Source organism: Solea solea, chromosome 13, assembly GCF_958295425.1.
Source record: "Solea solea chromosome 13, fSolSol10.1, whole genome shotgun sequence".
In the NCBI taxonomy this organism is placed as follows: domain Eukaryota; kingdom Metazoa; phylum Chordata; class Actinopteri; order Pleuronectiformes; family Soleidae; genus Solea; species Solea solea.
The window spans coordinates 3233288-3377466 of NC_081146.1; the positions used below are offsets into that span (position 1 = coordinate 3233288).

Here is a 144179-nt window from a genome sequence, read left to right on the forward strand (position 1 = left end):
CAAACTACGTATGTTTTCGGCCCTTTCCAGGCTGATTGCTACACTGTCCACATACCAGACATACCAGAGGCAGCGTGGCTAGCTTCAGGCTCTGGCTGATCCCAGAACAGAATATTCTGCAGAGCAGAATAATCATCTTAAGCAGCCACAAGCAAGGAAGAGCACCACATCAACAACAAGGCAGAGCTTTGTGCTCGTCAATTTGCACCCCAAAAGGAGTCTCTGGAATTTCATTCACATAAGGGACAAATTTCTCCTGCCAGGCGAGCCCTGCATCTTAAGACGTCCCTTGCAAAACCTCATGATGTCGTGCAATTCATCCCTGCATCCCCTCATCTCCCCCCCCCTGTGGGATTAAGGAAATAAAGAGGAAGCTGAAGAAGCCACAAGAACACCCTTGGGAGATCGATGCCTGTCTGGGAAAACACCTCCCCTGGTTCTCCACCCCTCTCGGCAAACAACCCACACACTCTAACAAGCATATGGGCTCCCAATGACACAGGAAGGAGAGGGCTCCAATCCAAGTATTGGGAATGTTTTCTGAGTGGGCGAAGACAGAGTTTACCCCTCGTGGCACTGAGCCCAAAGCAGACTAACTTTAAGATTTCCTGCCCCGAGCAAGAGCCAGATTCTGGTGGCATCTCGGCATCTTCACGCTGCCAACATTATTTTCAGTCGTGGCAAAGACAGTCGCTGCCAAGAGTTTTAATTTAGGCCACGTTGTGGAATTGAAAAATAAAGGAATAAGCAGGTAATGGCTCCTATCCTAATATCAGAGGTCTAGCAAAAATATGATTAACTAACACCGTCTGTTTTGGTTAGTTAATTATATTTAACAGTTAAAGACCCAGAACAACCAAATGGCCCAGAGAGGAAAATCAGTGTGCAGTCTTTCATGCCTAAAAGTGCAGCGTGCTAAATTGTGGAATAATGAATTGATGATGTCAAAGATGGTTAAAGACAGTAGGGCTGAGTGGACAGTGCAAAAAAAAAAAAAACACCAGTGCAAGTGAGATGTTAATCACGGCTTCCAACATGCGTCTACAGGGCCGGCACAAGCATTTATGGGGCCCTAAGCAGAATTGGATTTTGGGCCCCCCTACCTAGAGTAGCCGGTGCTTGAATATTATTGATACAAATAACACAATATAAGAGTGTTATTTACGCCAAACCGGTGTCACTGTGGTGATACTGAACTTGTAAACCAGTTTAATGACTTTGGTTTTTGAAACTCAGAATAGATGTGCAAATGTGCACTAAATGAACTCCAAATAAAACATTATTTAGATTATTTAGATGTGTCTATAATATAATAATAAATTAAATGTTTGTAGCTTTTCATTCACGAGTTGCATAATTGAATAATTGCTGCTTGTCTTTGAATTTTATATGAATTTAAATGCAGTACTGTATCTGTGGTTAATGGGCTGTTTGTTTTTCAGGGTTCATCCCACAATTTAAATGTACATGAATGATTCTTTTTATCCATTCATTTACAATAAAAGAGATGTTTTATGCTATAAACAACAAAAAAAAGGATTTAATTAATCAACACTAGATTCAGGTAGAGCATTTAGACTTTTATTCTTTTATTCCACCATGTAATAGGCAAAATATTCAGTCAATTCAGCGTTTGTTGTAAAAAAAAAATCCAGTCGCTATTTAAAGCGCTTTATTCAAAACCCAAGCACTTTTATTCAAACTTTAAAGTTCAATTTCAGGCGCCTGTGTGAACCCTGCTGAGTGAAACAATTTGATGATGTTCTCTTCACCACTGGCAGTGTGTTTTCGTTTTGATCAGCCATTTCCTAGACAAGCCCATCGATAAGTGATGAGGATACATAAATAAATCTTCATCACTCTGAATAAAGATCCCACAATAGAAATGAATCAAGTTTGATGCCTGATTTTCTTTGCATACATGTGTTGAGAAAAGGCATCACTCTGGTCTCAGTTTCATCAAATAAACCACGCAGCTTATCACATTGCCTCTGGCGACAAGCTGAATCTCCTCACTTGTGCGAGTCAGTCGGTTGGCTACAACCACAATAGTGGAGCAGGCCTGATGCCAAGATGGTGATTAGCCTAGCTATGCCTCTGTTCTTTAGGCAATGTGGAGTGGAGGTGCAGTGGGAGTCCAGCTCATCACCAAAGAGCACTGTGCTAAAGACAAGTTTAAGTGGAAGAAAGCCAGCAGACTGTAGTGTAGCCATGCCGGACATATAAAGCCTTGGGCAAGGAGGCATCTGCCTCTTTAATACATAATTCACTCAGAGCTGAAACATCATGCTTCAGTCCTGAGGGCCGGTAGTCTGCTTCTCGTTGTTGGAACATAAAACTGTCTCCATCAGATTATCTGCCCTCATTGACTTTAAAAGAAAACAAATCCATTCCTTCAGCGAGACACACCGCACCGTGTCGTAAAAATGTTCCTCAGGTTCTCCAGGTGCGGCGAATGTATGTGGAAGCAATGTCATCGCACCTTTCCACCTCGGTGAGCTCGTCCTCATCAGCCTTGACGTGCAGGTAGGTCAACGTGGAGAGACAGCCATCTGCCCCCCCGAGCTCTCCCTTCACACGCACACGCAACACGGTCGCTTTGCATCACTAACCCCCCACCCCCCCCACCCCCGCAAATGCATCTTCCTGTAGCAGTATTATTAGAAGCACTCATGACAGATTGCCAACATTATTATCATAACTGACAGGATGTGCATTAGTTACTTCAGTCACCGCAGCAGATTGGCCTTAATGTCGACACACTAGTATACAGACACACACACATACATATATATATATATATATAACCTGGGGGAGCTGTAGTGCTTTTACACACAATAGTCCCAGCTCAAGTTCCCATGAAAGAGGCACTAATGGGTTAACAGTAGAAATGAGAGGGGAAGAGAAGGAAAATCAATGCTTTTGTTGAAGGGGAAGAAAGAAAGGCTTTCACAGGTCTATGTATCATTAAGCAATTGAGAAAGCTAATTAGAGTGGGGGGAAAAGATGTGCAGATCTCACAACTAATTATTTCCATGGCAACCACAGCTCCTGTACATGATCTGAGGTAGCATTCAGCCAGCCTCTGTCCAGACAGTTACGGGAAGAGCAAGAGAGACCCCTAGTGGGATGAAACCAAAGTGCTCATAGGTTGCAAATTCAACGCTCAAAGATGAAAAGAGACTTTTGCAGTAATGCAGTAATTACGACTATATAACTATATTATTATTATTATTATTATTGGAACACAGCAATGTCTGTCACCAGTTGAAAACATAAAAAACTCACCCTTACAGAAAACAGGCTGCCATCATGGACAAACTAAATGTGGCCACAAGAGGCTCACCTTATAAGATGTACGACTGTGCAGGTCTAATTAAATATTTGTGTTGCTTTATCTTACCATTACAGTTAAATTTCTAATCAGATACGTCCGGTACGTAAATCATTCACTCGCCAGACCAAAGTGCATAGAGAAAACCAGCAGTTTAACAACACAGGAGATGATGATCCACTGCTGCCTGGATGAGGTCAAAGGTTCAAATGTGTTTTTTGTGACATCTCTGTTTAAAACACAGGGACTGAACATCCATCTTCTACCACTTTATCCTCCACAGGTAGATTCTCTTGATATTGGAGATTTAAGGAAGCATGGATTTTTGTCAGATGAGCCCTTTGGTAAGAGGCTAAAATAAGTTTGCTTGGCCAAAAAGAACGTTAATCTTGTTGCGATAAAAAAATTGACGCCGTTAAAATGGGTTTGCGTTAACGCCGTGAGTAACGCGTTAAAATGACAGCACTAGTTAATACCTCACGCTATCACACTATCCTAAAGTTTCCCTTTAATAACATGGACTAAAGCTCATCCTCCATATGCTTTGACCTTTCTGCAGTGTAATTAGTCTGCCATGTCAGAATTTCTATGACCATGCTCTGCTGGAAACATGGAGAGTAGTTATGTTCTGGAGGGATGACATATTTTCTAGCTTGTATAACAAATGGACCAGAGGTGTTAGAGTTATACAGTATTTAATTTTAGTATAAAAAAAGGGAACAATGATGTAAAGAAAAATGAGAAACAAAGAAACTTGTCCATGGTAGAAAAGGAAGAGTCCACCCAAAAAGTCAATGCCTCTGCTTGCTTGGGTCAATCTTCTCCAAATGAACCAGGGGTTTGAGTTGCTCAGCAAAGCTGCGCATGTCCTCCGAGACTGTGTCCTGACCAGCGGGAGCCAACACATTCAGCTCCACCAAGTACGACAGTGACAGACGCTCCGTGTTCTCCGTATTACCTGGTACCAGAATGCGTGAGAGCTTGCTAACCACAACTTTCATTACACCTTTTCGGAATATGTGGCCATTTGCCACAAACTCATGGTCCATGCGGAAGCCCATCTCATTTAGGAACTCTGGCAGGCTGTGAGATGCAGCCACATCAACACAGTTGCGTACTAAGGCATGGCGGCTCTTGTCTCCCACTTCAGGTTGGCCCAGGTAGCGTAGGTGCCACGGAGCCGTAGGGTGAGAGAGGGAGCGTCGGGCACGAAGAATGAAGGGGTTACCCTGCTGGCCTTTCAGAAGATAAACCAGTTCATGATCTGTGAAGCTCTCGGGTTCCATGTTGTCACAAAGACCTCGGAGGCGATGGAGGAGACTTTCCAGAGCCTGATCTAAGACACTGCCTGAAGAGTTAAAAGGGAAGAGAAACGTGTTGTGACTTATGTGTCAGCACCTCAATCAATCAAACTTCAAACAACCTGAACTTTAACATCATTTTTTATTCTATTTTTTAAATATACCCGTTTATTATATATTTTATTATATAAAGTCAAGATTGTGTTTCTTTGTTTCTCAGTTTCTGACTTATCTCACCTTGCAACAGATACTCCATCATATTGATCGTTCCACCAGTGACTGGCATCACAGTGACAGGAGGGGCCTCCATCTTTACCCAAGCACTTTACAATCTGAAATATGAAAACATTGTTTCACCAGTGGAATCAACACAAATAAATCAACATATCAATACAAACTGAACAGTTCTACTAATATTCAGGATTAACCACGTGGCGTTTGGACTACATTAATTAAATCATTTACTCAGCCTTCTTTTATATCACATAGGTCGAAATAACAACACACTCTTGAGCTGGATACTTGTTATAAATTTTGGTCTTTTCCACTTTTATAGCACAATTGTCACTAATAGAGAGAGTAGGCTATATGTAGTGAGTTAGCAATAAAGCTTCATGCAGTTTGCTCCATTACCCGTGTACAAGGCAGATGAGGAACCCCGAGATGGGTGGCGAGTTCGTCCTCTTCGGCAACGCCTCCTCAGTAAAGGCCGGGGATGCAGTAGGCCTCGACGGAAGTACCTCCAGTCAACACACGGTTAGCTACTAGCTAAGTTAGCCTCTTCAGTTCAAGTAACCGTGCTCAGCATTTCACCGTTGAATAAACAGATTCTGCTGACAATTATCTGTCAGTGACACCAGAGAGATGGTTGGAATAGAATAAACAGCGTCTGTTTGTAATTGATTAATTAGAAATCAGAGGAAGAGAATAGTTAGCGAGATGATTTAATGATGAATGAAAGCCTTTTGTCTTCTTCCTCTGGTTTGTTTAGTTGAGGTCGGCATCACCTTCGTGCCGCACTAGAGCCACCTTCAGGACGCAGGTAAGCATTGCAACTTTTAAATATGAACCCAGTTTACCTCCTCCACACAAAACTGTTGTAACCAAAGTCAAAAATATATGCATATAATCTTTATTATAACTATGCTGGACACTCATACATACTACTACAAAGATCATATTTTACAAGCTGGTGATTTGTTTTGTAGCATCACCAGTAATTGGTAACAAATTATAAAGAAGGACATTTTACAACAGTGACATGAGTGAATGATACTACTAAGTACTCGTTTAATCCTAGAGAATTAAGTCAGATTTTATCAGGGTTTACGTTTTGGTCTCTTCACTCAGACAGGAAACTGTTTACTCTGGGAACAGTCAGTCAGCAACACACAATTTGAGACTATACATGTTGTCAAGTCAGGTTTATTCATACAGTGCCAAAGTGCTTTATTGCAAAACAAATTTAAGAAAAGTAGTTAATGACAAAGAAGACATGATTAAAAGTGAATAGACTAAAATAAAAATAATCATACTTTAAGCCATTTTTAAACATAGGAATGAAGGTCCATAGCAAACAATATTAATGAATAAAAGAGTTTAAGACAATTAATATATAAGAACACGTTGTTTTCTGCACATACAAATCAATATATGCTATATATAATTACCTTTCATCACTTCCAAACAATTCACTGTATTGCCATCATTATGACACCACATCAACTCTCTGCATGTTGCTTTTTCTATAAGAGCGCCACCAGCGGGCAGCATAAAGGATGACACAGAATGCTATTATCTTAAGCATCTTACAACAATTTTCTGATAAAATAATAAGCAATATGGTGACCAAGACATTTAATCTCACCTCACATTTTAAGACACTACACACAACTTTTAAACATGAAATCATCAACAACAAAAAAACTCAGAAAATGAATTAATAGCAACAAAATACTACTAATAATAATAAGGAGGAGGTGGGACTTAATATCAGATTTAAAATGATCAATAATAAGTCAGGACCTAATGTGGCCTCAACGTCAATCACAAAGATGAGATGTCTTATCTTGTGGGACATGTTACAGAAGGTCAGATCAATCAAAATCTAAAGATTTTACACAGCAGCTTGGTCTTAAAATGTGGATTTAAGCCCTGTGTATAGGCACACTATACACACAATTACTGTCAGCCATGTGACTGCTTGTTGTCCTGACAGGTTTCCTGATGATAAGTGAAGAATAAATCACATGGGTCTCCTCCACCTGCAGTAAGATGTAAGAATCTTCATTAAAGTACAGTAGACCGGTGGGTTTTTTTTAATGGTGTTATTGATCAATAATTTCATAATAACTTTAAGCATAATGCAAATCAAGTGATCTGTGAGAGAGGAACAACAGGTCAATTCAATGAGCCCCAGCAACAATAGCCTAAACCACAAAGAAACAACAACAACAACAACAAATCCAAGGCACTCTCTTTTTCTCTCTCTCTTTTAAGCTATTAAAATGCCTTTAATGAAGTGACATGGTCAACAAAACAAACACTTTTTCTATACAGACACGTTTTAGAATCAAGCAATCATCCAGCAAATGGCAGCCAAAAAAAACAAATGAGGAAAAATGAAAGAGTAAAAATACACCCACGTCATTTAAAGAAGGCTCACTTGATGAGAGAAGCTCAGGACAGAGAGCTACAATATCCAAATGTTAGTGTTTTAAAAACCTGCAGATGAAATACAACAATAAGCTATTTTGCAGCAATGCTGACCACTGGCACTGGGACAAAAACGCTGGCCTTGTTGCTCCAAGGTTAAATAATTCAATGCACAGTGTGCAATTTCTGTTGCTTGGGGTTGTTTAGTTATAACAATAACAAAATAACTAGTTTGATTATGTTGTGAAGCAGAGGATCATGGGAATTGTTGCCTGGCTTGGTTCCCCTGTGAGTTTGCACTCTACAGGGAGAGCTATGGCAGCGGCAAACAGCAATAAGTCGTCATTATCATTAGTGACAAATACACACAATAAAACTTTTCATAGGTTTTTTTTTTTTCTCCCCACTGAATTTGGTAAAGTTACCATAAATATAAATATTTCTATGGCTTAAAATGAGCAGTTTGGCTGATGTAAGTTCACTACTGAACACATTGGATGACAATAGTGTCATCATTTTGTATCTATCAATTTTGTAATCATCATCATCCCACACTTACCCTGTCATCAGTGGCAGAGCCAGAGCAGCACTCAGTAAAACCTTTAGAGACACAGAGAGAGAGAGAGAGAGAGAGAGAGAAAACAGTCCATGTCATGTTTGAAGAGAGCTCATCAACAAGAAATAAACAGGAAGTTTTACAATGAGAAATGTGGCTCACCTGCCCACAACCTTGTTCTGAAGTAGAGCACTGAAACTACCACAACAATAACACATGCAGCCGCTGCTGATGTTCCATAGATGATAGGAGACAGAAATGTTGATTCTGTAAAAGATCGAAAATACATTAAAATATGTCATGCCGCAGTGAAATTGAGTGAAGCAAAAATATCCCCTCAGCCATCAGGTAGGAGCACGAATCACAAGTGAAATACTGCATGATGCAGGTAAAAGCGGCAGAGTGGGCTATAATAACACCCACCTGGTGAAGTAGGCCTATTTGATGGTTGGGTGGCATTTCCAGTGCAGTTTAAAGACCCATACACATCTAAATGCAGTGACGTGGTCCATGTGCTTGTGTCCACATTTGACATGTTGTTGGATTTGAGGTCACTGAATTCCACATCACATATTACAGCACAAGAAATAGACGAATCCTCTCTCTGGTGAACTGTAATATGACAAAAATGGTTTAGTTATATAGTTCTGTTGTTAGTTTGACAAAAAAAACAAAAAACAGATGTTGCCGCTTCACAAAAGACTCACCACATAAAAATATTTGCCCACTCAAGTCTACAATAGAGTAAGAACATAGAATATGTTTGCTGGCTTTTACCAGGCTTTTATAACAGGAACCTGCCGTTTGTAAACTGTTAACTCTATCGTATCAAAGGCCAGACAGAAAATCATCATTTTTAGCAAATGCAAACACACTGACAAACCGCGGTGAACTCTGAGACTCCTAATGTGCAAACATCTATGTCTTCAGACCAGGTACAATGGCCCATTTTAAAATATTAAAATATATAAAATATTGTATTTTATACAAGTTTGTTGCATGGTTTTAATTTGAAGATATAAAGGAAAACTAATGCTGAAAAAACACAAAATACAGTGCTTTTTGCGATGTAATCGTGCCGTAAAGTTTATATATGGCGCAAGCCATCATAGATAGATGTTCTAAATGAGAAAACAATAAATGAATTAGCATTTTAGCCGTAATTAAGCGTCAAAGGTCAGCATTTATGTTTGTGATAGCCTGACAGATGCTATTATCCATCTAAATGTTATTATTATTTTATTATCATCATTATTATTATTATTATTATTATTGTTGTTGTTGGAATGAATATAAAACCACACACTCAGTGATTGCTCTCCCATTAGCCACTAATACTTACCTCATGATTTTATTTTTTTGTGTCTTGAATTATGAATGTTATATCACGTTTGCACTTTTACTGTAACACTTACATTTGTTTAATTTCCAGGAATGTTTCGCCTCTACATCTGTTTCATCTGAGTCTGGGTCACCACAAATTTGAGCGAGAGGAGTGTAAATACATTGATATTTTAGGTTCCTAATTGCTTTTGGTTTGTTTCTCCTTTTTATCTTTGGATTCATTTATATTTATTTTGTGTTTGAGAATAAAGACATTATATGTGAAAAATAGAATTGTATTTACATATCTTCAAAATGATTCATACACATGTACACAGAGGGCAGAATCACAGTGTTTACATGTGTCCCCACGAGTTCTCACAAGCTCATTTTGGTAGCTAATTATTTTCTACGACCATTTCTGTTTCCTCATTCACTTTCTAATTTTCATCAAAAAAAAATTCTGTTTGTACAGTTTGAAAATAGAAAAATCATTTTCTGGAAAAACAGGACAAACTTTTATTTACGTAACTTCAGAATTATTTATACACATAACCAAATGTTACATAAGCCCTTTTCCACTATGGTCCCAGCTTGCCTCGCCTTGGCACAGCACGGCACGGCACGACACGGCACGACATTTGCACTACAAAATAGTACCTACTCAACATGGACAGAGTCATCACTGCACAGCTGCATGAAACTGCCGTGACACACACACACAAACGAGTGACAAGTGACTTGTAAAGCAGTTGTTTTCAGTGTAACTGAATCATGAGAATGACACAGTCCCTGGACTGAAATACAGAGGCAGGGTTTGTGATGCAGTGCTGTCGCTAAATACACCAGACTCCTCTGTTAAATATTGAGATTTTAGACATTTCCCTGGTAATTGTTGGAGATTAACTCACATTTTTAGGATTTTTAAGTCTTTTTAACTGATCTACAGTTCGGCATTGTTCGGCTTGATTTTTGTGTCTGGCGACGTCACGTGTAGTATTGCCTCAGCTCGCTTGGAACCTCGCTAGAGCAGGTACTAAAAAAAGTAGCGGGTTTCAGATACTATGCTAGTGGAAACACAACTTAATCCTGCCGTGTCGAGGTGATGGAAACACGGCAATAGTGCCAGTGCAGGCAAAGCAGACCGTCTCAGGCTCTGAATAGGGTGCTATTTAAACTGGTTTAGGGTCACAATAACTTCAACATATTTTTGGAGACATTATTTGAAGGTTGATATACTACATTGTATCGCTTTAAGATGTGACATGAATAAATTGTTTAGATATTGTAGACCTAAGAAGCCGAGACATTTGAGCGAGCGGCACAGGAGACACACACAGCTCACTCAGAGCTGCCGATGACACTCATTTCCCCCGTTAATATTGACCATCAGACAGTGTATGTGTTTCTTTCTTACCAGTTACTATGCACAGGTTGATTGTCAGTAGTTTCTGTCTGTATCCATCACATCTGCTCGTCCAGCAGGTGTATTTCCCAGCATCGGCTCTTGTGACATTTCTAATACGTATAGACTTGTTTGAAGTCACAAAGACTGTTTTCAGTTTAGCTGATGAGATTGTCGCGTTCCTCGCCTCGAAACTCCAGTCTGACTTTGTCAGTTCACCAGGACATTCGTGTGTAAAAGTGCTGCCTGCTGTCACATATATTCTTTTATGGATATCATTCTGAATTTCTGGGGGAATAAAAGAAGATAACATGCTTTGTGGATGAGGATCACACTTCCGCAGATAAGCATATTTGATAGAAGACAGTTGACAATTCGTACCTTTCTTGACGCCGACGACTGTGGCCTGTTCAGGGCTGCATTTGTCCTGATAACAGCTCTCACACCTGTACAGGCCTTGATCATCTTCCTTAAAATAAGAGATCACCAAGGAATGTTTTGACGTAAGACTCTTTCTGGGTTGAGATGAAGGATGGATTAGCATTCCGTGCTTATTTTGTTCAAAAATCATGATTTCGCGACTGTGATTGTTCTTCTTGTAAAACCATTTGAAAGTGTCAGAGTCACTTCTCTGACGTTGACATGGTATCACAGCTGGACATCCCAGCAAGAAGTCAAGTTGGTCTGTGAAAAGAAATCACAAGAGTTTGAATATAAGCTGTTTCTTACAAATACAAAGTTAAAAAAAATCATCAAGATAAAACACAAAGAATATCTGCTACATGCTAATATCGACAAATCAGTTGGTTACTTACTGTTTTCTGAGACAGAGGTGGAATAATTCCAAAAAAACAGACAAAGAATTAAGGCTTTTTGCATCGTGCTCACATTTCTCAAAAAGACACACTGCTAAGACACACATACATTCAGCTCTGACAGATCACAAATTGGTGGCTCTCAGATAAGTTTCTGATGTATCGGAAGTGGTCTAACAGTCAATGCTAAATGGAAAATTACAGTGGCTCTGCTCTCATTGTTTTTGTGAAGGTGTTGCATTTGTTTCTTTGTGCATGTTAACCTACACAACCTGCTCCAGTATCAGTCTCACTGATGCTCGATACTGTTCATGCATTCTCATTCATGCTGTTTAATCATCATATATCATTACTTACTGAATACATTTAATGTGGTTGTCAAGTCCCTCACTATGGCAAGGCTTTAGTGTGCAAAACTCCCCACTTGAAAATGCTGCTAATTTTTCAGGAAGACTTTACAGGAATCCACTCGTTACACTTGCTCTCTTCTTCTTCTTTCTTTTATTTAGAAGATTGATGCAGTGTTTACAGCCAGGTGAAAAACCTTTAAACACAAACAAAATACCATTCTAATAAATGAAACCGAGATAAACACACTCCAAACCTTGTAAATAAGTAGTAAATAATCTAACAATATCTTAATAAACAAATTAAATACAGAAATCGCATGCAATATGGCAGTGTGGAATTTGAGTTGAACTCATGATTTTAACTATGAATTAATCATCTTTTAATACATAACATTTTGAATTGCATTCAGCTCACATGATTTTAAGAGGAATTAGTTTTAACTGTGGTTAACTACCATGAAATCATTTTTAACTATGTTTTCCAACATGGTTTTACCCACTAACATGTATAGTTTACAATCAGATCATTCAAATGACTTGCAAACAATGGACTTCGACGATGCAACAAGCTCAAGCTCACCGGCTGTGTCTTCCTTGAAAGCTTTGTTTTGCACAGTCTTGGTGTTTCAGTCCAATCCACACGATCTCATTCCTCCTCTCATGCTGCTTTCTTCCACTGCTGCTCTGTAGTGATTCTGTGTGCATCTTCTGTTCCGGCAGCATGGAGTAAGGTGCTAAGTGTTTCAGTATCTCACCAGGCTTCCGGGTTTCCAGGCCTGGCCGGTCAGCTGGCTGTAAACACTGCATCAATCTTCTAAATAAAAGAAAGAAAAAACAGAGAGCAAGTGTAACGAGTGGATTCCTGTAAAGTCTTCCTGAAAAAATAGCAGCCTTTTCAAGTGGGGAGTTTTGCACACTAAAGCCTTGCCATAGTGAGGGACTTGACAGTGAAAAACCAGCTGAGACTGGAACAGAGAAGCCAGGACAGCGACCGGCCAGGCCTGGAAACCCAGAAGCCTGGTGAGATACTGAAACGCACCTTACTCCATGCTGCCGGAACAGAAGATGTCCGACTTAAAATCACTGGAGCAGCTTAAAGCCATCAGAACAACGGCGAAGCGTCAATTCTCCCGGCTGGCTAACAATGTTGCGAGGATGCATGCAATATTGCCTGAAGAGGAGCTCAGAGACAGTTTCAAAAAGCTTACAATTGAGGCCAACAAAGTAATGGAGGGTCCATTGAAAGCAAACTCCCCGATGCACTGAAGAAAGAGTGGCTTCTCTATGCAGCTGAAAAGAGCAGTGCTGATCCAGACAAGCACTTTGATGTTCTTCTAGCTTTCCTCAAGAGTCAAGAAAGCATCTATGAGCAGCTGGAGCAATTGAGGGATGAAGACCCACCAAGAAAAGAAGTTCGGCCTGAGCAGAGGCAAGCTAGAACCAGGGCCTTACAGCAGTCAAGCAGCCATCTTTCCGGATGTGTCGTTTGTGGAGATATCAAGCCTAAGAGAAAGCTCTACTTCTGCAAAAGGTTTTGCACGCTCAGACTCACAGAAAAGAAGGATGCAGTAAGGAAACTGGGAGCCTGCGGGAAATGTCTGGAGGTTCATCATGAGGATGACCACTGCAAAACGTCATTTTTGTGCAGAAATCCTGATTGTGAAGGCAAGCGGGCCGCAGAACACCACTACTACCTATGTCCCAGTGCTGAAGCGTCAAGAAGCAGCACAACCCAGAGGAAAAGCAAAGGCAGCATGGTGGGAGGTGGCAACAAAAGGAGCTACACTGAGGCCCAAGAAGAATTCTTCAGCAAACTATCGCCTGATTTAGCCCAGCAATGCCAAGATGTATTCTGCAACTCAGTGTCTAGAACCTCCCATGCTGCAAAGAATCATTCAAGTCTTCTAGAGGGAGGCGGCTTAGTAGAGTGGCCTGTCATCATGATGCTACTGGAGGTTACAGCCAATGCTGGACAAAGGATTGGTACCCTGATTGACCTAGCTTCAGACACCAATTACATCACCCACGAGGCAGCAGGTCGACTCAATCTCAGAAGTGAAGCAATCACACTTGTGGTCCATGGTGTAGGAGGAATGAAAGTCTTCGTTAAAACAAAGCGTTATCTCCTAAAAATCCGTGTCAGCACCTCAAGAGGCACCTTCAGGTCCCACCAGTTGATTTGCTACGGGCTAGACAGCATCGCAGATGTCAATAGGCATGTGAAAGCCGAGAAACTGCAAAAGTTCTTCCCAGACATTCCGCTCAGTGAACTAGTGAGACCAAGAGAGATCCATCTTCTTGTAAGTCACAAGGAAGGTTAGCTGGCTCCCCAGAAAATCCGCACAGTGGGGGACCTTGTGCTGTGGGATGGACCACTGGGAAAGACTGTCGCTGGCACACATCCTGAGCTGTTTGAAGAGGTTGCGGTATCAGCCCATATGTCTAGAACGCATTTTGCAAGGTCAATGAGAACTGCTGCTGTGAAATATGAAGAACGTACCTGTGTGGTCCCTATCCATCCTCCACAAATTCAACATGCCCCGATAACCACCCGATATCAGCATTCCAGTTCAGCAGCCACTGCCTCGAGTGGTGGAAATGGGATAGTATCGGTGTCGGCTGTGTCCCAAGATGCGGAGGCTGTCGCTGTGGAAACTGTCAGCCAGGCGGCAAAGAAATGACCCTTTCTGAAGAAAGAGAGCTGGAGGTGGTGAGGAGAGGCCTTACATATGCAACTGCTGACGATCACAGTGAGAGCCCACACTGGCATGCCAGCTACCCCTGGGTGGAAGATCCAGCTGCGTAGTCAAGGCCGCCTTCCTGAGGACAGAGAGGCAGCTGGCCAAGCAACCAGAATGGAAGGCCGCCTATGCTGCTCAAGTTCATGATATGGTTAACCGCCGGGCCGCAATGAAGTTGTCTAAGGACACCCTACATTGGTGGACCGGACCAGTATGGTACATCAGCCATCTCATCGCACTCAATCCACACTCGGTCACAACTTCTGTAAGACTTGTCTGGAACAGCAGTCAAAAGTTCAGAGGTTTGAGTCTTAATGATCTCCTGCTAAAAGGCCCAGATGTCCTGAATCCAATCCGTGCTGTGCTTCTGAGGTTCCGAAGGGGAGTCTTTGCTGCTTTGGGGGACATTAAAAAAAATGTACAATTCAGTTTGGCTCGAAGACCGAGAAGTACATTTGCATAGATTTCTGTGGCGCGACTCCGAAGAAGAGGAGCTAGGCGAATATGCAGTAACAAGAGTCAACATTGGAGACAAACCAGCAGGTTGTATTGCTCAACTCGCCATGAGAGAGACAGCTAATCTTCCGCAGTTTAGCCATCTTGAGGAAGAGCGTCGAGTACTGCAAGAAGACAGCTATGTCGATGACCTCCTCCTATAACGAAATGGACAAGCACAAAATCATTACGGAAAATGTGGAGCAGATTCTGAAAGCAGGGGGTTTCGAGTTGAAGCCGTGGGGTTTCTCTGGCCAAAGGAGGGAGGAGTCTGCTGGAAGACAGCAACAGGAGGCAACTGCAAATATGTAAAGATGCAAAGTGTTCCTGCCAAACCAGCTCAAAGATGAGGACAATAAAGCTCTTGGCCTTGGCTATATATTGGAGGATGACAAGCTTCACGTCATGGTTGGGATAAACTTCTCGAAGAGAAAGAGAAAAATGAAACCGAGATAAACACACTCCAAACCTTGTAAATAAATAGTAAATAATCTAACAATATCTTAATAAACAAATTAAATACAGAAATCACATGCAATATGGCAGTATGGAATTTGAGTTGAACTCATGATTTTAACTATGAAATTAATTAATCATCTTTTAATACATAACATTTTGAATTGCATTCAGCTCACATGATTTTAAGAGGAATTAGTTTTAACTGTGGTTAACTACCATGAAATCATTTTTAACTATGTTTTCCAACATGGTTTTACCCACTAACATGTATAGTTTACAATCAGATCATTAAAATGACTTGCAAACAATGGACTTTGACGATGCAACAAGCTCAAGCTCACCGGCTGTGTCTTCCTTGAAAGCTTTGTTTTCTTCCACTGCTGCTCTGTAGTGATTCTGTGTGTGTGTGACTCCAAACTCACTTGATTAGGGAATCACTTTCACCTGGTGCACTCAGCCTGGTGCATTCAGCCTGGGAGAGGCTCCAACCTGGTGTATCCAGGCTGGAGGGGCGTGGCCCACAGCTCAACTCAACAGTGGTAGTTTGGTACTTCTACTACTTTTGCCATCATTCCACATCAAATCGAACACTTTTACTTAGAAATGGTGTGAAATATCATCATGAATATCTTTATTGCGATATCATTTTTTTAGACTGGCCCCCTGTTAAGCAGACTCGGTGCTAATTGGCCCCCAGGTCATTTGAGATTGACACCCCTGGGTTAATGGAACGGTAATAGAGAACTGAGATCGGACAAAAGAACCTTTTTATGCACATGAGTGATTGTGCATAAAAACTCTCCATTGTGTTATCGTTTCCTTCTTTCTTCATCTCGCTTTGTTTCAGGCACATTCATTGTGTCACATTTCAGGGTTGAAAATAAAGACCCACCACAAAGCAGAACTTCCTCTGGCAATGGGAAAGTTATTAATCACACGCTTCACCACAAGACCAACCACGGACCATAGAGCGGAAAAGCTTCTGCAAATAGCACCAGTGCCAATTTCTAGCCATCGGAGTTCACTGTGTACTTTAAATCCACGGAGATCGAGCAATCTATCGCAGAACTTGACTGAATGTATCTGACACTAATATGCTTGGAATGACCTGCAGTCAAATGTCTACTTTATTTCCATAGGGTATGGGTTTGCGCTCTCACTTTAAATTTTGGGGTGTCTAATTTGATGTAGGGGGCCTCATGACCCATTTGCATATGGTCCCCGTACTCCATTGAACTGCCTCTGGCCAAACCCCTCCTTGCACACCTGACTTGCTGTGCTTTCCCCCTTTAAAGGAGAAGGGTGTAGCTGCAGGCTTGCAGGCTTGCAGGCAGCAGTTTCGGGCTCGCAGAATGAGGCCCCGTTTTTTTGCAACACTGCCACTGACACACAAAGTTTTTGTTTTTTTATTTCACTTGCGCACATGAGCGTCACCAAAGATGGACAATCACAGTTTAAGTACTTAGTGAGTTAAGTTTAATTTAAAATTGGATATACATTTGGGAGAATCGTGTACATGTAGCAGTATGAAGCTAACAATGACAGTACTGGTATTAGGGGCACTTTTGTCAAACATGCAACTCCTAACAACCAAGATGAATTACAAATAATATTTGGGTGGAATAAACCTTTTAAAATCATCCAATTTAGTAGTCCTGAACCTGCTGCTTTCCGGTTTACCTGCAGGCCTGCAGTTACATTTTACTGCTTTAAAAAGCGGGGTTTCTATGTTTATATGTATTTGTATCACAAATAATTTGGTACATCGTGCTAATACAGTGTATGAGGGCAGAATAAGTCATAAAATGAGAGCTTTCTGATAAAAGTCTTCAGAGGGAACATAAAGGACATCACTCAGTGTGTTTGCATCCTAAAAAACCCATATAGAGCAATATATAGATATAATCATAAACTGCGTTTATGATTCCATGTAGCCCATTTTAATCATTTAGTAATTATAAGTAGAAGATTATAGGTGTGTCACGATTCTCCAAATCCTCGATTCGATTTTCAATTTTAAGGTCACTTTTTTATTCTATTCTATTCTCAATCCTTTGTTTTTCCTCTCATTTGGCACAGATGGGTCTGCCATTTTTAGACTTGTCTAGTTTAGTCAAGGATCCTTGGTTTGTATGTCATGATTACTCATTTAATTTTTTTTAGACAATCATTTTGATTGTCCACATGGTGTCATGTGATATCATGTCGATCAAATCAAATTTTTTATTTTTATTTTATTTTTAAGATACCGTTGCTTTTTCTTTTTTACTTTATTTTACCCTATACAGCAGTATAAAAACTGTTAACTTGCTGAAATAAGATGAGGTTTGTGGTTATAGAGGGAGCGTGTCATGAGTAGAAGTGTCGTGAGTGCTGCAGGCTGCAGCCAAACCCTTCTCCATTCACCGCCAGCACTACGCAGCTGGATTATTGCTTCATTCTCGCTCTGTCCCTCTGCACAGAGACACTGGTCCTACAACCATGGATTTGTCAGAACTCTTCGCGGTGTTTGATTCGGGCTGGCCTCGCCTTCACCACCTATTAGCTTTGCTTTGTCTCTATGTCGTAGTTTATAAATTACGCGTCTTATGGCTCCAAAGAAGAACCGAATTTAGAATCACGGAACACTTTCCCGGACCGCCGAGACACTGGCTTTGTGGAAATTTACTTCAGGTAAATCAAAAACGCGTCACAACAAAAACAACGACAACAACAACAACCGTGTTTTTATAATAGTTATAAATAACTTTGTTGTTATGTGAATTACTGGGTAGTATTGAGCTGAACTGCATGATCATAACGTTTGGTACAGTTTTGCAGCACCTTTTATTTTAATAACATGTTCTGAAATGACCAGATCACGATGGGTGCATTGATTTATAATGGGACATATTTATATGATAGTAAATACATTTCAATCTCCTTGACAATTGTTGAATATAAAGTAACATACAATAATGGTTACAATGGTTACAATAATAATGTTCAGGCCACGTCGTCAGTGTCAGTGTCACGTTTATTCACAAATGTGCTCCAGCATTTGTAGAATTCCAAAAGAGCGCAGCTTTACGCACGCCCTAATCCATCTGCGCATCAGTGGAGCTGTGAAGTTTCCACTGTTCGTACACCACAGACTCAGAATATGTGACTGAGAGTTCTATTTTTATTGATAGGTGGCCTCACTCTCTCACTCCTTTCATCCATGCATCATAACTGAGGAGTAAAACAAACACCATAGCACAGTACATTATAAACCAGGCGCACCTCTCCCCTCAGGACAGTTTTGAGAATACATTTTTATTAATAACTTTTGGGCCGTACAGTTTGCTCTCATTCTCAGTTTACTCATGATAAACTGTGCAAAAGGTGCATTCATCATCAACTATGTTTTAAGAATTAAAACGTAAAAGTTTCTCTGATGTTGTTCAGCTTCTTAAATGTGACTATTTTCTGCTTTCTTTGCTCCATAAAACAAAGAAATCATTAAGACTCTGAATCATCGTTTTGGTTTGTGGACAAAACAAAACATTTGAGAAACGCTGATCAACATTTTTTTAACAACTTTTTCTAACAATTTATGGACAAAACGATAATCAGCATTAATCGATGATGAAAATAATCGTAAGATATATAGTAATTATAAGTAGAAGATTATAGGTGTGTCACGATTCTCCAAATCCTCGATTCGATTTTCAATTTTAAGGTCACTTTTTTATTCTATTCTATTCTCAATCCTTTGTTTTTCCTCTCATTTGGCACAGATGGGTCTGCCATTTTTAGACTTGTTTAGTTTAGTCAAGAATCCTTGGTTTGTATGTCATGATTACTCATTGAATTTTTGTAGACAATCATTTTGATTGTCCACATGGTGTCATGTGATATCATGTCCATCAAATCAAATTTTTTATTTTTATTTTATACTGGACCTGATTTCTCTTTCCCACATTCCGCCAAAATGAGGGGCATTTGGAGGATTAAAGAGGAACTGTATCTGTCATTTACTTAACTGTTCTCTCAGGTGTGGATTCATGGCAGCAAATGCATCTCTCAGTTCTCTGTTTCCTCCTTTAAAGTTGGTGCCACAGTCAGAAAGGAGCTCAAAGGGCTGTCCTCTACGTGCAATAAAATGCCTGAGGGACATAAGAAAATACACACTTACACTTCTCCTTTCATCCATGCATCATAACTGAGGAGTGAAACAAACACCATAGCACAGTACACCAGGCCCACCTCGCCCCTCATGACATTTTTGAGAATACATTTTTCTTTATAACTTTTGGGCCATACAGTTTGCTCTCATTCTCAGTTTACTCATTGAAAAAACTGTCGACTATATTGGCGGTGATTCGCTGAACATCATACGTTGGGTGCACATTTAGACACAGGATCCAGGCAGCTTTCCAAGTTCCAATATTTTATTTGTAAACAGTAGTTGGTGATGAGGGGTAATGGTGGATGATTTTGTCTATATGAAAATGATAAAGGAAATATTACAATATAGAAAGTATCAAATATACAATAAGAAATTAAGTTGTCTTAGACTTACATCAGTAATGCATCCACTCTTACTTTACTCTCTTAGGCAGAGGGTTAAACTCAGGAATCTAATATAATGAAACACAAACAATAAGTAAATCTTCAAACAATATGTGGTATCAACCAAATGAATCATTCAATGGGTGAATGTCTATAAAACTCACAGCAGTGTTCCTTTGTTCTCTTGGATTTGTTTGGAGGGAAGAAAAGGGGGGTCAAAGGGCGGAAGGGGCGGGTTATATAGGGTTAGGGGCGTGGTCCAGGTAGGTGTGGCAGTGATGAGGCAGGTGAGGAGGAGACAGGTGAGGTGGAGACCTGGGATTTTAACAGCCGCCCCTTCAAATGGTACATTTGAATTCTACAAATCACAAGTTAGTGGTGAGAGTTAGGTTCAAGTGGTGGAAGAATGACGAGCCGGGCCACTGGTCTAAGAAACTTCTTGTCTTTAGATGTAACCTCTACAGTTCGGGTCCTTCCATCATGACTGGGTAGGATGCGTGATACTTTTCCTACAGACCATAAGCCTCTAGGCAACTGGGGGTCCATCAAGAGTACTACAGTCCCCTCCTTCAGATTCTGGGTTTCCTTTTGCCACTTACTCCGTGTTTGTAGGTTGGGAAGGTAGTTTCTAATGAAACAGCACCAAAACTGATCAGCTAATATTTGACTGTGCCTCCATCGTCTCCGTCCAAGCATGTTAGTGTCTGCATACACAGCCTGTGGAAGGGAAGTGTCTCGCCGCCCCATCAAAAGGATATTTGGAGTTATAGGGTCAGGATCTGCTATGTCAGAGGATGCATATCCAATCGGCTTAGAATTCAGAATTCCTTCTATTTCCACTAGGGTTGTGTGCAAGACCTCGTCAGAAACGGTTTGACTTCCTACAGTTACTCTGAGAGCAGTTTTAATGGACCTGATTTCTCTTTCCCACATTCCGCCAAAATGAGGGGCATTTGGAGGATTAAAGAGGAACTGTATCTGTCATTTACTTAACTGTTCTCTCAGGTGTGGATTCATGGCAGCAAATGCATCTCTCAGTTCTCTGTTTCCTCCTTTAAAGTTGGTGCCACAGTCAGAAAGGAGCTCAAAGGGCTGTCCTCTACGTGCAATAAAATGCCTGAGGGACATAAGAAAACTGTCAGAGTCAAGGCTATTCAGTAGTTCAATATGAATGCATCTGGTGGTCATACACTTGAACAGTATTCCCCATCTTTTTTCTATCCGTCGTCCCAGTTTAATATTTAGGGGGCCAAAACAGTCTACTCCTGTAGACCAGAAAGGGGGTTTCCATAACCTCAGCCTGGAGGAAGGCAGGTCTGCCATTTTCGGATAGACTGGATTTGCCCGCCATTTTCTGCACTCAGTACATGACCATTGATGTTTTTTAACAGCTTGTCTGCCTCGGAGGATCCAGTAAGCACGGCGTATTTCGGCAAATACTCTATCAGGTCCTGGGTGCAAGAGTCTCATGTCATAGTCCTGAATCAGAAGCTGTGTTAGAGGATGTTTAGGGTCAAGTACTATGGGATGGATAGTATCAGGATCAAGGTCTGTAATCTGTCTAAGTCTGCCACCCACTCTTATCACTTCCAGTGTTTCATCAAACTCGGGGGAAAGAGATAACAGACGGCTATGGGGGGAAATTTCTTTACCGGATTTCAGTGCTTGAAATTCCTCTGGGAAACTCTCGGATTGGGCATGAGAGATTAGTGCAATTTCAACTTTGGTTCTCGATATGCTTGTAGGGTCAGAATTTGAATGACAGGTTGCGGTTTGCATTATTTGATAGGTGGCATCTAACAGATTTGTCCAGGAGCTGTATTCCTTTGGATTGGGTAAGTCATATGGCTTAGCGGTTTGTGTGAGACCACAGAAAAGAGGTTTTCTCAACTCTGTGGTTATCTCCTTAGCTGGGGTTGGACAGACAGGCCATTGACTAGAAGGGAGGTGAAGGAATGCAGGACCGTTATGCCATCGATGTGTGCTAGTCAGCTCTTTCAGTGGCTTACCTCTGGTAATATCGTCTGCTGGGTTTTGTTTGATGTCAACATACCTCCAGTCACTGGCTGAGGTTAGTTCAAGTATCTCCACAGTTCTGTTGGCCACAAATACCTTATACCTGCAGGACTCAGAGTAAAGCCATGTTAATACTACAGTGGAATCAGACCACTGGAAAGTTCTGTCAATGGGGACCGTTAGTTCAGATTTGATCAGTTTACTTAGCTGGGCTCCAGTCAGGGCTGCAGATAACTCCAAGCGGGGTATAGTTAGCTGCTTCAGAGGAGCAACACGTGATCTAGCCATTACAAGTGAGACATTAGTTTCCCCCAGCTCGTTTGTTGTTTTCATATATGCTACTGAACCATATGCCCTTTCTGAAGCATCACAAAAAATGTGCAGTTCTCTCTCTGTTACTGTTGATGAAGCATGGGGGTTGTTACCGTCGTACCACCTGGGAAAGGAGATGTGGGCCAGATTTGGAAGTTCACTCTCCCACTCATCCCAGGCATGTTGTAAGTCACTTTTAGGCATTGGCTGATCCCATTGCTTGTTATTTACCCAGAGCTGCTGGAGCAGGACTTTGGCTCTGGTGGTAAATGGGGTAATGTAGCCCAACGGGTCATATTGTGAGGCCAGCACTTTATACACATTTCTCATGGTTAGAGTTTGGTAGGAGACAGGTCTGTGCCTATAGCCCAAGGTGTCAAAAACACAATGCCAGCTGAGTCCGAGAGCACCCTCTACAGGATCTACCCGGTTCTGGGTCAGCCAGAGCTCAGCACTGTCTGATCTGGCAGCTGATGGTAGGTGTTCAACAACAGATGGAAAGTTGCTTGCCCACTGCCTAATTTCAAATCCACCAGTGGATAACAGGGCCCTCATTTTCAGGAGGAGCTCTTTTGCTTTGTTGGGGCAGGGAAGTGATCTAAGGCAGTTATCTACATAGAATGATTTGAGAACAGTTTCAACCACATCCTCGTTCCCTTTACTGTGCTCCTGCACATGTCTTTGGACGGCATATGTCGCAGGGGCTACATGCTGTACCGAATGGGAGCACTTGCCATTCATATACTGTTGGGTTTTCTTTCCGTTTCATGTCACGCCACAAAAACCTGAGAAGTGGTTTGTCCTCTGGTAAGAGTCTTACTTGGTGGAACATTCCTTTAATATCTCCGGTCATAGCAACTCTATGTTGGCGGAAACGCAGTAGTACACCAAGCAGTGATGGACCTAATGTCGGGCCAGGGAGGAGCTGGTCATTTAGTGTTTGGTCTTCATATGTAAAAGAACAGTTGAATACAACACGGTGTTTACCATTATGCTCTACCAAGTGATGGGGAATATACCATGATTCTTGTGACTCTGTAATCTGTCCTGCATCAAGCTCTGCAACATAACCGGTCTCCTTCAGTTTGTTGATCTCATTATTGTAGATATCGGCCAATTTAGGGTTTTTCTCAAGTTTGCGCTCAGATCGGTGTAGAAGTGGCATCACTGATTCAAATGGGGCAGTCAGTTGTGGTGCATTTTTCTTTCTCAGCAAAGGGGTTGCATAACGTTGAGTTCCTCCTATGTCTAATCGTCTGGTCTTTGCATTCAAAAGGTCCATGGCTTCTTTATCTTGTTTTGATCTAGTGATTAACTTTTCATTTCTGAAGGGAAGGGTGTCTACCTGCCATAGTTTCTCTACATCATGTTTTAGCTCAGCATAAGGGTTAGCTTGTGATGTGAATAGGCATTGGGTGGAATCGTATGACTCACCAAGAGAAGTAGGTCCTTGTAGGGCCCATCCAAGCCTTGTTCTCACTGCAGCAGGTGCTCCCCTCGGACCATATTGGATTCTCTCCATCGGTGTGATGAGGAATGGGTTGTCTGATCCAATGAGGATGTGTGGCTGAACTTTAGAGAAAGATGTAAGTGGGAGGTCATGTAAATGTTGGTAGCGTTGCTTGAGTTTCTCAATTGGATAACTTTGCTCAACAAACATGATTGTGTCAGCGGTGAAAGCCCTGTCAATCGAAAATTTTCTCTCAGGGCATGAGGCAGCAGATAGTTTGAAGTTTACTGTTCTGCCTTCTAGGGTCTCTGTCTGCTATCTCACTGTGCGCAGCTCAAGGGTTTCTGGCTCTCCCTCCAAACCAAGATACTTAGCAGCACCTGGTAACAACATTGTACGTTCTGAACCATCATCTAAGATGGCATATGTATCAAATGTCCTATTTTTGTGGAAAAGTCTCACTTTAACTATTTTTAGTAGTACTTTGGGTGACATACTCTGTGGGTTCACATAAAGCACCTTTGATGCTGTTTGGGTTTTATTTACATCATGTAATACACCTAGGTGTCCGCCATTACATTTGGGGCAAGGTTTCCTCAGGGAGCAATCCGCTGCTTTGTGGGTCCTCCCACATCTCCAGCATCTGTTTTGTTCCTTCAACCATTTTGTCACTTTGTCGGTGCTCAGATCTTTCAAACTTTCACAGTTTGTGAGGTAATGGGAAGTTGACTGACAGTATGCACAGGGATACCTTGTTTGGGGTTGTGGCTGATACCCTGATGCAGCTTGTCCTCGTGGTGACCTCCGTTCAGCACTGTGAAAAATGGTAGCCGATGGGGATTTGAATCTTTGACCTGCATCTCTCCTTTGAATTTGGGGACCACTGATTTGAAGGCTGTTAGCTTGTGCCACTACTGCCTGACATTCTGACTCTCCTTCCAGCCATGCAGAAAAGTCCACCAGGTTGTAGTGAGTATTGGAAGAGGCTGAGCGGGTGTGTCTAGCAAAGTTGGAAACTAGCTCTACTGGGAGTTTACTCAACAATCGCTGCACATGTGAAGCACAGGCCAGTTCTGCATCACCTTCTCTTGATTTCAGGGATTGTAACATGCCAACCAATGACCTCACTCTAACGGCAAAGTTTTGAAACCCTTCAGCATCTCCACGAGCTAATTTTGGGAGGTTTAATAGGGTCTGGATCTCTGTTAGGGCCAGTTGATGTGGCTGACCATACTGACGCTCTAAGGCTGCCAGCGCCAAGGTGAAAGGTTGTGGGTCATGGGCGTAGGAAAGTGCAATATGGCGAGCAGAGGGGAGACGTAAATGATCCAATAGAATATGGAATTTGTACAGTTCAGTTTCCTCTGCAGGTAGCAGATTAGTAAAAGCCATCTTTAACATTACAAATTCATGAGGATCATTATGAATTAAATAAGGGAATGAGGGTCCCTCAACTCGTGATGGATATCTGTAACTCACGGTTTGCTGTACAGGAGCCGCCGGTAGCAAGAAACTCGGATTGGGGGGAATTTCTGTAAACTGGGGGGCATATGAAACGGGGGCTGACTGGGATACAGAGTATTGAGGTTGAGGCTGTTGCACAAGCTGGTGAGGCACATGATGATGCTGGTATGAAGCTACATTACTTGGGTGGTATGCAGACGGCCTTGAACTGGCTGATGGAGCTTGAGGTGTAGGGATACACTCCAGGGGTGGAGTGGCTCAGTGGTTAAGACCCTACCTTGTGTACCAAAGACATCATGGTCGCAAGTTCGATTCCACCCCTGGCTAATTGTACTTGATTCCATTGTAAGTCGCTTTGGATAAAAGCGTCTGCTAAATGACATGTAATGTAATGGATAGGTGGAGGCTGCATTGCACGTGAGGGGGGCAGAGTCCCCTGAGCTGGTGGCCACTGACTGTGAGGGCCATAGCCAGCTAAGGCTATGCCAGCCCCCAGAGTTGGTACTGTGGGATATGTTTGAGGGGGGGGCATGGGAAGAAGAGGCTTGTGGCATATGGGTTGGTAGCATTTGAGGAGGCATACTAGGTGTTGGTTGAGACAAAGGAGGGCGAATTTCATGCATGTTGGTAGAAGGGGCATCAGAAGATAGGGCTGATCTTACAGGCACATAGAGACCAGATTCTGAAGCTGTTGAGACTGAGCTTTGAGGCATATTTGCTCCAAAAAACAAAGAAATCATTAAGACTGAATCATTGTTTTGGTTTGTGGACAAAACAAAACACTGATCAACATTTTTTAACAACTTTTTCTAACAATTTATGGACAAAACGATAATCAGCATTAATCGATGATGAAAATAATCGTTAGCTATATAGTAATTATAAGTAGAAGATTATAGGTGTGTCACGATTCTCCAAATCCTCGATTCGATTTGATTTTCAATTTTAAAGTCACTTTTTTATTCTATTCTATTCTATTCTCAATCCTTTGTTTTTCCTCTCATTTGGCACAGATGGGTCTGCCATTTTTAGACTTGTCTAGTTTAGTCAAGGATCCTTGGTTTGTATGTCATGATTACTCATTTAATTTTTTGTAGACAATCATTTTGATTGTCCACATGGTGTCATGTGATATCATGTCCATCAAATAAATTTTTTTACTTTATTTTACCCTATACAGCAGTATAAAAACTGTTAACTTGCTCAAATAAGATGAGGTTGTGCTTATAGAGGGAGCGTGTCATGAGTAGAAGTGTCGTGAGCGCTGCAGGCTTCAGCCAAAGCCTTCTCCATTCACCGCCAGCACTACTCAGCTGGATTATTGCTTCATTCTCGCTCTGTCCCTCTGCACAGAGACACTGGTCCTACAGCCATGGATTTGTCAACATTAGTCAACATCAACATTTTTTAAAAACTTTTTCTCATAATTTATGGACAAAACGATAATCAGCATTAATCGATGATGAAAATAATCGTTAGTTGCAGCTATAAATGAAATGGATTAATAAAAGTCGGCTGCAACTAACGATTGCAAAGATGAACTGATTACTAAAGCCTCTTTCCCACTTATGGTCCCTGCTCGCCTCCACTCGCCTCGGCGCGGTGCGGCATGGTTCAGTTTGGTTTTCCACTACACAATAGTACCTACTCAACGTGGGCGGAGTCATCACTGCATGGGAAACATGACAAATGATTACATTAATGGTGGTGTCTGTTGTTAGGAGTTTGTTCCATTCCGTTATTGTTTTAAACTAGAACTCTGATTGTCCTAGTGCTGTGTTTCTTTTGGGTATGGCCCACTAAGAGTGAACATGCATTTGCTTATTTAATTCATCTCCAGAGTTTAACATATTGTGTTTGAGTATTTGAGTGATGATATTGTCATTATTTGTCATGTTCATTTTTTTCTTGCAGTTTAAACACGATGAGACCGACTTTGACTTGATCCTGAAGTGGGCAGAACAGTATCCTTGTGCTTTCCCAATGGCATTTGGTCCCTTTGTGTGTTTCCTCCACATTTACCACCCTGAATATGTAAAAACCGTACTGTCATCAACAGGTGTGTTCACATCTTTCTCTGAGATGATACGTTGGTTTTTACGTCTACTGAACTGAGGCATATGTTTGTTTCTTAACAGAACCTAAAGATGACATGGTATATAGATTTATTGAGCCCTGGATTGGTAAGACTGCTTTACCTTTGACTTGCTTTCCATATTTACTAGATTGTCTCTTTAAACTTTTACTCACTCACTCACTCATTAACTGTTTCCATGATCAGGTAATGGTTTACTGGTCTCAAACGGCCAGAAGTGGTTTCGCAACAGGCGTCTCTTGACACCAGGGTTCCATTATGATATCTTAAAATCCTACGTGACATTGATGTCAGACACTGCTACAACAATGCTGGTATGTGTGTAAATCCACATCAAGCATGATCGGGCCAACAGAGAGTTGCAGAGATGTCATTCATGTCTGTTCTCTCACTGTTGCCAGGACAAATGGGGAAGATATGCAAATACAAAAGAGTCCTTTGAGTTGTTTGATCATGTGAGCCTCATGACACTGGACAACATTATGAAATGTGCGTTCAGCTACAACAGCGACTGTCAAACTGAATGGTGAGTCCGTAAACACTTTCCACCTTTACTCATTCAACTGTCGTCATACATTATACATTAAAATATGCACACTGCATCTCATGGGGCTTCACCTTGCGACATTGGACGCTGACTAACAGCAAACCGTTTTGTAGTCAGCTACAACAGAAAGTTTAGGTGGCATCTCATATCAGCTGTCCACGCATGGAATGGCACATTCCAATTCCAAATTCTCTTTAATCTAGACACCACAGAAAATGGATCGGCCCTAAAAATGAAAAAGTGCTGTTTGAAAATGGTTAGTTAGCACAAGGGGAGAATTCAAAATATTGCCATAAATTCATTTTTTGATGTCAAATCTTATCGTTTTTAATTTCTTAACAAAGAATTGTTTATTTTATAATTGTATCACCGTTTACAGTCAAATATTGTAATTACCGGTAGGCTCAGTTTTTTCTGTGTGACGTCAATTATCGGATATCAGCTAACACACCAAGGTCCCCCAATATGGCCAATGACAAAAACATACCAATACTAATATATAATAATGCTTTTTCCACTGCAGAGGTAGTGTATTAATATTAATATAATAATTAATATTGTGCATGCTCATGTCGTAGCAGATCTAGATCTACATATATATAAGTGTATAAGTGAAGGAATAAGTCTCTTCTGCTTACTCTTCCAGCCATTAGTCCAATATCTAATAATACATTTTAAAAGTAATATCAGCTGATACAGTAAATATTGTGTAACCCTAGAATGTATGAAGTTACTTTCAAGTCAAAGGGGAGAAGGATAGCTCTGATTAGAGAAGACATCCTGAACTGTGGTTTTGATGTTGCCTAATACACATTTAAGGCAGTAAATAACATTTATTGTCTTATAGGTTAATCCAAAGTTTAAACATTATCGTTTCAGTGGGAAAAATGATTACATCAAAGCAGTGTATGACCTTGCTAATCTGATAAACTTGCGGATGACGTTATTTCCGTACCACAACGACCTCATCTTCCACCTCAGCCCAACTGGCTTCAGGTTCAGGAAAGCGTGCAGGATTGCTCACAGACACACAGGTAAGCGCAGCACATGATTTGATTAATAACGATCAAAAACATTGGCTTATTAACACTTATTGTTGTCCTCTTTTAAAGTGGAGGTCATAAGAAAGAGAAAGGAAGTACTGAAGGAAGAAAAGGAGCTGGAACGTGTGCGATCCAAGAGAATCCTGGACTTTCTGGACATCCTTCTCTCTGCAAGAGTATGTTATATTTAGGATTTGTATTTATATTTATTTTAAAATATCAAATTGATGGCAGAATTTGCTGTGATTCTTTGCAACACAGGGAATGAATTTCCTCACTGAGCTGAAGGTATTGATGTTGTTGAAGTTGGCTGAAAAAGTCATTTATTGTCATTCATTGATGTCTTCAGCCAAAGTCCTGTTCAAAGTCCAAATCACTTCCCGTGTTTATGTACATGTATATATATATATGTATATATATATATGTATATATATACATATATATATATATATATATATATATATATATTTTATTTTTATTTTTTTTCAATTCAATTTCAAAAACTTTATTGATCCCAAGGGGAAATCCAAGGTCCAGTAGCTTAGACATCACACACAACATAAACAGTATGATGAAAAAAAGAAAGGAATGAATAAAATGAATAAACATGAGTAAAATGGACAATAAAAAACATTTTTAAAAAATCAAACAATTACTAGATAATAATATTAATAAAATAACTGTTGTGCATATGGCTAATATAGCCAGTAAACAGTTGTAGACAGTGTAGCAGTAAACAATGGGCCAGTCACTACAGTACAGTGCAGTACAGTACACCAACATTATTATAGGAGGTAGTGGAAGTGGAGTAAAGGGAGAGAGAGGGTGCATAGGTTATATATACGGTATTTATATATATATATATATATATATATATATATATATATATATGAAAGTCACAAATGACAGTTTTAAAGACCAATCTATATACAGAATTTTATTTATATTTACAATTTGCATACTACGGCTGGCCACACGGTGGTGTAGTGGTTAGCACGCTCGCCTTGCATATATATATTGTATATATTGTATATATATATATGTATATATATACATATATATATATATATATTTTATTTTTATTTTTTTTCAATTCAATTTCAAAAACTTTATTGATCCCAAGGGGAAATCCAAGGTCCAGTAGCTTAGACATCACACACAACATAAACAGTATGATGAAAAAAAGAAAGGAATGAATAAAATGAATAAACATGAGTAAAATGGACAATAAAAAACATTTTAAAAAAATCAAACAATTACTAGATAATAATATTAATAAAATAACTGTTGTGCATATGGCTAATATAGCCAGTAAACAGTTGTAGACAGTGTAGCAGTAAACAATGGGCCAGTCACTACAGTACAGTGCAGTACAGTACACCAACATTATTATAGGAGGTAGTGGAAGTGGAGTAAAGGGAGAGAGAGGGTGCATAGGTTATATATACGGTATTTATATATATATATATGAAAGTCACAAATGACAGTTTTAAAGACCAATCTATATACAGAATTTTATTTATATTTACAATTTGCATACTACGGCTGGCCACACGGTGGTGTAGTGGTTAGCACGCTCGCCTTGCAGCGAGAAGACCCGGGTTCGAGCCCCGGTTCGAACAAGGGCCTTTCTGCATGGAGTTTGCATGTTCTCCCCGTGTGTGCGTGGGTTCTCTCCGACTTCTCCGGCTTCCTCCCACAGTCCAAAAACATGCAATGTGGGGATTAGGTAAATTGGACACTCTAAATTGACCATAGGAGTGAGTGTGAGAGTGAATGGTTGTTTGTCTCTATCTGTGTGTGGCCCTGCGATGGACTGGCGAACTGTCCAGGGTGTACCCTGCCTATCGCCCGATGTAGCTGAGATTGGCACAGCACAGCAGGGTGATAAAGCGGTAGATGATGACTGACATACTACAGCTCTGACGTGATAGATTTCTTTCATCATTTACCTTTAAATATAACTTTATTTTCTTTGATTAAAAATTAGCTACTGTTTCACTTTACTGTTCATTCACATACTGTTAACACCACCTTTGACCAGCTGAAACCTCCCTAATTAAGTTTTCCATGAACCTCCTGAGTGTGACTGCCACCTATGATGTTTAACTTGACACTTTTTGTTTGTTTTTTTTTAAGTGGAGGAGCTAAATGCAAATCGGTGAAGTATTCCTTTAAGGACACTTAAGAAATACTGATTTATACACGCAACAAAAGGCTCATCTAAAAAGCCTACACCTTCGTAAGTCATGATTTCTTAGTACATTTTGGAGCCAAAGGATTTTAACAACCAAAGTCACTTGAACTAACTGACGGAGGCAGCAGTGGATCAACAGCTCCTGCGTGCCGTGATGTTAAAGTGCTTTATTGTGAGTGGTTTATAAACTTTAGTTTCCTGTCTGAAAAGTGTGTCACATATGAACATATTCTTAAGATATCGTAGACGAGAAAGCAGACAAGCAGACCAGTTTATGGAGTTTTATATTTTTGTCTTTAATCTTGACTTTCAGGATGAGTGTCAGAACGGGCTGTCAGATGAAGAAATCCAAGCAGAAGTGGACACCTTCATGTTCGAGGGTCATGACACCACAGCCAGCGGCATCGCCTTTATCCTCTACTGTCTTGCCTGCCACCCAGAACACCAGAAGCTGTGCAGGGAGGAGGTCACTGACGTTCTGTGTGACAAAGACACCATGGACTGGTATGTTGACGTGTTCTCTGCTCTCTGTGCTGACTTTGATTAGTGTTAGGCGTTCACCTAAGTGTGAATCTATCTAATTATGTGAATCTATCATTAACATTGTTGTGTTTTTTTGTCTTATCTTAGGGAGGATCTCAATAAAATTCCATACACTACAATGTGTATCAAAGAATGCCTTCGTCTTTACCCTCCTGTACCGACAATAGCCAGAAAAATCACCAAACCCCTGAAATGTTTTGATGGCAGGACTCTCCCTGCAGGTGTGTGGTTCACATGTGTCAGTACTTCTAAAGTGTGAAGATACTAAAGCTAATACAGCCAAAAATATTACTTCAGTTGATATTTTTAGATTTCTAGTGTTCAAATACTCGTTGTTACTATAGTTGTTTAGCAGGTTGAAGGGTTAAACCTTTCTCAAAGTCCGAGTAGTAGTAAAGGTGGATTGGCACATTTAAATAGCCGACAGACAAATAAAAAAAAAATACTTACGCTTAAAAGTGATGTTTAAATAATAAATGCATAATTAGCATATTTAAAAATTCAGATACTATTGTTGAATAGCATCTCTAAGTTTCCTGTGAACATGGAACTCTTCTACTCATAATCCTGTTCTTTTATTTATTGTTACATAGCTAACAGATCGGCCGGTTTGCTCTTGACTCCTGACACACAGCCAGTGTGCAGTGCAGCTCCAGCCAGATCAGCAGAGATGTCAGATCTCTGGTCTCTGCACTGACTGCACTCGCTATGTTCCTTAACTTTCTGTTGAAATTCTTAATGCTTTATGTGTGTTTTGTTTGTTTTTCTGTCTCTTCCTGCACTCAGCTGTGCAGGATATTTTATGACCTGATAGTCAGTTTTGGTTCTGTTTTAACACTCATTTACATATATAGTCTGTGATTGCAGTCGCCATGGTTACAGCTGCATGTCAGGGAACCTGTAAACAATGATGTCATTGACAGGTTAGAGGTGGAGCAGATCATATTTCTCTGGGTTCATGTGCACAGTGCACAGTTCATTTGTAGTCAGTTTTTATCATATATTCAGGTTCATGCTGTTGTTTATCGTCATACGACTTGTCCTAATCCAAAATGTATTTTTATTTTTTTATTTTGATACAGGCTCCAGAGTTTCAATATCTATCTTCAGGCTTCACAGGGATCCAGCTGTATGGGAAGACCCACATGTAAGTAAATATAGAGGCTCTCTGAATGAAAGTGTTCAATGTTGTGGCTGATTTGTGTACAGCAAAACAGAACAACATGTCAGTGAGAGTGAGGCAGAAACAACAAAATCAGTCAAATACGAAACCTTTGCAGAACACTCAGGAACTGAAACAAGAGAAACACTAATGTCACGATAAACATGTTGGGTAACCAGGACAACCTGATGATAAATGTGCTACTGGAATTTGACTTTTGTGGACGGGAGTAGAGAACATTGAACTGTTGGATTGTCTATGCAGATGTGGCTGTGTTAAAAAACAATACTTGCACTGTCTGCACTGACTTGACAACATTAACAGAACACCAAGAGGCTTCATCCAGAACTCTAGAAGACATCTCAAAGCCAATTGCACATGTTACACTTATGTGAAGGTGCTATTCTGCATAGGCTTAAACCTCATTAGCCACATCATTAGCAAAAAGAGGCTACATATACCCATTCCAAAGTTGAGCTAACACCATTCACCTCCTCTATACCTTAGTTTCCAAATACTGTAAATGTATCACCGAATTTTCAGATTCACCAAAAGAAAATACTCCAACTAAGGATATCTGTGTGTCGGACTGCAAAGAGTTAATGACACACCAGTTATGTTGAGTTTTTGACTCTCATCACTGAGCTGATCCTGTTTCCACCAAACCTGCTTTTATGTATATATGTACAGATATATACATATGTACATATGTACATATGTATATATATATGTACATATGTACATATATATACATATGTACATATGTATATATGTACATATATATACATATGTACATATGTACATATGTATATATATGTACATATGTACATATATGCTTAGTTGTAGGATTTCCTGTGCGGAGTATTTTCTTTTGGTGAATCTGAATATGGAGGAGGTGAATGGTGTTAGCTCAACTTTGTATATATATATATATATATATACATATATATACATATGTACATATGTACATATGTATAGGCTGACCAGAGCCACAGCTCCACTGAACCATCTATTCCTTTAACACTGAGCAGTGATGACTTTATGAACTTTTTTGTGAATAACATCAATTAGAGAAAAAATGGATCATCTCCTCCCTCATATTGGGACCGACTCATCTTTTAGCACAAGAGCTTTAGAAGCACCAGGTGCACAGTGAGACAGTTTCTCCCCTATAGATCTTCCTGAGTTAACATCATTAGTTTCATCATCTAAGCCATCAACCTGTCAGTTAGATCCTATCCCCACCAAACTGTGTAAAGATGTCTTTCCTTTAATTAACAGCTCTATATTAACTCAAATTAATCTATCCTTATTAACTGGATATGTGCCCCAAACGTTTAAAATAGCAGTTATTAAACCCCTTCTCAAAAAAGCGACCCTTGACCCAGATATTTTAGCTAATTACCGACCTATATCTAATCTTCCCTTTGTTTCTAAAATCTTAGAAAAGGCAGTTGCTAATCAATGGTGTGAATATTTGCACATTAATGGCCTGTTTGAAGATTTTCAGTCAGGTTTTAGATTAAACCATAGCACAGAAACAGCACTAGTTAAAGTTAGTAATGATCTTCTCTTGCTTCAGATAATGGTCTAGTCTCTTTACTTGTCCTGTTAGATCTTAGTGCTGCATTTGACACCATTGATCATAATATTCTACTGCAGAGACTGGAGCAGACTCTTGGTATCACAGGTGCTGCCCTCTGCTGGTTTAAATCATACTTATCTGATAGATTCCAGTTTGTTCATGTTAATGATAAAGCCTCACTACGAACAACAGTTATTGTGGAGTTCCACAAGGCTCAGTGCTTGGGCCTATACTTTTTACCTTATATATGCTTCCTCTAGGGAACATTATTAGAAAGCACAACGTACACTTTCATTGTTATGCAGATGACACACAGCTATATTTATCAATGAGGCCGGATGAAATAAATCAGGTTGTTCAACTCCAGGAATGTCTCAGAGACATTAAGTCCTGGATGACCTGTAACTTTCTACTTTTAAATTTTTATACTCGGCCCTAAACACCTCAGAGAAAAACTTTCTGATCACATTGTCACTTTAGATGACATCACCATGGCTTCCAGTTCCACTGTGAGGAACCTTGGTGTTACTTTTGACCAGGAAATGTCATTTGATTCACACATAAAACTCATTTCCAGAACAGCCTTCTTCCACCTGCGGAACATTATGAAAATTAGAAACATTCTGTCTTTACGGGATGCTGAAAAACTAGTTCATGCTTTTGTTACATCTAGATTAGATTACTGTAACTCCTTATTATCAGGATGTTCCAACAAGTCTGTTAGAACCCTTCAGTTCTTTCAAAATGCTGCAGCACGAGTTCTGACAGGAACTAGAAAGAGAGACCATATAACTCCTGTGTTAGCTTCTCTACACTGGCTCCACCCACAGTTTAGAATTAAATTTCAAATCCTCCTCCTCACGTACAAAGCACTTAATGGTCACGCCCCTTCATACCTGAAAGACTTAGTCTTACCTTATCACCCTAACAGACCACTTAGGTCACAAAATACAGGTTTACTTGTGGTTCCCAGAGTCTGTAATAGCAGAATGGGAGGCGGAGCCTTCAGTTACCAGGCTCCTCCTCTCCTGTGGAACCAGATTCCAAAGACAGTTCAGGAGGCGGACACTCTGTATTTAAAGTTAGACTTAAAACTTTCCTTTTTGATAAAGCTTATAGTTAGAGCTCTTAGTTCTGCTACTATAGACCTAGACTGCTGGGGGATTTTCCTGTGGTGCACGCACATTCACTCTCTCACACTCAGGGTATGAATATGACTTTTTATATGTCATTAACCTTGTCTCTTTCTCTCCCTAGTTTGTGTCCTTCCTTCCTTCCTTCCTTCCTTCCCTCTCTCTCTCTGTATTCTCATCTTGCAGGTTGCAGGATCCAGATCCAGTTTTCGAGGCTATCCATATCAAACATATCATCATCATTATTATTGTGCTATAATTAATAGTCAATATCATTGACTGTATAAACTTGTGACTTGATACAGTTGTTGTGTATCTGCTCCTGGTCTCCCTCTCTCTCTTCTGTCTCTATACCTCATCTCCCACTTGTCCTTTCTCTCCCCCCTTTCTGTCCCCCACCTCTCCTCTGTCCCCCATTTTCCTTTCACCCCGACCGGTCGAGGCAGATGCCGCACATCTCTGAGTCTGGTTCTGTCAGAGATTTCTTCTTCTGTTAAGAGGGAGTTTTTTCTCTCCACTGATGCCTAGTGTTTGCTCATTGTGTGAACTGTTGTGGTTCTCTGCTCTCCTTGATGTTGTCTATGTACAGTGCCTTAAGATAATGTATGTTATGATTTGGCGCTATACAAATACAATTGAATTGAATTATATCTACTACATCTTTGGAAACACACTCATCACACTCGTCTGATAAAACCAGTAAGAAGCCTAAATGCTAAGTTCTGGACTATTGGAGGCAAGAGAGTTTACCGGGTCAGAGTGAGGGCGTGGTATTTTATTATCTGGTGGTAGCAGACTGGAAAACAACTTTTATTGATGTGTGAGATCTGAATCAAATAAAAGTGGATGGTTTGGTGTGTGATTTATGCCTCACTGATGTTTCTTTCTTCATGTAGGTCTTTGACCCACTGCGCTTCCTACCTGAGAATATCTCCAAGAGGTCACCTCACACGTTTTTGCCCTTCTCAGCTGGACCCAGGTTTGTCCACACACTGCATGACACCATGTGACTGCACCACTCACAACATGGCAGGGAGGTTTTCAGGTCACGGTGATACAGGTCGTGCTGACCAGCTGAAAACAAAGAAGAAAAAAATCTAGGGATGGTATCATTGAGATTGTCAAGTTACATTTTCACACTTTAAAAATTCTTTCTTTTTCATTCTGAGCATTTTGGAGCAGTAAAACATTGCCATTTTGTTATTTTGAGCTATAATATAACAAATAAATATTTATTTACAGAACTTTTGTCTGGATAATATGTAGATGATTCATTTTTACATGTGATGAATTCAATATATGTAATATATTTATATATATATAGACATATATGTCTATATATATATATATATATATATATATATATATACATATATGGACGTCTCTTCCTGTGATGTTCGTAGTAATGAAAAACAACAGTCAGGTGACTGTAAACCTAAAAAAACAAAACATATTTATTTTCATTAATAGCTTTATATTCATATAATGGACTGTGTGCTTAAAGTTTAAATCATTGTGATGGATAATCTAAATATATAAGTTGTAACAGAAGTCCAGTTTTTTACTATAATATGGAGTTAGTTAAATAAATAGATGTTTGTGAATATCACTAACATCTGGTATCTTTTTTTTACTGTAACTATTACTGTATTATTTGAATTCCTCATGTTTGACACACAATGTTGTGTTGTCTTTGCCCCAACAGAAACTGCATTGGTCAGAACTTTGCCATGAATGAGATGAAAGTGGTGGTGGCCCTGACACTGAAGAGATATCACCTGATCGAGGACCCCACACAGAAACCCAAGGTAATTCCTAGACTGGTGCTGCGATCGCTCAACGGCATCCACATTAAAATCAAACGTGTGGATCTGAGCTAAGTCGCTGAATAAAGAACATGTTTGTTTTTTAAATGTATAAACACATGAGAGGTAAAGCTGTAATCGAGAGGAAAATGTTGATCATTTTCATCAAGGTGCGAGGTGTCAACTACCGTAGGTGTATTGGAAGAACTGAACTTAAAGGGCTGTTTCACCCAACTAAGAGTGAACTTAAAACTATTACAATGCTGCTGTGTTTGTTTAATTCACATTCTGTTACAGAGTTGGGTTTTGGGTGTTTTTTTGGTGAATTTATGTTTTCAGATCTTTTACTCATAAAACTAGTTATGATTGACAGTGAAGAGCAGTGTAGAGCTTTTATTTTCTTTGATGGCAGTCACTTTGACATCAACTTTTTGTCAGTTTTTTGTTTATTTTCATTCCCAACTTCCTCTGTTGTTGTGGGAATGAGACGTGTATCTCAGATCCACTGTCTGAAGATCAGATCACACGTTTATTTATCTCTGGAAATTAGTAAGAAAAAACTTAGTGAAGTGTCAGTCAACATTTGTTGTCCTGTTAAATATGTTTTTGGGGCTTTTTTGATAATTACCACTGAAGCGGGATGTGCCATTGCCTAATGCTAGGATAAATAGTTGTCACTATAACTCAAGGGTCCTATTTAAAAGCTTGACCCTGAGTCTGCTACTCTAGGAATCCTCCCTAATATATCATGTATATCACATGTCATGTTGCCATGGTGTCGGTCAAATATAAAGAAAAATAAACATAATTAGAAACGTTTTTTTGATCTTTATTGTCTTTCTTGCAAAAACAGGTGAAAAATTATTTTTTAACAAAAATCAACAAATGAATAATTAAAAAAAAAAGCAACAAGATCTCAAAGTTAGTTTTATTTTGTTCTTGTTTTTTAAGAAAATAAAGTACAAAAACTAAAGAATCTAGGAAAATATTCTAAGTCCCTCTGTCTAGGGGTGTCAAACGTATGGCCCGCAGGCCACAATCCGGGCCCCTGGGATGAATTTGTGGTCACACTATGATTAGAATCTAAATATAATGTGAAATAGTGTGTTTTTTCCACTTGCAGACACCTGTGACTGAATGTGTTTGTATCTCCACTGTGATCTGTAAGATGTAATGCACATGTGTGAATGGTAAACTTGGGTATAATACTTTTTGAAATTGCACTTATTTCTCTTAAGAAATGTCAGGATGTCCTTAAAAACATGTGATTAAATGTAAAACAAAGGGGGAAAAAATTGGCAGTTATTTTGTTAGCTGTTATTTTACTGCTTTGGCCCACATGGGATCAAATTGCACTGTTTGTGGCCCCTGTACTAGAATGAGTTTGACACCCCTGGTCGAGGAGATCAGAGGACAAAGATTCTCCCTGCTTTTCTCTCTACAAGGGTTTTCAGAGTTTCGCAGCCTTATTTATATGCTAAATCTTCGTTATATCAACTCTGTACCGCCTGTGTAGAGAAGTCACTACGTTTCAAGATAGAACTCTTTCTCCTCACACTTTCTCTAAACTGTCAAAGTTGTTTTTTGGGGTCACAGGCGATGGCACCAACCATGTCTGTCCAGTAGAGGGAGGATTAGGTTGGGGGCTACAATAAAGTTTGATTGTTTGAATGGAGATGTCAAGATGGAAGGAGGAAGTGTGACTTATATGAATATATATATATATATATATATATATATATATATATATATATATATATATATATATATATATATATATATATATATATATATATATATGTATATATATATATATATATATATATATATGTATATATATATATACATATATATATGTATATACATATATATATATGTATATATATATACATATATATATATACTGTATATATATATGAATCAAACAATGTTTCTTAGCGTTTCCATTAGGAACCAACCACTCGATTCTTTGGTACATTTCCCTTTGGGTACCAGAGTCAGGGTGAAGCTAGATCGACTCCACCCACGACAATCAGCCAATTGGTGCGACAAAAAAACGTCACTCCCTCGCAGGGGTGTTTTAGTATCCCATCAACTAAAAACAGTCGTTACATTCTACGTCTACGTCAACGTCAAATGTGATAATAAAAAACCTCCCCAAACTCAACAGACCTGTGTTTGAAATACTTAAATGAAGAACCTAGTTCTGTGTTTTGTAGTTCATCAAACTTACATTTTATACATAAAACTTTATAGATCACGTTGTCCTTATTTTATGGGTCACCAGATGAATTACATTTGAGCGGAGTCTTCTAATTAATGTTACTCACTACAGATGTGTCGTTAAAAAATGCTGAATTTCTATGTTAACCGTCAGTGTAAAAGTTTAATAACATTACACATCATAATCTTATTTTCTTCAGTCATTCAGTATACCATAAAGGTAATTTAATACAGTGTTAATTTAGTGTTTTCTGTCCATAAAGACGTTTCAAAGCATATTTAGTCGGTAATTAGTCAATAAAACAGTGTCTCCACAACATTAAGTTTCAGTCAGATGTCTTTGAACCACCAATAAATGATGTTCACGGCTGTTAACCAGGCTGAGCCAGAGGTGACCTTCTCAAACCATACAGGACCAGACGTTACATATCACATTTAAAAAGACTGGGCTTTTACAGGTGGCCTCTGTATGGGATTAAAAAAACATTGAAGTCCCATCTGTCCGGATGGCAGCGTAGTGGTGAGCACCGTTGCCTCACAGCACAACGGTTGCCAGTTCAAGTCCCAGTTAAACTGTGTGTGGAGTCAGCATGTCCTTCCACAGTCCAAAGACACGCGGAGGTTAATTGGACATTCTGAAACGACCGCAGCTGTGACCATAGCTGTTTGTCCTGTGACCTTTGACCCTGTGTCAGCTGGGATCGGCTGCAGCTCCCTTGGTGATAAAGTGGTAGATAATGGATGAATGTCTCCTTCCTTTTTGGAGGATGTGCTTACATCATTGTTCAAAAGTGACCCATATATGAAATCTGCAAAACTCACGGGGTGGACGTGGTGACTGAAAATGGTTGGTAGATGGAAATGGAAGTGAAAGTGGTATTATTATTGTTATTATTATCATTTTTATTATTATTATTATTGTTATTGTTGGAGCTATTTATTAATTGTTAGTATTTACTGCTGTTTAGTTTAGTATTTTGTTTAGTATTTAGTTTTGGTTATTCTTAATTATCTTTAATCAATTTATTTGATTTAATTATAATTACCTTTTTTATTAGTCTTCTAGTTTATTGTTTGTGTTTTAGTTTCATTTAGTTTCATTTGGATTGTTTAATCACCTTTTGGACTCAGGCACGGCGCACACGCTGCTTCCGGCCCAGATCGACAAGACGTTCAGCCTTCTCAAAGAAACTGGTATGTGATCTAACTGTAAAAAGCTGTAATGGAAAACGGCCAAACGAGTGGAGTTTGACACAGTATTTCACAATGCATGGAACTCAATGAATGGTTGGATCGCTACATGTCTATTTTTACGCACGGCCACGGCGCATCCATTCATTCTTAAAAAGCCGAATGCTGTGTGTGTTTGCTTGATGAAGAGGATCTGTTGGTCAATAATAATCACGTGCAAAGCTTGCTCTTGTGTGCGTTTGTGGACTGTCATTGGTGTGTAAAAAAAGGAAAGAAAACAATTAAACGAAACGGAAGAAATGTCTGATGTTGCTGCAAAGGACACTGACGAGCCGTCATCAAAAAGGATTGGTAAAATGTCTTCTAAAGGTCTGGAATACAGTGTGAAAAGGTATCAGAAAAAAAGACGTGTAAAATGCAAACAAGCAAAAAGATGCATGGAACATATGAGTGTGTTAATGGCATCAAGCCAAAACGTTGATTCTGTAAAGAACGAGTTTAATGTGTTTATGCAATGTTACCAAGACGCAAATGACTTGCATTAGTCTTTTATGAGTCTTCCTTTACCCAAAGATGAAATTGAAAGACAAAGTAAATACTTCCTGGAAAAAATGACAGTGTTCTGTGAATTCATTGACAGCGTAAAGGGCTGGCTCTGTGACGCGGGTCATCCATATGTTGAACCAAATAAAGATGACCCTGAGTATCAGTGTGTTGCTGATGGAATAAATCCTGAAGATATCGCCTCTAATGTTTCAAGTGTAAGAGCAAGCTGTCTAAGATCACACTCTCGAGTATCACGGACTTCATCCACATCATCTGCACGCATTAAAGCGGAGGCTGATAAGGCGGCGCTTCTGGAGCGCATCGCTGCGCAAAAAAAGGAAACATCAAATAGAAGCGCAACAGGAAAAACTGAGGAGAGAAAAGGAACAACTTGAGCTTGAAACGGAACTGGCAGCAACGGAGGCAAAGCTTCAAGTGTTGGAAAACAGTTCACAGTGTGGCTCAAAACATTCAAACGGCATGAACTCTTATTTTGAAAGGAACAACTCTCATGACGCGAGTGAATTAAATCCCTATGCCAACACCTTTGTGCCTGACAAAATGGATAAAAAAGTTCATGCTCCTGGTTTGTCTGCTTCTGAACTACAACCACCAGTTGTTAAGCCGAAACAAAGACACATGAAACAAATGCATGAAAAGACATTAAAAGTTGATGCTCCAGTTCATGTGATGCAAACTGTGAATACAACTCAAATGGGACAAACTCACCATCAAACCGCTCTGATTGACAATTATCAAAATGACATTGTGAACATCATGCAGAGACAAAATGACATTAGTAGTTTGCTTGCTCAACAAAATCTGTGCTCTAACCTTCCACCTAGGAATATTCCTGTTTTTGATGGAGACCCACTTCAATACAGGTCTTTTATTAGAGCTTTTGAAAATGGAGTGGAGGAGAAAGCACACAATTGGAGTGACTGTTTGCACTTTCTTGAACAGTACACCAGGGGACAGCCAAAAGACCTGGTGCACAGTTGTCAGCACTTGCCCTCAGAGCAGGGATACCACCGAGCCAAGAGTCTTCTTGTGGAACACTTTGGAAATGAACACATAATTGCAGCTGCATACATGGAAAAAATACATACCTGGACACCTGTAAAAAGTGAAGATATTAAAGGGTTGCAATCATTCTCTTTGTTTTTACGTGGATGTTCAAATTTAACAGAGCAACTGATGCATATGAAAGAGCTGGACTTACCATCTAACATGAGAAGCATCATTTTGAAACTTCCTTATAAGTTAAGGGAAAAATGGAGAAATGTTGCATGTGATCTGCAGGAACGAAGGGGTAACAGAGCAATGTTCACTGATCTTGTTGGTTTTATTGAAAGACAAGTCAAAATGGCTTCAGATCCAGTTTTTGGAAACATTCAGGACCTACAGCTCACCAACTTCTGTTAGTCACTTTAAACAAAGAAAAAAGGGAAGCAGCTTTGCCACTAATGTAACTTCAGTAAAGGATGCAGTCATAACTCAACATACAGAAAACAAGACCAAGTCCTCCACTCTCCACTGTCTGTTCTGTTTACAAGCTAATCATTCAGTAGATCAATGTTCACAGTTCAAAATGAAAGTACACAGGGACAAGATTAATTTCATTAAAGGCGACATAGAATGCTTGTATCACACATATATGTTAGTTATGGAGGTCTACTTACATATATTAACTTGTTTTCATGATTAAAAACCTCCTAATCGCTGCAAACGAGCCGATCAAAATATCTCCTCACTGACGCTCTCGTCAGCCGCGCTGTTTCAGACCAAACTGTTTGCTGTGATTGGCCAGCCAACGAGAGCTTTCCCACTGTCCTGTGATTTGCCAGGTACCTGGAAGTGACGTAATAGATAGGCCAGCTCTCAGATACACAGCTCCCCCTCTGGCATGGTGGATGCTCTGCATCTCAGCAACTACAACAAGAGTAGTTCTTCTTCTTCTGCGGTTGAATATAAAGGAACATCCTCTGATCAACAGTCTGTAAGCTCTTCAAATGCTTCACCTGCAGTGTCTCAGACCTGTGGCCATATTGGGGCCGTTCATGAAGATGCCTCCATTTTTTCTATTGTTGCAGTCAAAGTCAAGAGTCAGAGGAGTAATAAAACTGTGCAGACATATGCTTTTTTGGATCCTGGGAGTTCAGGAACATTTTGTACAGAGACATTGGTAAGAAAATTGAACATGAGGGGTAAAAAGACAAGTATTCTGTTAAGAACAATGGGTCAAAAGAAGATTGTGAATGCTCATGTGATGTCAGGTCTTGAAGTGTCTGGTCTTACTATGAATGACTTTATTGAGTTAACTGATGTTTTGACACAAAAGGACATGCCTGTTTCATCACTCAACATTCCACGACAAGGGGAAGTTGAACAGTGGTCCTATCTTAAGGATGTTAAACTTCATGATATTGAGGAAGGTGTTGATCTGCTCATTGGAACTGATGCACCAAAAGTGATGGAGCCTTGGGAGGTCATAAACAGCCAGGATGAGGGACCTTATGCAGTCAGAACCAGAGTTGGTTGGGTCATTAACGGTCCACTTCGTGGTGGGAGCAACAAAAATAGGAGTGACTGCTCTGCTGTAACATCCAACCGAATCTCTGTTGAACATCTTCAAGAAATGCTGGTTAAACATTTTAACCATGATTTTAATGAGAGGTCATCAGATGAACAGTTTGAAATGTCTGTAGAGGATGTCAAGTTTATGAATGTTATGAACAACACCACAAAGTTGATTGGAAGCCATTACTGCATTGACTTACCATTCAGACAGGAAAACCCTCTCTTGCCAAATAATCTTCATGTTGCAGAACATCGCCTCCAGAGCCTGAAAAGAAAGTTTGCTAAGAATGGACAATTTAAGGAAGAATATGTCACGTTTTTAAACAACATGCTGGCTCAAGGTTATGCTGAAGTGGTGCCTTCTGATCAACTTCAACAGAGTGATGGAAGTGTATGGTACATCCCTCATCACAGGGTTTATCATCCCAGAAAAGGCAAGCTGCGAGTTGTTTTTGACTGTGGAGCAGCATACAAAGGGACATCACTGAACTGTCAGCTTCTGCAGGGCCCTGATTTGACCAACTCTCTCGTTGGAGTCCTTGTTCGATTTAGACAAGAGCCCGTTGCAGTAATGGCCGACATCCAAGCAATGTATCACCAAGTTCATGTTTCTGAAAAGCACATCAACTATCTCCGCTTTCTCTGGTGGCCTGGGGGAGATGTTTCACAGGCTCCACTGGAACATCGCATGAAAGTCCACTTGTTTGGAGCTGTGTCATCACCAAGCTGTGCAAATCATGCATTGAGGAGAACAGCAGATGATAATGCCCAACATTTCCCTCATGAAGTGGTTAATACAGTGAAGTGTAACTTTTATGTCGATGACTGCTTGAAATCAGTGGCCTCAGAGGAGAAGGCGGTGCAGTTGGTTAAAGATGTAACTGCGCTCTGTCAGAAAGGAGGATTTAACCTTTCAAAGTGGATCAGCAACAGCCGAACAGTGCTGTTGTCAATTGCTGAAGACTGCAGAGCAAAGGAAGTGATGGCGCTGGATTTGGATGTGGACCAGCTTCCAATGGAGCGAGCACTGGGGCTACAGTGGTGCATTGAAACTGACAAGTTCAAGTTTAGAACATCACTGCAAGAACAGCCACAGACTAGAAGAGGTATTTTGTCAGTGGTCAGCTCCCTTTATGACCCCCTGGGTTTTTTGGCCCCATTCACCATTCCAGCCAAACTGGTGCTACAGGAACTTTGTAGGAAACACTTGGGGTGGGATGAAGCTATTCCCCATTCCCTCTCCAAGAAGTGGTTTGAGTGGTTGGAGGATCTCCAGAAGGTAGCTGAATTCAATGTGGATCGCTGTATTAAACCCAGAGACTTTGGAGACGCTGCTACTGCACAGCTTCACCATTTCTCTGACGCCAGCCAAGTTGGATATGGAACAGTGTCCTATTTGAGGCTGGAAAAGGATGACAACGTTCAGGTTTCATTTGTGCTGGGAAAGGCCAGAGTTGCTCCACTTAAGCAGACAACAATTCCTCGACTGGAACTCACTGCAGCAGTTCTTGCAGTTCGAGTGGATAGAATGCTTCAGAAGGAGTTGCAACTTAAGCTGGAGAAGTCAGTTTTTTGGACAGACAGCACAACTTTTCTTAAATACATCTGTAATGAAACCAGACGATTTCAAACTTTTGTGGCAAACAGGGTCTCCATCATTAGAGGAGCATCAGATACTGATCAGTGGAGACATGTCTGTTCTAAGGAGAATCCGGCAGATGATGCATCAAGAGGAATGAGGGCAGAGAGTTTCCTGACAGGCAGGAGATGGATACATGGGCCGAAGTTTCTCTGTGAGTCAAAGGAGGTTTGGCCTCAATTGGATGTTGATCTACATTTGATTCCTGTAGATGACACAGAGGTCAAAAAGGAGGTGATGGTAAATTCTGTTGTTGGGGATTTTGAAAGTGCCACAGATCACATGCTCTGTTATTTTTCATCCTGGACAAGGCTAAAAGGGTCAGTTGCTTGGTCTCTGAAGGTCAAGATAACTCTTGTGTTATTGGGACAGAAGAGAAAGGAGCTGTGTGGCCCTGTAGACCTTAGTAAGGACAAGATGGAGCAACAAGAGCAGGAAGTGAAAAGGAAACTTCAGAGCTTTAAGGCCACACTCAAAGGACAGAGCTTTACTCCTGAAGATCTTGAGAAAGCAGAACAATCAATCGTCTGTATGTACAAAAACACAAGTTTAAAGCTGAAATATCTTCACTAAAGAATGGCTGTAACAATGTTTCAAAGGGGAGTCCTCTTTACAGACTGGACCCAGTAATGGATAATGGAATTCTCAGAGTAGGTGGTCGGTTGGATAAAGCAGCATTACCAGCAGAGTCCAAACATCCAGCCATTTTGTCCAAAGACTTACATGTATCTGTGCTGATTCTGCGCCATATTCATCATCAATTGGGACATGCAGGAAGAAATCACATGCTGTCCAGGCTGCGGCAGAGGTACTGGATCATCAAGGCAAACTCTGCTGCGAGGAAAGTTATATCTGACTGTGTTGTTTGCAGACGCAACAGAGGAAAACTCATTGAACAGAAGATGGCGGACTTGAAAGAGTATTGCCTGAGAAAGCCCCTTTCACGGATGTTGGAGTTGACTATTTTGGGTCCATCGAGGTTAAAAGAGGCAGAAGTCTTCTCAAAAGGTATGGAGTGCTTTTCACCTGTCTGACTAGCCGTGCTGTGCATTTGGAGGTGGCACATACACTGGATACAGATTCCTGTATAAATGCTGTTCGGAGGTTCATCTGTAGACGAGGTCCAGTCTCCACCATCAGGTCTGATAACGGCACAAACTTTGTTGGAGCTAACAGGGAGTTGAAGGAAAGTCTGGCTGGTTTAAATCATGGCAAAATTCAAAGAGCACTGGTACAGGAAGGCATAAACTGGAACTTTAACACACCAGCAGCTTCCCATCATGGTGGTGTTTGGGAGCGCCTGATTCGCTCGGTGAAAAGTGTTTTAACTTCAGTTCTCAAACAGCAAATTCTGGATGATGAAGGCCTCCAAACTGTTTTTTGTGAGGCTGAGGCCATTTTGAATGATAGACCCATCACTAAAGTCTCTGATGACCCGGACGACCTGGAGGCACTCACACCAAACCACCTTCTGATGTTAAAAGGCAAGCCAATTATGCCACCAGGACTGTTTGATCACAGTGATCTGTACATCAGGAAAAGGTGGAGGCAAATACAATACATGGCAGAACTTTTTTGGAAGAGATGGATTTCTGAATACTTACCATTGATGCAAGAGAGACAGAAATGGACAAGACCAAGGAGGAATCTCATGTCTGGAGACATTGTCCTCATCGCAGACGCTGCAGCTCCAAGAGGATCTTGGATGATGGGGAAAATCTTGGATGCGAGAGAAGATGCAAAGGGCCTGGTGCGCTCTGTGCGCCTTCGGACCAGGACCAGCATTCTGGAGAGGCCTGTGACGAAGCTCTGCCTGCTGTTGGAAGCAAGAATGTGACACCATGGACACGCTCTCTCGCTCTCTCTCGCTCTCTCCCTCTCTCTCTCTTTTGTTGCAGGTTCACCAGCAGAGAGAAAGTGAACTAAAGTTAATGCATGAACTATATTTAGTCATAGATTGGGTTGAGGGAATAGCTCCTTTAATAATTGACGTAATTGTGATTTAATGCACAATTAGGGGCCGGAGTGTTGGAGCTATTTATTAATTGTTAGTATTTACTGCTGTTTAGTTTAGTATTTTGTTTAGTGAGTATTTAGTTTTGGTTATTCTTAATTATCTTTAATCAATTTATTTGATTTAATTATAATTACCTTTTTTATTAGTCTTCTAGTTTATTGTTTGTGTTTTAGTTTCATTTGGGCACGTTAGAGTGGGACCTGAGGCTATATAGGTAGGCTGTCGGTAAGGGACCAGCATGCACCTGGGTGGAATGATGGTTTTTTACCGCTGAGCAGGAGAAGCATGGGACTTCTTTGTTTCTTTGTTTGTTTGCACTTTTGGTTAAATAAACCACCTTTTTGTTGACTTTGGATATTCGTTTGGACCTCATGTTTTTCTGATGCGCGTACACCACAACCCATGGTGCATCAGTGGCCTTTTGATTAGGGATAATTTGAAGTTTGAATTGATGTTTATTTGTTTGACAAACGGCTACTACAGTTATTATTAGTGTTTTTGTTGTTGTTATTATTATCATTATTATTATTATCATTATCATTGTTATATTATTATTTTTATTATTATTTATTATTATTTATTATTATTATTATTATTATTATTATTGTTATTATTTAGCAATCAGAGGATTTGTAGATTTCAAAGTGGGCCCCAGCAGTCTTCGGTTTGAGAAAGCCTGCATCCATTCATGAATTAACCTCTTTTTGTGTGTTTTGAGTCTTAATTTTTTGCTTATTTTCTAGTTAGTTTAGTTATAAAAACTGCTTTACCTTAGTAATTTTTAATTATTTGAAAGAAAGAAAATAATAATAATTTTTCACCTTTTTTTAGGTGCCACTCAACATTCATCACACACACACACACACACACACACACACACAATCACATTGCATGTTGTTGATTAATCGTGATTAACATGTGAAACACTTGCTCTTTAATCGGCACCTTTACATCTGTTGGGTAGTAAAGGTGTAGTGCTCACTAATACTGACTTTAAAACTTTTATGAACCAAATTGGACAGAAAAATATCACATAGTTTATTTAATTTCCTGGAAAATAATAGGAGCAGAAAGAAAAAAATTTCGCTTTTCTCTTTCTGTTGCCACACACTGAAGAGATCAGAGTCCAAATAAAAGTAATTCATTTCTTTATTTACAGTTTTATGATTACAAAATCCATAGCCTACAAAAACAAGGTCACCAGCACAGCCTGGAAAAATGAAACATTTTCTATTTCTATTAATATTTTCTATTCATTTATTTCTCCATTTGAAGGTCCAGTGAACTGGTCCCTATAACATCATGGATCATGGGAAGCCACTCTTGATGCAAACCTGTGTGTGTGTTTATGGGCAACAGTACACATGCTTTTTAAAGTGATAGTTCAGACTTTTTTTTTGTTTTGGAAGTGTGGTTGTAAAAGTACAGACACATTTAGTCAGCAATGATTTCACTGAAGATGCTACATATCTCACACACACACACACACACACACACATATAGATACATAGGCACTTAACAAAAGGCCCACCTAATAAAATCCACTCCAGCGAAAGTCTGATATCTCAAAACTTACCTCATGATTTTATTTTTTTGTGTCTTGAATTATGAATGTTATATCACGTTTGCACTTTTACTGTAACACTTACATTTGTTTAATTTCCAGGAATGTTTCGCCTCTACATCTGTTTCATCTGAGTCTGGGTCACCACAAATTTGAGCGAGAGGAATGTAAATACATTGATATTTTAGGTTCCTAATTGCTTTTGGTTTGTTTCTCCTTTTTATCTTTGGATTCATTTATATTTATTTTGTGTTTGAGAATAAAGACATTATATGTGAAAAATAGAATTGTATTTATATATCTTCAAAATGATTCATACACATGTACACAGAGGGCAGAATCACAGTGTTTACATGTGTCCCCACGAGTCCTCACAAGCTAATTTTGGTGGCTAATTATTTTCTAAGACCATTTCTGTTTCCTCATTCACTTTCTAATTTTCATCAAAAAAAATTCTGTTCGTAGTTTGAAAATAGAAAAATAATTTTCTGGAAAAACAGGACAAACATTTATTTACATAACTTCAGAATTATTTATACACATAACCAAATGTTACATAAGCCCTTTTCCACTATGGTCCTAGCTTGCCTCGCCTTGGCATAGCACGGCACAGCACAACACGGCACGACATTTGCACTACAAAATAGTACCTACTCAACATGGACAGAGTCATCACTGCACAGCTGCATGAAACTGCCGTGACACACACACACAAACGAGTGACAAGTGACTTGTAAAGCAGTTGTTTTCAGTGTAACTGAATCATGAGAATGACACAGTCCCTGGACTGAAATACAGAGGTAGGGTTTGTGATGCAGTGCTGTCGCTAAATACACCAGACTCCTCTGTTAAATATTGAGATTTTAGACGTTTCCCTGGTAATTGTTGGAGATTAACTCACATTTTTAGGATTTTTAAGTCTTTTTAACTGATCTACAGTTCGGCATTGTTCGGCTTGATTTTTGTGTCTGGCGACGTCACGTGTAGTATTGCCTCAGCTCGCTTGGAACCTCGCTAGAGCAGGTACTAAAAAAAGTAGCGGGTTTCAGATACTATGCTAGTGGAAACACAACTTAATCCTGCCGTGTCGAGGTGATGGAAACACGGCAATAGTGCCAGTGCAGGCAAAGCAGACCGTCTCAGGCTCTGAATAGGGTGCTATTTAAACTGGTTTAGGGTCACAATAACTTCAACATATTTTTGGAGACATTATTTGAAGGTTGATATACTACATTGTATCGCTTTAAGATGTGACATGAATAAATTGTTTAGATATTGTAGACCTAAGAAGCCGAGACATTTGAGCGAGCGGCACAGGAGACACACACAGCTCACTCAGAGCTGCCGATGACACTCATTTCCCCCGTTAATATTGACCATCAGACAGTGTATGTGTTTCTTTCTTACCAGTTACTATGCACAGGTTGATTGTCAGTAGTTTCTGTCTGTATCCATCACATCTGCTCGTCCAGCAGGTGTATTTCCCAGCATCGGCTCTTGTGACATTTCTAATACGTATAGACTTGTTTGAAGTCACAAAGACTGTTTTCAGTTTAGCTGATGAGATTGTCGCGTTCCTCGCCTCGAAACTCCAGTCTGACTTTGTCAGTTCACCAGGACATTCGTGTGTAAAAGTGCTGCCTGCTGTCACATATATTCTTTTATGGATATCATTCTGAATTTCTGGGGGAATAAAAGAAGATAACATGCTTTGTGGATGAGGATCACACTTCCGCAGATAAGCATATTTGATAGAAGACAGTTGACAATTCGTACCTTTCTTGACGCCGACGACTGTGGCCTGTTCAGGGCTGCATTTGTCCTGATAACAGCTCTCACACCTGTACAGGCCTTGATCATCTTCCTTAAAATAAGAGATCACCAAGGAATGTTTTGACGTAAGACTCTTTCTGGGTTGAGATGAAGGATGGATTAGCATTCCGTGCTTATTTTGTTCAAAAATCATGATTTCGCGACTGTGATTGTTCTTCTTGTAAAACCATTTGAAAGTGTCAGAGTCACTTCTCTGACGTTGACATGGTATCACAGCTGGACATCCCAGCAAGAAGTCAAGTTGGTCTGTGAAAAGAAATCACAAGAGTTTGAATATAAGCTGTTTCTTACAAATACAAAGTTAAAAAAAATCATCAAGATAAAACACAAAGAATATCTGCTACATGCTAATATCGACAAATCAGTTGGTTACTTACTGTTTTCTGAGACAGAGGTGGAATAATTCCAAAAAAACAGACAAAGAATTAAGGCTTTTTGCATCGTGCTCACATTTCTCAAAAAGACACACTGCTAAGACACACATACATTCAGCTCTGACAGATCACAAATTGGTGGCTCTCAGATAAGTTTCTGATGTATCGGAAGTGGTCTAACAGTCAATGCTAAATGGAAAATTACAGTGGCTCTGCTCTCATTGTTTTTGTGAAGGTGTTGCATTTGTTTCTTTGTGCATGTTAACCTACACAACCTGCTCCAGTATCAGTCTCACTGATGCTCGATACTGTTCATGCATTCTCATTCATGCTGTTTAATCATCATACATCATTACTTACTGAATACATTTAATGTGGTTGTCAAGTCCCTCACTATGGCAAGGCTTTAGTGTGCAAAACTCCCCACTTGAAAATGCTGCTAATTTTTCAGGAAGACTTTACAGGAATCCACTCGTTACACTTGCTCTCTTTTTCTTCTTTCTTTTATTTAGAAGATTGATGCAGTGTTTACAGCCAGGTGAAAAACCTTTAAACACAAACAAAATACCATTCTAATAAATGAAACCGAGATAAACACACTCCAAACCTTGTAAATAAGTAGTAAATAATCTAACAATATCTTAATAAACAAATTAAATACAGAAATCACATGCAATATGGCAGTGTGGAATTTGAGTTGAACTCATGATTTTAACTATGAAACGAATTAATCATCTTTTAATACATCACATTTTGAATTGCATTCAGCTCACATGATTTTAAGAGGAATTAGTTTTAACTGTGGTTAACTACCATGAAATCATCTTTAACTATGTTTTCCAACATGGTTTTACCCACTAACATGTATAGTTTACAATCAGATCATTAAAATGACTTGCAAACAATGGACTTCGACGATGCAACAAGCTCAAGCTCACTGGCTGTGTCTTCCTTGAAAGCTTTGTTTTGCACAGTCTTGGTGTTTCAGTCCAATCCACACGATCTCATTCCTCCTCTCATGCTGCTTTCTTCCACTGCTGCTCTGTAGTGATTCTGTGTGCATCTTCTGTTCCAGCAGCATGGAGTAAGGTGCGTTTCAGTATCTCACCAGGCTTCTGGGTTTCCAGGCCTGGCCGGTCAGCTGGCTGTAAACACTGCATCAATCTTCTAAATAAAAGAAAGAAGAAAAAGAGAGCAAGTGTAACGAGTGGATTCCTGTAAAGTCTTCCTGAAAAAATAGCAGCCTTTTCAAGTGGGGAGTTTTGCACACTAAAGCCTTGCCATAGTGAGAGACTTGACAGTGAAAAACAGGCTGGGACTGGAACAGAGAAGCCAGGACAGCGACCGGTCAGGCCTGGAAACCCAGAAGCCTGGTGAGATACTGAAACTCACCTTACTCCATGCTGCCGGAACAGAAGATGTCCGACTTAAAATCACTGGAGCAGCTTAAAGCCATCAGAACAACGGCGAAGCGTCAATTCTCCCGGCTGGCTAACAATGTTGCAAGGATGCATGTGTGGTGACACGAGGGATATTACTATGTTATACTCCAAATACCGACAACGCCACCTTGGGTTATGGCCCAAGGACCAGTAGTAAAGGTCGACTAGTACCTTCAGACAAAAAGACGCTCAGGTTCGTTTACTCAGGGAGGGAATGAGACGGAGTTCAATGATCATGTCTAACAATTTATTATTAAAACAATCATGAGATTGACACTAACACAAAAAAAGAAAAGAGCCCAACTAAAACGGAGATGTAGTCTGAGGCTTACCAGCTGGAGGAGGGGTTTGGTAGGGGAAGTGACATCCAAAAGGAAAAGGAGGACACCCCACACACACAGCAAAAGGTGACGTGTAAACAAAGAAAATCTTAAAAAGGGATCACACAGCACACAGGACCACCACCACCCAGGAGAACCACCACCACCACCGTCGGCCTTCAGCACTAAGGGGAGAGGAAAACACAATTAAACGGGCTCAAATTTAAGGAACCAAATATAAATGATCAATTGATAAACTGAGAAATGTTAAATTATATTAATAAATCAACCAAACACAAGAAACAAAAGAGTCTCTGGCCAGAGATATCAACTCAACAATTAACCAGTTTAACAGTTTGAAATCAGATTGATCATATTAACAACATAAATTCAACCATTAAACAAAGAGTAAATAAGTAAACAATTAAACCAAACCTTGCCGGATTACACTTAAAACACTCTCTCACACACACACACACACACACACACACATAAACACACACATTTAGTTCCCAACCTTAGCGAGTGGCTGAGAGTTCGGGCAGACTCGTCGCATCCAGTACGAGTTACAGCCACACATACACACACACACAATGCAATCACACGTAGCAGCGGTAAACAGGCTGACCACAGGCGGCCGACCGGATCGGAACCAGGCCGTCGGAGCAACAGTCACAGAGCAACAGGACAGCGGCAGAACAGCGGCGAAGCAGCAGCCAAATAGCCGTGGTTAATCAGCTGTGTTTACACTTGGTGTTGGCGTTAGCCTTAGCGTTAGCTTTAGCGCTAGCCTTAGCGTTACAGTTCCAGTTATAAGTCCGGGTGCGTTGGCATCCCGTCCAAAGAGGGAGAGGGGTGAAGAAATCAGGCATGGCAGGGAAGACAGCCACCATGCAGCACACAACCAGCAGACTGTTAGAGGGAGAGGAGCGGAAGAGGAGCTTAGCCCCTGGCTATAGCAGCAAACAACAGAAGCATGTCATCACTCACCAATGCTCTGGTTGCGGCAATAAACACCGCCCCGACTGATCGGCTCGACCGCGGTGAAGACGCCGGATCTATTAGGGAACGACGGTTTTAATTGAATGAAACACGGACGAATATACACAAAACAGCACGGCAATATGTGCTTACCTGTGCTCGGATGCTAGCGGCACATACAACGACCCGGAAGCGAGAGATCAGGAGAAGGGACACAGCCTACTTTTCTCCCCTCGGTAAGCGCAGTGATTGGCTAATAAGTCAGAAGGGCCGGGGTGCAGTCAAACAAACTAAATCAGTGGTTGAACACCAAACTTCGAAAACCAATCCATGACGAGAACTTGTGCCACAGTAGAGGCATGCTGGTCACGAGTGAGAATGGCAAGTGTATATTTGCTGAAAACATCGGTCAGCACAAGGATGTTCTCCAGCCCGTTATGGGTTGGTTCAAGCGTGGTGAAATCCATTGCCAGGATTTCATTAGGCTCTGAAGCAAGCAGATGTCCCATGAAGCTACGAACAGGTGGCCCAGAGTCTTTAGCCACATGACACCGCTCGCAGGTTTGACACCAGCGCTTCACATCAGACAACATCCCCGGCCAATAGCACCGCTGCCGGAGCAATTCCAAGGTCCTGCCCACCCCCTGGTGTCCGTGATTTTGGTGGACCTCCATGAGGACTTTGTCCCTCAGAGCAGCTGGCAAAAGCACCTGGAGAACCAGTTCTCCCCCGTCAGAGCGAGAGACTTGCCGGTACACCACTCCGGCCCGTTCAACCAATCGCTCCCACTGTTTAAGAAGCACCAAAGCTGGTGGAGATAACTGCTTCCGATCGCCATAATTCGGGTATCGTTTCTGCCGCCAAAACACAAGAACTTCCTGGGTCACAGGATCAGCTTGTTGAAGTTCTCCAATGTCTGCAGGCAGATGCTGAGGCAAAGCCTGAACAGCAGCCTGAAAGGCTGTAGGCCCACTGGCCTGGAGAACCTGTTGCAAGGGCTGAGGAAGTGATGTGCCAGAGACAAGGGTCTCAAGGTCCGTGGTTCTGGGAGGATGCAAGCGAGACAGAGCATCTGCATTTGTGTTACTCTTGCCAGAACGGTAACGGATCTCGAAGTTAAATGACGCGAGTTGGGCTGCCCAACGCTACTCAAGGGCTCCAAGCTTCGCTGATGATAGATGGCTAAGTGGGTTATTGTCTGTGAAAACGAGACATTTGTGGCCAAGCAAGTATTCCTGAAATTGATCAGTCATAGCCCATTTTAGTGCCAGAAACTCCAGCTTCATGGAGCTATAATTGACAGGATTGCATTCAGTCGGCCTTAAGCTACGACTGGCAAAGGCTATGGGCCGCACTTTTCCTTCTCGCTCTTGGGAGAGCACTTTATCTTGGAGGTCGACCTCCAAGATAAAAGGAAGGGAGAAGTCAGCGTATGCCAGCACAGGTGCGGCCGTGAGCTTAGATTTTAGGGCCTCAAAACTCCCCTGATGTTCTCCTGTCCATTTTTCCACAACTGGTTCAGACCCTCTGGACTTGGACCCCACAAGTTCAGCTACAAGGCGATGAAGAGGGGCAGCCAACTTGGCAAAGCCTTCCACAAAGCGACGATAGTAGCTTGCGAACCCGAGAAAGGACCGCAGCGCCAAGATGGTGGTGGGAGGCTGCCAGTTGGCTACCACCTCAAGCTTGCTCGGGACGGTGGAAACACCTTCGGCTGAGATAATGTGGCCCAAGTAGCGCACCTCCCGTTGGAAAAAGGAGCACTTTGACAACTTGGCCTTCAGGCCCTCGTGTTGTAAGCGCTGCAGTACCACTTCCAGTCTCTCAAGATGTTGTTGAAAGGAGGATGAGAAAACAACAATGTCATCCAGGTACAAGAGCAGCGACTGACACTGCTGATCTCCAAAAACACGCTGCATAAGTCGCTGGAAAGTGCTGGGCGGATTACACAACCCGAAGGGCATGCGATTCCACTCAAAGAGTCCGAAAGGAGTGCAAAACGCTGTCTTTGGTCGGTCAGCCTCTGCCACCGGGACCTGATTGTAGCCACTGGCTAAATCCAGAGTGGAAAACCATTGGGCTCCTGTGAGTGCATCCAACGACTCCTCGATCCAAGGGAGAGGAAATGCATCTTTTCGGGTCCGGTGGTTAAGCTGCCGATAGTCTACGCACAAGCGCAGACTACCATCCTTCTTTTTAACCAGCGTGATTGGTGAAGCAAACGGACTACAACTTTCCCTGATAACTTGCGCACCAAGCAACTGATTAATGTGCTCCTTGACCACTTCGTATTCTGATGGCGGAATACGTCGATAGCGTTGACGGATAGGAGTGTCGTCAAGAAGAGGGATTTCATGTGCTATCAGGTTGGTGCACCCCAGGTCGCCATCGTGAGTGGAAAAGACAGAAGCATATTTCCAAAGAAAATGTCTGGCTTCCTTCTGTTCTTCAGCTGACAAAGCAGATAGATCAACCACATCTATTTGGTCTTGCAGTCTAGAAACCACAGCTTGGGATGCAACGGTGGCCAGATAAGATGGAACCTCCTTAATACCAGAAGGTAAGCTCACCACACAAACTTCACGCAATGCACCGACCTCTGTACGAGGGTAAAGCAGCACATCACATGTTCCCACATTCACAACAGGTATATACACAGTACCTCCCTCAACTCGAACCAGTGCTGGAGATGCAAGCAGTCCAGCGGGGAGACCCCGATCTGAGGGCTCAAAGAGCACAGTTGTCCCAGAATGCTGTGCAGAACAGGTGGCTGGAACGAGCTGCATGGTGCCACCAAAGATACGGAAAGCTTTCTTGCCTTGCAGCTTTACCTTGCCAATAGCATCAAAAGGGGAAGTCAGAGAGGCTTGATGGCACCTCTACAATGCCTGCACCACTGACTTTGGTGCTTCAGTGACGGTGGCTAACTTAAACAGGGCAGAGCCATGTTGCCCAAACAAGGTGCTGTAGCACCTTCGTAAAATGTTCATCCCCAAGACACCCGGGGCAGGAAGAGATGCATCAGCTGGAGTGTCCTTGACCACCAATAACCCACACCCTGGCAAAATCCTACCACAGAGCTCGACTTTGAGTTCCAAGTAACCAAGGGATGGGATGGGCAATCCATTGGCGGCTTGAAGCTGAAGCCAATGGCAAGATTTAAGTTTCTCTTGGTCCCAAGTTTCAAAGTGTTGCCGGAAAAAGCTTTCTCTGACCGTGGACACCATGGACCCAGTGTCCACTAAACAAGGAACTGTTACTCCCCCCATAACCACATCCAGGTGTGGACAAGTGCTGATTAGCTTAGCTTCTCTCCGATCCCCCCACAAGACAGTTGAGCCAGTGGCAACTCCCCTCGACTTTGACTCCGCAGTTCGACGGGCGCTAGTTTCCCGAATGCTGAGCTGAATCCCGCCGGGAGACTGGTCGGCTGGAAGCAGAAACTGAAGGTTGAGGAGGGACACGCTCCCCTCTGTACTCCCTGGCAAAGTGGCCAGGCTGTTGACATCCCTGGCAGATGACCGGATCACGGTAAGAATAGTTACGCTGCTGACTGATCTGCAGCTGAGCAAGAGTTTCTGTAAGATGTTTAAGCTGTTCCTGTTGGAGCTTCAACATTTGTTTCACCTCCTGCAGCTCTGAAGCCTGGGGTGGACTAGCCACTAAAGGAGCAGTCTGGACACCACACTGCAAACCCATTAACAAAGGAACTGAAATGTTAAATTATATTAATAAATCAACCAAACACAAGAAACAAAAGAGTCTCTGGCCAGAGATATCAACTCAACAATTAACCAGTTTAACAGTTTGAAATCAGATTGATCATATTAACAACATAAATTCAACCATTAAACAAAGAGTAAATAAGTAAACAATTAAACCAAACCTTGCCGGATTACACTTAAAACACTCTCTCACACACACACACACACACACACACACATAAACACACACATTTAGTTCCCAACCTTAGCGAGTGGCTGAGAGTTCGGGCAGACTCGTCGCATCCAGTACGAGTTACAGCCACACATACACACACACACAATGCAATCACACGTAGCAGCGGTAAACAGGCTGACCACAGGCGGCCGACCGGATCGGAACCAGGCCGTCGGAGCAACAGTCACAGAGCAACAGGACAGCGGCAGAACAGCGGCGAAGCAGCAGCCAAATAGCCGTGGTTAATCAGCTGTGTTTACACTTGGCGTTGGCGTTAGCCTTAGCGTTAGCTTTAGCGCTAGCCTTAGTGTTACAGTTCCAGTTATAAGTCCGGGTGCGTTGGCATCCCGTCCAAAGAGGGAGAGGGGTGAAGAAATCAGGCATGGCAGGGAAGACAGCCACCATGCAGCACACAACCAGCAGACTGTTAGAGGGAGAGGAGCGGAAGAGGAGCTTAGCCCCTGGCTATAGCAGCAAACAACAGAAGCATGTCATCACTCACCAATGCTCTGGTTGCGGCAATAAACACCGCCCCGACTGATCGGCTCGACCGCGGTGAAGACGCCGGATCTATTAGGGAACGACGGTTTTAATTGAATGAAACACGGACGAATATACACAAAACAGCACGGCAATATGTGCTTACCTGTGCTCGGATGCTAGCGGCACATACAACGACCCGGAAGCAAGAGATCAGGAGGAGGGACACAGCCTACTTTTCTCCCCTCTGTAAGCGCAGTGATTGGCTAATAAGTCAGAAGGGCCGGGGTGCAGTCAAACAAACTAAATCAGTGGTGCCTCATACCACTACAATCGCAATATTTCCAGAAGAGGAGCTCAGAGACAGTTTCAAAAAGCTTACAATTGAGGCCAACAAAGTCATGGAGGATCCATTGAAAGCAAACTCCCCGATGCACTGAAGAAAGAGTGGCTTCTCTATGCAGCTGAAAAGAGCAGTGCTGATCCAGACAAGCGCTTTGATGGTCTTCTAGCTTTCCTCAAGAGTCAAGAAAGCATCTATGAGCAGCTGGAACAATTGAGGGATGAAGACCCACCAAGAAAAGAAGTTCGGCCTGAGCAGAGGCAAGCTAGAACCAGGGCCTTACAGCAGTCAAGCAGCCATCTTTCCGGATGGGTCGTTTGTGGAGATATCAAGCATAAGAGAAAGCTCTACTTCTGCAAAAGGTTTCGCACGCTCAGACTCACAGAAAAGAAGGATGCAGTAAGGAAACTGGGAGCCTGCGGGAAATGTCTGGAGGTTCATCATGAGGATGACCACTGCAAAACGTCATTTTTGTGCAGAAATCCTGATTGTGAAGGCAGGCGGGCCGCAGAACACCACTACTACCTATGTCCCAGTGCTGAAGCGTCAAGAAGCAGCGCAACCCAGAGGAAAAGCAAAGGCAGCATGGTGGGAGGTGGCAACAAAAGGAGCTACACTGAGGCCCAAGAAGAATTCTTCAGCAAACTATCGCCTGATTTAGCCCAGCAATGCCAAGATGTATTCTGCAACTCAGTGTCTAGAACCTCCCATGCTGCAAAGAATCATTCAAGTCTTCTGGAGGGAGGCGGCTTAGTAGAGTGGCCTGTCATCATGATGCTACTGGAGGTTACAGCCAATGCTGGACAAAGGATTGGTACCCTGATTGACCTAGCTTCAGACACCAATTACATCACCCACGAGGCAGCAGGTCGACTCAATCTCAGAAGTGAAGCAATCACACTTGTGGTCCATGGTGTAGGAGGAATGAAAGTCTTCGTTAAAACAAAGCGTTATCTCCTAAAAATCCGTGTCAGCACCTCAAGAGGCACCTTCAGGTCCCACCAGTTGATTTGCTACGGGCTAGACAGCATCGCAGATGTCAATAGGCATGTGAAAGCCGAGAAACTGCAAAAGTTCTTCCCAGACATTCCGCTCAGTGAACTAGTGAGACCAAGAGAGATCCATCTTCTTGTAAGTCACAAGAATTCTTTTAGACTGGCCCCCTGTTAAGCAGACTTGTGCTAATTGGCCCCCAGGTCATTTGAGATTGACACCCTTGGGTTAATGGAACGGTAATAGAGAAATGAGATCGGACGAAATAACCTTTTTATGCACATGAGTGATTGTGCCTAAAACTCTCCATTGTGTTATCGTTTCCTTCTTTCTTCATCTCGCTTTGTTTCAGGCACATTCAGCGTGTCACATTTCAGGGTTGAAAATAAAGACCCACCACAAAGCAGAACTTCCTCTGGCAATGGGAAAGTTATTAATCACACGCTTCACCACGAGACCAACCACGGACCATAGAGGGGAAAAGTTTCTGCAAATAGCACCAGTGCCAATTTCTAGCCATCGGAGTTCACTGTGTACTTTTAATCCACTGAGATCAAGCAATCTATCGCAGAACTTGACTGAATGTATCTGACACTAATATGCTTGGAATGACCTGCAGTCAAATGTCTACTTTATTTCATAGTTGAAAAAGGTATGCCCATAGGGTATGGGTTTGCGCGCTCACTTTTTAATTTTGGGGTGTCTAATTTGATGTAGGGGGCCTCATGACCCTTTTGCATACGGTCCCCGTACTCCATTGAACTGCCTCTGGCCAAACCCCTCCTTGCACACCTGACTTGCTGTGTTTTCCCCCTTTAAAGGAGAAGGGTGTTGCTGCAGGCTTGCAGGCTTGCAGGCAGCAGTTTCGGGCTCGCAGAATGAGGCCCCGTTTTTTTTGCAACAGTGCCACTCAGCAAATTGGATGAACACAAAGTTTTTGTTTTTTTATTTCACTTGCGCACATGAGCGTCACCAAAGATGGACAATCACAGTTTAAGCACTTAGTGGGTTAAGTTTAATTTAAAATTGGATATACATTTGGGGGAATCGTGTACATGTAGCAGTATGAAGCTAACAATGACAGTACTGGTATTAGGGGCACTTTTGTCAAACATGCAACTCCTAACAACCAAGATGAATTACAAATAATATTTGGGTGGAATAAACCTTTTAAAATCATCCAACTCAGTAGTCCTGAACCTGCTCCTTTCCGGTTTGCCTGCAGGCCTGCAGTTACATTTTACTGCTTTAAAAAGCAGGGTTTCTATGTTTATCTGTATTTGTATCACAAATAATTTGGTACATCGTGCTAATACAGTGTATGAGGGCAGAATAAGTCATATAAAATGAGAGCTTTCTGATAAAAGTCTTCAGAGGGAACATAAAGGACGTCACTCAGTGTGTTTGCATCCTAAAAAACCCATATAGAGCCATATATAGATATAATCATAAACTGCGTTTATGATTCCATGTAGCCCATTTTAATCATTTAGTAATTATAAGTAGAAGATTATAGGTGTTTCACAATTCTCCAAATCCTCGATTCGATTTGATTTTCAATTTTAAGGTCACTTTTTTATTCTATTCTATTCTCAATCCTTTGTTTTTCCTCTCATTTGGCACAGATGGGTCTGCCATTTTTAGACTTGTTTAGTTTAGTCAAGGATCCTTGGTTTGTATGTCATGATTACTCATTTAATTTTTTGAAGACAATCATTTTGATTGTCCACATGGTGTCATGTGATATCATGTCCATCAAATCAATTTTTTTTTTTTTATTTTATTTGTAAGATGTAGCGGTACTACATAACCCAGAATGCACCACTCCGCGGGTCATGTTGTTTACTTCCTGTTATGTGAATAAACGCTTACGACGTGAGTCCACCGTGTCCCGCAAGATCATTATACATGGTGTCAGAAGCGGCGAACTGCAAGTCTCCGCGGCATTATCGGGTACAGTACAGTGCAGTTAACTTGCGGAAGAGGTTTTCGTGTATTTTTAAAGACCGGCAATGGCCGTCATGCAGGCGAAGGCAGTCACCGGTGCAAGGTGCTAGCGGCAAGAGTGTTGCTAGGCTACAGCCGCACTTGGAATGTCGGAGGGTGAAGTGAATGCGATCCAGAACGCATTGGAGGAGCCTGATTCGGAACGAGAAGAAGTCAGGAATCCACGAGCGATGGCAACCACAGTTCAAATAACTCCCCCAGAGACATTCAACTTTTCACATCCTTCAGAATGGCCAAATTGGATCAGAAGATTTTAAAGGTTTCGTATTGCAACAGCTCTTGACAGTAAACCAGAAGAATATCAAGTAAATTCACTCCTGTATGCAATGGGTGATGCAGCAGATGATGTTTTGGCTGTTTTGCCATATGATGCAGTAAAAACAGCATTTGAGCAACTCCAGACGTCAACAAGATGGTGAGAGTGCAGAATCATTCATCACATCTGTTCACAAACTAGCAGAAAATTGTGGATTTGGAGTGCTCAAAGAAGAACTTGTAAGGGACAGAATTGTAGTTGGCATAAGAGATAAAAGACTTTCTGAGCAGCTACAAATGGACTCGGAATTAACACTTGCAAAAGCCATACAAAGAGTGAGACAGAGTGAAACTGTAAAGAAACAACAAGTAATTCTGCACAACAGCTCTGCAGCTGAAAAACCATTAAATATGGACGCACTATGAACACGTAAAACAAGAGGAAAACCACAGGAATGGCAAAAGAAAGAACAAAAGCCAACAATGCAAAATTAAAAAGAGTGCAGTCGCTGTGGTCGGAAGAACAAACACTCATGGAAAGACTGTCCAGCGAAAGATGTACAATGCAGAAAATGTCAGAAGAAAGGTCATTTTGCTGTAGTTTGTCACAGTAGTGAAGCTGTAGGATTACGTGAAGTGACAGAAAACCAAAATGATACAGACAGTGAGGATTGTGTGTTTCTGGGAGAAATCGAGACAGAGAGGTCAGAGCCCTGGGTGCAAAATATCAAGTTAAATGGGGAAAATGTGCAATTTAAATTTGACACAGGGGCAGACGTTACGTCTATTCCAGAGAAAATGTATAGACCAGACAGGGATGGCACGGTGCAGAAGCCAAGAAAGAAACTACTGGGACCAGGCAGTTACCCACTTAAAGTAAAGGGCTGCTTTGGGGCAGAATTAGTAGTAAAAGGGCGCAGCACATCACAAGATGTTTACCTTGTGTCAGGTCTTGTACAGCCACTATTGAGCAGACCAGCATGTGAGGCTTTGGGACTAGTGTACAGACACAGTTACTGAAACAGAGACAGATTTCAGAGCAGCCTACCCCGAAGTGTTTAAGGGTTTAGGAAAGCTAAAAGAGCCTTATCACATAGAGCTGGAGCAGGGAGCAGTACCTGTAGCCCTGTCTGCCCCACGACGTGTTCCCCTTCCTCTCAGAGATGCAGTGAGAACAGAGCTGCAGAGAATGGAAGAAATGGGAGTCATTTCAAAAGTAACAGAGCCAACAGAGTGGTGTTCAGGCATTGTAGTGGTTCCCAGACCAGCAAATAAGCCCCCCAGAATATACGTAGACCTCACACCTCTGAACACAGCAGTAAAAAGGGAACGACATATTCTTCCAGCAGTTGACCAGACATTAGCAATGATGAAAGACGCTAAAGTGTTCACAAAGCTTGACGCACGTTCCGGATTTTGGCAAATCCCCCTCACAACGGAGTCACGGCCTCTCACAACATTACCATGCCTTTCGGAAGGTTCCAGTTCAACAGGCTTCCGTTTGGAATAGCCTCTGCACCAGAGCATTTTCAAAGGAGAATGTCGCAGATGCTGGAGGACTTTGAGGGCGTGGTCTGTCATGCTGACGACGTTCTGGTCTATGGCAGAGACAAATGGGAGCATGATGAGAGACTGCACCATGTTCTCCAAAAGTTCCGAAAGGTGGGACTCACTCTTAATGAGAAGTGTGAGTTTACAAAAAGTGACATCATCTTTGTGGGACACAAAATCTCAGCGAAAGGCATTGAGGCTGATCCAAATAAAGTAAAGGCGATACAGCAGCTTCCACAACCCCAGAGTGTAGAGGATGTGCGCCGTCTCATGGGCATGGCTAACTATTTAGCTAAGTTTATGCCACAACTAGCCACGATCACTACACCACTAAAAGAACTGCAGAGAGAGAGAAATTAGTGGATTTGGGCAGAACCACAGGAAGAAGCTTTCAGAGACTAAAGCAAATATTAAGCTCCCCGGGAGTGCTCGCTCAGTACTCCAACTCAGCAGACACAAGAGTAGCTGCAGATGCATTGCCATATGGTATTGGAGCTGTACTCACACAGAAACAGTCAGACAGCTCGTGGCGACCTGTAACGTACATCTCCAGAGGACTCACTGACACAGAGAAGCGTTATGCGCAAATTGAAAAGGAGGCGCTCGCAGTCACGTGGGCATGCGAAAGACTTTCATCTTATCTGATGGGACTACAGTTCACACTCGTCACGGATCACAAACCCCTGGTTCCTCTTCTGAGTACAAGAGGCCTGGACGACCTTCCTCCTCGTATCCTAAGATTCCGCCTCAGACTGCTGCACTTCATGTTCATCATCGTCCACGTCCCAGGGAAGAACCTCGTCACGGCTGATACCCTGTTGCGAGCTCCACTGGCAGGCCCGCCCTCTGCAGGACATCTTCAGCTTGAGAAGGAGGTAGAGGTTTTTATGGACTGTGTAGTATCCCATCTCCCAGCTACAGATAAAAGGCTGGAGGAGATCAAGTTAGCACAGGGAAAAGACGAACTGTGTACAAAGATCAGGAAACAATGTGAGTCAGGCTGGCCAGAAAAATGGAAGCTAGACCCAGACTTAAAAGGTTATTGGCAACACAGGATGGACTTACATGTAGCGCAGGGTCTTCTCATGAAAGGGGATAGACTTGTGATACCACCTCCACTGAGGGCAGATATTTTACGATGTCTACATGAAGGCCACCAGGGCATTTCAAAGTGCAGGGCCAGAGCAAAGGAGGCAGTATGGTGGCCGGGCATCTCAGCACAGATAGCTCAGATGGTAGAAAGTTGTGAAATGTGTCAAAAACATAGGTTACAGAACTGTGAACCACTGCTGCCTACTCCTGTTCCTGACCGTCCTTGGCAGAAGGTTGCCATGGACCTGTTTGAGTGGTCAAAGAAACAGTATATTCTCATTGTTGATTTCTTTTCTAGATACATTGAGATAGCCGAACTCAAACATACGTCTGCAGAGGTCACTATTAAAGCAGTCAAAGAGACCTTTGCGAGACATGGGACTGCTGAGACAGTGGTATCAGATAATGGGCCATAGTTTTCTTCAGAGCAGTTCAGGCAGTTTGCAAAAGAGTACCAGTTCACACATGTTTCGAATAAGGGATGAGGAGGGGAGACGTGAGCAGGCAAAACACTACAACCGGAGACATCGTGCCAGACAACTCCCACAACTCCCACAACACAGAAAGTGTGGATTACAACAGAAGGATCCACTGGAGCAGTAGTCAGACCTGCTGATGCTCCCCGGTCATATGTGGTATAGACTGAAAGAGGTTTCCTAAGGAGAAATAGAGGTCACCTGAGACCAACAGGGACTGTTACGAGGTTATAAATGCACAAATTCCAAAGTTTGATATGGTGTTATAGCAGATGTTTAAAGCTGTATGCATGTAATGATGTCTGAAAGAAAAGGTTTACATTACAAATGTTCATGCCAAGTAATGCAGTACATTTATGTTTGTTAAAGCTGTTCTAAACACTTTATAAAGAAGCATGACTTTAGCTTAAAGGAGGAGATGTAGCGGTACTACATAACCCAGAATGCACCGCTCCGCGGGTCATGTTGTTTACTTCCTGTTATGTGAATAAACGCTTACGACGTGAGTCCACCGTGTCCCACAAGATCATTATACATAAGATCAGAATCAGAATCAGAAGAGCTTTATTGCCAAGTACGATTTGCACATACAAGGAATTTGTTCTGGTGTCAAAAAGCAAAGATACCGGTCCTTTTTCTTCTTCTTTTTTTTTTTTTTTTTTTTACTTTATTTTACCCTTTACAGCAGTATAAAAACTGTTAACTTGCTCAAATAAGATGAGGTTGTGGTTATAGAGGGAGCGTGTCATGAGTAGGAGTGTCGTGAGCGCTGCAGGCTGCAGCCAAACCCTTCTCCATTCACCGCCAGCACTACGCAGCTGGATTATTGCTTCATTCTCGCTCTGTCCCTCTGCACAGAGACACTGGTCCTACAGCCATGGATTTGTCAGGACTCTTCGCGGTGTTTGATTCGGGCTGGCCTCGCCTTCACCACCTGTTAGCTCTGCTTTGTCTCTATGTCGTAGTTTATAAATTACGCGTCTTATGGCTCCAAAGAAGAACCGAATTTAGAATCACGGAACACTTTCCCGGACCGCCGAGACACTGGCTTTGTGGAAATTTACTTCAGGTAAATCAATAAACGCGTCACAACAAAAACAACAACAACCGTGTTTTTATAATAGTTATAAATAACTTTGTTGTTATTGTTATGTGCATTACTGGGTAGTATTAAGCTGAAATGCATGATCATAGCGTTTGGTACAGTTTTGCAGCACCTTTTACTTTAATAACATGTTCTGAAATGACCAGATCACGATGGCTGCATTGATTTATAATGGGACATATTCATATGATAGTAAATACATTTCAATCTCCTTGACAATTGTTGAATATAAAGTAACGGTGGTTACAATAATAATGTTCAGGCCACGTCGTCAGTGTCAGTGTCACGTTCACTCACAAATGTGCTCCAGCATTTGTAGAATTCCAAAAGATCGCAGCTTTACGCACGCCCTAATCCATCTGCGCATCAGTGGAGCTGTGAAGCTTCCACTGTTCGTACACCACAGACTCAGAATATGTGACTGAGAGTTCTATTTTTATTGATAGGTGGCCTCACTCTCTCACTCCTTTCATCCATGCATCATAACTGAGGAGTGAAACAAACACCATAGCACAGTACATTATAAACCAGGCCCACCTTTCCCCTCAGGACATTTTTGAGAATTAACTTTTGGGCCGTACAGTTTGCTCTCATTCTCAGTTTACTCATGATAAACTGTGCAAAAGGTGCATTCATCGTCAACTATGTTTTAAGAATTAAAACGTAAAAGTTTCTCTTCAGCTTCTTAAATGTGACTATTTTCTGGTTTCTTTGCTCCATAAAACAAAGAAATCATTAAGACTGAATCATTGTTTTGGTTTGTGGACAAAACAAAACATTTGAGAAACACTGATCAACATTTTTTAACAACTTTTTCTAACAATTTATGGACAAAACGATAATCAGCATTAATCGATGATGAAAATAATCGTTAGCTATATAGTAATTATAAGTAGAAGATTATAGGTGTGTCACGATTCTCCAAATCCTCGATTCGATTTGATTTTCAATTTTAAGGTCACTTTTTTTCTATTCTATTCTCAGTCCTTTGTTTTTCCTCTCATTTGGCACAGATGGGTCTGCCATTTTTCGACTTGTCTAGTTTAGTCAAGGATCCTTGGTTTGTATGTCATGATTACTCATTTAATTTTTTGTAGCAGCCATAAATGAAATGGATTAATAAAAGTCGGCTGCAACTAACGATTGCAAAGATGAACTGATTACTAAAGCCTCTTTCCCACTTATGGTCCCTGCTCGCCTCCACTCGCCTCGGCGCGGTGCGGCATGGTTCAGTTTGGTTTTCCACTACACAATAGTACCTACTCAACGTGGGCGGAGTCATCACTGCATGGGAAACATGACAAATGATTACATTAATGGTGGTGTCTGTTGTTAGGAGTTTGTTCCATTCCGTTATTGTTTTAAACTAGAACTCTGATTGTCCTAGTGCTGTGTTTCTTTTGGGTATGGCCCACTAAGAGTGAACATGCATTTGCTTATTTAATTCATCTCCAGAGTTTAACATATTGTGTTTGAGTATTTGAGTGATGATATTGTCATTATTTGTCGTGTTCATTTTTTTCTTGCAGTTTAAACACGATGGGACCGACTTTGACTTGATCCTGAAGTGGGCAGAACAGTATCCTTGTGCTTTCCCAATGGCATTTGGTCCCTTTGTGTGTTTCCTCCACATTTACCACCCTGAATATGTAAAAACCGTACTGTCATCAACAGGTGTGTTCACATCTTTCTCTGAGATGATACGTTGGTTTTTACGTCTACTGAACTGAGGCATATGTTTGTTTCTTAACAGAACCTAAAGATGACGTGATATATAGATTTATTGAGCCCTGGATTGGTAAGACTGCTTTACCTTGACTTGCTTTCCATATTTACTAGATTGTCTCTTTAAACTTTTCCTCACTCAATCACTCATTAACTGTTTCCATGATCAGGTAATGGTTTACTGGTCTCAAACGGCCAGAAGTGGTTTCGCAACAGGCGTCTCTTGACACCAGGGTTCCACTATGATATCTTAAAATCCTACGTGACATTGATGTCAGACACTGCTACAACAATGCTGGTATGTGTGTAAATCCACATCAAGCATGATCGGGCCAACAGAGAGTTGCAGAGATGTCATTCATGTCTGTTCTCTCACTGTTGCCAGGACAAATGGGGAAGATATGCAAATACAAACGAGTCCTTTGAGTTGTTTGATCATGTGAGCCTCATGACACTGGACAACATTATGAAATGTGCCTTCAGCTACAACAGCGACTGTCAAACTGAAGGGTGAGTCCGTAAACACTCTCCACCTTTACTCATTCAACTGTCGTCATACATTATACATTAAAATATGCACACTGCATCTCATGGGGCTTCACCTTGCGACATTGGACGCTGACTAACAGCAAACCGTTTTGTAGTCAGCTACCACAGAAAGTTTAGGTGGCATCTCATATCAGCTGTCCTCCGTTAGCTTGCTTTCACCTTTGCAGTCCTTTCCACTTTTTCTCTCTTCCCCTCTTTTGACTTCTCCTTTTGGGCAGAGGAAAAAATGGTGGTCTGGGGCACCACCTTCCCTTTTACAGTCTTTATTTCTGCATAGGAAAGTGTCTCTGCAGTATCCTTCTTCATCATGGTTTCCAAGACATCTTCTGCATGCTACCAGCTTTCTCAATACAGCTTTCTTTTCTGGTAGCTTAAGTTTTTTGAACTTTCTACAGAAGAAGATTTTGTTGTTGTGCCCACTATCACCACAGATACCACATACCTCATCAAGCTCTTCTTTCTTTGTGTTTTTTGTTGAAGCAATCTTCCTGTCATACTTCTTGTCTGGACGATCTGATTTCTCCATCTTCTCCACAGTTCTGAGCTGTTCGAGTCTCTCTAGTATTCCTTCTTGACTTTTCAGGAACCTCAAGAGCATGTCAAAGTGGTTGTCTGATGTGACATTGTGTCTGGGTTCAAACATGAACATCAACCAGTCTCTTTTAATAAAGTCAGGCAACTTACTTTCAATTGATTTAATTACCAGTGGGTTATTTATGGCTCCAGAGTTTCCTAACTCTGTGAGATCCGCTAGGGCCTTCTCCACTGACTGAATGAGGTCAATGACCTTTCTGGGCTGGTTCCCCTTCACTTGTGGCATCTTCTCCAGCTCTTCAAGTATTTCCACAGTGATGGTTGACTTGTTGCCATATCTGTTTTCCAGGACTCTGAACATGTCATTGGCATTTGTGTAGGTTGAAAGCCTGAGGTCCTTTGAGATTTTGTCATCCACACTTTCCAAAAGTTGAATTTTCTTAACTTCAGTTGATCCGGATGGCTCTCCCTGCTTTTGCAGGCTCTCCCAGTCTTTCATCCATCTGTGATATTCCCTCTTGCTTCCATTGAAGATAGGTAGAGTGGTTGGCTTGATTCTCACTATTGGTGTGAATGTTGCTGGTTGGGGTAGTAGCTTCACTCCTGTGCCTTGCTCATTGATCGTCCGTGCAGTGGCAAATTCAGCTTTCCTTAATTCAAGCCTGTAGTAGGATGCTCTTAGGTCCTTGACTCTTCCACCTAATTCATTCTTTAATTCCACAGGGATCCATCTCTCCCATGTTGACATTGCTGAGATGGCTTCCTTTATTCTCTTGTCCAAGAGAACGAGGTGCACTTCATAGCCCTCTAAATTGGCACTTTCCACGGGTACATCGGCCGCTTTGTCGTTGGCTTTTTCTGCTTCCAGGATTGCCACAGGAAGTTCACTTCCTCCAGACTTTGACCACAGGTTTGTTTGAACAATGTCTCTTATTTCTTTCAACTTTGTTTCGCCTTCTTCTACAGATTTATCAATGTCGGCCTCTTGCTGTTCATCAAGACCTGCGTCCTCGTCTTCAGTCGTAATGTCAGCCTCCAATCCAATCCTGTAGTCCTCATTGGCATCGAGCATCTTTCTGAAGCAGTCTGAAAGCTTAATGAACTCCTCCTTTAACTCCACTTGAAGCATGCTGCTTGCTCCTCTTGAAATGAAGTTGGCCTGTCTTGTGAAGCTGCTTTTTGCAATGGTCCCCTCCTTTTTGAGCTGCTGGACCGACTTCCCCAGGATCTCTTCTGCCATCTTGACTTCTGCGTCAGCAGCTTTTACTGGATCTGAAGCCGTTTATCCTCAGGGCCGGGCTGCTCTGCGTGGTTTACAACTGTCAAGTCCTCCTCTTGTTCAAAATCCAAAGGACACAAGGACAACTCAAATTTCCAACTCAATCACTTTTATTTTCCTTTTGCCTTTTTGATGTGAACAGGATAGCTGGGAAAAGTCTTCACAAGCACATCTCTTACAATGCCTTTGCTGTCAGCATTCACACTGACCACTCTAGCCAGCTTGTACTGTCCTCTTAGGGCATTTTGGTCAGCCAACCAGACCACATCTCCAACAGCAACATTTCGCTTTTTGGTGTGCCATTTGTTTCTTATGAACAGATTTGGTCCAGCCAATTGGCTCCACTTCTTCCAGAAATGGCTTAACTCTGCTTGAATATGTTTAAGTCTTTTGTAAGGGTACCCGTCAAACTGGAAATCTCCAGGGTCTCCCTTTGGATTGGCACGTCCTAAAAGCAGAGAATTCGGGGTGATATACTCTACACAATCTTCTCTGCTTTGAGTTCTTGCATCGATGGGTCTTTCATTTGCAAGGTTGGCTGCCATGAAGAGAAAAGTTTGGAATTCTCCCCATGTGAAAACGCCATCTCCACCAAGGTTGCTCAACGCCCGCTTCACTACTTTGACAGCTGCCTCTGCTGCACCATTCCTATGGGGAGAGTCTGCAGGATGGATTTTCCACGACCATTCTGTACCATGCTTGGCAGCTGTATCTTCAAGTTCAGACCTGTTCAGTCGGTCCAGGAATTTGTGAAGCTTCTCCAGAGCAGGTCTGGCTCCCACAAAGTTAGTGCCAGGGTCTGACCAGAGTTTCCTGGGATGTCCTCTCAGTGAAGTGAATCTTTGATAGGCTAGCAGGAATCCTTCAGATGACATGTCACTCACCACTTCAGTGTGTATGGCTCGAGAAGCCATGCAGCAGAAAACTATCCCCCATACTCTGAGTCTAGCTCTCTTCTTGACCTCATCTTTAACTTCATAAGGGCCGAACAGATCCATGGTGGTGAATTCAAAAGGTGAAGCTGGGCCTGTTCGCTCTAGAGGCAGGTCAGCCATGATTTGTTGACACTGTTTTGCCTTGTTTTTCCTGCAGACCACACAGCTGTCAACCATTTTCTTGGCAAGTCTACGGCCTTTTATTATCCATGCTTTCTTCCTCATCCGGAGAAGGGTTCCTGCCACTCCTTCGTGGTTTGCTTTGTGGGATTCTCGTGCCAGCAATGTAGATACCCATGCTTCAAATGGTAAAACTGGCACTGCTGTCTTATCTTCGTTGAACGTCTGAATTCTGCCTCCACAAACTAGCAGTCCAGAGTTCACATCTTTGTATACTGCCAGTCTGCTTAGAGTTGTGTCTGAAAAAGATATACCTTCTTGAGCTGCGAGAAAGAGGTCCTTGAGTGCATCTTCATGTTCTTTGACAGTCAGCATAGCTTGCTTGGGTGATGTTACCTCCCACTTTGACAGTTTAGGGGCCCGGCACTTCCTCTTCAGCCACTGCTTGGCAGCTAGACAAACCCAGGCAATCATTCTCACCAGTTTGGACAGGCTACTGAATCTTCTTACTTCTACGAGATCTTTAACCCAGCCAGTGGGCTTCCTTCTTAGAAGAAGAGGTGGGTTTACCACAGGATTTTCCTCTTGAGTCTCAATCTTTGGAATTTCCTGGATGGCTTGTGGGTCTACTTTCTGCTGACTCCTCCTTGCTTGAGCTCTTGTCAATGCACCTGAGAGTGCCTTCCTCTGGAGCTTGTTTACGCTCTCTCTAGCATGAGCTGCAACCTCTCCAGCTGATTTTATAGGCCACTCCTCCAATGGCCACTTCAGGAACTCTGGTCCATTTTGCCATGTGGAATTCTCCTTCAAATCTTCAGGAGCGCCCCCTCTTGTCATGATGTCAGCTATGTTTAGATTTCCAGGGATCCACCACCAGTCTTGCATTAGTCCTGCCTTCTGGATTTCACCCACTCTATTTGCAAAGAAGGTTTTGTACCCATAACTGACTCTTTGTATGGCTCCCAAGACTGTTTGACTGTCAAGTAGATGGAACCATCTCTCAATCTTCATTCGAGCATGCTTTTCCACATACTTCCTGATCCTGGCTGCAAAGACAGCACCACAGAGCTCAGCTTTTACAGCTTCTCCCTTCTGATCCAGAGGTGTCAGCTTGGCTTTTGATTCAACAAATCGAACTTCAATGCCTTGACTTGTCTTCCATCTTAAGTACATCACAGCTCCATAGGTCTTGTCACTTCCATCAGAAAATGTAATGCCCCAAGGTTTCCCTTCCCAGCCAGCTGGTGTGAGGCTCCTGTGGAATTTCACCTGTCCAAGCTGCACATATTCTTCAAAAAGCTGTATGGCTTCTTCTCTGAGGCTTTCTGAGAGAGGTTGGTCCCAGGTTTCTTGGGTTAGTTTCCCACCCCCTCCCTCTTGGAATGCTTTTCTCACAAGAATTGCTCCCTTCTGTTTGGCAGGTGTAACTAAGCCAATTGGGTCGTACAATCTAGCTACTTGGTTTAGGAGATCCCTCCTTGTCAGTGGATTAGGTGTCTCAGTTCTCACCTCCTCCTTGAGAAGATCTTTTCCAACTCTCATTTTCTTCTTTCTTTTGGAAAAGTTAACTGAGGTTAACATGTAGAGCTTATCTTCATCCACTTGGTAGCCGATGCCCAAGGCTTTGTTGTCTTCGACTCTCATTTGATTCGGAAGAATTAAGGTTCTGCCTTGTTTCTCTGTTGGACCTTCGGTCTCCATTCCTTGCCTCCCACTTTGCCCTGACCGTACCCATGGTTTGAGGACGAAACCTCCTGCTTTCAAGATCTCTTCAACGTTCGCTGTGATTTCGTCCAGTCTATTTAGGTCGTTCTGGGAGGTTAAGAGATCATCCACATAACTGTCCTCTTCAATGACTCTGCGCTCATCCTCCAAGTGAATGAAGTTCGGCAGCCGTGCTGTTTCCCTCATAGCCAACTGAGCAATGCAACCAGCAGGTCTGTCCCCAATGTTGACTCTGGTAATGGCATAGTCACTTATCTCTCCATCAGGGCTGTCCCTCCAGAGGAACCTGTGAAGATGCATCTCACGCTCCTCCAGCCATACAGAGTTGTACATCTTTTTGATGTCTCCTAGAGATGCATGCATCCCTTCTCTGAACCTCAGCAGGACAGCTCTGATCGGGTTGAGAACGTCTGGTCCCTTCAGAAGAACATCATTCATACTCACGCCTTTGTATTTCTGGCTACTATTCCATACAATTCGAACTGGTGTCGTCACTGAATGAGGGTTTGGCGCCACCAGGTGGCTTACGTACCACACTGGTCCGTTCCACTTGTCCATGATTTTGTTGGAGAGTTTCATGGCTGCGCCCCGTTCAACCATTTCGTTAATCTGGGTAGCATATGCGACTTTCCAGTCTGGCTCTCTACTTAGTTGCTTTTCCATCCTTAAGAAACAAGCCTGGACGGCACCTTTGTTGTTTGGGAGAGAGGCAGGATCTACCGTCCAAGGATACTTTGCATCCCAATGTGGAGCTGCTGTGTGAGCATCCCCCTTCTTGTAGGTGAGGCCTCCTTTAATGATCTCAAGCTCCCTCTCCTCTGCCAGGGTAATTTCTTTTCCTCCTGGTGGACAGTTTCCACATCGGCATCCTCCACATTTTGGCTCACATGCGGCTCCGATGCTGTCCCAGTGCCACCACTCAAGGAACTCACGGTTGCTGGCAGCTGTAAATTTGGTCTGAGCAACATCCTTCTGCTGTAGCTGGGCTGTGTCAGTTGTTAGACTTGCGACTTCTTGATATTTGGCAACTGCTGCCCTCATGGAGCGAGCAAAGTGTGTTTTGGACTCATATGCTGCAACCTCCACTTCTTCAAACAAGTCGGGATGTGCTCCAGCCACTGTCTTCCCTAATGGACTCTCCCACAAGACGAGGTCTCTGATTATTTTTACCCTCTGGGGAGCCAGTCTTCCCTCTCGGTGGCTTATGAGAAGTTCGACCTCTTCTGGCCTTTCCAATTCTTTAAGTTTGACTCCTGGGAAGAATTTTCTCAACTTCTCAGGTTTAATTACTTGATGCACTCTGGCGATTTCATCCAAGCCGTAGCAGACCATTTCATGAGCTCTCTCCGTCCCTTTTGGAGTCTTGACTCTGACTTTGAGGAGATACCTTTGTGTGTTCACCTTCATGGTCATTCCACCAACTCCATGCACAACTAAAGTTATCTTCTCATTTCTTAACCTCAGTCTTTCAGCAGCCTTATGTGTAATGTAGTTTGTATCTGAAGCAAGATCAATTAAAGTCCCAATCCTCTGCCCTGCATTTGCAGTGACTTGCATCACCATCATGATGACAGGAAGTTCAGGGATCCCATTTCTCTGCAGTAGCTCAGATTGGCCTGAAGCGTCGAGTGTCACTTTGTTTTTGTTTGTGTTGGTGAAAGCCTTTCTGCATCGATCTGCCATTTCTGGGGAAAGTTCTGATAAGATCTTCTCTTGTTCCTCCGTTAGCTTGCTTTCACCTTTGCAGTCCTTTCCACTTTTTCTCTCTTCCCCTCTTTTGACTTCTCCTTTTGGGCAGAGGAAAAAATGGTGGTCTGGGGCACCACCTTCCCTTTTACAGTCTTTATTTCTGCATAGGAAAGTGTCTCTGCAGTATCCTTCTTCATCATGGTTTACAACTGTCAAGTCCTCCTCTTGTTCAAAATCCAAAGGACACAAGGACAACTCAAATTTCCAACTCAATCACTTTTATTTTCCTTTTGGCTTTATCAGTTGATTGGTCTGGACGGTAAATTAGGTTGTAAACCTTGAAAGACAGAAACAAAAGTTGCAATTTTAATTAAACATTTTAATTAAACATTTTTTAATGTATTTTAAATAAATTTAAACATTAATTAAACATTTTAAATGGATTAAACACTTAAGCCTTTTACATAAAATAAAGAAACTCGAATTTCATCCATTTTCCAAATTTTTTAATAAAGTTTTAACATTTACTATCCTTTTGTATCTTCACCGTTAATTTTCCTAACTCAAAAATGAAATACTGTTTTATCACAAATCTATTTAACTTAAATCAATGCAGCCAATGCTTCAATGTGTTTTTCAGGCAATCTACAAAGTAAAACAAACTTAAACATTTGAAGCAGCATTTCAAACACCATGAAAGTAAATAAAATGTTTCACCGACCATTGGCGTCTTTGGACTGAACCTATGAGTGAACTTGAGGTCTTCTTTCTGAAGTTTGTTTGACTGAATGGCTGAGTCCCTCAGTGTCTACACAGGTGCTCCAAATAAGTGACAATGACTGATCAGGTGACAGGCAGTCAGTTTGCTGCTGCTGGTGAACTCTGGGAAGTGTAGTTTTCAGACCCATTCTGAGAGTCAGCTCAACATTCCAATTCCAAATTCTCTTTAAGCTAGACACCACAGAAAATGGATCGGCCCTAAAAATGAAAAAGTGCTGTTTGAAAATGGTTAGTTAGCACAAGGGGAGAATTCAAAATATTGCCATAAATTCATTTTTTGATGTCAAATTATATCGTTTTTAATTTCTTAACAAAGAATTGTTTATTTTATAATTGTATCACCGTTTACAGTCAAATGTTGTAATTACCGGTAGGCTCAATTTTTTCTGTGTGACGTCAATTATCGGATATCAGCTAACACACCAAGGTCCCCCAATATGGCCAATGACAAAACCATACCAATACTAATATATAATAATGCTTTTTCCACTGCAGAGGTAGTGTATTAATATTAATATAATAATTAATATTGTGCATGCTCATGTCGTAGCAGATCTAGATCTACATATATATAAGTGTATAAGTGAAGGAATAAGTCTCTTCTGCTTACTCTTCCAGCCATTAGTCCAATATCTAATAATACATTTTAAAAGTAATATCAGCTGATACAGTAAATATTGTGTAACCCTAGAATGTATACATGCAGTTACTTTCAAGTCAAAGGGGAGAAGGATAGCTCTGATTAGAGAAGACGTCCTGAACTGTGGTTTTGATGTTGCCTAATACACATTTAAGGCAGTAACTAACATTTATTGTCTTATAGGTTAATCCAAAGTTTAAACATTATCGTTTCAGTGGGAAAAATGATTACATCAAAGCAGTGTATGACCTTGCTAATCTGATAAACTTGCGGATGAGGTTATTTCCGTACCACAACGACCTCATCTTCCACCTCAGCCCAACTGGCTTCAGGTTCAGGAAAGCGTGCAGGATTGCTCACAGACACACAGGTAAGCGCAGCACATGATTTGATTACTAACGATCAAAAACATTGGCTTATTAACACTTATTGTTGTCCTCTTTTAAAGCGGAGGTCATAAGAAAGAGAAAGGAAGCACTGAAGGAAGAAAAGGAGCTGGAACGTGTGCGATCCAAGAGAATCCTGGACTTTCTGGACATCCTTCTCTCTGCAAGAGTATGTTATATTTAGGATTTGTATTTATATTTATTTTAAAATATCAAATTGATGGCAGAATTTGCTGTGATTCTTTGCAACACAGGGAATGAATTTCCTCACTGAGCTGAAGGTATTGATGTTGTTGAAGTTGGCTGAAAAAGTCATTTATTGTCATTCATTGATGTCTTCAGCCAAAGTCCTGTTCAAAGTCCAAATCACTTCCTGTGTTTATGTACATGTATATATATATATGTATGTATATATATATATATATATATATATATATATATATGTATATGTATATATATATATGTATGTATGTATATATATATATATATATTTTTTTTTTTCAATTCAATTTCAAAAACTTTATTGATCCCAAGGGGAAATCCAAGGTCCAGTAGCTTAGACATCACACACAACATAAACAGTATGATGAAAAAAGAAAGGAATGAATAAAATGAATACACATGAGTCTATAGCCCGATGTAGCTGAGATTGGCACAGCACCCCCCACGACCCTCTGGCGGAGGATGAAGCGGTAGATGATGACTGACATACTACAGCTCTGACGTGATAGATTTCTTTCATCATTTACCTTTAAATATAACTTTATTTTCTTTGATTAAATATTAGTCTGTGCATAGTGAGGTAACATTTTCTAGGACCACTGATTTACCTAGCTGCTGTTTCACTTTACTGTTCATTCACATACTGATAACACCACCTTTGACCAGCTGAAACCTCCCTAATTAAGTTTTCTGCCACCTATGATGTTTAACTTGACACTTTTTGTCACTTATTTTTGTTTGTTTTTTTTTGAAGTGGAGGAGCTAAATGCTAAATGCAAATCGGTGAAGTATTCCTTTAAGGACACTTAAGAAATACTGATTCATACACGCAACAAAAGGCTCATCTAAAAAGCCTACACCTTCTTAAGTCATGATTTCTTAGTACATTTTGGAGCCAAAGGATTTTAACAACCAAAGTCACTTGAACTAACTGACGGAGGCAGCAGTAGATCAACAGCTCCTGCGTGCCGTGATGTTAAAGTGCTTTATTGTGAGTGGTTTATAAACTTTAGTTTCCTGTCTGAAAAGTGTGTCACATATGAACATATTCTTAAGATATCGTAGACGAGAAAGCAGACAAGCAGACCAGTTTATGGAGTTTTATATTTTTGTCTTTAATCTTGACTTTCAGGATGAGTGTCAGAACGGGCTGTCAGATGAAGAAATCCGAGCAGAAGTGGACACCTTCATGTTCGAGGGTCATGACACCACAGCCAGCGGCATCGCCTTTATCCTCTACTGTCTTGCCTGCCACCCAGAACACCAGAAGCTGTGCAGGGAGGAGGTCACTGACGTTCTGTGTGACAAAGACACCATGGACTGGTATGTTGGCGTGTTCTCTGCTCTCTGTGCTGACTTTGATTAGTGTTAGGCGTTCACCTAAGTGTGAATCTATCTAATTATGTGAATCTATCATTAACATTGTTGTGTTTTTTTTTGTCTTATCTTAGGGAGGATCTCAATAAAATTCCATACACTACAATGTGTATCAAAGAATGCCTTCGTCTTTACCCTCCTGTACCGGCAATAGCCAGAAAAATCACCAAACCCCTGAAATTTTTTGATGGCAGGACTCTCCCTGCAGGTGTGTGGTTCACATGTGTCAGTACTTCTAAAGTGTGAAGATACTAAAGCTAATACAGCCAAAAATATTACTTCAGTTGATATTTTTAGATTTCTAGTGTTCAAATACTCGTTGTTACTATAGTTGTTTAGCAGGTTGAAGGGTTAAACCTTTCTTGCACTGCTGCTGTACAGTGCTCTAGCCCCACTAAAGAAAAGTGGGGTCAAAGTCCGAGTAGTAAAGGTGGATTGGCACATTTAAATAGCCGACAGACAAATAAAAAAAAAAGTACTGACGCTTATAAGTGATGTTTAAATAATAAATGCATAATTAGCATATTAAAAAATTCAGATACTATTGTTGAATAGCATCTCTAAGTTTCCTGTGAACATGGAACTCTTCTACTCATAATCCTGTTCTTTTATTTATTGTTACATAGCTAACAGATCGGCCGGTTTGCTCTTGACTCCTGACACACAGCCAGTGTGCAGTGCAGCTCCAGCCAGATCAGCAGAGATGTCAGATCTCTGGTCTCTGCACTGACTGCACTCGCTATGTTCCTTAACTTTATGTTGAAATTCTTAATGCTTTATGTGTGTTTTGTTTGTTTCCTGCACTCAGCTGTGCAGGATATTTTATGACCTGATAGTCAGTTTTGGTTCTGTTTTAACACTCATTTACATGTGATTGCAGTCGCCATGGTTACAGCTGCATGTCAGGGAACCTGTAAACAATGATGTCATTGACAGGTTAGAGGTGGAGCAGATCATATTTCTCTGGGTTCATGTGCACAGTGCACAGTTCATTTGTAGTCAGTTTTTATCATATATTCAGGTTCATGCTGTTGTTTATCGTCATACGACTTGTCCTAATCCAAAATGTATTTTTATTTTTTTATTTTGATACAGGCTCCAGAGTTTCAATATCTATCTTCAGGCTTCACAGGGATCCAGCTGTATGGGAAGACCCACATGTAAGTAAATATAGAGGCTCTCTGAATGAAAGTGTTCAATGTTGTGGCTGATTTGTGTACAGCAAAACAGAACAACATGTCAGTGAGAGTGAGGCAGAAACAACAAAATCAGTCAAATACGAAACCTTTGCAGAACACTCAGGAACTGAAACAAGAGAAACACTAATGTCACGATAAACATGTTGGGTAACCAGGACAACCTGATGATAAATGTGCTACTGGAATTTGACTTTTGTGGACGGGAGTAGAGAACATTGAACTGTTGGATTGTCTATGCAGATGTGGCTGTGTTAAAAAACAATACTTGCACTGTCTGCACTGACTTGACAACATTAACAGAACACCAAGAGGCTTCATCCAGAACTCTAGAAGACATCTCAAAGCCAATTGCACATGTTACACTTATGTGAAGGTGCTATTCTGCATAGGCTTAAACCTCATTAGCCACATCATTAGCAAAAAGAGGCTACATATACCCATTCCAAAGTTGAGCTAACACCATTCACCTCCTCTATACCTTAGTTTCCAAATACTGTAAATGTATCACCGAATTTTCAGATTCACCAAAAGAAAATACTCCAACTAAGGATATCTGTGTGTCGGACTGCAAAGAGTTTATGACACACCAGTTATGTTGAGTTTTTGACTCTCATCACTGAGCTGATCCTGTTTCCACCAAACCTGCTTTTATGTATAGATGTACAGATATCCTTAGTTGTAGGATTTCCTGTGCGGAGTATTTTCTTTTGGTGAATCTGAATATGGAAACTTAAGGTATAGAGGAGGTGAATGGTGTTAGCTCAACTTTGTATATATATATATATATATGTGTGTACATATATATACATATGTTCATATTGGGACTGACTCATCTTTTAGCACAAGAGCTTTAGAAGCACCAGGTTCATAGTGAGCCAGTTTCTCCCCTATAGATCTCCATGAGTTAACATCATTAGTTTCATCATCTAAGCCATCAACCTGTCAGTTAGATCCTATCCCCACCAAACTGTTTAAAGATGTCTTTCCTTTAATGAACAGCTCTATATTAACTCAAATGAATCTATCCTTATTAACTGGATATGTGCCCCATACGTTTAAAATAGCAGTTATTAAACCCCTTCTCAAAAAAGCGACCCTTGACCCAGATATTTTAGCTAATTACCGAGCTATATCTAATCTTCCCTTTGTTTCTAAAATCTTAGAAAAGCCAGTTGCTAATCAATGATGTGAATATTTGCACATTAATGGCCTGTTTGAAGATTTTCAGTCAGGTTTTAGATTAAACCATAGCACAGAAACAGCACTAGTTAAAGTTAGTAATGATCTTCTCTTGGCTTCAGATAATGGTCTAGTCTCTTTACTTGTCCTGTTAGATCTTAGTGCTGCATTTGACACCATTGATCATAATATTCTACTGCAGAGACTGGAGCAGACTCTTGGTATCACAGGTGCTGCCCTCTGCTGGTTTAAATCATACTTATCTGATAGATTCCAGTTTGTTCATGTTAATGATAAAGCCTCACTATGAACAACAGTTATTGTGGAGTTCCACAAGGCTCAGTGCTTGGGCCTATACTTTTTACCTTATATATGCTTCCTCTAGGGAACATTATGAGAAAGAACAACATACACTTTCATTGTTATGCAGATGACACACAGCTATATTTATCAATTAGGCCGGATGAAATAAATCAGGTTGTTCAACTCCAGGAATGTCTCAGAGACATTAAGTCCTGGATGACCTGTAACTTTCTACTTTTAAACTTTTATACTCGGCCCTAAACACCTCAGAGAAAAACTTTCTGATCACATTGTCACTTTAGATGACACCACCATGGCTTCCACTTCAACTGTGAGGAACCTTGGAGTTACTTTTGACCAGGAAATGTCATTTGATTCACACATAAAACTCATTTCCAGAACAGCCTTCTTCCACCTGCGGAACATTATGAAAATTAGAAACATTCTGTCTTTACAGGATGCTGAAAAACTAGTTCATGCTTTTGTTACATCTAGATTAGATTACTGTAACTCCTTATTATCAGGATGTTCCAACAAGTCTGTTAGAACCCTTCAGTTCATTCAAAATGCTGCAGCACGAGTTCTGACAGGAACTAGAAAGAGAGACCATATAACTCCAGTGTTAGCTTCTCTACACTGGCTCCACCCACAGTTTAGAATTACATTTAAAATCCTCCTCCTCACGTACAAAGCACTTAATGGTCAGGCCCCTTCATATCTGAAAGACTTAGTCTTACCTTATCACCCTAACAGACCACTTAGGTCACAAAATCCAGGTTTACTTGTGGTTCCCAGAGTCTGTTAGAGCAGAATGGGAGGCGGAGCCTTCAGTTACCAGGCTCCTCCTCTCCTGTGGAACCAGCTTCCAATGACAGTTCGGGAGGCGGAGCCTCTCTCTGTATTTAAAGTTAGACTTAAAACTTTCCTTTTTGATAAAGCTTATAGTTAGAGCTCTTAGTTCTGCTACTATAGACCTAGACTGCTGGGGGATTTTCCTGTGGTGCACGCACATTCACTCTCTCACACTCAGGGTATGAATATAACTTTTTATATGTCATTAACCTTGTCTCTTTCTCTCCCTAGTTTGTGTCCTTCCTTCCTTCCTTCCTTCCTTCCCTCTCTCTCTCTGTATTCTCATCTTGCAGGTTGCAGGATCCAGATCCAGTTTTCGACGCTATCCATATCATACATATCATCACCATTATTATTGTGCTATAATTAATAGTCAATATCATTGACTGTATAAACTTGTGACTTGATACAGTTGTTGTGTATCTGCTCCTGGTCTCTCTCTCTCTTCTGTCTCTACCTCATCTCCCTCTTGTCCTTTCTCTCCCCCCTTTCTGTCCCCCACCTCTCCTCTGTCCCCCATTTTCCTTTCACCCCGACCGGTCGAGGCAGATGCTGCACATCTCTGAGTCTGGTTCTGTCAGAGATTTCTTCTTCTGTTAAGAGGGAGTTTTTTCTCTCCACTGATGCCTAGTGTTTGCTCATTGTGTGAACTGTTGGGGTTCTCTGCTCTCCTTGATGTTGTCTATGTACAGTGCCTTAAGATAATGTATGGTATGATTTGGCGCTATACAAATACAATTGAATTGAATTATATCTACTACATCTTTGGAAACACACTCATCACACTTGTCTGATAAAACCAGTAAGAAGCCTAAATGCTAAGTTCTGGACTATTGGAGGCAAGAGAGTTTACCGGGTCAGAGTGAGGGCGTGGTATTTTATTATCTGGTGGTAGCAGACTGGAAAACAACTTTTATTGATGTGTGCGATCTGAATCAAATAAAAGTGGATGGTTTGGTGTGTGATTTATGCCTCACTGAAGTTTCTTTTTTTTCATGTAGGTCTTTGACCCACTGCGCTTCCTACCTGAGAATATCTCCAAGAGGTCACCTCACACGTTTTTGCCCTTCTCAGCTGGACCCAGGTTTGTCCACACACTGCATGACACCATGTGACTGCACCACTCACAACATGGCAGGGAGGTTTTCAGGTCACGGTGATACAGGTCGTGCTGACCAGCTGAAAACAAAGAAGAAAAAAATCTAGGGATGGTATCATTGAGATTGTCAAGTTACATTTTCACACTTTAAACATTCTTTCTTTTTCATTCTGAGCATTTTGGAGCAGTAAAATATTGCCATTTTGTTATTTTGAGCTATAATATAACAAATAAATATTTATTTACAGAACTTTTTACATGTGATGAATTCAATATATGTAATATATATATATATATATATATATATATATATATATATATATATATATATATATATATGGACGTCTCTTCCTGTGATGTTCGTAGTAATGAAAAACAACAGTCAGGTCACTGTAAACCTAAAAAAAAAAAACATTTATTTTTATTAATAGCTTTATATTCATATAATGGACTGTGTGCTTAAAGTTTAAATCATTGTGATGGATAATCTAAATATATAAGTTGTAACAGAAGTCCAGTTTTTTACTATAATATGGAGTGAGTTAAATAAATAGATGTTTGTGAATATCACTAACATCTGGTATCTTTTTTTTACTGTAACTATTACTGTATTGTTTGAATTCCTCATGTTTGACACACAATGTTGTGTTGTCTTCGCCCCAACAGAAACTGCATTGGTCAGAACTTTGCCATGAATGAGATGAAAGTGGTGGTGGCCCTGACACTGAAGAGATATCACCTGATCGAGGACCCCACACAGAAACCCAAGTTAATTCCTAGACTGGTGCTGCGCTCGCTCAACGACATCCACATTAAAATCAAACGTGTGGATCTGAGCTAAGTCGCTGAATGAAGAACATGTTTGTTTTTTAAATGTATAAACACATGAGAGGTAAAGCTGTAATCGAGAGGAAATGTGTTGATAATTTTTATCAAGGTGCGAGGTGTCAACTACCGTAGGTGTATTGGAAGAACTGAACTTAAAGGGCTGTTTCACCCAACTAAGAGTGAACTTAAAACCAACCGTGTCTGTCCAGTAGAGGGAGGATTAGGTCGGGGGCTACAATAAAGTTTGATCGTTTGAATGGAGATGTCAAGATGGAAGGAGGAAGTGTGACTTATATGAATATATATATATATGAATATATATATATATATATATATATATATATATATATATATATATATGAATCAAACAATTGAAGATATCAAATCACTCAAGCAACATGTTCATGTTTCTTAGCGTTTCCATTAGGAACCAACCACTCGATTCTTTGGTACATTTCCCTTTGGGTACCAGAGTCAGGGTGAAGCTAGATCGACTCCACCCACGACAATCAGCCGATTGGTGCGACAAAAAAACGTCACTCCCTCGCAGGGTGTTTTAGTATCCCATCAACTAAAAACAGTCGTTACATTCTACGTCTACGTCAACTTCAAATGTGATAATAAAAAACCTCCCCAAACTCAACAGACCTGTGTTTGAAATACTTAAATGAAGAACCTAGTTCTGTGTTTTGTAGTTCATCAAACTTACATTTTATACATAAAACTTTATAGATCACGTTGTCCTTATTTTATGGGTCACCAGATGAATTACATTTGAGCGGAATCTTCTAATTAATGTTACTCACTACAAATGTGTCGTTAAAAAAGGCTGAATTTCTATGTTAACCGTCAGTGTAAAAGTTTAATAACATTACACATCATAATCTTATTTTCTTCAGTCCTTCAGTATACCATAAAGGTCATTTAATACAATGTGTGACTTCTTTAAATTGTTTATCTCAGATTCCTGGAAGGTTTCTCTGTTTAACAAGTGTTTTCTGTCCATAAAGACGTTTCAAAGCATATTTAGTCGGTAATTAGTCAATAAAACAGTGTCTCCACAACATTAAGTTTCAGTCAGATGTCTTTGAACCACCAATAATTGATGTTCACGGCTGTTAACCACGCTGAGCCAGAGGTGACCTTCTCAAACCATACAGGACCAGACGTTACATATCACATTTAAAAAGACTGGGCTTTTACAGGTGGCCTCTGTATGGGATTAAAAAAACATTGAAGTCCCATCTGTCCGGATGGCAGCGTAGTGGTGAGCACCGTTGCCTCACAGCACAACGGTTGCCAGTTCAAGTCCCAGTTAAACTGTGTGTGGAGTCAGCATGTCCTTCCACAGTCCAAAGACACACAGAGGTTAATTGGACATTCTGAAACGACCGCAGCTGTGACCGTAGCTGTTTGTCCTGTGACCTTTGACCCTGTGTCAGCTGGGATCGGCTGCAGCTCCCTTGATGATAAAGTGGTAGATAATGGATGAATGTCTTCTTCCTTTTTGGAGGATGTGCTTACATCATTGTTCAAAAGTGACCCATATATGAAATCTGCAAAACTCACAGGGTGAGAATAAAAGTAATTCATTTCTTTATTTACAGTTTTATGACTACAAAATCCATAGCCTACAAAAACAAGGTCACCAGCACAGCCTGGAAAAATGAAACATTTTCTATTTCTATTTCTATTTTCTATTCATTTATTTCTCCATTTGAAGGTCCAGTGAACTGGTCCCTATAACATCATGGATCATGGGAAGCCACTCTTGATGCAAACCTGTGTGTGTGTTTATGGGCAACAGTACACATGCTTTTTAAAGTGATAGTTCAGGCTTTTTTTTTGTTTTGGAAGTGTGGTTGTAAAAGTACAGACACATTTAGTCAGCAATGATTTCACTGAAGATGCTACATATCTCACACACACACACACACACACACACACACATATAGATACATAGGCACTTAACAAAAGGCCCACCTAATAAAATCCACTCCAGCGAAAGTCTGATATCTCAAAACTTACCTCATGATTTTATTTTTTTGTGTCTTGAATTATGAATGTTATATCACGTTTGCACTTTTACTGTAACACTTACATTTGTTTAATTTCCAGGAATGTTTCGCCTCTACATCTGTTTCATCTGAGTCTGGGTCACCACAAATTTGAGCAAGAGGAATGTAAATACATTGATATTTTAGGTTCCTAATTGCTTTTGGTTTGTTTCTCCTTTTTATCTTTGGATTCATTTATATTTATTTTGTGTTTGAGAATAAAGACATTATATGTGAAAAATAGAATTGTATTTATATATCTGCAAAATGATTCATACACATGTACACAGAGGGCAGAATCACAGTGTTTACATGTGTCCCCACGAGTCCTCACAAGCTCATTTTGGTGGCTAATTATTTTCTAAGACCATTTCTGTTTCCTCATTCACTTTCTAATTTTCATGAAAAAAAATTCTGTTCGTAGTTTGAAAATAGAAAAATAATTTTCTGGAAAAACAGGACAAACTTTTATTTACATAACTTCAGAATTATTTATACACATAACCAAATGTTACATAAGCCCTTTTCCACTATGGTCCCAGCTTGCCTCGCCTTGGCACAGCACGGCACGACACGGCACGGCATTTGCACTACAAAATAGTACCTACTCAACATGGACAGAGTCATCACTGCACAGCTGCATGAAACTGCCGTGACACACACACACAAACGAGTGACAAGTGACTTGTAAAGCAGTTGTTTTCAGTGTAACTGAATCATGAGAATGACACAGTCCCTGGACTGAAATACAGAGACAGGGTTTGTGATGCAGTGCTGTCGCTAAATACACCAGACTCCTCTGTTAAATATTGAGATTTTAGACATTTCCCTGGTAATTGTTGGAGATTAACTCACATTTTTAGGATTTTTAAGTCGTCTTAACTGATCTACAGTTCGGCATTGTTCGGCTTGATTTTTGTGTCTGGCGACGTCACGTGTAGTATTGCCTCAGCTCGCTTGGAACCTCGCTAGAGCAGGTACTAAAAAAAGTAGCGGGTTTCAGATACTATGCTAGTGGAAACACAACTTAATCCTGCTGTGTCGAGGTGATGGAAACACGGCAATAGTGCCAGTGCAGGCAAAGCAGACCGTCTCAGGCTCTGACTAGGGTGCTATTCAAACTGGTTTAGGGTCACAATAACTTCAACATATTTTTGGAGACATTATTTGAAGGTTGATATACTACATTGTATCGCTTTAAGATGTGACACAAACTTCAGAAAAGGGAGTGAAACAATGAATAAATTGTTTAGATATTTGTGAGCTTTTCCCACTCACTGGGGTTCGGGAAGGACGAGGAGGCGGCGTTGAGGGAGCAAAGGTACCGGTTTATTGTCCAATGAAAACAATCAAGCAAACAAAACAAAAGGAGTCAGCTGTGGCTGCGATGTCAGCGCTCTGCTGCGCTGCGCTGCTCTGACTGTCTGTGTGTGTCTCTCCGTCTCTCTCTCTCTGTGTCTCCGTGAGGACCCAGCCTACTGCAAGAGACCAGAACCAGGTTACAAACATGCTTATATAGCTGACTAATTACCTGATTCTGTCCAGCTGTCTGATCACCGGCTGAGCCACTCCTTCCTTTCCTCCAGCAGCCGTCGCTCTAACCAAGCCCCACTGCCACAATATTGTAGACCTAAGAAGCCGAGACATGTGAGGGAGCGGCACAGGAGACACACACAGCTCACTCAGAGCTGCCGATGACACTCATTTCCCCCGTTAATATTGACCATCAGACAGTGTATGTGTTTCTTTCTTACCAGTTACTATGCACAGGTTGATTGTCAGTAGTTTCTGTCTGTATCCATCACATCTGCTCGTCCAGCAGGTGTATTTCCCAGCATCGGCTCTTGTGACATTTCTAATACGTATAGACTTGTTTGAAGTCACAAAGACTGTTTTCAGTTTAGCTGATGAGATTGTCGCGTTCCTCGCCTCGAAACTCCAGTCTGACTTTGTCAGTTCACCAGGACATTCGTGTGTAAAAGTGCTGCCTGCTGTCACATATATTCTTTTATGGATATCATTCTGAATTTCTGGGGGAATAAAAGAAGATAACATGCTTTGTGGATGAGGATCACACTTCCGCAGATAAGCATATTTGATAGAAGACAGTTGACAATTCGTACCTTTCTTGACGCCGACGACTGTGGCCTGTTCAGGGCTGCATTTGTCCTGATAACAGCTCTCACACCTGTACAGGCCTTGATCATCTTCCTTAAAATAAGAGATCACCAAGGAATGTTTTGACGCAAGACTCTTTCTGGGTTGAGATGAAGGATGGATTAGCATTCCGTGCTTATTTTGTTCAAAAATCTTGATTTCGTGACTGTGATTGTTCTTCTTGTAAAACCATTTGAAAGTGTCAGAGTCACTTCTCTGACGTTGACATGGTATCACAGCTCGACATCCCAGCAAGAAGTCAAGTTGGTCTGTGAAAAGAAATCACAAGAGTTCGAATATAAGCTGTTTCTTACAAATACAAAGTTAAAAAAAATCATCAAGATAAAACACAGAGAATATCTGCTACATGCTAATATCGACAAATCAGTTGGTTACTTACTGTTTTCTGAGACAGAGGTGGAATAATTCCAAAAAAACAGACAAAGAATTAAGGCTTTTTGCATCGTGCTCACATTTCTCAAAAAGACACACTGCTAAGACACACATACATTCAGCTCTGACAGATCACAAATTGGTGGCTCTCAGATAAGTTTCTGATGTATCGGAAGTGGTCTAACAGTCAATGCTAAATGGAAAATTACAGTGGCTCTGCTCTCATTGTTTTTGTGAAGGTGTTGCATTTGTTTCTTTGTGCATGTTAACCTACACAACCTGCTCCAGTATCAGTCTCACTGATGCTCGATACTGTTCATGCATTCTCATTCATGCTGTTTAACCATCATATATCATTACTGACTGAATACATTTAATGTGGTAGTTTGGTACTACTTTTGCCATCATTCCACATCAAATCGAACACTTTTACTTAGAAATGGTGTGAAATATCATCATGAATATCTTTATTGCGATATCATTTTAGACTGGCCCCCTGTTAAGCAGACTCGGTGCTAATTGGCCCCCAGGTCATTTGAGATTGACACCCCTGGGTTAATGGAACGGTAATAGAGAAATGAGATCGGTGAAGTGATTGTGCATAAAAACTCTCCATTATGTTATCGTTTCCTTCTTTCTTCATCTCGCTTTGTTTCAGGCACATTCATCGTGTCACATTTCAGGGTTGAAAATAAAGACCCACCAGAAAGCAGAACTTCCTCTGGCAATGGGAAAGTTGTTAATCACAGGCTTTAGAATCTTCACCCAGGTTCACAAATCCTGGGTATACCTGCTCATTTTCGTGTGAATGAGGCTTTAGAGACCAACCACAAGACCAACCACGAAACCATAGAGCGGAAAAGCTTCTGCAAAAAGCACCAGTGCCAATTTCTAGCCATCGGAGTTCACTGTGTACTTTAAATCCACGGAGATCGAGCAATCTATCGCAGAACTTGACTGAATGTATCTGACACTAATATGCTTGGAATGACCTGCAGTCAAATGTCTACTTTATTTCATAGTTGAAAAAGGTATGCCCATAGGGTATGGGCATGCGCTCTCACTTTAAATTTCGGGGTGTCTAATTTGATGTAGGGGGCCTCATGACCCTTTTGCATATGGTCCCTGTCAGAGGTCGCGCTAGACTTTTTCGTTGTCTATCATTTTGACTGACAGGGTCATACAAATCCCGTCATAATCAATTTTTACCGGTCACTTTAAATGATAATAATGACATATTCAATTGCATTGTTCATATTGCAGTGGAATATGAACAGTTCACCTGTGGCCTAAACGCACAGTCTCACACCTTCCTCCTGGTCCACATGGACTTAAATCGCGTGCCTGCTTGCGCGTAGTTGGAAAGTAGGAAATCCCGCAACATGCGCTCCTTCTGCGCCAGTGGATCAGCTGCACCGGTCAAAGACGCGCTCCAAAGCCTCCTGTCCATAGCTCTTTAACACGCTGTCAGCACAACAAGGATAGCGAGATGCATTGAGTACGGTGTCCAGGTCAGAAATTATGCTCAGATTCTCCGATGGGAATCTTTATTTTGTCGCACAACATTTTTCTATCCGCCCTCCTCAGCCAGGAGAACTCCCGCTCCCACTGAACTCGCCTAACCTCCTTACTGCCGCTTCCTCGCTCCGCTGAGGCCAAGGGCTGAGTTTGTCCTTCATCTGCATCTATCCCTCTTTTTTCACCTCTTTTATCAACATAGTTTTTGGGCTTTTTAAAGAAACTTCTGACACTCAAATGCCGTGACATTTTTCTTCTTTTCTACTTTCAACTTACTGTAATATGCTCTTCACCACCTAGTGGTCAGGGGTGTGAATTGCAATCTGTCAAAATGATGGATGGCCCTCAGATTTTTAAATATTCGGTTAACGCGACCCCTGGTCCCCGTACTCCATTGAACTGCCCCTGGCCAAACCCCTCCTTGCACACTCTATGGTCTGACCTGACTTGCTGTGTGTTCCCCCTTTAAAGGAGAAGGGTGTAGCTGCAGGCTTGCAGGCTTGCAGGCAGCAGTTTCGGGCTCGCAGAATGAGGCCCCGTTTTTTTTGTAACAGTGCCACTCAGCAAATTGGATGAACACAAAGTTTTTGTTTTTTTATTTCACTTGCACACATGAGCGTCACCAAAAATGGACAATCACAGTTTAAGTACTTAGTGAGTTAAGTTTAATTTAAAATTGGATATACATTTGGGAGAATCGTGTACATGTAGCAGTATGAAGCTAACAATGACAGTACTGGTATTAGGGGCACTTTTGTCAAACATGCAACTCCTAACAACCAAGATGAATTACAAATAATATTTGGATGGAATAAACCTTTTAAAATCATCCAACTCAGTAGTCCTGAACCTGCTGCTTTCCGGTTTGCCTGCAGGCCTGCAGTTACATTTTACTGCTTTAAAAAGCGGGGTTTCTATGTATATCTGTATTTGTATCACAAATAATTTGGTACATCGTGCTAATACAGTGTATGAGGGCAGAATAAGTCATATAAAATGAGAGCTTTCTGATAAAAGTCTTCAGAGGGAACATAAAGGACGTCACTCAGTGTGTTTGCATCCTAAAAAACCCATATAGAGCCATATATAGATATAATCATAAACTGTGTTTATGATTCCATGTAGCCCATTTTAATCATTTAGTAATTATAAGTAGAAGATTATAGGGGTGTCACGATTCTACAAATCCTCGATTCGATTTAATTTTCAATTTTAAGGTCACTTTATTATTCTATTCTATTCTCAATCCTGTGCTGTTGTGCACTATTAGAGTACTATAGAGTACTAAATATTTAATTATTTCTTTTTTTTAATTATCTTATTTGTCTATTCCCACTGCCCATAGAATTGATATGCGTTACGCAGGAGACTCCGTGTTGCGTTCAATGTACGCTGTTAATTCTACAGGTAGGTCATGGTGGAATGTTGCTCCTTAAACTTAATTGTTCTTTTGTGTGGAATGCTGCTTAAAACTCTGCGAGGGAGATTTTACGTTCTCTGTGTTGTAGTAGTGTGATAGGTTTTGTGTGTGATATATTTTAATTACGTTATCCTGAGCAAGCTCTGTGTGTTTTGTTTTGATTTTTGGTTGCTAATTATGTTAGCTCCCGGGCGCTAGCTGATGTTGACGTGCCCTGTGTACTGTACTGTTGCATTCAATGTACGCTGTTAATTCTACAGGCTGTCGTGGTTACTTTGGTGGTGCTGCGAATAATAAACGGTCTCGTCACCATTAACGGTCGACCTCTCTGCCTCCCGTGATGCTTTCGGGAGACACACTTCCCCTCGCCGGCAACATTAAAACCTAACACAGCGCAGAGTATCGGCGGGCGGAGTGTCTGCGGCAGAGTGTGGGTTACAACTTTGGTGCCGTGACCCGGATGGTGAAGCGCTGAGACCGTTGTCTCGCAGCACGTCTGTGTATTGGACATTGAACTATATCGCCGTGAGGACCAGGCGCCGGTTTTCCATATCCTTTACACTGATAAAAATGTGGTATAGGACGAGTTTTTTCTTGGTGTTTGTTATCTGACCTACTGAGATTTAATTGAGTTATTTGATGTTGTTGTGAAATTTAAATCTATGGGTATTTTAAGGTCATTTAGATTGATTTATTTGATTTATTTTAATAGATAGGCCTTGCTAGTTTAACAGTGTTTTATGTGGGTGTATTGCTAAACTATATTCACTCTGTCTTGTACAACGTGCAGTAAATTACACAATTTATTTTAATAACAAGTACATAAAGCACAACGACAAGTTAAACGACAAATCACATAACAAACATAACAAAATGTCACGAGAGTTTGCCTTGTCCCCTGATGGAACAAGCTGCCCCCCACCCACTCAAGTGCTTGTGATAAGTGACACCCAACCACCCATGGAACAGCACTCCCCATTGCCCCAAACGCAGTTGCCCTACCCCCAGTACACTACCCCAGCAAATCCTCTAAGGCTACCAGGATCTGGAGTCTCGGGGCGAGTACCGTTGCTAAGTTATGACACCAGTCCGACACAAGCACATGTCCCCGAGCCAGCTGGTTGGTGGACGCCTCCCTGCCCAAACACATTGGATAGCCGTACCGAGGCTGTAGAGCCGGCGCTAGGCTAAAAGCTAGGCGGCTAGCTAAGAAGTGGAGATTCAAGCCTCCGGTACCTTCTATGATCATGGGGAATGTGAACTCACTACCAAATAAGATCGACAAACTGGCTGCGCTGACTAAGAACCTCAAGATCTACAGGGAGTGCAGTTTACTGTGCCTAACTGAAACGTGGCTAACGGACAGCATCCCAGACGCTAACGTGGAGCTACCGGAGTTCAGCACAGTCAGAGCGGACAGGGACACAAGAGCCTGTGGAAAGCGCAAAGGAGGGGGACTTGCGCTGTATGTGAACAAACGCTGGTGCAATTCTGGACATGTGAGGATTAAAATCTCCACCTGCTGCAGGGACGTTGAACTCCTGGCGGTAAGTTTAAGACCATATTACCTGCCCAGAGAGTTCAGCCACGCCATTGTTGTCATTGTTTACATTCCTCCACGGGCTGACGCGGAGGCTGCGTGTGACGTCATCCACAGCGCTGTGGCTAAACTACAAACACAGCATCCAGAGGCTCTTGTGTTAATCTCTGGGGACTTTAATCATGTTACTCTGGACAAAACACTGACTGCTTTCCACCAGTACGTGGACTGTAACACCAGGGGGAATAGGACTTTAGATCTGATGTATGCAAACGTGAAGGATGCATACACAGCCACCCCTCTGCCTGCACTGGGGAAAGCTGATCACAATCTGGTCCTGTTAAAACCTCACTACATCCAAAGAGTGAGGAGGCTGCCTACAGTCACACGCTCATTCAGGAAGTGGTCTCCTGAGGCTGAACTGGCCCTACAGGACTGCTTTGAGACCACAGACTGGGATGGTTTGCATGGATCCCACAATGAGAACATTGAGGCGGTGGTTGACTGCACAACTGAGTATATCAACTTCTGTATGGACGTTGTTGTTCCAGTAAGAACTGTACACTGCTTTGCCAACAACAAGCCCTGGATTACAAGCAACATCAAGGGTCTTCTGAACCAGAAAAAGATGGCCTTCAAGGATGGTGACACCCAGGAGCTCATTACATTACATTACATGTCATTTAGCAGACGCTTTTATCCAAAGCGACTTACAATAAGTGCATTTAAACATTTGGGTACAAATAAGAGCTAGAAGTAAGTAAGAGCTTCAAGTAAGCCAAACTATGAAGTGCTAGTCGTAAGTGCGATGTATATTTTTTTTTGTCGTCGTCGTCATCATCGTCATCATCGTCTTAGAGGTAGAGTCGGAAGAAATGTGTTTTTAGTCGGCAGCGGAAGATGTGGAGGCTTTCTGCTGTCCGGATGTCGATGGGGAGCTCGTTCCACCATTTGGGAGCGAGGACAGTGAACAGTCTTGAGTTCTGTGAATGCCTCTGCGATCCTCTCAGTGAGGGGGCAGCGAGCCGGTTTGCCGATGCAGAGCGAAGTGGGCGGGCTGGGGTGTAGGTTTTGATCATGTCCTGGATGTAGGCTGGACCGAATCCGTTTGTAGCATGGAACGCAAGCACTAGAGTCTTGAAGCGGATGCAAGCAGCTACAGGAAGCCAGTGAAGGGAGCGGAGGAGAGGTGTAGTGTGGGAGAATTTTGGTAAGTTGAAGAACAGTCGAGCTGCTGCATTCTGGATGATTTGCAGGGGTCGTATGGCACACGCAGGGAGACCAGCCAGGAGGGAGTTGCAGTAATCCAAGCGTGAGATGACAAGAGCCTGGACCAGAACCTGTGCCGCCTTCTGGGTTAGAAGAGGCCGTATCCTTCTGATGTTGTACAACATGTATCTGCAAGATCGAGCTGTTGCAGCAATGTTGGCAGTGAGGGAGAGATGGTCATCAAGTGTCACACCCAGGTTCCTTGCGGTATGAGACGGAGTTACCACAGAGTTGTCGAGGGTGATGGTTAGGTCTGTGGTGGGAGAGCCCTTTCCTGGGAGAAAAAGAAACTCAGTCTTGTCGAGATTGAGTTTCAGGTGATGGTCAGACATCCACTGAGAGATGTCGGTCAGACAAGCGGAGATCCGTTCTGCTACATGTGTGTCAGAGCTGGGAAAAGAGAGAATGAGTTGGGTGTCGTCGGCGTAGCTGTGATAGGAAAAACCATGAGAGAGAATAACAGAACCAAGAGAGTTGGTGTATAGAGAGAAGAGGAGAGGGCCCAAGACAGAACCCTGAGGGACCCCAGTAGCTAGAGGACAGGGTTCCGACACAGATCCTCTCCAGGTTACTCTGTATGTTCGGTTTTGAAGATAGGGCGAGAGTAGGGTAAGTGCAGATCCTGAGACACCTAGTTCTTGAAGGGAGGAAATAAGGATCTGGTGGTTAACTGTGTCAAACGCTGCAGAAAGGTCCAAGAGGATGAGCACAGAGGAGAGAGAGGCAGCCCTGGCAGTGTGGAGTTGCCCAGTGACAGCAAGAAGTGCAGTTTCGGTCGAGTGACCTGCTTTAAAACCAAACTGAAGAGGATCAAGAAGGTTGTTCCGGTGAAGGTAGGAGGAGAGTTGATTAAAGATAGCACGCTCCAGAGTTTTGGAGAGAAAAGGAAGAAGAGAGACAGGTCTGTAGTTATTTACTTCAGACGGGTCAAGGGTGGGTTTTTTAAGGAGGGGGGTCACTCTGGCCTCTTTAAGAGAGCCTGGAAAGCAACCAGATGATAGAGATGTGTTAATGAGGTGGGTGAGGAAAGGGATAAGATCATAGGAAAGGGATAAGATCAAGGTTCAAGGTTCAAGGTTTTTATTTGCCATTTGTGCTTAAACAGACAGTCCAGGCACATTGGAAATCTTGTGCGGGTTCTACGAGTCAGTAGTACGAAACATAAACACACTTAAGGATAAATATAAATATAAAAGTATAAAAGTAATAATAAAAAAATGTCGAAGATGTGGGGAAATAAAAAATAAAGAAATATACAGTTATACAGCAGATTATGGGGTGTATTGCACATTTCTGACATTGCACATTTATCAGGGAGGGAATATTGCACATAATAATACACATGCGGATACAGAAGGAACTCAAAGTCCAGCTCAGAGAGGCGAAGGAGCAGTACAGGAGGAAGATAGAACAAAAGATGCAGGAAAACAACATGAGGGAGGTGTGGGAGGGCATGAAGACAATCACTGGCTGCAGCTCCAAGAGAAAACCCCCCATGGAGAGCGATGTGGGAAGGGCAAACCAGTTAAACCAGTTCTTTAACAGGTTTGATCACCCCATCCCATTCACACATCTGAATGCTGATGCCCTCACCCGTCACCTCACCTCCAACTCACACAAGCCTCCGCAAACACAGATGAGGACAACTCCCAACCCCCCACCACACCACCCACGATCACAGCAGCTCAGGTTTATGGAGAGCTGAGGAGGCTGCGCCCTAACAAAGCTGCAGGTCCAGATGGAGTGTCACCTCGACTACTGAAGGCTTGCGCGCGGGAACTGGGTCACCCCCTTCAGCACATCTTCAACCTGAGCCTGGGACTGGGGAAGGTTCCCCAGCAGTGGAAGACATCGTGCATCATCCCAGTCCCAAAGAAACCCCATCCTGGAGAGATGAACGACTTCAGACCTGTGGCCCTGACGTCGCACGTGATGAAGACCATAAACGATTGGTGCTTCATCACCTCAGGCCACAGACCTGCCATGCCCTTGACCCCCTACAGTTTGCTTACCGGGAAAAGGTGGGAGTGGAAGATGCCATCATCTTCCTGCTACACCGATCTCTCTCTCACCTGGACAGTGGCAGCGGTGCTGTGAGAATTACATTTTAGGATTTCTCCAGCGCCTTCAACACCATCCAGCCTCTGCTCCTGAGGGACAAGCTGCCTGGGATGGGAGTGGGTTCACACCTAGTTGCCTGGATAAGTGACTACCTGACCGGCTGACCCCAGTATGTGAGACTGGGGGAATGCAGGTGACTGTGCTCTCTCCCGTCTTGTTTACCCTGTACACGTCTGACTTTCAGCACAACTCAGAGCTCTGCCATGTGCAGAAATTTGCGGACGACACAGCCATTGTTGGCTGTATCAGGAGCGGGAAGGAGGATGAGTACAGGGAGCTCATCCAGGACTTCGTCAAATGGTGTGACAACAATCATCTGCTCCTAAACACCACCAAGACCAGGGAGATGGTTGTGGATTTCCGGAGATCCAGGGTGCACCCAGAACCAGTTCTCATCAAGGGGGACTGTGTGGAGGTGGTGCACACCTACAAATACCTGGGAGTACAGCTGGATGACAGGCTGGACTGGACCACAAACACAGATGCTCTGTGCAGGAAAGGACAGTGTCGTCTGTACTTCCTTAGAAGGCTGGCATCCTTCAACGTCTGCAGGAAGCTGCTACAGACCTTCTACCAGTCTGTGGTAGCGAGTGCCCTCCTGTACACAGTGGTGTGCTGGGGGGGCAGCCTAAAGAAGAAGGACGCTTCACGCCTGGACAAACTAATAAGGAAGGCAGGCTCTGTCGTTGGCACAGAACTGGACAGTCTGACATCCATAGCTGAGCGACGTACACTCAACAGGCTCCTGTCCATCATAGACAATCCACACCATCCACTACACAGCACCATACACAGACAGAGGAGCAGCTTCAGTGACAGACTGCTGTCAATGTCCTGCTCCACAGAAAGACTGAGGAGATCATTCCTCCCCCATGCCATCACTCTTCAACCTGCATCATACATGACACATACACGCAAGCACACATGTACATGTTCATCTCATTCTTGTTAACGCCTTTATATTTTTTATATATTTTTTCTTTTTTCCTTTTTATACATATGTTTCAGTTTATATTTAGACTGTACATATATATCATGCCTCTTATGTTTCTATCGTGTAACATATTCTGGAGCTGCTGAACTGTGAATTTCTCTGTGAGATGAATAAAGTATCTATCTATCTATCATCTATAACCCCCATGTGTCGTTTGACCACACAGTGGCTGACCTACACCCTGAAGCACTGCAGCCCCCAGCCCCAAGCCTGTACATCCCTTCATATGTGCCACAAGTGGAGGCCCCTGTTCGTGTTATGCCCAGGCAGAATCCACCTATAGCAGCCTATGGTGGTCTGATGCAAACCCATCAGGTAAAAAATGTGCAAGTCTTCACTGGAAACCCAGATTGCAAGGTGCTAGTGGAAGATTGGGTCAGCGACATGCAGTACCTGTTGTGCGTTGTGCGACACCCAGGTGGTGAAGCACGGAAGCTGATCCTTAACCTACCCCCCAATGATCAGACTCCACAGAAGGCATTTGAGGAACTGAGGGCAGAATACGGTGACACGCGAGGCTCCTTAGACCCTTTGGCTGATTTTTATGAGCGGAGTCAAGAGTCTGGAGAGTTCCCTTGCTCTTATGCAATAGCACTGGACGCAAAGCTACGAACTGTAGAAGAGAAGGAGAGAGTAGGTAGACCTTTCCCTGACAGGGACAGCAAACTCACCCGACAGTTCTTAAGAGGACTTATTGATGAGGAGGTGTACATTAGGATTGCACCTATGATACCCAGACTCATGAGTTTTCGTGAGCTACAGGCTGAGCTCCGACACCTGGCTCGAGAGGGTAAGAAGTTCCACAACCCAAACAAAGCAAATAAAACATTTTCCCAGGTTCATGTTACGTCAGGAGATGGTGGAAATATGAGGACGGAGAGAAACAAGCCCACAACTGATCTATCTGAGCTGACAGAGATGGTCAGGAAGCTAGCCCTTAACCAGGAGGAACAAATGAGCAAGTTGTCGCACCTAGAGTAAAGGATAACTTCTCCAACTCTGCCACCTGTGCAACCAGCATGGGGGAGGATGAGTCAAAACTCCAGTTTTGAATGTCACCGGAGGAAGGCTTGGACACATAGCCAGATTCTGCCGAGCAGTGGTACCAGAGCTCAACCTGGTTGAAGCCCCTCAGCCTTACACTCCGGCAACCATGGGTATGCAGCAAGGGCCCCACCCACTAAAAAAAGTTCACACTGAAGCAGAAACGCCCCTTGTGGATCCTAGGAATGAAGGGTATGTGGAGGTTAATGGCATGGAATGTAGAGCCCTCATTGACTCTGGCTCACAAATAACCAGCATCACACACAGCTACTGGCAAAACCACCCAGTCCTGAAACAGCGGGAGCTACAGCCCTCTAAAATACCCATCGAGGGTGCCGGAGGCCAAGCTGTGCCATATCGTGGTGTTCTGCAGGTGGACTTGAAGGTGCATGGACAGGAGTACAAAGCTGTACCTACGTTTGTCGTTCCTGATTCGGATTATCACTCTTCAGTACCTCTCCTAGTAGGAACCAACGTCATCAGAGCCTCCCGGAGCCACCGGCAGGTGGCTTATGGCCAGCAGTTTCTGCACCGGGTTAAAGAGCAACATCCAGAGTGGTATTCAGCCTTGCTGGAGGTGGGGAGCACCGAACAAAATCAAGTGCAAGACATTGTGGGCCCTGCGCATAAAATACGCATCCCTGGAGGGAAAGAAATGGACTTGCGATGCAGAATAAAATCTGGTCCCCAAGGGAAGACATATACAACCATGATAGAAGGCCAGGCCTCCCTTAAGCTCCCCCAGGACCTTTTAGTTGCCAAGGTCCTTGCAGATGTTAAGAAGGGTTGTGCCCCCATCAGGGTGATGAATCTGTCCCAACATGACATCACCATCTGACCACACACACACCTGGCTAATGCAGTCCTGGTGCAAAATGTGATGGAGTTCTGTGATGAAGAGCAGGATAGTGCTGGAAACAAAGAGGCATGTCTCAGCCTGGATCAAGTGGTCCCCAGCTGTGGTGTGGACCTAAGAGAAGCGGCAGTGGACGAGGACCAACGTGCTTGTCTTAAGGAGCTATTGGACAAGAATGCGGGCGTGTTCTCCCAACACTCCACAGATTATGGCCACACAACCACAGTACAGCATGTGATTCCGCTGGTGGATTCCAGGCCCTTCCGTCTACCATACCATAAGATACCCCCCTCTCAGTGGCAGGATGTGAGGCGACTGTTGACGGAGATGGAGGCGGCAGGAGTCATCCGGCCCAGTAAAAATCCATATGCCTCTCCAGTGGTGGTCGTGGTTAAGAAGGATGGTTCGCTGAGACTGTGCATTGACTATAGGAAGCTCAATGCGTGCAGCACCAGAGATGCTTTTCCCCTGCTGAGAATCGAGGAGCCACTGGAATCATTGGGCCAAGCCAAATGCCTTTAGCACACCCATGGGGTTGTTTGAGGCTAACAGGATGCCGTTTGGTTTGCAAAACGCACCCTCCACTTTTCAACGTCTAATGACCTGCTGCTTTGGGGACCTGAACTTCACCCATCTCCTTATTTATCTGGATGACATTATAATATTCTCAAAGTCGTTTGATGACTATCTAGAGAGGCTACAACTTGTCTTTGACAGGCTTCGGGAGCACGGGCTGAAGCTTAAGCCTTCTAAATGCCAGTTTGTGCAGAAAGAGGTGAACTACCTGGGTCACTTGGTGTCAGCCAACGGCATCAGGACAGACCCAGAGAAGATCAGCAAGGTGAAGGAGTGGTCAGTGCCCACCAACCGCAAAGAAGTGCTTACATTTTTAGGATTCGCAGGCTACTACAGGCGGTATGTAAAGGGGTTCTCCAGCTTGGCAGCTCCCCTGTATCGTCTCACTTCTGGTGACCCCAGGAAAAAGTAAAGAGGGGCCCACAAAAGCCTGGAGCCTGACAAACCCTTTGTGTGGACAGCTGAGTGCGAGGAGGCTTTTCAGTCCTTAAAGGAGAGGTTGGTGAGTGCACCAGTGTTGGGGTACCCAGACTACACCCTGCCGTTTGTGCGACAGACAGACGCATCAAGAGCAGGACTGGGCACGGTGCTGGCGCAGGTCCAAGGTGGAATGGAGAGAGTTGTCGCGTATGCGAGCAGAGGCTTGAGCCCACCTGAGACAAGGTACCCTGCGCACAAGCTTGAGTTCCTCGCCCTCAAGTGGGCAGCCACTGACAAGTTCCACGACCATCTCTGTGGACGCAAGTTCACTGTGCTCACCGACAACAATTCCCTGAAATATGTGATGACTTCTGCCAAACTTGATGCTACAGGCCAGCACTGGGTCTCTCACCTGTCCATATTTGATTTTGATGTCCAGTACAGAAGGGGACAAGACAACTCCACTTGATGCTACAGGCCAGCGCTGGGTCTCTCACCTGTCCATATTTGATTTTGATGTCCAGTACAGAAGGGGACAAGACAACTCCAATGCGGATGCTCTCTCACGAATGTCTAGTCAGGAGGTAACAGAGATCCTGCAAAGTTGCCCCCAACGTGTGAGAGCTGGTGGTTCTAGGCGCGGAGAGGCTCAGGATCCCCAGGAAGGGGAAGGTGCTGAGGAGGACTGGGCTGCTGTGGAAGGGTCTGGGAATAGTCAGCTGCCAGAGCCCAGTGAACAGTATGGAGAGGTGGGGATGGAGGCGCTGCCTGCTATGACCACTCAGGAGATTTGGGACAGAGGAAATGAGAAAAGGAGTCATGTCTGTGACCGGTGGTTGTGCCACTTCTTCTACACCAAGGGCAAATATGCCAAGGAGAAACCCCGAGAGGAAACGGCAACCCCCTGACAAACTCTCATTGGCGTCCCACATCGTGATGGAAAGTGGGGAGCAGAAGTTAGAAAGGGGACAGAAGCTTTGGCAGAAAGTCAAAGCAAGACGGACGGCTGGAGACATATAAAACCATACAAAATACACACCATACACACTAACAGCGTGTACTTCCGGCACCGACGCGAGTGGCAGCCTTTCTAGCAGCTCCGAGTGTTTCACTTTTAATTTTCCTTATTCTACCTTGAAGGTAATTTTCTTGGTTTCTACTGAAACTATTATTACTATATCCCATGGATACGGATTATTCCGAGACTCGTGTATTTGAGCAACTTTTTGCACGCTCTGAGAGCAAAGTCCCGCATCGGTGTGGCTCAGTGTTTACCTGTGGACGTGAGGAAGCCGTACCGAGGCTGTAGAGCCGGCGCTAGGCTAAAAGCTAGGCGGCTAGCTAAGAAGTGGAGATTCAAGCCTCCGGTACCTTCTATGATCATGGGGAATGTGAACTCACTACCAAATAAGATCGACAAACTGCCTGCGCTGACTAAGAACCTCAAGATCTACAGGGAGTGCAGTTTACTGTGCCTAACTGAAACGTGGCTAACGGACAGCATCCCAGACGCTAACGTGGAGCTACCGGAGTTCAGCACAGTCAGAGCGGACAGGGACACAAGAGCCTGTGGAAAGCGCAAAGGAGGGGGACTTGCGCTGTATGTAAACAAACGCTGGTGCAATTCTGGATATGTGAGGATTAAAATCTCCACCTGCTGCAGGGACGTTGAACTCCTGGCGGTAAGTTTAAGACCATATTACCTGCCCAGAGAGTTCAGCCACGCCATTGTTGTCATTGTTTACATTCCTCCACGGGCTGACGCGGAGGCTGCGTGTGACGTCATCCACAGCGCTGTGGCTAAACTACAAACACAGCATCCAGAGGCTCTTGTGTTAATCTCTGGGGACTTTAATCATGTTACTCTGGACAAAACACTGACTGCTTTCCACCAGTACGTGGACTGTAACACCAGGGGGAATAGGACTTTAGATCTGATGTATGCAAACGTGAAGGATGCATACACAGCCACCCCTCTGCCTGCACTGGGGAAAGCTGATCACAATCTGGTCCTGTTAAAACCTCACTACATCCACAGAGTGAGGAGGCTGCCTACAGTCACACGCTCATTCAGGAAGTGGTCTCCTGAGGCTGAACTGGCCCTACAGGACTGCTTTGAGACCACTGACTGGGATGCTTTGCATGGATCCCACAATGAGAACATTGAGGCTGTGGTTGACTGCACAACTGAGTATATCAACTTCTGTATGGACGTTGTTGTTCCAGTAAGAACTGTACGCTGCTTTGCCAACAACAAGCCCTGGATTACAAGCAACATCAAGGGTCTTCTGAACCAGAAAAAGATGGCCTTCAAGGATGGTGACACCCAGGAGCTCAAGCGGATACAGAAGGAACTCAGAGTCCAGCTCAGAGAGGCGAAGGAGCAGTACAGGAGGAAGATAGAACAAAAGATGCAGGAAAACAACATGAGGGAGGTGTGGGAGGGCATGAAGACAATCACTGGCTGCAGCTCCAAGAGAAAACCCCCCATGGAGAGCGATGTGGGAAGGGCAAACCAGTTAAACCAGTTCTTTAACAGGTTTGATCACCCCATCCCATTCACACATCTGAATGCTGATGCCCTCTCACCCCACACCCCTCACCTCACCCCCCAACTCACACAAGCCTCCACAAACACAGATGAGGACAACTCCCAACCCCCCACCACACCACCCACGATCACAGCAGCTCAGGTTTATGGAGAGCTAAGGAGGCTGCGCCCTAACAAAGCTGAAGGTCCAGATGGAGTGTCACCTCGACTACTGAAGGCCTGCGCGCGGGAACTGGGTCACCCCCTTCAGCACATCTTCAACCTGAGCCTGGGACTGGGGAAGGTTCCCCAGCAGTGGAAGACATCGTGCATCATCCCAGTCCCAAAGAAACCCCATCCTGGAGAGATGAACGACTTCAGACCTGTGGCCCTGACGTCGCACGTGATGAAGACCATGGAACGACTGGTGCTTCATCACCTCAGGCCACAGACCTGACATGCCCTTGACCCCCTACAGTTTGCTTACCGGGAAAAGGTGGGAGTGGAAGATGCCATCATCTTCCTGCAACACCGATCTCTCTCTCACCTGGACAGAGGCAGCGGTGCTGTGAGAATTACATTCTTGGATTTCTCCAGCGCCTTCAACACCATCCAGCCTCTGCTCCTGAGGGACAAGCTGTCTGGGAAGGGAGTGGGTTCACACCTAGTTGCCTGGATAAGTGACTACCTGACCGGCCGACCCCAGTATGTGAGACTGGGGGAATGCAGGTCTGACACGGTGGTCAGCAACACGGGGGCGCCGCAGGGGACTGTGCTCTCTCCTGTCTTGTTTACCCTGTACACGTCTGACTTTCAGCACAACACAGAGCTCTGCCATGTGCAGAAATTTGCGGACGACACAGCCATTGTTGGCTGTATCAGGAGCGGGAAGGAGGATGAGTACAGGGAGCTCATCCAGGACTTCGTCAAATGGTGTGACAACAATCATCTGCTCCTAAACACCACCAAGACCAGGGAGATGGTTGTGGATTTCCGGAGATCCAGGGTGCACCCAGAACCAGTTCTCATCAAGGGGGACTGTGTGGAGGTGGTGCACACCTACAAATACCTGGGAGTACAGCTGGATGACAGGCTGGACTGGACCACAAACACAGATGCTCTGTGCAGGAAAGGACAGAGTCGTCTGTACTTCCTTAGAAGGCTGGCATCCTTCAACGTCTGCAGGAAGCTGCTACAGACCTTCTACCAGTCTGTGGTAGCGAGTGCCCTCCTGTACACAGTGGTGTGCTGGGGGGGCAGCCTAAAGAAGAAGGACACTTCACGCCTGGACAAACTAATAAGGAAGGCAGGCTCTGTCGTTGGCACAGAACTGGACAGTCTGACATCGATAGCTGAGCGACGCACACTCAACAGGCTCCTGTCCCTCATAGACAATCCACACCATCCACTACACAGCACCATACACAGACAGAGGAGCAGCTTCAGTGACAGACTGCTGTCAATGTCCTGCTCCACAGAAAGACTGAGGAGATCATTCCTCCCCCATGCCATCAGACTCTTCAACCTGCATCATACATGACACACACACGCAAGCACACATGTACATCTCACTCTTTTTAACGCCCTTATATATTTTTTTTATATATTTTTTTCTTTTTTCCTTTTTATACATATGTTTCAGTTTATATTTAGACTGTACATAGACTTGCATGCCTCTTATGTTTCTATCGTGTAACATATTCTGGAGCTGCTGAACTGTGAATTTCTCTGTGAGATGAATAAAGTATCTATCTATCTAACAGATGACTACACATGCCTCATTCACACCTAATGCTCACACACACACAGATCATTTGCATACACTCAATATTGCACAAACTTTATTTTACTATTAGTGAAGTATTACTGTTCTGATTACCTCAGGTTTTATTGTAAATGTGTTGCTATTTTTTGGTTAGTCAGTTAATGGTAATAGGGGTCCTCGTCTCCATTAAATTGCTTGATATGCTAAAAGGATTCTACATAAATAACTTTTTTTTTTTACAATCAATAGATCTGTCATATGATTATTTCCTATAGAATGATAACCAACATTGCATTTCGTCATGTAATTATCTACCATCAATTGTATGATAAATGTGATGAGTCATGTAAAATACTTTGATTAAATGTAGCCTATTATTATCAAAAATGTAGGCAAGGCAACTTTATATAGCACATTTTAGCACAAGGTGATTCAAAGTGCTTTACATAAAATAAAATGAAAATACAACAATTCAACGTATAGCATCTGGGACAAAATACAGAAGTAGCACAAAAACTAGGGCTGCCAAATGATAAAATATGGAGAATTTCACATAAATTGCAGTGAAACAATAATGCTATTTTAATTATGTTCATATGAATGCTACTTATTAGGGCTGTCTTTTTGTTCTTTGGGGAGTTTCCTTTTAATTTTAGGGATTTGGTTGCATTCATAATTATTCATAATTAATTGATATTATATTTTATTAATTAATATATATTATATTAATTAATAAAATATTATTAATTAATAATATTCATGGTCCACATAATTGATTAGTTTAAAACAAAAACCATCAAGAAATCAATTGGTAGATTATTGTCTACATATATTTTGTCCCGTTGATGGAGGATTTATATAACATGATGATGCTGAAATACTTCATTTTCTTTGTCACTTACGCATTCAGCCTGTCGGCAATATTCTGCCACGCCACATCCCTCGCTTTATTGATTGCCGCGGTATTGCTCTTCTTTCGGATTATGTGGCTGTAATCCTCATATACCTCCATGAGGAGGGTTTGCTCCGCTGCGGAGAACATCTCTGCACGTTCTTTTCCCTTGCTTTTCGGCATTTTTCACAGTTTCCGCGCTCGACTAGAATGGGCTTTTTATTTTCCCTGTGGGCGTGCACAAGTTGAGGCTTAACAGGTAAGGCTTGACTAAGCGTCAGGGGGAGCCAGCTGATTTCACTTGATGGAACGACTTGGAGCTAGATTGGGAGAAGTCTGGCAATTCTTAGCTACGTTGATGGAATACCCCCCAGGACATTTTTGAGAATACATTTTTATTTAACTTTTGGGCCGTACAGTTTGCTCTCATTCTCAGTTTACTCATGATAAACTGTGCAAAAGGTGCATTCATCGTCAACTAAGTTTTAAGAATTAAAACGTAAAAGTTTCTCTGATGTTGTTCAGCTTCTTAAATGTGACTATGTTCTGGTTTCTTTGCTCCATAAAACAAAGACATCATTAAGACTGAATCATTGTTTTGGTTTATGGACAAAACAAAACATTTGAGAAACACTGATCAACATTTTTTAACAACTTTTTCTAACAATTTATGGACAAAACGATAATCAGCATTAATCGATGATGAAAATAATCGTAAACTATATGGTAATTATAAGTAGAAGATTATAGGTGTGTCACGATTCTCCAAATCCTCGATTCGATTTGATTTTCAATTTTAAGGTCACTTTTTTATTCTATTCTATTCTCAATCCTTTGTTTTTCCTCTCATTTGGCACATATGGGTCTGCCATTTTTAGACTTGTCTAGTTTAGTCAAGGATCCTTGGTTTGTATGTCATGATTACTCATTTAATTTTTTGTAGACAATCATTTTGATTGTCCACATGGTGTCATGTGATATCATGTCCATCAAATCAAATTTTTTATTTTTATTTTATTTGTAAGATACCGTTGCTTTTTCTTTTTTTTTTTTTTACTTTATTTTACCCTATACAGCAATATAAAAACTGTTAACTTGCTCAAATAAGATGAGGTTTGTGGTTATAGAGGGAGCGTGTCATGAGTAGAAGTGCCGTGAGCGCTGCAGGCTGCAGCCAAACCCTTCTCCATTCACCGCCAGCACTACGCAGCTGGATTATTGCTTCATTCTCGCTCTGTCCCTCTGCACAGAGACACTGGTCCTACAGCCATGGATTTGTCAGGACTCTTCGCGGTGTTTGATTCGGGCTGGCCTCGCCTTCACCACCTGTTAGCTCTGCTTTGTCTCTATGTCGTAGTTTATAAATTACGCGTCTTATGGCTCCAAAGAAGAACCGAATTTAGAATCACGGAACACTTTCCCGGACCGCCGAGACACTGGCTTTGTGGAAATTTACTTCAGGTAAATCAATAAACGCGTCACAACAAAAACAACAACAACAACAACCGTGTTTTTATAATAGTTATAAATAACTTTGTTGTTATTGTTATGTGCATTACTGGGTAGTATTAAGCTGAAATGCATGATCATAACGTTTGGTACAGTTTTGCAGCACCTTTTACTTTAATAACATGTTCTGAAATGACCAGATCACGATGGGTGCATTGATTTATAATGGGACATATTCATATGATAGTAAATACATTTCAATCTCCTTGACAATTGTTGAATATAAAGTAACGGTGGTTACAATAATAATGTTCAGGCCACGTCGTCAGTGTCAGTGTCACGTTCATTCACAAATGTGCTCCAGCATTTGTAGAATTCCAAAAGAGCGCAGCTTTACGCACGCCCTAATCCATCTGCGCATCAGTGGAGCTGTGAAGTTTCCACTGTTCGTACACCACAGACTCAGAATATGTGACTGAGAGTTCTATTTTTATTGATAGGTGGCCTCACTCTCTCACTCCTTTCATCCATGCATCATAACTGAGGAGTAAAACAAACACCATAGCACAGTACATTATAAACCAGGCCCACCTCGCCCCTCAGGACATTTTTGAGAATACATTTTTATTAATAACTTTTGGGCCGAACAGTTTGCTCTCATTCTCAGTTTACTCATGATAAACTGTGCAAAAGGTGCATTCATCGTCAACTATGTTTTAAGAATTAAAACGTAAAAGTTTCTCTGATGTTGTTCAGCTTCTTAAATGTGACTATTTTCTGGTTTCTTTGCTCCATAAAACAAAGAAATCATTAAGACTGAATCATTGTTTTGGTTTTTGGACAAAACAAAACATTTGAGAAACACTGATCAACATTTTTTAACAACTTTTTCTAACAATTTATGGACAAAACGATGATCAGCATTAATCGATGATGAAAATAATCGTTAGCTATATAGTAATTATAAGTAGAAGATTATAGGTGTGTCACGATTCTCCAAATCCTCGATTCAATTTGATTTTTCAATTTTAAGGTCACTTTTTTATTCTATTCTATTCTCAATCCTTTGTTTTTCCTCTCATTTGGCACAGATGGGTCTGCCATTTTTAGACTTGTCTAGTTTAGTCAAGGATTTGGTTTGTATGTCATGATTACTCATTTAATTTTTTGTAGCAACCATAAATGAAATGGATTAATAAAAGTCGGCTGCAACTAACGATTGCAAAGATGAACTGATTACTAAAGCCTCTTTCCCACTTATGGTCCCTGCTCGCCTCCACTCGCCTCGGCGCGGTGCGGCATGGTTCAGTTTGGTTTTCCACTACACAATAGTACCTACTCAACGTGGGCGGAGTCATCACTGCATGGGAAACATGACAAATGATTACATTAATGGTGGTGTCTGTTGTTAGGAGTTTGTTCCATTCCGTTATTGTTTTAAACTAGAACTCTGATTGTCCTAGTGCTGTGTTTCTTTTGGGTATGGCCCACTAAGAGTGAACATGCATTTGCTTATTTAATTCATCTCCAGAGTTTAACATATTGTGTTTGAGTATTTGAGTGATGATATTGTCATTATTTGTCATGTTCATTTTTTTCTTGCAGTTTAAACACGATGGGACCGACTTTGACTTGATCCTGAAGTGGGCAGAACAGTATCCTTGTGCTTTCCCAGTGGCATTAGGTCCCTTTGTGTGTTTCCTCCACATTTACCACCCTGAATATGTAAAAACCGTACTGTCATCAACAGGTGTGTTCACATCTTTCTCTGAGATGATACGTTGGTTTTTACGTCTACTGAACTGAGGCATATGTTTGTTTCTTAACAGAACCTAAAGATGACGTGATATATAGATTTATTGAGCCCTGGATTGGTAAGACTGATTTACCTTGACTTGCTTTCCATATTTACTAGATTGTCTCTTTAAACTTTTAATCACTCACTCACTCATTAACTGTTTCCATGATCAGGTAATGGTTTACTGGTCTCAAACGGCCAGAAGTGGTTTCGCAACAGGCGTCTCTTGACACCAGGGTTCCATTATGAGATCTTAAAATCCTACGTGACATTGATGTCAGACACTGCTACAACAATGCTGGTATGTGTGTAAATCCACATCAAGCATGATCGGGCCAACAGAGAGTTGCAGAGATGTCATTCATGTCTGTTCTCTCACTGTTGCCAGGACAAATGGGGAAGATATGCAAATACAAAAGAGTCCTTTGAGTTGTTTGATCATGTGAGCCTCATGACACTGGACAACATTATGAAATGTGCGTTCAGCTACAACAGCGACTGTCAAACTGAAGGGTGAGTCCGTAAACACTTTCCACCTTTACTCATTCAACTGTCGTCATACATTATACATTAGAATATGCACACTGCATCTCATGGGGCTTCACCTTGCGACATTGGACGCTGACTAACAGCAAACCGTTTTGTAGTCAGCTACCACAGAAAGTTTAGGTGGCATCTCATATCAGCTGTCCACGCATGGAATGGCACATTCCAATTCTAAATTCTCTTTAATCTAGACACCACAGAAAATGGATCGGCCCTAAAAATGAAAAAGTGCTGTTTGAAAATGGTTAGTTAGCATTCATTTTTTGATGTCAAATCTTATCGTTTTTAATTTCTTAACAAAGAATTGTTTATTTTATAATTGTATCACCGTTTACAGTCAAATGTTGTAATTACCGGTAGGCTCAATTTTTTCTGTGTGACGTCAATTATCGGATATCAGCTAACACACCAAGGTCCCCCAATATGGCTAATGACAAAACCATACCAATACTAATATATAATCATGCTTTTTCCACTGCAGAGGTAGTGTATTAATATTAATATAATAATTGATATTGTGCATGCTCATGTCGTAGCAGATCTAGATCTACATATATATAAGTGTATAAGTGAAGGAATAAGTCTCTTCTGCTTACTCTTCCAGCCATTAGTCCAATATCTAATAATACATTTTAAAAGTAATATCAGCTGATACAGTAAATATTGTGTAACCCTAGAATGTATACATGAAGTTACTTTCAAGTCAAAGGGGAGAAGGATAGCTCTGATTAGAGAAAACGTCCTGAACTGTGGTTTTGATGTTGCCTAATACACATTTAAGGCAGTAACTAACATTTATTGTCTTATGGGTTAATCCAAAGTTTAAACATTATCGTTTCAGTGGGAAAAATGATTACATCAAAGCAGTGTATGACCTTGCTAATCTGATAAACTTGCGGATGAGGTTATTTCCGTACCACAACGACCTCATCTTCCACCTCAGCCCAACTGGCTTCAGGTTCAGGAAAGCGTGCAGGATTGCTCACAGACACACAGGTAAGCGCAGCACATGATTTGATTAATAACGATCAAAAACACTGGCTTATTAACACTTATTGTTGTCCTCTTTTAAAGCGGAGGTCATAAGAAAGAGAAAGGAAGCACTGAAGGAAGAAAAGGAGCTGGAACGTGTGCGATCCAAGAGAATCCTGGACTTTCTGGACATCCTTCTCTCTGCAAGAGTATGTTATATTTAGGATTTGTATTTATATTTATTTTAAAATATCAAATTGATGGCAGAATTTGCTGTGATTCTTTGCAACACAGGGAATGAATTTCCTCACTGAGCTGAAGGTATTGATGTTGTTGAAGTTGGCTGAAAAAGTCATTTATTGTCATTCATTGATGTCTTCAGCCAAAGTCCTGTTCAAAGTCCAAATCACTTCCTGTGTTTATGTACATGTATATATATATATGTATGTATATATATATATATATATATATATATGTATATGTATATATATATGTATGTATGTATATATATATATATATATATTTTTTTTTCAATTCAATTTCAAAAACTTTATTGATCCCAAGGGGAAATCCAAGGTCCAGTAGCTTAGACATCACACAACATAAACAGTATGATGAAAAAAGAAAGGAATGAATAAAATGAATACACATGAGTCTATCGCCCGATGTAGCTGAGATTGGCACAGCACCCCCCACGACCCTCTGGCGGAGGATGAAGCGGTAGATGATGACTGACATACTACAGCTCTGACGTGATAGATTTCTTTCATCATTTACCTTTAAATATAACTTTATTTTCTTTGATTAAATATTAGTCTGTGCATAGTGAGGTAACATTTTCTAGGACCACTGATTTACCTAGCTACTGTTTCACTTTACTGTTCATTCACATACTGTTAACACCACCTTTTACCAGCTGAAACCTCCCTAATTAAGTTTTCTGCCACCTATGATGTTTAACTTGACACTTTTTGTCACTTATTTTTGTTTGTTTTTTTTTGAAGTGGAGGAGCTAAATGCTAAATGCAAATCGGTGAAGTATTCCTTTAAGGACACTTAAGAAATACTGATTCATACACGCAACAAAAGGCTCATCTAAAAAGCCTACACCTTCTTAAGTCATGATTTCTTAGTACATTTTGGAGCCAAAGGATTTTAACAACCAAAGTCACTTGAACTAACTGACGGAGGCAGCAGTGGATCAACAGCTCCTGCGTGCCGTGATGTTAAAGTGCTTTATTGTGAGTGGTTTATAAACTTTAGTTTCCTGTCTGAAAAGTGTGTCACATATGAACATATTCTTAAGATATCGTAGACGAGAAAGCAGACAAGCAGACCAGTTTATGGAGTTTTATATTTTTGTCTTTAATCTTGACTTTCAGGATGAGAGTCAGAACGGGCTGTCAGATGAAGAAATACGAGCAGAAGTGGACACCTTCATGTTCGAGGCTCATGACACCACAGCCAGCGGCATCGCCTTTATCCTCTACTGTCTTGCCTGCCACCCAGAACACCAGAAGCTGTGCAGGGAGGAGGTCACTGACGTTCTGTGTGACAAAGACACCATGGACTGGTATGTTGAAGTGTTCTCTGCTCTCTGTGCTGACTTTGATTAGTGTTAGGCGTTCACCTAAGTGTGAATCTATCTAATTATGTGAATCTATCATTAACATTGTTGTGTTTTTTTTGTCTTATCTTAGGGAGGATCTCAATAAAATTCCATACACTACAATGTGTATCAAAGAATGCCTTCGTCTTTACCCTCCTGTACCGACAATAGCCAGAAAAATCACCAAACCCCTGAAATGTTTTGATGGCAGGACTCTCCCTGCAGGTGTGTGGTTCACATGTGTCAGTACTTCTAAAGTGTGAAGATACTAAAGCTAATACAGCCAAAAATATTACTTCAGTTGATATTTTTAGATTTCTAGTGTTCAAATACTCGTTGTTACTATAGTTGTTTAGCAGGTTGAAGGGTTAAACCTTTCTTGCACTGCTGCTGTACGGTGCTCTAGCCCCGAGTCACTAAAGAAAAGTGGGGTCAAAGTAGTAGTCATAGTAAGTCATATTAAAGGTGGATTGGCACATTTAAATAGCCGACAGACAAATAAAAAAAAAATACTGACGCTTATAAGTGATGTTTAAATAATAAATGCATAATTAGCATATTTAAAAATTCAGATACTATTGTTGAATAGCATCTCTAAGTTTCCTGTGAACATGGAACTCTTCTACTCATAATCCTGTTCTTTTATGTATTGTTACATAGCTAACAGATCGGCCGGTTTGCTCTTGACTCCTGACACACAGCCAGTGTGCAGTGCAGCTCCAGCCAGATCAGTAGAGATGTCAGATCTCTGGTCTCTGCACTGACTGCACTCGCTATGTTCCTTAACTTTATGTTGAAATTCTTAATGCTTTATGTGTGTTTTGTTTGTTTTTCTGTCTCTTCCTGCACTCAGCTGTGCAGGATATTTTATGACCTGATAGTCAGTTTTGGTTCTGTTTTAACACTCATTTACATGTGATTGCAGTCGCCATGGTTACAGCTGCATGTCAGGGAACCTGTAAACAATGATGTCATTGACAGGTTAGAGGTGGAGCAGATCATATTTCTCTGGGTTCATGTGCACAGTGCACAGTTCATTTGTAGTCAGTTTTTATCATATATTCATGTTCATGCTGTTGTTTATCGTCATACGATTTGTCCTAATCCAAAATGTATTTTTATTTTTTTATTTTGATACAGGCTCCAGAGTTTCAATATCTATCTTCAGGCTTCACAGGGATCCAGCTGTATGGGAAGACCCACATGTAAGTAAATATAGAGGCTCTCTGAATGAAAGTGTTCAATGTTGTGGCTGATTTGTGTACAGCAAAACAGAACAACATGTCAGTGAGAGTGAGGCAGAAACAACAAAATCAGTCAAATACGAAACCTTTGCAGAACACTCAGGAACTGAAACAAGAAACACTAATGTCACGATAAACATGTTGGGTAACCAGGACAACCTGATGATAAATGTGCTACTGGAATTTGACTTTTGTGGACGGGAGTAGAGAACATTGAACTGTTGGATTGTCTATGCAGATGTGGCTGCGTTAAAAAACAATACTTGCACTGTCTGCACTGACTTGACAACATTAACAGGACACCAAGAGGCTTCATCCAGAACTCTAGAAGACATCTCAAAGCCAATTGCACATGTTACACTTATGTGAAGGTGCTGTTCTGCATAGGCTTAAACCTCATTAGCCACATCATTAGCAAAAAGAGGCTACATATACCCATTCAAAAGTTGAGCTAACACCATTCACCTCCTCTATACCTAAGTTTCCAAATACTGTAAATGTATCACCGAATTTTCAGATTCACCAAAAGAAAATATTCCAACTAAGGATATCTGTGTGTCGGACTGCAAAGAGTTTATGACACACCAGTTATGTTGAGTTTTTGACTCTCATCACTGAGCTGATCCTGTTTCCACCAAACCTGCTTTTATGTATAGATGTACAGATATCCTTAGTTGTAGGATTTCCTGTGCGGAGTATTTTCTTTTGGTGAATCTGAATATGGAAACTTAAGGTATAGAGGAGGTGAATGGTGTTAGCTCAACTTTGTATATATATATATATATATATATATATGTACCAGAGGTTGCGCTAGACTTTTTCGTTGTCTGTCATTTTGACTGACAGGGTCATAAAAATCCTGTCATAATCAATTTTTACCGGTCACTTTAAATGATAATAATGACATATTCAATTGCATTGTTCATATTGCAGTGGAATATGAACAGTTCACCTGTGGCCTAAACGCACAGTCTCACACCTTCCTCCTGGTCCACATGGACTTAAATCGCGTGCCTGCTTGCGCGTAGTTGCGCGTGGTAGGAAATCCCGCAACACGCGCTCCTTCTGCGCCAGTGGATCAGCTGCACCGGTCACAGACGCGCTCCAAAGCCTCCTGTCCATAGCTCTTTAACACGCTGTCAGCACTACAAGGATAGCGAGATGCATTGAGTACGGTGTCCAGGTCAGAAATTATGCTCAGATTCTCCGATGGGAATCTTTATTTTGTCGCACAACATTTTTCTATCCGCCCTCCTCAGCCAGGAGAACTCCCGCTCCCACTGAACTCGCCTAACCTCCTTACTGCCGCTGAGGCCAAGGGCTGAGTTTGTCCTTCATCTGCATCTATCCCTCTTTTTTCACCTCTTTTATCAACATAGTTTGTAGGGGTGTGAATTGCAATCTGTCAAAATGACGGATGGCTCTCAGATTTTTCCGTCACCGTTTTAAAAAAACGGTCAATGACAGAAAATATTCGGTTAACGCGACCCCTGATATGTACATATATATACATATGTACATATGTACATATGTATATATATGTACATATGTACATATATATACATATGTACATATGTACATATGTATAGGCTGACCAGAGCCACAGCTCCACTGAACCATCTATTCCTTTAACACTGAGCAGTGATGACTTTATGAACTTTTTTGTGAATAACATCAATTAGAGAAAAAATGGATCATCTCCTCCCTCATATTGGGACTGACTCATCTTTTAGCACAAGAGCTTTAGAAGCACCAGGTGCACAGTGAGCCAGTTTCTCCCCTATAGATCTCCCTGAGTTAACATCATTAGTTTCATCATCTAAGTCATCAACCTGTCAGTTAGATCCTATCCCCACCAAACTGTTTAAAGATGTCTTTCCTTTAATTAACAGCTCTATATTAACTCAAATTAATCTATCCTTATTAACTGGATATGTGCCCCATACGTTTAAAATAGCAGTTATTAAACCCCTTCTCAAAAAAGCGACCCTTGACCCAGATATTTTAGCTAATTACCGAGCTATATCTAATCTTCCCTTTGTTTCTAAAATCTTAGAAAAGGCAGTGCTAATCAATGATGTGAATATTTGCACATTAATGGCCTGTTTGAAGATTTTCAGTCAGGTTTTAGATTAAACCATAGCACAGAAACAGCACTAGTTAAAGTTAGTAATGATCTTCTCTTGGCTTCAGATAATGGTCTAGTTTCTTTACTTGTCCTGTTAGATCTTAGTGCTGCATTTGACACCATTGATCATAATATTCTACTGCAGAGAATGGAGCAGACTCTTGGTATCACAGGTGCTGCCCTCTGCTGGTTTAAATCATACTTATCTGATAGATTCCAGTTTGTTCATGTTAATGATAAAGCCTCACTATGAACAACAGTTATTGTGGAGTTCCACAAGGCTCAGTGCTTGGGCCTATACTTTTTACCTTATATATGCTTCCTCTAGGGAACATTATTAGAAAGCACAACATACACTTTCATTGTTATGCAGATGACACACAGCTATATTTATCAATGAGGCCGGATGAAATAAAATCAGGTTGTTCAACTCCAGGTATGTCTCAGAGACATTAAGTCCTGGATGACCTGTAACTTTCTACTTTGAAACTTTTATACTTGGCCCTAAACACCTCAGAGAAAAACTTTCTGATCACATGTCACTTTAGATGACATCACCTTGGCTTCCAGTTCCACTGTGAGGAACCCTGGAGTTACTTTTGACCAGGAAATGTCATTTGATTCACACATAAAACTCATTTCCAGAACAGCCTTCTTCCACCTGCGGAACATTATGAAAATTAGAAACATTCTGTCTTTACAGGATGCTGAAAAACTAGTTCATGCTTTTGTTACATCTAGATTAGATTACTGTAACTCCTTATTATCAGGATGTTCCAACAAGTTACATTACATTACATGTCATTCAGCAGACGCTTTTATCCAAAGCGACTTACAATAAGTGCATTTAAACATTTGGGTACAAATAAGATCTAGAAGTTAGTAAGAGCTTCAAGTAAGCCAAACTATGAAGTGCTAGTCATAAGTGCGATTTATAATTATTATTATTTTTTTTTTTTTTGTCGTCGTCTTAGTCGAGGTAGAGTCGGAAGAAATGTGTTTTTAGTCGGCGGCGGAAGATGTGGAGGCTTTCCGCTGTCCGGATGTTGATGGGGAGCTCGTTCCACCATTTGGGAGCTAGGACAGTGAACAGTATTGAGTTCTGCGAATGCCTCTGCGATCCTCTCAGTGAGGGGGCAGCAAGCCGGTTTGCCGATGCAGAGCGGAGTGGGCGGGCTGGGGTGTAGGTTTTGATCATGTCCTGGATGTAGGCTGGACCGGATCCGTTTGTAGCATGGAACGCAAGCACTAGAGTCTTGAAGCGGATGCGAGCAGCTACAGGAAGCCAGTGAAGGGAGCGGAGGAGAGGTGTAGTGTGGGAGAATTTTGGTAAGTTGAAGACCAGTCGAGCTGCTGCATTCTGGATGAGTTGCAGGGGTCGTATGGAACACGCAGGGAGACCAGCCAGGAGGCAGTTGCAGTGGTGGGAGAGCCCTTTCCTGGGAGAAAAAGAAACTTAGTCTTGTCGAGATTGAGTTTCAGGTGATGGTCAGACATCCACTGAGAGATGTCGGTCAGACAGGCGGAGATCCGTTCTGCTACATGTGTTTCAGAGCTTGGAAAAGAGAGAATGAGTTGGGTGTCATCGGCGTAGCTGTGATAGGAAAAACCATGAGAGAGAATAACAGAACCAAGAGAGTTGGTGTATAGAGAGAAGAGGAGAGGGCCCAAGACAGAACCCTGAGGGACCCCAGTAGCTAGAGGACAGGGTTCCGACACGGATCCTCTCCAGGATACTCTGTATGTTCGGTTTTGAAGATAGGGCGAGAGTAGGGTAAGTGCAGATCCTGAGACACCTAGTTCTTGAAGGGAGGAAATAAGGATCTGGTGGTTAACTGTGTCAAACGCTGCAGAAAGGTCCAAGAGGATGAGTACAGAGGAGAGAGAGGCAGCCCTGGCAGTGTGGAGTTGCTCAGTGACAGCAAGAAGGGCAGTTTCCGTCGAGTGAAGGAGGTTAGAGAAGATCGAGAAAAGTTTTTTGGGATTAGAGAAAGAGGATTGAATTTTAGTCTGATAGAAAGACTGTTTGGCAGCAGAGATAGTGGCAGTGAAGGTGGAGAGAAGAGAGTGATAGGAAAGCAGGTCGTCAGGGTGTTTTGATTTCCTCCATTTCCTTTCTGCTGCCCGTATCGTGGGTCTCTCAGCACACACTGAGTCAGACAACCACGGGGCTGGGGAGGACTTACGAACCCGCCATGAAGTAAGAGGACAGAGAGAGTCCAGAGAGGAGGACAGAGTAGAGAGGAAGGTGTCAGTGGCAGAGTTTGGATGCATGAGGGAGAAGGAGTCAGCTGAAGGAAGTGCTGATAGAACAGTTGAGGAGAGAGAGGAGGGAGAGAGAGAGCGAATATTACGACGGACAAGTGCAATATCTGATGAGATGAGACCATCAGATTGGGAGAGTGGGAGAGAGTAGGAAATGAAGAAATTATCAGAGACATGAAGTGGAGTTACCGTGAGGTCGGAGGTGGAGCAGTTTCTGGTGAAGATGAGGTCAAGGTGGTTGCCAGCTTTGTGAGTTGGTGGAGAAGGAGCAAGTGAGAGAGAAAGAGACGAAAGTAGAAGAAGTAGATCGGATGACTTCTCTGACTGGATGTTGAAGTCACCAAGAAGAACAAGTTGTGGTCCATTTTCTGGGATATTTGAGAGGAGGACATCTAGTTCCTCCAAGAAGTGTCCCAATGGGCCTGGTGGACGGTAGATGACAACAATGATGAGTTTTACTGGGTGAGTTACAGTTACAGCATGAAATTCAAACGACTGTGAAGAGAAGTGTGGCAGTGGGTAAAGAGTGAAAGTCCAGTTGGGGTTGATGAGCAGACCTGTCCCGCCACCTCTTCCAGTGGATCTGGGTGTGTGGGAGAAGGAGTTGGCGGAGGAGAGAGCTGCAGGGGTGGCTGTGTTGGAGGGTGTTATCCAAGTCTCAGTGAGAGCAAGGAAGTCCAGGCATTGCTCAGTAGCAAAGCCAGAGATTAACTCAGTCTTGCGTGTAGCTGACTGGCAGTTCCACAGGCCCCCTGCAACAAGGTGTTGGATGTGTGTGGAGTGGGTGGGATAGATAAGTGAGGACAGGTAACGGTGATGCTGTGAGTGATTGTGAGGTTTGTCTGTTAGAACCCTTCAGTTCTTTCAAAATGCTGCAGCACGAGTTCTGACAGGAACTAGAAAGAGAGACCATATAACTCCAGTGTTAGCTTCTCTACACTGGCTCCACCCACAGTTTAGAATTACATTTAAAATCCTCCTCCTCACGTACAAAGCACTTAATGGTCACGCCCCTTCATATCTGAAAGACTTAGTCTTACCTTATCACCCTAACAGACCACTTAGGTCACAAAATACAGGTTTACTTGTGGTTCCCAGAGTCTGTAAGAGCAGAATGGGAGGCGGAGCCTTCAGTTACCAGGCTCCTCCTCTCCTGTGGAACCAGCTTCCAATGACAGTTCGGGAGGCGGACACTCTCTCTGTATTTAAAGTTAGACTTAAAACTTTCCTTTTTGATAAAGCTTATAGTTAGAGCTCTTAGTTCTGCTACTATAGACCTAGACTGCTGGGGGATTTTCCTGTGGTGCATGCACATTCACTCTCTCACACTCAGGGTATGAATATAACTTTTTATATGTCATTAACCTTGTCTCTTTCTCTCCCTAGTTTGTGTCCTTCCTTCCTTCCTTCCCTCTCTCTCTCTCTCTCTGTATTCTCATCTTGCAGGTTGCAGGATCCAGATCCAGTTTTCGAGGCTATCCATATCATACATATCATCACCATTATTATTGTGCTATAATTAATAGTCAATATCATTGACTGTATAAACTTGTGACTTGATACAGTTGTTGTGTATCTGCTCCTGGTCTCTCTCTCTCTTCTGTCTCTACCTCATCTCCCTCTTGTCCTTTCTCTCCCCCCTTTCTGTCCCCCACCTCTCCTCTGTCCCCCATTTTCCTTTCACCCCGACCGGTCGAGGCAGATGCCGCACATCTCTGAGCCCGGTTCTGTCAGAGATTTCTTCTTCTGTTAAGAGGGAGTTTTTTCTCTCCACTGATGCCTAGTGTTTGCTCATTGTGTGAACTGTTGGGGTTCTCTGCTCTCCTTGATGTTGTCTATGTACAGTGCCTTAAGATAATGTATGTTATGATTTGGCGCTATACAAATACAATTGAATTGAATTATATCTACTACATCTTTGGAAACACACTCATCACACTTGTCTGATAAAACCAGTAAGAAGCCTAAATGCTAAGTTCTGGACTATTGGCAAGAGAGTTTACCGGGTCAGAGTGAGGGCGTGGTATTTTATTATCTGGTGGTAGCAGACTGGAAAACAACTTTTATTGATGTGTGAGATCTGAATCAAATAAAAGTGGATGGTTTGGTGTGTGATTTATGCCTCACTGAAGTTTCTTTTTTTTCATGTAGGTCTTTGACCCACTGCGCTTCCTACCTGAGAATATCTCCAAGAGGTCACCTCACACGTTTGTGCCCTTCTCAGCTGGACCCAGGTTTGTCCACACACTGCATGACACCATGTGACTGCACCACTAACAACATGGCACGGAGGTTTTCAGGTCACGGTGATACAGGTCGTGCTGACCAGCTGAAAACAAAGAAGAAAAAAATCTAGGGATGGTATCATTGAGATTGTCAAGTTACATTTTCACACTTTAAACATTCTTTCTTTTTCATTCTGAGCATTTTGGAGCAGTAAAACATTGCCATTTTGTTATTTTGAGCTATAATATAACAAATAAATATTTATTTACAGAACTTTTGTCTGGATAATATGTAGATGATTCATTTTTACATGTGATGAATTCAATATATGTAATATATTTATATATATATAGACATATATGTCTATATATATATATATATATATACATATATGGACGTCTCTTCCTGTGATGTTCGTAGTAATGAAAAACAACAGTCAGGTGACTGTAAACCTAAAAAAACAAAACATATTTATTTTCATTAATAGCTTTATATTCATATAATGGACTGTGTGCTTAAAGTTTAAATCATTGTGATGGATAATCTAAATATATAAGTTGTAACAGAAGTCCAGTTTTTTACTATAATATGGAGTTAGTTAAATAAATAGATGTTTGTGAATATCACTAACATCTGGTATCTTTTTTTTACTGTAACTATTACTGTATTATTTGAATTCCTCATGTTTGACACACAATGTTGTGTTGTCTTCGCCCCAACAGAAACTGCATTGGTCAGAACTTTGCCATGAATGAGATGAAAGTGGTGGTGGCCCTGACACTGAAGAGATATCACCTGATCGAGGACCCCACACAGAAACCCAAGGTAATTCCTAGACTGGTGCTGCGCTCGCTCAACGGCATCCACATTAAAATCAAACGTGTGGATCTGAGCTAAGTCGCTGAATAAAGAACATGTTTGTTTTTTAAATGTATAAACACATGAGAGGTAAAGCTGTAATCGAGAGGAAATGTGTTGATCATTTTTATCAAGGTGCGAGGTGTCAACTACCGTAGGTGTATTGGAAGAACTGAACTTAAAGGGCTGTTTCACCCAACTAAGAGTGAACTTAAAACTATTACAATGCTGCTGTGTTTGTTTAATTCACATTCTGTTACAGAGTTGGGTTTTGGGTGTTTTTTTGGTGAATTTATGTTTTCAGATCTTTTACTCATAATACTAGTTATGATTGACAGTGAAGAGCAGTGTAGGGCTTTTATTTTCTTTGATGGCAGTCACTTTGACATCCACTTTTTGTCAGTTTTTTGTTTATTTTCATTCCCAACTTCCTCTGTTGTTGTGGGAATGAGACGTGTATCTCAGATCCACTGTCTGATGATCAGATAACAAGTTTATTTATCTCTAAAAATTAGTAAAAAAAATTAGTAAAAAAAAAACTGAGTGAAGTGTCAGTCAACATTTGTTGTCCTGTTAAATATGTTTTTGGGGCTTTTTTGATAATTACCACTGAAGCGGGATGTGCCATTGCCTAATGCTAGGATAAATAGTTGTCACTATAACTCAAGGGTCCTATTTAAAAGCTTGACCCTGAGTCTGATACTCGAGGAATCCTCCCTAATATATCATGTATATCACATGTCATGTTGCCGTGGTGTCGGTCAAATATAAAGAAAAATAAACATAATTAGAAACGTTTTTTGATCTTTATTGTCTTTCTTGCAAAAACAGGTGAAAAATTATTTTTTAACAAAAATCAACAAATGAATAATAAAAAAAAAAGCAACAAGATCTCAAAGTTAGTTTTTTTTGTTCTTGTTTTTTAAGAAAATAAAGTACAAAAACTAAAGAATCTAGGAAAATATTCTAAGTCCCTCTGTCTAGGGGTGTCAAACGTATGGCCCGCGGGCCACAATCCGGGCCCCTGGGATGAATTTGTGGTCACACTATGATTAGAATCTAAATATAATGTGAAATAGTGTGTTTTTTCCACTTGCAGACACCTGTGACTGAATGTGTTTGTATCTCCACTGTGATCTGTAAGATGTAATGCACATGTGTGAATGGTAACTTATAAATTACCTTTATACCATAAAGGTAATTTAATACAATGTGTGACTTCTTTAACCCTTGTGTGGTGTTCGAGTCTGTGGGACCCGTTTTTATTTTTTATTAAAAGAAAAATGATACAATTAATTAATTTTTCAAACTGAGACTCACTGACTTTGGCTCATTTTCTGTGAAGAACATATATCAGAATACATGTTTAATGACCACACACCATACACCCCCCCTACACATTTCTATTACATATAAGATGTCCGGGCTAATAGAAGTGTGGAAATTGATGTTCTGTGTACCACACACACACACACACACACACACACACACACACACACACACACACACAGCAGGCCTAGACAGGAGGAGGACAGAGTGTAGGTACACAGAACATCAGAGGGTCAAATGTGCGAGAAAATGAGAGCAGACAGTGTTGACAAACAATGTTGCAACCTTGTGTGGGAACCGCAGGTGCAGAAACACAAAAGAAGCAGTTCCCACACAGTTCCTCTCAAGAGAGAGAAGTTTTTGATGATGATGTAGAGGGAGAGGATTCAGAAGAAGAGGTTTCAGAATTTGAGGATCACATTTCTGAAAATTCAGAGTCTGACAGTGACTCTGAAGAAGATGATGAGATTGAGCAGCAGCCAGTTCCAAAACAAAGACGAGCCACAGGACCAGGCCGTCAGCAGCCATCCCCAGGACCAAGCCATCAGCAGCCAGCCCCAGATCCAACCGTCAACAGCCAGCCCCAGGACCAAGCCGTCAACAGCCAGCCCCAGGACCAAGCAGTCAGCAGCCAGCCCCAGGACCAAGCCATCAGCAGCCAGCCCCAGGACCAACCGTCAACAGCCAGCCCCAGGACCAAGCAGTCAGCAGCCAGCCCCAGGACCAACCGTCAACAGCCAGCCCCAGGACCAAGCAGTCAGCAGCCAGCCCCAGGCCCAGAACAAGCCAGTCAGCATGGAGCAAGTGAGGAAATATGGATGTCAAAAAATTCTGAAATTGAATGGTCTTCTCGCCCAAGAAAAGAGCCACCCCGCAAGGCTGCCAATGTGATAAGGATGCAACCAGGGCCAACACGGATAGCAGTTACTCACACACGGGACATCAAGTCTTCTTTTGAGCTTTTCATCCCAGATTCCATCCAGGAAATTATTCTTGACTGCACTAATTTAGAAGGAAGACGTGTTTTTGGAGAGAGGTGGAAGGAAATGGACCAAACCCAATTACATGCTTACTTCGGAGTTCTCATCCTTGCTGGAGTTAACCATATATATTGTTTATACTGCTTGTAATTGGGATAAGGTAAACATCTGTTCAGTATTTTAACATAAAAGTGTTTGATTGTGAGGCATTAAAAGCCACAAAATGCAACGGGTCCATCAGACCCACAAACAATGGCTGAGTAACAACAATATGAACATTACACAAGGGTTAAATGGTTTATCTCAGATTCCTGGAAGGTTTCTCTGTTTAACAAGTGTTTTCTGTCCATAAAGACGTTTCAAAGCATATTTAGTCGGTAATTAGTCAATAAAACAGTGTCTCCACAACATTAAGTTTCAGTCAGATGTCTTTGAACCACCAATAATTGATGTTCACGGCTGTTAACCACGCTGAGCCAGAGGTGACCTTCTCAAACCATACAGGACCAGACGTTACATATCACATTTAAAAAGACTGGGCTTTTACAGGTGGCCTCTGTATGGGATTAAAAAAACATTGAAGTCCCATCTGTCCGGATGGCAGCGTAGTGGTGAGCACAGCGTTGCCTCACTGCACAACGGTTGCCAGTTCAAGTCCCAGTTAAACTGTGTGTGGAGTCAGCATGTCCTTCCACAGTCCAAAGACACGCGGAGGTTAATTAGACATTCTGAAACGACCGCAGCTGTGACCGTAGCTGTTTGTCCTGTGACCTTTGACCCTGTGTCAGCTGGGATCGGCTGCAGCTCCCTTGATGATAAAGTGGTAGATAATGGATGAATGTCTTCTTCCTTTTTGGAGGATGTGCTTACATCATTGTTCAAAAGTGACCCATATATGAAATCTGCAAAACTCACAGGGTGGACTTGGTGACTGACCTGAAAATGGTTGGTAGATGGAAATGGAAGTGAAAGTGGTATTATTATTGTTATTATTATCATTATTATTATTTTATTTTTTATTGTATTTAATTTTATTTATATTGTTGTTGTTATTATTATTATTATTATCAGCATTGTTATTATTATTATTGTTATTATTATTATTATCAGCATTGTTATTATTATTATTACTGTTATTATTATCATTAGTATTTTATTTTATTATTATTGTTGTTATTATTATTATTATTATTATTATCAGCATTGTTATTATTATTATTGTTATCAACATTGTTATTATTATTATTACTGTTATTATTGTCATTATTATTAATATTAATTAGCAATCAGAGGATTTGTAGATTTCAAAGTGGGCCCTAGCAGTCTTCGGTTTGAGAAAGCCTGCATCCATTCATGAATCAACCTCTTTTTGTGCGTTCATTTTTTGCTTATTTTCTAGTTAGTTTAGTTATAAAAACTGCTTTACCTTAGTAATTTTGAATTATTTGAAAGAAATAAAATAATAATAATTGTACACCTTTTTTTAGGTGCCACTCAACATTCATCACACACACACACAATCACATTGCATGTTGTTGATTAATTGTGATTAACACGTGAAACACTTGCTCTTTAATCAGCACCTTTACATCTGTAGTAAAGGTGTAGTGCTCACTAATACTGACTTTAACACTTTTATGGACCAAATTGGACAGAAAAATATCACATAGTTTATTTAATTTCCTGGAAAATAATAGGAGCAGAAAGAAAAAAATGTCGCTTTTCTCTTTGTTGAGTGGACCTGCACCATACACCTTGTACAGTAAGCAGGGGCTTGACTGTAAGCTCTGCAAGTGCCTGTTGTGAAAGCAGAACAATGCAACAGCCAAACACTGAACAGATAAGAGTCCAAATAAAAGTAATTCATTTCTTTATTTACAGTTTTATGATTACAAAATCCATAGCCTACAAAAACAAGGTCACCAGCACAGCCTGGAAAAATGAAACATCATTTTCTATTCATTTATTTCTCCATTTGAAGGTCCAGTGAACTGGTCCCTATAACATCATGGATCATGGGAAGCCACTCTTGATGCAAACCTGTGTGTGTGTTTATGGGCAACAGTACACATGCTTTTTAAAGTGATAGTTCAGGCTTTGTTTTTGTTTTGGAAGTGTGGTTGTAAAAGTACAGACACATTTAGTCAGCAATGATTTCACTGAAGATGCTACATATCCCACACACACACACAAATATAGATACATAGGCACTTAACAAAAGGCCCACCTAATAAAACCCACTCCAGCATAAGTCTATGATATCTCAAAACTATTTTTTGCTGCTTTATCCAGATAAAAGTTTGTGTTTGTTTATAAATCGCTCACTCTTCCACACCAGTAGTTGTTGGTCCACTGCTGCCAGGGCATCAGTGTCCCTGCAAGCTTGAAATGCTGCATTGCTCCATTAAAATAATTTGTTGCAAAGTGTCGTTAAAATCAAAGCTTTGATTTAAAATATTTGAAACATTATTTTTGCTTTCTGTTCCTTTATTGGCGGCTGATTGACGGGCAACTTCACGTGCAACAGAGAATCGTGACCTGTTGAGTTCAGAGAGAACTTCTTTTTTAGTAACTGACACTTGTTACTGCGCACGTGAACAGTAACAAGTGTAAGCGATCATTAATACAGGAGGTACAAAAAGTCCAGAAACGTGACAGACCAAAAACCAACACTGACCCTCGTCTCATACAAAAAAAGTTTTTCTACATCCTTTCACTGGCTTTGATGGCTCTTTAGTTTGGCTCTAGTTTTGAGCTTCAGTTCATTTGTGTTTAAACGTATAGATGCTATTTAACAACAGCATCTCCATTTAAATAGGCTTCCTTTATGTTAATTATACATCACGCAAGTGATTTTTCCACATATACACCAGCAACAAGCAGGCTCCAGAATTGTGTTAGTTGCAGTTTCAAGTCAGTAAAGGTTGTCAAAGTGAAAATAAAGCAGCAAACACACTGAAGTAGTAGTTAACTAAAGCAGGGGTAGATCATATTGGATGAGCCTTGAGTGGTCAAACTCAGTTTTTCCTTGTTTTGTGTCTCATTTTGCTTCCTGGCACAGGAAGAATATGTTTTAGTATATCATCTAACCACACTAAAAAAACCCTGAACTGTCACTTTACAATGTTACAGACTATTGAAACTGCCTCATTCCAAACCTTTTCCATTAACCTGTAATGTTGAAGCAAAATGGGGATTAGCTACTGTGCTGGAATCCATTCTAATCAGTTTCTTCTTAGGGCTGGGTCAAACTTTCCCTGTTTCTACACATCGATCACCCCCCTTTATTTATTTATTTATTTATATATATATATATATATATATTTATTTATATATATGTATATGTGTGTGTGTGTATATATATATTTTTTTTTTTTGAGTTTGGTGGACATTCTCCCTTAAAGTCAATTAAGCCTCCATGCTTATTGACTTTTGACCAAAACAATGCCCATCAACTGAAGTGGGAAACATTCTGCACGTGTGTGAAGGTCCTATGCAGACCACCATGGATATGTACGTCACGAGGATCCTGACAGACCTCTGCTGACACTCATGGCATGGAAAGTATGACCCAGGCCTTAGTAACAATCCAATTAACCCTCAACCTGTTTAAAAAAAAGTGAAATCCTCATATTTACAGTACACTGGCGCTGGAAAAACACACAACAAGCCATTTCAAACTCAACATACTAAAAAAGGTGTAAAGATAATATGATGCACACACCGTTCAATAATGATGTAAGGCTTTTATCTGCGTAGGAAACCACTATTATGGGATGCCACATACCGCTGAACAGCCTGAAAACAACTGTGCTTTTTTTTCAGTCAGACACCGCGTAGTGGCCTGGAGGACAAATGCCATCATACATGTTATCGCTAAAATGTTTGGGTTTGAGCAATAAAATTATATTTAAAAAAAAAAAAAAACACTGAACAACACAATGTCAACAAGTTCTTAAAATAGAAAGCAGCCCTGTGTTTTGTTAGAGTGTGATTCTCTGACTTCCTCGTCTTCTCACAGTAAAATATTTCGTACAAAATACTTCCTCAGCCGCGTGTTTGATGCCATTATCAAAAAGTTGAAGGAGTGAGATAACTGCGCCGTGATGTGTTGAGTAGACGTTAAGAAAAATAACTCTGTGACCCACGACTTCCTTGAAGCCTCGTCTCTCAGACAAGTAGGTTTAACTGCCGAGTCTGTTCGCTTTGTTCATTCTGCCAAAACATTGACTGCTGACTTCGTAGATGATTCCTTGCAACACACCGCGGTTTAATTAGCCTAACACAAGTGTTTCTTTTTTTAAAAAAGGAAAAAGAAAGACGCCACCTCTGCCAGGTCACAGTCCCTGATGTTCTCCTGGTAACCTGAGAGCCAGCAGCTTTAACAAACTGGTTAGATGAGTAGTGAGGGGGTGGGTTTCTTGCCCGGCCAAGCTTCTTTGGCGTATTTCTTTTTGCGTGGCTCGTTGAGCGTCTCTGGTAGGTAGGGCGCTGTGACGGGGGTGGGGTTGAGGGTGACGGGCGGCTGGTGAGCCTCCGGGTCCAGGTCCACCTCTGGGGCGGGATTAGGGAAGGGCAGAGGGAGCCCTCCCTGCATAGCGGCGCCCCCTGGAGCTCCTGTTGGCTGGTTCTCATGACTCGTGGGAGGCAAGTCTCCGTAGAGACCTCCGCCCAAGCTGTAGGCGTGCATGCGTTTACCAGCCATGTCATCGAGACCCAGCGTGTTCTGGCCCTCGGATCTTCGTTTCTACAGCAAGGAACACAGAGTTATAACTGGGGTCATACATTTAGCCTATGCAAATCACACAACTCCCCACAGACAACACAAACACTGAAAAATCAACTGAAGTCAACAGAGATCTACAGCTGAATAGTTTTAAAACACATGTGAACCCGTTAGTCCAAATGAAGTTGTAATAAATCATAATTTCATTAATCAAAGTCAGACTAACATCTAGATAATGATGTGGGTTGAGAGTTGAATTACTTTTGCATAGAGTTGAGAATCACAGGGTACCTAACGATACAATACATGCTCCATGATACCGATAATACCACGATCATCAATATATTGACAGACAATCATATAGTGATACATCACGACATCTGTCTAACTGAAGAAAACAAAGTCTGTGAAAAGTCAAAAGTGCAGGAGATAAAAGAATTTAAACATGTGCTGACACCTGACATCAACTGCTATGTGTGACAATAGTTTCTCACCATTGAAAAACATGTTTACGGAGCACCCACGCAGCACGATGCGCAGACGAAAAGTGAATCTGATTAAGCTGAGAACGACCTGAGCAGAAGATTTACCGGTGAATGCAAACCAAAGAATTCAACTGTGCTAAGGTATTGCTTTAGAAAAGTGAGTGTAGGTTATAGTGGTTTTGTTGATCTACTAGTTTATGTGTGTGGGCTTATGTGTTATGTGCCGAGGTTGCTGTGTGTTCATTTTTTTTTCTTGCCACCGGCCCCTCTCTGCACTTCCTTCCTTTGTGGGGGAGAAAAAGCACAGACTGAGGGACAGGTTTGGACAGATTGTCTGTTCCCATTTATGCCATCAGGACATGAAATGACAAATACCCCATGACTGACCCTGCTGCCCTCATTCTCTGAAACCTGACGATGAAAGTAATCCCATTTTCTCACAGGACAGGCGACCATCTTGAGAGGAGAAACATTGGAACTTGAGATTTATGAACAATGAACAAAAGAAGAAATGCTTACCTTGATGGGGATGACGGCAGTCTGCACCATATTTCTAAAACGTCCAACATTTGGGTCTATATCCTCTGTAAATAATAAAGGAGTGTTACGATTGCTACACATCAACATATAATCAACATGTAAAGTACATTTCTTGGAGGCTGGGAGATATGGTTTCAAAAAAGTTATCTGGATATTTTTAGGCTATATCCTGATAAACAAAGTATATCAGGATATAAAGATGCACACAGGTCGTTTCCTGGGGCTTATGAAAAGTTTTCTCTTGGGATGATTTCTCCCCAAGAGTGTATTTACACTGCAAAATACACTCAAATAAAAATAACTTCTGTTTATGATCTTCAAATACAGTTCTTACCTTTCATTTCAGATAATAGCTGGTTTATTACATTGTCCTTTTAATGTTAAAGGAATACTTCACCGATTTGCATGTGGCTTTGTATCGCTAGAATAGCAGTAGTAGTTCTGCACTTTTTAGACTCACCCATACATTCCCAGGATGTAAACATGGTACACGCTAACCAGCTCTTGACCTGAAAACTAGAACTAGAAGCCGCTGCCACCGGGTGGCGAGTATTTTGTTTTCTATTTTTCTATTTATTATACATTTAATTCCTCACGGGGATTTGTGTGTTTACACAACTAGCGTCTGCTTCGAAGCTTGAGACAGCGAGCTCAGTGCATTCTGGGAGTTATCGTTCATCTACATTTCTGTCTTTCTCGGCCAAGAAGGCACTTGCTTCAAATATTATTTCACATTTCTACTACATAGATGACCCAGCTTTAACAGACATTCATCTTTCCAACGGTGAAATATTCCTTTAAATTAAGGATATTTGGTAGAAACAATGAAATGTGGTCAAACTCCTGGACTTTTATTCCTACCTGGATTAATGATACAGTCCTCCTCGTTGAAAGTAACTCTGGAGTTCCTCCGTTTCCTTTTCGGCCTCTGGATTTCAAGGTTGCCCTCTTCGATGGTCAGGAGGGAGATGCGCTTGTTGTGCGCTGTATTGAACTCTGTTAGGTTCTGTTTTCAATCAAAAGAAGAAGAAAAAAGTGTGTATAATGTGGCAGCACTGCTATAAAAAGGATGACGCTTCCAGTAGACTGGGCAAGATAACAACAATGGAAAAAGTAGATATAAATACAAGTAATAATCAATTTACCTGTGTGTGTGTCTGCTGCTTACTTGTTGAAATGATTGTTATGGTTTTTACATGTGTCTACAGCACTGACTGGGCTATACGGACACTTGCTCTCAGTGAAGACATGGTTCCCAACAGCAACATAAGATTTAAGACACTTAACAAAAGGCTCACCTAATAAAATCTATACCTGCTTAAATTTGAGTTTTACAGCTGTCAAATTATTCTATTTTTCTATTTCTTAAAAGTGATTAATAGCAGAAGTTCAACAGTTGATTAATTGCAATTCTATTGTGTATAATGTTTTATTACTACAGAGTGTTTCTGTTTAAGTTCCTATCAACAATGAAAAACAAGTTTTACCTGCGTATGTTGATTCTAAATCAAATTAATACAAAGAAAATTAGCTCATGATCTTGAGTTTCAAATCTTAAGAAGTGCAATAAGCCTGAGCTCACACAATGTCTACTACAGAAATGTTACTGCAACAACATTTGCACGTTGCAGGAGTTGTTGTTTCATTGCCACCTCTGACTGTGTTAATGTTGGGCATATGAACAAACCAGGCTGCAGCATTAACATGTGTGAACAGTCACAGTTAATGTCTCTCAGCAGCTGCAGGTTCATCTTTTGATCTGCAGTCTTCTACACCAAAGTTGCACTGTATTCCATTTGTGTTAGTTGCATGTGTTGTATGTGTTGTATGTGAGTGGGACCTCGGTGTGGGAGTTCAAGAGAAAGCTCAACTATACATTTCACAACAATCATCAGCTACTTTCAAAGGTGTAATATCAATCAACTGTCACATTACCCTTAAGTGGTAAAAATCTAATTTTCCTTGTGTTCCTGCTGGCAGCCATATTTTCAATTAGCGTGAGTAAACATGTCTCAAGACGGTTTCGAGTGCAAAGTCTTTGTTAGTTCAGCATACAACCATTAAAGAAAACCCAAACTAACCCTTTACCCTATTTAATATTAATATATAATAAATTATATTATCATATATTTTTGTCCAACGTTTTTTTTTTTTTTTTTAACAAAGGGCATTTTGCAGTTATTCCAACCTCTGATTCATTCCAACTTTGCATCCACTTGCAATCCACCAAGATCAGCAACATTCTCTTCTGTTTTGTGTAGTTTGTGTTTGTCATTACCTCTAGCTCCGTCTCTTCTTCTGGAAGTCCGAGCAGACCTTTCAGCTCCTCGTCCTCTCCAGTCTTACTGTCTCCTGTACCTGCAGTGCCCTGGGTTTGGGGTTTCTCTCTGATTGTGTAGGTCCGTGTTGAGGCTCCAAAAGACATAGTAGAGTCTATGGGCACCTGCTGAGGCTTGTGTGCCTCCAGGCGGATGTGTCCGAGGTAAGTACCATGTGCTAAAAATGGTGACAGTCAAATAAAAAGTATTTAAAAATAGACCACTTGAACCTGCATCAAATGTGACTCAGCCTGTTCCCGATGTTAATGCACGTGTTTCACATGTAAAAGAGAGCAACAGATAAATACCACTTCTTCATGGTAGTTTTGCTATATAATTCCACTGTTACGGCTAACTTAATTTTAATGTTGTGTTTAAACATCAATACTTTTGTATTTGCAGTATCAATATCAACTGGGTATCAACCTTTCTTTATCACCTTATATCAATAAATGTTTTGTCATTCAATATCTTATAATAATGATAACCATTTCTGGCATGCTGTACACTGAGAGGTGTAATGCTGCCCTCCATAGTTTGTTCTTGGCGTTTCATCATTGAAATTTCAGTACCTACAGTTCATCTCATCCGTGTTAGTGAGCCAATGAGCATGCATCATCTAACAGTGCTTGTGATTGGCCGTTTTAAGGCATACATTTAATGAATGAAGGCATGTCAAGAGGTTTTTAAGAGCATGGCATAACTTTGAGGGCAGAAAGCTGTTTTCTGGAGGTTAATTCCACTCCACCATAACCAGAATAAATGGCTGATGGAGCCATTATTGACTATACCTGATACCTAATAATGACTCAATACAAGAGAATTTTAACAGCTGCTACGCAAAATCAAATTTTGATACCTCAAAAAAGTAAAAACCTGATCTTTCCATGTGATAAGCCAGAGCAGGCACCACAACTCAAACTAAGAAAACAAGGGCTGAACTACATTTAAGGGAGGCACCTCTTCAGAGAGAGTTGCAACTAATGTATTTTTTTTATATATATATATATATATATATATATATATATATATATATATATATATATATATATATATATATATATATATATATATATATATATATATACACACACATACATACATACATACATACACACACATACATATATATAAATAATTATAAGTGTTAGTTTTAGAACCCTAAGCAAGTGTGTCAATGTATACATGAATAAATACAGTAGGTGTGGTGGTGAACAGTTTCTTACTGCTGTTGAGGTCTATTAGAAAGACCCTTTTCAGGTGTTTGTGGTAGACCAGGGCAGAATGGACACGCGAGCATGACTGGTGGTCAATGGTGAAGTCACACATGTCTGGGTTCCTCCCAAACAGGTAGTACTTCTTTTCATCTATGATCAGTTTCTACAGGGACAAGAGTTTCAGGGACACGGTTACAGCAACAGCTGGAAAACAAAAGGGTCTGTTAAACAGTCTGCACTGTATTTGTGCCTCTGAGCCATAACTCAACAGTGATGCTCCCCACTGCAAAGCTTAAATCTCAGGGCTAATGTCACTCTTACACCGTTTGACGCCGTGCAGTCATTAAAAATCCCCCAGTGTGAAAATCACATCTGGGGAAAGATGGACTGTCAGGCTTGTATCTGGTGCATTCACCAACTCATTAGACATTACAGAAGTTAAGGAGCATATACAATAATGTAACATGATGACAAGGCCACAATGCCTTGAATTTACAGCAGGGTTGCCAGGTCTATGGTTTTGCCCCAGAACTGGGCTACTTTCAAAGGTTTGCTGCCAGTTTGTTTTGGCGAGTTGAATGCTGATGAGAACCAAGACAGTGAGGGATCCCAAAATATGAACACAAGCAACACTGTAAATTGTTATTTGCTCCAGCTCAAAAATGTTCTTTTTGCCACCATGCCTAATGTTCAGCCAATTACAATATAAACAGTGAGTTGAAATTATTAAAATTGCATAAAGTATATTTGCAATAAAGCCTTTACATGATTTAAACATTTACTATAGTTAATGTAATACCTCATTTCGTAAACACAACAACTTTAAATGTTGTGGTTCATCAGTGTATAGCAAAAACATGTGACATAAATAGTAACTGCATGAGATCCAGGAAGGGTGGAGGCATCAGTGAACCACTCTCTATGTTCATAGAACCCTTGTATTATTCTAAGAATATGGGGAGCATGTTTTAATACACTATTACAACATATTGAATAAGGATTTCAGGGGTAGCGTATCTTGATAAAACATCCCCTTTCAAATAATGTACACCCGTACAAAATCACTGTGTATGACACCACTAATTACTGCATGAGCACAGTGAGAATATGGGGAGTTTACAATGGATTACAATTATCATACGCAGAAAGTAGCACACATCTACAACACAGAACACCTGGCTTTGTCACCAGTGGGCTGGTTATGTCACGCAGACCTGGCAACCCTGATGAAAAGGTGAAAACTTCCACTTACCTCTACTAATTTGTCTCCCTTCATCACATCTAAATGGAGACCTGGGGGCGGTTTGCCAGCCCTGAAAGCAATAGGCAAGTTACCGCTTTGGACATTAGAATATTCCAAATACAATGAACACATGCATGCTTGCAAAGCGTTTAAATACAGGGATTAAAATGATGTTTTCTTCACCACTGAGGGCGTAAAACAAGTCCCGGGGTCTTTTAGACAAGTGTGAAAACCCTCATGGCGCCAGAAATTGCTGTCTCAAAACAAGACGAGGGCTACGATCTACAGTATGTTCAAATAATCGACCAAAGACTAACATTCGTACACATGAGACCAAGAAATCACGCGACGCCATCAGTGTTAACGGGTTAGCTTGCTAGCTCGAGTAAATGGTAGCGTTAGCAGCGGTTGCTCCCGGGCTTCTCTCTAAACTACAGTAAGTTACATCAACCAGCGAACGCGGCTCTGCTCGTTTACATGTTGTCTTGCTGCTCAAGCAGAGCGTTACATGTTTGACGCGTGCAGTTTCTCACCATGATGGACAATCAAAAGGAGCACTCTCGATGCTTATTTTAGTCGCCATCTTGCCTCAGCTTCTAGAAGCCGAACAGCATGATGGGTAAACGTCACTGTGGGATGAAGGGAGTTGGAGTTATGACACCCCCGAAACACTTTACATCCAAGTTTCACTAAATGACTCCCAACTCAACAAATGATATTGTGATTTTAGCTTGAAAGCAGCCTGAACCCTAGTTTAAAAGCATGTCTTGTGCTTTGTTTAGTATGGGGGATATAAAGCGAACAAGAACAAGCCTAAGTTCCCTGGAGAGCCACTAGAGGTCCTCAGCCTCAAGAGTTTGGACTTGTACGTGCTGAATAAACGTCGTCATGAAAAGCATCTGCTTCAAACCTGGCACATGGATGAAATGGTTGTGAGCTTTAATTTAAAAAAACAACAACAATTAATGTATGTAAAACGTTAGAATGTAACTAACCCAAAGGCACTACAGCTCTCTATTAATTCAAGGAACGTGTGTCAGTCCGCCTTCTTCTAATAATAATACTTTCTGGTAGGCTAAGAGGTGTAATTTTGCCCCCCACAGTTATCATCCTCTCATCTCCTCAGTCTCATCCTCTTCTCATTCTTCCTCATCACATCATGTCAGCCATTTTTTGCAAACTTCTTCTTCAGTCCAGTTTAATAATATATTATTCTGTGGTGGCCATTTTTAAAAATTCATCTTTTTATCATCCTGCCATTTTTTGACTGTTAACCAGTAGAAACTCAAACATGTGGCTTCTGCTAAGAGTTTGTGGGTGCTGTATATGAAATGCAGAGACGATGCCATCACTACTGTTCTCCAGCAGTACAGTGTCGAGCCATCTGAGCCCTATTAGCTATTTGTTGACCACAACTCAGCCTTGAAATTCATCCCTGACACAAAATTTGGACGATCCCCCTCCAACTGTGCTGGGATACAAAACATCCACAAACTGTCAAGATCAGGCCCCATGGCTCCTCCAGCATCACACACAGGGCTGTGTGGTGAGCTCACTCCACTATGCCCTGTCCACGTATGACTGTACTTGTATCCAGACATCAAGTTGTGTACACTGCCACAATGATCAGGGGCGTAGCAAACGTTTTAAAAGTGCCACATTTTATGACCAAACAATAAAAACAATAAACACAATGACTGAAGGGTACAAAAGGTATAAAATACAAACTATAAAAGAAATTGTTCCATTTAAATGAGTGATAGTAGAAAGGTATAAAACACACTCAGTATAAAATAATAAACACATCTTCAAACTAACTAGGAAATAATATGGACTTAAAAAAAATTGGAACAAACATGACTAATAAAATAAAAATTGTATTTGCGAAAATAAATGCCTATTGGGTTTGAACAATTTTCTCAATTATTTCACATAGATATTTGACAGCTTGTTGATATAATGTCTGATATTTTATTATCAATATTGACAACTTTGGGCTTCCATATGTGCAAATATGTGCATATGTGCTAACCCCAAAAAAAACTGATTGCACTTATTGTAAGTCGCTTTGGATAAAAGCGTCTGCTAAATGACGTAATGTAATGTAATCAGAATCAGAATCAGAATCAGAATCAGAAGAGCTTTATTGCCAAGTATGATTTGCACATACAAGGAATTTGTTCTGGTGTCGGAATGTGTGAACTATGAACCTAGCTAGTTCCCGCCTCCTCAGCACCAAGAGAGGCGGGACTTAAAGCAGAACAGCCAATCATCAGCCAGTCACACTCTTGTTTGAGGCAACAACAGGAGTGGGAGGGGGAGAGGAGGCAAACACAGACCGGCTGTTGTAACGCGTTTATGCAAAACTGCGGGAAAACTGCAGAAAAAGTGTGGTTGTTTAAGCACCCACATCCCCCACGGCTGAGACTTCTGTCTCATTGCTACCAGTAATGAGACAGCAGTCTTGTATAAAGTACCTTAAAGGGATACTTGAGTAAAAGTACAAGTATCTTACCAGAAAATGACTTTGGTAGAAGAAAAGGCGCGGCGGCACATCCACCTCCTCAGACCGCTCAGGAAAACACATCTGAAGCTGTTGTTGTTCTGCTGCTCCACAATGAACAGTAACACAGTTTGGCAAACCAGGTTGAAAAATGTCATCACAACTTCAGTAGAGCAGGGGGAAGAAAAAGAGTTCCCATCCTATAACACTTACTTTTACACAATGGACTCATCATTATCTTCTTCCTCAGGGCCACCAGAACCCAACACTCACACACAAATTCACAAATATAACCACTCATTCTAATTAGTTAAGTGCAGTTAGCAGTTCTGTACAACAACCAGTGTCTTCCTGCCCCCAAACTTTCTTTTTATGGTATTTTAATATTATGGGTATGTCTTGAGTTTCTTTTTTATGTTTCATATATTGGATTCTTTTTTTATTCCAATAGATATCAGAGGATCCACAGATAATAGTGTTGTCTATTCTATTATATTCGGTTCTATTTCTGTGCTGCATACAGGAAAAGGATTTATTTTATGTCGACGGCCACAAACAGGTTGACGCATGACTGAAAATACAAAGAAGTCTTCTCAGAAAACCTGGTTGTTGAGCAGTTTGATGGGATTAACGCCTCTTGTCTCCATCTGTCCCTGCACTACCGCTGCATACACATGAATGCTCCCTCAGGTCTGATTGCATTGCATGACATGTTCAGATGCAGGACGCAGCATAAAAATAATATGTTACATCATTTCTGTCACCAAATCACCAAAAGTTACACACTGCAGCTTTAACTTTGCAACAGCAAAGCATTAAGCAGAGTACGTTTGACAGCATGAAGAGTCACTAAAGTCACTAGTAACCACTAAATATTGTTAAATGGAGACCGCAGATTGTAGCAGAGGGCTCGTTCTCTCACTTTTTCCTAATCTCTGCTGATAAATCTCCCTAAATGCTACTCACTTTAAATTGTTAAATTCTTTTCTGACAAAATCAGAAAGGGTTTATTTATTTCTGGAGCACATTTAAGAAACAACAGAGTGGTGCACGTCACATAAAAACACAAAATAGACATGATATGAAACAATGTAAACTTAAAAGCAATATAAAAACAATAAAAACAGAATATAAAACACACAATACGAGAAAACTCTTAAACATGGCCAGGCAATGCCAAGGAGAAGAAGAAGTGGGTTTTTAGTGGAGAATTCAAAACTGGACGCGTGGGAGCAAGTTTCATGTTGTTGGAGGTTTGTTCCACAGTTCTGTGTCCCCAGTGTTTTAACCTCGACCTATAGGGAACACAAGAGGGGATTTTTCTCCAGACTATTTAACGCTTTCTAAGTACAAAGCATCATTTTAAAATACATTTTAAAATAGATTGGCAGAGATGCCAACACAGGAATGATATGTTCTCGCTTGTGTGTTCCACTCAGCAGACGTGCAGCTGCGTTCTGGACTAACTGCAAGTGTGAGAGGACAGTCGGGTTAACACCAACATAGAGGGTGGATTACAATAATCCAGTCTGATGAAGATGAGAGCATGTATGACCCTCTCAGAATCATTAACAGAAAGGAAAGTGCAATTGAAACAAGCTGGATTTGACCACTGAATGAATCTGTAGATCCATTTGTTACGACCAGGCCTAGACCTGATCACAACAAGACTAAGGAGACTTCCTCTTCCCAAATAAAAGACCAGCAACAAACTAACAAAACTATTTTAAAGGTTTATTAAAAACAAGCACAGAAATGCCTGCTGGCTGTGAGTGGTTCAAGGACGTCCACTGCAGCTGGGATGACCAGGTGATTAATATAGCTGTTCTCACTGTTCTATAGATGGATAAAGGTTTCTCCAAGGATTATTTATTAAGGGCCACACGTGGGGCGCTGTCTTTCGCCTCGGGTAATACTGAGACAGAGCAAACTTCCATTTTCTCTTCCAAATCGAAAGTGTTTAGGTTTGCGATGGCAAACTGGGTTATGGAGGAGGGAGGAGAGACCCCACCGAAAATGCAGGGTGACCTTTTGAGGGTGATGCGGGGCGTCTTTGGAAAGTGCTGTGGGTTTACACAGCAGCTGTAAAAGCGCTGCCTTGTCATGTCAGTCAGGCGGGAGTACATACACTAAACCAGCGGGAGGAAACGAGGGTGCTTTCTTGTCGCGTAGACAGAAGGTGCTTTAATCGTGTGAAGGATGTGTATGGTAAAAAATAAAAGAGAAAATGGGGGTATTTATCAGTAAAGAGGGGGGTGGTATATGAATATAGCTAAATTCCAAAAGATGGTTTTCCTTCCTGTTTGGCTGGAAGATGCCAAGCAACCATTAATGTTGTGCTGTGTGACAGACGGGGATTTTCCGGGTTTACACAGTATATATGGAACAACATCAGGGTGGTTTGACGTTGTTCCATATAACACATTAGACAAATAAATATTTGCACATTTAAACTGGTCTGGTCGTGCTCGCTGTGTGTGGGTGATTGCAAATCAGGTTTGACAAATGTGAATTATGTATTATTATAATAACAACAATAATAATAATGATAATAATGACACAATCTCCTTCTCAACTCCCTACCATCTGTGAATGCAAGCATTGTGCAAACAGCTCCAGCAACTTCCTCATTCACGCTTGTGGTTTTCGACTGCCGAGGCACCCCTCCAGGCATCCACCCCCCCTCCCCCGCCCCTCTCATGCTGCACTTGTCACTTGCTCTCTGCCTGCACGTCTGATCGCAGCACGCTGAGACGACAGTGATGGCAGGCAAAATCGCTTTGCCACTCCAGCAACTCATTTCATCACTGGACAATACGTGTCTGCCAAAGATCCTGCAGGTTGTCTCTGGAGTTTATTTTCAAGGTAAACTTTGAATGTGTGTTTGTGGACTGAAACTGCAAGTGTGGGAATGAGTACAGATACAACTGGTCAATAAAGTAGCATGTCTGCTTCGTGCTGTGTCTGTATGTACAATACACTTTTTCTTTTTTCTTAATCCCAGTAATCCCAGTTGTGTGGAATGTTTTGCTGTTCTTGATTGATGTGATTTAAGTGATTAATATTATTTTCCTGTTCTGTACCATCTTTGCTCTCTTTCTCTCTCAGGGTCTGTGTATGAACTCTCTGGGAGTGAAGTTTCCTTTTCGACGGGGGATCTAATAAAGGTCACTGGCATTGAGCTTCACTCTGTGAGCTGTAACGATGTCAGCAGCAATGAGACGTTCGAGCTCCCCATCAACCACACAGGTCGGTGTGTCTCTGCTGCACACACCGTGAGCTCGTGAGAACTTCTGTGTTTAGTTGCTGACAAACAGTTTTGTTTTCTCAGGCCTGTTCAAGGTGGTTCCAGAGAAGATGCCGTACAGTACACTAGAGGAGATGTTGAGTCTGAGGCCTGTGGGCCTGGATTCCTGCCTGCCCTTCACTTTCACCAGCCGCTCCAAGATAACCATTGACAATTTCACACTGGGAGCTGGGAGGGCTTTGACTCTGCTCTGCATTGAGCATCACGAGGGTAAGGAGGACCAGGTCCGCTGCCAGATACAAGGACAACAGGAGGCCTTAGCAGAAGTGTGTATCCCGCTGTCTGCCCGAGGGGAATTCTGTGAGTGTGAGAGCGACGAGTGCTTCACCCTGCAGAAGATCCTGTCCTCCGATGACCTGCGTACCCGAAGGTTCCGCCTCCTCAATCCCACTAAATGTGACCGGTCATTTGTCATCAGTCCCATTTACCAGGTCCACGCCCTCATGGACTGTGAGAATACTTTTACTTTTTTTAACGTGCATTTTAAAACAAGTGTTGGTGATGATTGACGAGATTGAGTAGCGCTCAAAATTAAGAAAAATCGGAGTCACTTTAATTGCCAAGTAGTCGCTCATGTGCAAAGAATTTGCTTTGGTGTTTTGGTGGAGAAAGAACACGGTGACAAGAAAACAAGATTAAAGACTTCAATATAACATAGAATTAATACAGAAATATATAAAAACACAAGACATGTATACAATATCAGATTAGAAAACAGCAATGCTAATACAAAAGTGAAATATGTTCCGATTCAAAAGAAGGAAATGAGTCTGCGAAACTAAGTGTCTCAGAAAAAAGGAGGAGAACTGGAATAAGTTCACTTTCATAGGGAACAGGTCTGTCTGTGGTAACAGGTAAGAAAGGAGGCATTTGACTCCTGACGAAATGCCCATCAACCCTGAGCTTATATAATACGTCAGGTCCCGCACCAAAATAAAGACAAAATGGCTCTTTCAGTTTCACATCAATTATATATAAAGTGCACTTCAACAAAGACATGACTAATGTGACTGTATCTCTCAGAACTTGCAGAAGAGATTTGAATAGACCGATGATGTGTGCGCTGCCAAACAGCCGAGAATAACGTCATGTATTTTACATTTATTTAATTCCTTAAAATAAAAAAAGCAAAAAAGCATGAGCAGTAACAGTCCATGTTACTCATCAGTAGTGAACACAAACTTTAACAACTCTAATAATAATAATAATAGCAAAAGACAAACAAACATCAAACTCAGTTTCTTCAAAAGACTTTAAATTTCTTATAAGGGCAGTACACTGAGTTCTAACAATACATTGTCAAATGTGATATTAGAATACATAATATCATTTATACCAGTCGTTAAAGCTGTGTTTGAATTTGTCTCCTCAGAAGAGACGAGAGCCTCAGTTTACAGTTGATCTTACTCATGTGTAAATGTTTTAACTTATTACAACTTATAATCAAAACTTAATGCAAGCTGTAATATCTTATTAAGACAAAGTTTTTTCTAAAGTAGATCATTTTTGTGGTGCAAGACTTGCTTGCTAATGATATTCTTTAGGCAAAAAACTATTTCCCAGAAACAAGTCTTTTTTTTTTTTACTTGAAAATGGATATTTGCAGTGTCAGCACTGCACTCAGCCCCAAATAACTCTGGATTCATAATAGCCCACGTTTCCCCTTTAAATGTAATACAGATATATAGGATTTTTAAAACTTCTCACATTGTGACTCATTTTTTAAAGATGAAAAACCAGTGCAACTAAATTCAGAGAATACATCATAACAGGAGTAAATTTGTGCTTAATGTGTTTGATCACACCGGATATCATTTTGAATTAGTTTGAGTATCTGACTCACTTACACCTTGCTGTGCACTGTATTCACCTAAAAAGCATCAGTTCTTCTGAATTAACAACAGACTTTGCAACAAAAGCAGTTTCTGTTCCTTTTTTTTTTAAGAGCTAGTTCAAGTAAATTAAACCTTTATATTGTTTTCATTGAAACAGAAAGTCTTCACAGGTGTTAGTTTGGCTGCAGTCCTGTCTTCAGCTGACACTTTTTTTATGTATTACTTAAACATTAATGTCTTGTCTCTGGCTGCTGCTCCTTTAAACAGCACAGCAGCCATTTTGATGAGTCACAGTGGCTTCCTCAGTGTCAGGGTTCATGCTGGTTCACCATCACACTCTCCTGACAGAACAAAGCATTCTTTAATATGATAAGTAACACGTGCTTTTCCTTTTAAATCATGTCAAAAGATGACGGCAGCAGAAATGACTTCTGTGGTTGAAAATGAACAAACTCTAAAGTAAAAGCCTGGGGAAAAAAATGTAAATGTAGCCTCGTCTCTAGGAATGACTTTATTAGAGGACTAGAGGAATTAAGCATGTTTGCATACATTTTTGAAATGCTCCTGGTCTCCGTCTTCTTCTCTTTCCTCTCTTTGTAAATGTGATGTTTTGTTTGTGACACCTAGTGCATGTCTCTCTATCCTGGGAGAGGGAACCCTCCTCTTTGGCCCTCCCCGAGGTTTCTCCCATTTTTCTTCTGTATAAGGGTTTTTGTGGAGTTTTTCCTCACTCGGTGTGAGGGTCTAAGGACGGAGGGAGTCACTGCTGTACAGACTGTAATGCCTTTCAAGGCAAATTGTGTTTCAGTACAGAAATGACCCATTTTCAGGATACTTTGATTAGCATTTATACAAAGTAACTTTACTCTCAGGCTTCAAAGACTTCCTACACCCCTGACGTTCCCTAACACAGTTTCTCCCATTGTTTTTGTGCAGTGAGGAAGGATGCGCTGAAGTTTCCGTCCAGCTTAGAGGTGGATGTGATCGATGTCACAGAGCTGTGTAAAGATGTTAGTTTTGTGACCCCGCTCAGTCTGACCGAAGTCCTCTCTGAGCCGGATGAATCGTTCCCTTCAGTCGTGGAGATACAGGAACCTCCGGTGTCCCACTCTCTGTTCAAGTGCAGCTGGCTGACAGCGCTAAGCAAGAGCAAGCGACTGGTTTTCCACAAGACAGGAACCTCAGCCATGGTTCTGTTATCGAGCCTGAAGAGCCGCAAGGTGCAGCAGTACTTCCTGGTGTCTCAGCAGTACGGCGGACGTTTTCGGAGACGGCCAAGAGAGTTTCACTCCGTGTACGAGCTGTATGTCGCTTCAATCCAGACGCCAGGCCTGAGGGTCAGTGTGACGAGGAACTGCGAGGAGGTGGAGGAGGAGGGTGTGCCTGCCCTCAGTGTGGGGGAACAGCTGGAGGTTGTTCGCTGTGAAACAATGGAGCTGCCACTTGGAATCAGCCAAGTAGGGAAGCAATCAGTAGACGCTCTATTGTGTCATCGTCTCCAAGAGCCAGATGATGGAGATGATGGAGATGATGAGGATGATGAGGATGAGGAGGATGATGATGATTATATCAATGAAAACAAGGCCGCACAGGAAGATAAGAAAGAGGAGCTGTCTCTGCCTCTGTACATGCAGGGTCACTTTGTGGAGGTACTCACAGACAACAAGAGGTACAAACTCAGGGATTTGGGAAAGCACTTTTGTTTGCCGCTGGATGTTAAAGTGGTGAGCCGTGACACCGGACTCGAGACTGATCCACTGGTTGGCCTAGCAGGTCTCAGAATAGAGGGGGCCATGTTAGAGCCCACCATCCAGGCCAGCTTCCCAAACAAGCCAGACCACTGTTTTCAGATCCCAACCCAGTGGGTCTCTATGTCTGTCTCTTACACCAAGGAGCCTTTGCCGTGGCCCAGCGACGAGTCCCCTAAATGCCACGTGGACAGAGTTACCGAGGTGACAGACTCATTCTTTTATGAATTTCGCAAACGGGGCAACACAGACGTAGCTCCTCCTCCTCGACCACCAAAGCGAAATCTGCCTTCTGTAGACCCTCATAAAAAAACATCAAAATCTCAGAAGAAATCCTCCAAGGGCATCAAATCCCACCAAAGAGCCGATGACAGTCCCAGTGCCCCAAGCAAAGAGTTGGCCAACTTGACTTTGAATACCAAAAGAAGGCCCCCAGCTCCGCCACCTCCAGTAAGTATAGCTTTCTGCTGTGTTCCCATCATGCTACAGTTCTGTTTGGTACAGCATGATTTCTCATGGGAAATTTACACCAATTGCCAGGGAGTGATGTTTTTTCTGTCACCCAATCAGCTGACTGGATCGTACCATTTTACTCTGGTACCCCCAAGAAAAGGGCACAGTTGGGGCCAGTTACAGTATTTTGGCACTATTCCTCTTGGAAACACAAAGAAATATGTACCATACAAACAAAACAGGAAACAGGGCCCTGGAAACAGGGCTTAATAGGTGGACCGCGGTCCAGATCCATACCCTCACACCGTCCAGATCAGTGAATTCAGTTGACAGGACATGCGAGTGAGAGATGAAGGAAGAAATAAACTGATACTCAGAGATAAGTAACTTCACATGCAGAGAAAAAAATGTATTTGCTAAATTAATTAAAACAAATTGTATTCCCTAAAATCAAACACTTAAATTGAAATGCAATCCACTACCCAATTCTTAGAATCTCTTGTGTGTAGTACAAGAACACCAAGAGTGAGAAACTAACTTTCAGGAAATATTAAACCACTTGAACCCCATGCAAATTCAAGATACTTCCATTTTCTGAAGTGAATATATTTTTAAATGCAAATGGTCTTTTTTAACTTCCTCTTATTGTGCAGGACATCCCAGAGGATCAGCCCCCACTGCTTGCTCCCCGAAAGCACTTGGCAGCAGAAATGACGACAGGTAAAGCACCGCTGAACAACTATGTGAAAATGGAGGAAACTGTGAAGAGAGGTGAGCATCTTTACTTCATTTGTTGTTTATTTAGTTTATGTAGCACTTTTATGTTTTGTGGGGAAATCTACATGTTTGGATACATTTATATATACTGATGTGTGATGAGTGATCTAAATGTCATGACCGAAATAAATAAATATATCTTAATATGATCTATTTTAAGTTATTTGGCTTGATTTGTAGTTGTATGCGACGTCTGTTCAATTATGATTTTCTTTTCAATTCAAGCTCAGTATCAGTAAAAATAACTATAATATAATTCATCCAATTAAAAGTATTACAGTTGACATATCAGGCATTGTTCTTTGTCTTTGCCGTCTGTTTTTTTACTGATTTGTAATCAATACAAATGTATAAAGTGTATGCTTCCTTTCCCACAG

At 41.6% G+C, this 144179-nt stretch overlaps 5 protein-coding genes, 3 long non-coding RNA genes and 1 other non-coding gene across 10 annotated transcripts in view; 4 read left to right on the forward strand and 5 right to left on the reverse strand.

Annotated features, from left to right (window-relative positions):
• Positions 1–4012: 4012 nt before the first annotated feature.
• On the reverse strand, positions 4013–5607 carry med18 (mediator of RNA polymerase II transcription, subunit 18 homolog (yeast)). The gene is made up of 3 exons (XM_058647913.1): positions 5269–5607; positions 4873–4967; positions 4013–4682 (listed from the first exon to the last, which is right to left on the reverse strand). Exons 2-3 carry the CDS (start codon positions 4943–4945, stop codon positions 4126–4128), a joined length of 630 nt encoding a protein of 209 aa, XP_058503896.1. The 5' UTR covers positions 4946–4967; positions 5269–5607; the 3' UTR covers positions 4013–4125.
• On the forward strand, positions 5606–9366 carry LOC131471391 (uncharacterized). The gene is made up of 3 exons (XR_009241995.1): positions 5606–5677; positions 6854–6911; positions 9279–9366. It is a non-coding gene; the product is annotated as an uncharacterized LOC131471391 (long non-coding RNA).
• Positions 6276–8449, reverse strand: LOC131471390 (uncharacterized). Its single transcript, XR_009241994.1, has 4 exons — positions 8270–8449; positions 8009–8113; positions 7850–7890; positions 6276–6899 (listed from the first exon to the last, which is right to left on the reverse strand). It is a non-coding gene; the product is annotated as an uncharacterized LOC131471390 (long non-coding RNA).
• Positions 9367–17891: 8525 nt separating the features above from the next.
• LOC131471387 (cytochrome P450 4B1-like) lies at positions 17892–49334 on the forward strand. Of its 2 annotated transcripts, XM_058647912.1 has the most exons (13): positions 17892–18107; positions 27127–27271; positions 27351–27395; positions 27494–27621; positions 27709–27833; positions 28734–28888; positions 28967–29073; positions 31408–31598; positions 31725–31858; positions 32720–32784; positions 36414–36496; positions 37223–37325; positions 49185–49334. In XM_058647912.1, the coding sequence occupies exons 1-13, from the start codon at positions 17916–17918 to the stop codon at positions 49236–49238; spliced, it is 1527 nt and encodes a 508-aa protein (XP_058503895.1). In that variant the 5' UTR covers positions 17892–17915; the 3' UTR covers positions 49239–49334. The 2 variants fall into 2 exon arrangements, with proteins under 2 accessions (XP_058503895.1, XP_058503894.1); XM_058647911.1 differs by lacking the exon at positions 49185–49334 and having other exon boundaries at positions 37223–38141.
• A 2610-nt stretch (positions 49335–51944) lies between these two features.
• LOC131471389 (uncharacterized) lies at positions 51945–54236 on the reverse strand. Its single transcript, XR_009241993.1, has 3 exons — positions 54186–54236; positions 54042–54109; positions 51945–53236 (listed from the first exon to the last, which is right to left on the reverse strand). It is a non-coding gene; the product is annotated as an uncharacterized LOC131471389 (long non-coding RNA).
• Positions 54237–65679: 11443 nt separating this feature from the next.
• Positions 65680–84337, forward strand: LOC131471386 (cytochrome P450 4B1). The gene is made up of 12 exons (XM_058647910.1): positions 65680–66237; positions 67803–67947; positions 68027–68071; positions 68169–68296; positions 68384–68508; positions 76465–76619; positions 76698–76804; positions 77990–78180; positions 78309–78442; positions 79330–79394; positions 82769–82851; positions 83533–84337. Exons 1-12 carry the CDS (start codon positions 66046–66048, stop codon positions 83705–83707), a joined length of 1545 nt encoding a protein of 514 aa, XP_058503893.1. The 5' UTR covers positions 65680–66045; the 3' UTR covers positions 83708–84337.
• Positions 84338–126381: 42044 nt separating this feature from the next.
• On the reverse strand, positions 126382–133842 carry ppp1r8b (protein phosphatase 1, regulatory subunit 8b). Its single transcript, XM_058648499.1, has 7 exons — positions 133713–133842; positions 133189–133249; positions 131946–132099; positions 130680–130897; positions 129263–129407; positions 128381–128445; positions 126382–127397 (listed from the first exon to the last, which is right to left on the reverse strand). Exons 1-7 carry the CDS (start codon positions 133760–133762, stop codon positions 127044–127046), a joined length of 1047 nt encoding a protein of 348 aa, XP_058504482.1. The 5' UTR covers positions 133763–133842; the 3' UTR covers positions 126382–127043.
• Positions 132179–132347, reverse strand: LOC131472020 (small Cajal body-specific RNA 1). Its single transcript, XR_009242053.1, has one exon. It is a non-coding gene; the product is annotated as a small Cajal body-specific RNA 1 (non-coding RNA).
• Positions 133843–138416: 4574 nt separating the features above from the next.
• Positions 138417–144179, forward strand: part of themis2 (thymocyte selection associated family member 2) — a 6473-nt gene continuing 710 nt past the window's right edge. Inside the window, exons 1-5 of the mRNA XM_058648093.1 lie at positions 138417–138547; positions 138791–138931; positions 139014–139439; positions 141761–143022; positions 143679–143796. Of these exons, the coding sequence (XP_058504076.1) occupies positions 138445–138547; positions 138791–138931; positions 139014–139439; positions 141761–143022; positions 143679–143796 (2050 nt within the window). The 5' untranslated portion in view covers positions 138417–138444. The remainder of the gene's footprint in view (positions 138548–138790; positions 138932–139013; positions 139440–141760; positions 143023–143678; positions 143797–144179) is intronic.

Bases quoted from the DNA above. Each gene is read 5' to 3' on its own strand.
- med18 (XM_058647913.1), bottom strand. From the start codon at position 4,945: ATGGAGGCCCCTCCTGTCACTGTGATGCCAGTCACTGGTGGAACGATC. The intron at 4,683-4,872 runs GTGAGATAAGTC...TTAACTCTTCAG, and splicing joins GATGGAGTATCTGTTGCAAG to GCAGTGTCTTAGATCAGGCT.
- LOC131471387 (XM_058647911.1), top strand. From the start codon at position 17,916: ATGGATTTGTCAGAACTCTTCGCGGTGTTTGATTCGGGCTGGCCTCGC. The intron at 27,396-27,493 runs GTAAGACTGCTT...TTCCATGATCAG, and splicing joins ATTTATTGAGCCCTGGATTG to GTAATGGTTTACTGGTCTCA. The intron at 31,599-31,724 runs GTATGTTGACGT...GTCTTATCTTAG, and splicing joins GACAAAGACACCATGGACTG to GGAGGATCTCAATAAAATTC.
- LOC131471386 (XM_058647910.1), top strand. From the start codon at position 66,046: ATGGATTTGTCAGGACTCTTCGCGGTGTTTGATTCGGGCTGGCCTCGC. The intron at 68,509-76,464 runs GTGAGTCCGTAA...TTATCGTTTCAG, and splicing joins AGCGACTGTCAAACTGAAGG to TGGGAAAAATGATTACATCA. The intron at 76,620-76,697 runs GTAAGCGCAGCA...CCTCTTTTAAAG, and splicing joins GATTGCTCACAGACACACAG to CGGAGGTCATAAGAAAGAGA.
- ppp1r8b (XM_058648499.1), bottom strand. From the start codon at position 133,762: ATGGCGACTAAAATAAGCATCGAGAGTGCTCCTTTTGATTGTCCATCA. The intron at 133,250-133,712 runs GTGAGAAACTGC...TATTGCTTTCAG, and splicing joins CCTTTTGATTGTCCATCATG to GGCTGGCAAACCGCCCCCAG. The intron at 132,100-133,188 runs GTAAGTGGAAGT...TTGTCCCTGTAG, and splicing joins AGGGAGACAAATTAGTAGAG to AAACTGATCATAGATGAAAA.